Here is a 121,896-nt window from a genome sequence, read left to right on the forward strand (position 1 = left end):
TGATATATTTCCAAGGCAGGATGGTGACTCACTTTGAAAGGAACATGGAGGTGGTGGTGTTCTCTTGCATCTACTGCCCTTGTCCTTCTAGACTATAGAGTCCCTTCAGTGTGGAAGTAGGCCATTTCGTCCATTGAACCAACACAGACCCTCCAAAGAGAATCGCACCCAGACCAACCCTATCTACTCTAACCTACCCAATTAACCCTTCATTTTCCATGGCTAATCCATCTAATCTACACGACCCTCAACATTATGGGCAATTTAGCATGGCCAATCCACCTAACCCACATGTCTTTGGACTGTGGGAGGAAACTGGAGCACCTAGAGGAAACCTGTGCAGACACAGGGAGAATGTGCAAACTCCACACAGACAATAATCTGAAAGTGGAATCAAACCCAGGTCATTTGCTTTGTGAGCCACCATGCTGCTCTAGATGTTAATGTTCATGGGTTTGAAAAAGGTGCTGTTTAAGGAGCTTTGCTGAGTTTCTGCAGTGTATTTGTGGATGATACCACTGCTACAACTGAGCATCAATAGTGGTGGGAGTAAATGTTTGTGAATGTGGTGACAATCATGCAGCTGCATTGACCTGATGGTGGGAATCTTCTTAAGTGCTGTTGAAGTTTGTAGATGGTAGCAAGCTTTGGGGAATCAGGAGGTGAGCTCCTTATCATAGGATACCTTGCCTCTGACTTCCTCTTCTAACCAGATTTACATTGCTAGTCTAGTTTAGTTCTGTTTCTGGTTAATGGTTAATGTGTGAGTAAGGCCTGTAGTTAGATTTTACCTGTTTGCAATAAATAATAATTCTTGTTAAGTAGGGGAGCCTGATCAATGTTTTGCGCGTATCAAACAGGTGAATAGGGCACTGTTCACTTATTTTGATTAAATCCTTATCTTTTATGACAACCCAGGGAACACTGGGGCTTGTGAATCTGCACACTTTACCAAAAGGGTCAGGACACTATACTGCAGTGGAAAGATATCCGAGGGAACACTGGGGCTTGTGAATCTGCACACTTTACCAAAAGGGTCGGGACACTATACTGCAGTGGAAAGATATCCCAGGGTGCAGGGGAGGTGATGGCCTAGTGGCATTATCACTGGACTATTAATCCAAGAAACTCAGTCAAGTGCTAGGGATCCCGCCTGCCACAACAGAATTTAAATTCAATAAGTATCTGGAATTAACGCTCTAATGATGACAATGAAACCACTGCTGATTGTTCACTAAATCTGTCATCCTTACCTGGTCTGCCCAATGTATGACTCCAGAGCCACAGCAATGTGGTTGACTCTAAATTGCCCTCTGAAATGCAAGCCATTCCGTTGTATTAATCACTTCGAAGAAAGAAATGAAGCTGCATAAACCACCTGGTATCAAGACACTGGAATTGACAACAGCATGAACAGCCCTGTCAATCTTGCAAAATGCCCTTTACTGTCATTTGGGGGCGAGTGCCAAAATTGAGAGAGCTGTCTCAGACTAGGAAAGCAACAGCCTAACATTGCCTGACAGGACTGACTCTGTGAGTATGACTATGTCCCAGACACCACCACCACCATCCCTGGATGTGTCCTGACCTATTGGCAGGACAGACCTAGCAGAGGTGGCCACACAATGGTATACAATCAGGAGGGATTTGCCTTGTGAATCCTTGACACCACACCCAAGAAGCTTCATGATACCTGGTCAAACACGGGCAAAGAAACCTCCTGCTGATTACCATGGACTGCTTTCCCTTGACTACTGAATCAGTACTCCAACATGTTAAAAAAAACACTTAGACATTAAGGGTGGCAAGGGCACAGAATGCAGTCTGGATGGGGGTACCTTCAATGTCCACCACCATGAGTGTCTCTGCAGCAATGCTATTGATCAGACTGTTTGACTCCTAAAGACATAACTGCCTGACTTGGGTCTGTGGCAGGTGGTGAGGGAACCAACAATAAGGAGAGAGATACTTGGCCTCTTCCTCACCAATCTACCTGCTACAATGCACCTGCCCATGACAATATTGGTAAGAGTGACCATCCCACTATCTTTGTCCATCTGTTACATTGTTAATACATTATATTGTGTTGTATGACAGTATCATCATACAAAATGCTACAGCCATCCAACTGATCTAGCAACCCAAGGATGGCACCAATGAGACACTGTGGGCCATCATCAGCAGCAGAATTGTACTCCAATACAAAGTGCAACCTCATGGCCCGGCATACCCCTGGCTCAGTCATACAATCTTTACAGCACGGAACAGACCCCATCGATCCAACCAGCCCATGCTGAACATAATGCCAAACTAAACTAGTCTCACCTGCCTACTCCAGGCCTATATCCCTCCAAATCTTTCCCATTCACGTACTTATTCAAATGTCTTTTAAATGCTGTAATTGCACCTGTATCAACCACTTCCACAGGAAGCTCATTCCACACTCGAACCACCATCTGTGTAAAAAAATTGCCCTCATGTCTTTATTACATCTCTCTCCTCTCCCCTTAAAACATGTTCCTGGTCTTGAAATCCCCCACGCTAGAGGAAAAAGCAACTGCTACGAACTCTATCTATATCCCTCATTACATTATAAACATCTATAAGGTTGCCTTTCAACCTCCTAACTCCAGTGAAAAAAGCCCGAGATCATCCAGCCTTTCTTTGTACCTCAAACCTTCCTTATCCAGCAACATCCTGGTAAATCTCTTCTGAACCTTCTCAGCTTAATCATATCCTTCCTATATATAACCTCCTATAACCAGAGCCTCAAAACCCCTAGCAATCCAGTATTCCCTACTCCTGCCAATCTTGCCCTCCACAGTAACAGGAACTTGCTAGCCCTGAGCTCTTGTTATCTCACTTTTGAAAGCCTCCCACATGCCAGACAGCCTTTTACCTGCAAACAGACTTCCCACTCAACTTTTGAAAGTTCCCATCTCATACCATCAAAATTGGGCTTTCCCCAACTTAGAACTTTAACTTGAGGAACAACCCTATCCTTTTCCATACCTACTTTGAAGCAAATTGAATTATGATAAGCCACCAAGCCTGGGAATAACCTCTGGTTCAATGGAGAGTGCAGGAGGACATGCCAGGAGCAGCATTACGCATACTCAAAAATAAAGCATCAACCTGCTGAAACTACCAAACAGGACGACTTGCATGTCAAAAACCATAAGACTGAAGCGATAGACAGAGCTAAGCAATCCCACAAGTAACTGTTCAGATTTAGGCTTTGCAGCCCTGCTACACCCAGTTATGAAAGGAGGTGGACAATTAAACAATTCATTGGAAGAGGAGGCACCACAAATATCCCCATCTTCAACTATGCTAAAACCCAGCACATCAGTGCAAAGGGTAAGTGCATTTACACCAGTCAACAGCCAGAAATGTTGAATGGATGATCCATCTCGGCCTCATCCAGAAGTTTCCAGTATCACTGGTGCCAGTCTTCAACCAATTTGATTCACTCCATGTGACATCAAGAAATGGTTGGAGTCACCAGATACTACAATGGCTATGGGGTCTGACCACATTCCAGCTTTAGATCTGAAGCCTTGTGCTCCAGAGCTTGCCATGCCCTTAGCTAAGATCTTCCAGTCAGTTACAACATTGGCATCTCCTGACAATTTGGAAAATTGCCCAGGTATGAGTGCCCCATCATTCTACTCTTGATCACCAGCAAAGAGATGGAAGCTGTCATCAACAGTACCGTCAAGCAACATCTGCTCAGTAATAACCTGACGGGTTTAGCCCAGTTTCAGTTCTGCCAGGGTCACTCAGCTCCTGACTATATCACAGCCTTGGTTCAAACATGGATGAAAGACCTGAATTCCAGAGTTGAGGTCAAAGTGACAGCCCTTGATATCAAGACTGCATTCAAGCAAGCATGACATTAAGGAGCTTTAGCAAAACTGGAAACAGTGAGGGGGTGAGGTAAACTCTCCACTAGTTCAAGTCATTACTGGCACATAGGAAAATGGTTGTGGTTGTTGGAGATCAGTCACCTCGCCTACAAGACATCTCTGCAGAGTTCCTAGTGTCCTAGGCTCAAACATCTTCAGCTGTTTCATCAATAACCTTTCCCCTATCATAAGGTCACAAGTGGGGAGTTCGCTGATGATTGCACAATGTTCAGCAACATTTGCAACCCCTCATTCACTGAAACAGTCCATGTTCAAATGCAACAAGATCTGGACAATATCCAGGGTTGGGCCGAAAACTGGCATGCAACATTCATGACACACAAAGTCCAGGCAGTGGCCATCTCCAACCGAGACAATCTAACCACTGCCTCTTGACATTCAATGGTGTTGCCATCACTGAATAGCCTGCTTTCAACATCCTTGGGCTCACCACATAAATAAAATGGCGACAAAAGCAGATCAGAGGCTAAGAATATGTCGGTGCTAAGAATACTACAGTGAGTAATTCACCTCCTGACACCCCAAAGCCTGTCCACCATCAGCAAGGTGCAAGGTAGGAATGTGATGGAATATCCTCCACTTGTCTGGATGAATGCACCTCCAATATCACTAAAGAATCTTGACACCAAACAGGATATAATAGTCCAAGATAATAAAATGTGAGGCCAAGCAGCATCTCAGGAGCACAAAAGCTGCCCAGGATATAATAGTCCGCTTTATTAGCATCGTATCCATGGTCATGCACTCCACCACTGACACTCAACAGCTGCAGTGTGTACTGTCGACAAGACTCATTGCAGAAATTCATCAAAGAGCCTCAGAAAACACTTTTCAAACCCACGACCAATTCCATCTGGAAGGTCAAGGCAGCAGATACATGGGAACACAACCACTTGCGAGATCCCCTCCAATTCTTTTGCCTTCCTGACTTGGAAATATATCACTGTTCCTTCACTGTTACTAGGTCAAAACCCCAGAATTGCCTCTCTAACAGCATTGTGGGTCTACCTAAAGAACATGAATTACAGCGATTCAAGAAAACAGCTCAAACCACCACCTTCTCAAGGGTAACTAGGAATGGGCAATAAATGCTGGCCCATTCAGTGACATCAACATCCCATGAGTGAATAAAGATAACTCAATATTTTTTTTTCACATAATATTTGTACAATTTGTGACATTTAGTAACAAAGTCAAGGCAGTTTGATTATGTAACTTCTTATTTAAAGCTGGATTATCACAAATTATCTTAAATCTGACTGCCCTGAAGCTTAAAGATGACACAAATGAAAAATGGCAATAGACAGACCTAGCTTCCAAGCATCCTGCAATAGTGAATTGCTGGGTTCACCACACTCTGGGTGAAGGAGTTCCTTCTCATGTCAGTCTAAAATGGCCTATCACATCTCTTGAGACCATGACATCGTGTTCTATACTCAGTCCTCTACCTGGCCAGCAGAAACACCATCCCTGCATCCAGGCTGTACAGCTCTGTCAGAATTTTGTATGTTTTCATGAGATCTCTTACGCTTCTAAACTCCAGTGAATACTAGCCCAGTCAACCAATCTCTCGTTATAAGAGAAAGCTGCCATCCCAAGAACTCAGTCTGATTGTAGCTGAGGTTGATTATAGGTCAGTAAGTTTCAAGTTCCAAGATAACTCCAGTCTTTCCTATTTCAGCTTTATATGAGTATCGTGTCTTTGAAATGTAATATTCAGTTCATGGCTCTGGTGTGTCATGGATGTACAATAGTCACAGACCTTTGGTTCCTTGATTCACTACTGAGCCAGTTCATTGAGTTGCTTAGTTTTGATTAAAGGATGTGTAATTTATGTTTCTAATAAAAAATATAAACACATCTTTCATATCATGACAATCCAAAGAGATGATATTTACACAGAACTGCGACTCACCTCATATTTTGAAGAAAACAACAGTGCCATCTACTGGATAGTAATTATGAAAGACAAAGTGACCACTTTGAAAGAAAAGGCTGGGATGTAAACATTGATTATGCACGCCCCGGAGACTGGCACAGTGGGTCCTTTATAGGAAAAGCTATATTATCCTGCTTTGAGAAGCTCTCAAGTAGTAGTTTATAGGAAAATGGCGCAGACGCAGCATTGCTCAGGAAGGAAATTGCTGAAGGAAAAACACATGGAATCGTAGAAAAATAGGAGTAGGCCTTTCAAAACTGCTCCACCAATCATTGTGATCATGACTAATCATTCAATCCAATAGCCTATTTATGCTATTCCTTCCCTCATCATTTTCCTTCCTCACCTACCATCAGGAAAATCCTTCCTACATACATCCTGGTAGAATTTTATAGGTTTCTAAGAGATCTCCCCTTATTATTCTGAACTCTGGCAAATATGATCCTAATCGATTCAATGTCTCCTCATAGGTCAGTCCTGCCTTACCAGCAATCAGTCCGGTTATCAGTCACTGCACTCCCTCTACAGCAAGAACATCCTTCCTCAGGCAAAGAGATCAAAACTGCACACAATACTGCAGGCGCCATCTCATCATAGCCCTATGCATTTGCAGCAAGACACCTGTGCTCCTGTACTCAAATCCTCTTGCTATGAAGGCGAACATGTCATTTGCCTTCTTTACTGCCTGTTGCACCTAGTGCAGGTGCTACTTTCAGCTACTGGTGTACAAGGACACCACGGTCCCATTTGACATTCCCTTCTCCTAATTTATAGCCTTTCAGATAATAAATTGCCTTGCTGTTTTTGTTACTGAAATAATGATCTCAAATTTATCCATGGTATACTGTTTCTGCAATCATTTGCCTGCTTACTTAACTTGTCCAAATCACGATGAAGCATCTCTGCATCTTTGCTCTCCCATTCAGCTTTGGGTTATCTGCAGATTTGAAGATATTATGTTTAATTCCCTCAGCTAAAACACTAATTTATGTTAGCTTTATTGCAGAGACCATAGGTGAAGATCTTGAGTTTGTATTCTACATAAAAGGAAACTGATTCTATATGGTAGGACTTTTATTTTAACTAATTTGTACATCTAGGTGCCAAGCATGGAGGAATCCAATCTTAATATCTGAGGTGTTGCCTACAGATTCAAGGCAATTCAATCAAATATGGAACACTTAGTCATATCTGTGAATGCTGCAATGGGACCCACAATATTAGAAGCTCTGTTTGCCACGTTACAACACAGCAACATTGCAAAGCATTTAATTGGATGTTGCTATGATCAGATTCTGGCTGAGTTTTTCCAAATTATTATGGCTCCAAATGAGATCATTCCCAAAATGTCAAGCCCCTTAGTAATGAGGACTGAACAGGTGCCCCTTTGTTATTCAGCCATGCTGCAGTTGTTTACAGCAAAGTTAATTTAAAGAGGATCCCTTCTTTTGTAGATAAATTCATTTTGTCTGGGAGAAAATTATGTTTTAAAAGGAACCAATTTAACTAAGTTTTGTTGAGTTAACAAAAGCGAGAGTTTATTGTTTACTATGCAGACTAGAAATTGAAAGTAAATTCCAAAGAAGATAAACTTCATAAGAAATACAATTCAGTCTTTGGGTAGTTCATGAAGAGCGGCTGATGTAAAGTTAAAAGTTAGGCAGATTCCTGTCTTTGCAGGTTGATTGAAGTTATTTTGTCTTGTTTCTTTTTGATTGACTTTGCTACCTAGCTAGCTTCTAGCACTTGGAATAAGATAAACATTTACACACAACACTGGGTGGGTGATTAGTCAATAGTTCTTCGATTTTGACCTTAGCAACACACTCGTGCTCGAAACCAGGCTAGCACATATACATGCCTCACCTCATTAGCACACCTTGCATTACCTCACAAAGAGAATGGATGAACTGGCTTATAACCCCTATTGATGTGAATACTCCTGAAAGGAGAAGATTCAAACATGTTATTTCTTGCATCATGTTCACAATTTGAGATACATCCCAGGAGATTACAATTCATTTTGCAGTGCATTTCTCCATTTTTTTCCCTCCAGCCCTTTGAAGCCTCCTTGATATCTCATCAGGTATGACATTTCAGAGTCCCTGTCTTTCCAGACTGCAACTCAGTTTATATTTGGACTCATTTTGGTTGTATCAGTCTTTGGCTTTTTTAAAAAAAAAGTACCTTGGTGATCTAGGCTTAGGATCCATGATCATGATACTATAAAGGATTTGGGGCATTCCCCAGGCATAGAAAGTTAATATTTTTCAATAACATATCTGGCAGTTTTACTAAGAATTAAACAATGATTCCAGGACTTAACACCTCCATGGCCTTCCAATGCAAGAAAGAAAACTTGGATCTGGGGCTGGAGTACGTTTATAGAACACCCCAGAGCATCATCACACTTCCTTGTTCTTTACTCAGTTCAGGAGTGTACAGGTGCTGCTAAGGGAAAGTGCCATAGGAGAGGTATCAGCCAGCCTCTTACTTAACACTTTGATTTGTTTCTGCAAATCCTGCTGGCCCAGGCTGCCTTGGCTGACAGTAGAATACAACGTGCTGCAGCCAGTATCTCAAGGACTAGAGCTACTTGAAGTTACTCACGCCAAGTGCCCTCAGTTGATGACCGAGATTCTGCCCTGTCCCAGGTTCCAGTAGCAAGTGAACCACGCTGAAGGTTCACTAGAACAAACAAACAAACACAGTGGTCAGGCAGTAAGGGATTATCCTCTGTTGATTTCTGTACTATAGTCAAGAGACATGATGTGTCAAAGTGGCTTGAGACTTTAGCTCTCAAGAGCTCAGGATGAAGCTGGTCATCACTGACAGGCTCTAATTTAATATCTAAGGCAGATTGGTGCACTCTGAGTTATTGTTGACAATAATCCAGGCTGTCCAGAGTGCCTAATGGAGGACGAAATGCTGATCTGTCAATGGATGGAGGATAATGTAGGAAAATGTAAAACTTTTCCACTTTGGGAGAAAGAAGAAAAAAAAAATTAAATAAAGGGGAGATTGTGATCCTCTGACTTACATAGGGATTTGGGTACTCTAGTACATGAATCACATAAAGTTAGTATTCAGATACAGCAAGCAATTACAAAGGCAAATGGAATGTTGTTTATTATGAGGGGAATCAAATCTAAAGAGAGATTTGTTGGCTTCCCTTACACAGGGTGTAGGTGAGACCAAATCTGAAGCATTGTGTATGGTTTTGGTCTCCTTGTTTAAGAAAGTATACAAATGCATTAGAAACTGTTCAGCAATTGTTCACTCAACCAGTTTGTTGGATGGGGCTGTTATCTTGTGACTAAAGTTTCAACAGGCTGATCTTGCACCCAACTGAATTAAGAAGAATAGAAGTGATGCTATTGAGACATAAAGATCCTGAGGGAACTTGACAAAGTAAATGTAGAAAGGATGTGTCCCTTAGTGGGAGAGACTAGTACCAATTAAGATGAAGATCCTGTGGGAATACACATGTACTTATGGATTGTACGGAGAACTAGAAGATATCAAACTATTTTGACACTTTCTGGGTTTATTGCCCTTAATTGCTGGAAAAACCTGCCTCTATGTGAATGGTTCCCTAGCAACCCTAACTGGATTTGGTTTCTGTTTCAGACACCTGGGAAGTCAGGGAAGGAGAAGCAATAGTAAGGACCAGAAGGCTGCAGAATACCTCTCTCTCTCTCTCGCTCACGTTCTTCCTTTCTCCTGGCTGAAATTTGCGAACCCGCTGAAGTCAACATCTTGTACTTTGCAGTCATGAGAAGCTGAGCTATGACCACTTTCCAAAGCTTAACCTTCTTTCAAGCAAAATGCCCCAAACCTGAAGGAAGTCAATTTATTTTCCCTCACCAATTGTTGTAAGCTGTTGGCCTTTAACCATTACCCAAGAGACTTTGTATTAATGTACCAATCATCTGTGTCTCCTGCAAAGAAATTTAAAGAGACTGGAGAAAAGAGCTGAAAGAACAAGAAATGCTGGCAAGCAAAAGAATCATCCCAGCAAACCCTGTAGATAGGGGCCATTGAATTGCTTCACCATGTTTTATCCCTGTTTTTTGTCTGCACACGTGATGACAGGTTTTCGAAAGAGTGTTAGCATTTTAACAAGTAAAAGTATACGTTGACAATTAATTGTTATTTACCTATGTTTAGAATATATTTATTTGTAATAAATAGTTGTTCTTGTCAAGTACAGAAACCTAATCTGCATATTCAGTTGGCCTGGGTCCACCTGACAGGTAAATTTGCGAATTTTGATAGAATTTTTTACTGTTTTGATGACTCCGGAATTATTAACAGTACTTGATTTCCAATGCACTACTGCAACGAGGCATAACATCATCAAGAAGCTCAGTGGACTGCGAGTAATCAAGAATCACTGTTTTACAAACCACTGGTCAATAATGATGTTTTCCCTTTGTTTCGGCATTTAGTGCTACCCTGAAATGTGGCATAATTGCTAAGCTTGCTGAAATAGATATCCAATAGTTTAAATTTCAATTTTATTTCCTAGTTGATGGTTTGCAGTTACATGTCTACGTTCTGTGCCTGGGACACATGCTTTGCTGATTATTTCTAACAGAGTGCCCAGCTTTAAACATTCTAGAAAAGTACATTTAAAATGATTACTCAAACATGCAGTGAAATTATTTTCAGGTCAGGTGAATAAGGCTACATTGTGCTTAAACTGCCTCTTTTTACATCATTGCCCTTCAGTCTGTCACTGCAATATGTGCACTTAGTTTTTTTTCCACAGGTTGCACAGCACATTGTATGCCCTGCAGCAACTTTCCAGGACCTCAGAGAATCCCACCACCCTTTATAGCCCACAAAGTACATTTGGAACATTGTCACTGTTGGCACATACAATAAGCAGCAGTTTGTACACACACCAATGGGACCATTGTGTAGTAGTGATGCTAGTTGAAAGATAATTTTTTATACTAGATTTGAACTAAGTTCTAATCCAATGGCTATGATCACCCCCAAATAAATACATTATCCTAACAACTGGCAGAAGCATGTTGCTTTTTCAAAAATTGTCTAACAGCAGTCCACTCACTATTTTAATCTTTTCCCTGAAGCATCCGCAGCTCAAATCCAAGAGACGTCTTTCTGATATATTGTAACACATTCCGCCTTAATTATTTTCTTTTAAAAACACTTTTCCTTCCCTACATCACATTCTTGCAAAAAAGAAACTGCTGAACAATAAATGCTGAAGGTGTTGTAGCAGATTATGGATTGTTGCAATAACACCATGTTTGAGAACTAGGAATATATACGTTGTATCGTGGGACTGAAAGGGTTAACAGTTGATCAAGCATTGTAAGCATCACCCAATGTGTGATGAAGTCATGAGGACTTGGTCAGAGTAGAGAAGGACCTGATAGGAGACAGACCAGAGGCCAGTGTGATTGTGACAGTGTCTATAATAAGAGATCATATCCATGTAATTTGTAAATAGAATAACCTTTAAATTGTTTACTCAACAAAGCTTTCCCATGTTAGACTGGAAAGGTGAATGTTCTCTTCCACTTCAGGCTTGAAGGAACGCACACACATAGAACATGAATCATACCAAGTTGTTGCTATTACCCACTGTAATGTTTTTAGATCAATGGTAGTATCGTGTAAATGTGAGTGTATTAATCATCTCCTACAACAAGCGTCTGAAACCCGAGAGTTCATTAAATTCATCATGTTGTTAATAAAATTCGGCTTCCTTTGAATTTGAGATGGAAAATACCACTGCAATCATTACTTGTAAATGGGCTATAAAATAAACCCTTCAGTTAAGCATGTGGTGATTTAATGCTACAGCAGAGACAAGATGTTAGATCGGCCAATTCAGGCATGCTTGGTTACCTTGGTAACAGCAACAGAAGGAAACTACCCTAGGGAGCATTTGATCAGTTGCACCAATTCTATTGTGAGGCATTCCTCGGTACAGTTCACGTTTTACAAAAAAAACACTATTTGTACTGAATAAATGATATTATCTCCAAATCTGATTGAACCTATTGAAGCCTGATAATGGCATATTGTTCTTATTATCGTTTATACCCCTCTCCCTTAATGTCTTTTTTCATTTGTCATTAACCTTGTACCTGGGTAGAAATGTTAGTTAGTTACCTGTGATCTTAATTTCCTTTCATCTTAGAAGTCAATGGACAGTTTACAAGATCAGAGAGACTGTGTGTGTGTGTGTGTGTGTGTGTGTGTGTCTCCCCATTGATAACTTATGGTATCAAGAGAGGTGGATAAAGTGGTTAAGAGGCATATGGGCTACTTGCCTTTAGTAGTCAAGACATAGATTTTAAGATCAGGGAGGGGATGCCATAACAGTATAAAACAGTTAGGCTACAGCAAGGGTATCCTTGAATCTACATTATGTGATAGCACTGCAGAGGGTGCAAAGATGATTTTTGGGCTGGAGAGTTTTCAGCTATGTGGAGAGATTGGACAGGCTGGGATTGTTTTCCTTAGTGCAGAAGAGATTAAAATGAAATGTTAAAAATTATGAGGAGCACAGATAGTGTAGACAAGAAGAAACTTTACCCCTTGATAGGAGGATCAATAACTGGGGTCATAGATTCAAGGCAAGAGGCAGAGGGTTTAGAAGTAATGTGATGAAAAAAAAATTTTGTTGCGAATCTGGAACTCACAGCTTGTAAGGGTTGTGGAGACAGAAATTCTCATAACATTTGGGAGATATTTAGAGGTACACTTGCAATGCTGAGGCACAAAGGGCCAAATGCTGAAAAATGGAATTAGAGTAGTTAGATGGTTGCTTTCAAGCAGTGCAGACATGATGGGCTGAAGAGCTTTTTTCTGTGCTGTGTATCCCTATGACCCCATGACTGTCCATCTGTTTACAACTCAATGTCTGTGCCACTTTTCTTGGACTTTAAATGAATGAGAAGTCAATTCATTGTCAACCCAGAAACAGCTGCCATCATTTCAAAAGTACCATGTGTGCTCTTCTCAATGAAACAATAGACAATAGGTGCTGGAGTAGGCCATTCGGCCCTTCGTGCCAGCCCCACCATTCATTATGATCATGGCTGATCATCCACAATCAGTATCCTGTTCCTGCCTTATCCCCATAACCCTTGATTCCACTATTTTTAAGAGCTCTATCTATCTCTTTCTTGAAAGTATCCAAAGAGTTGGCCTCCACTGCCTTCTGGGGCAGAGCATTCCATATATCCACCACTCTCTGGGTGAAGAATCTTTTCCTCAACTCTGTTCTAAATAGCCTACCCCTTATTTTTAAACTGTGTCCTCTGGTCCTGGACTCACTCATCAGTGGAAACATGTTTCCTGCCTCCACAGTGTCCAATCCCTTAATAATCTTATACGTCTCAATCAGATCCCCTCTCATCCTTCTAAACTCAAGAGTATACAAGCCCAGTCGCTCCAATCTTTCAACATATGATAGTCCTGCCATTCCGGGAATTGACCTTGTGAACCTACGCTGCACTCCCTCAATAGCAAGAATGTCCTTCCTCAAATTGGGAGGCTAAAACTGCACACAATACTCCAGGTGCGGTCTCACCAGGGCCCTGTACAGCTGCAGAAGGACCTCTTTGCTTCTATACTCAATTCCTCTTGTGACGAAGGCCAGCATGCTATTAGCTTTCTTCACCACCTGCTGTAACTGCGTGCTTGCTTTCATTGACTGATGTACAAGAACACCTAGATCTTTGATCACTAACAATCAAACCACCCAGGCTTGCTGTATTGCTGACTGTAGAACAGGTCAATTGACTGGCATCTATTCAACCTAAATTTAAAACTACAGTACAAGGAATCTTATAAACTTCACAATTCTGTGAATTGTAGCTTTGTTGAGTTTGCGCCTCATTTGCAGGCATGGCTGGTGCTATTGCTGGAATCCTACCCTGCACTTTTCATTTAATCAGGTTTGATTGCCTGGCTTGATGGTACTGAGTGAGAGAGATGTTAAACTATGAAGTTATTAATGAAGGATGAAGACAGTTACACTACTGCTGACATGTGTTCAACTCTATTACGTAACCTGACGTGTTCAACTCCATTTTACAGACATTAGATAAAGTAACATTAGATTTAACTTCTAGATTAAATAGGTAAACTCTAAACAGTCTAAGAATAAGGTAAGCCACTCTGGAGATAAGCAAGAGTTTCTTCACAGAGTTGTGAAATGTGGAATTCTGCACTGCAGAAAGCTGTTGGGGCCAGTTCGTTACACATATTCAAGAGAGAGCTGCATGTGGCCCTTGTGGCTGAAAGGTTCAAGGGGTATAGAGAGAAAGTGGGAATGGAATACTGATATTGCTTGATCAGCCATGATTTTATTCAATGGTGGTGCAGGCTCAAAGGGCCAATTGGCCTACTTCTGTATTTATTTTCTATGTTTCTAAATTCATCTGAATTTAGTATTCATCTTGAATTTTGTATACATGCATGATTCAACTCCATCACCATTATCACAGAATCTTTGTTTGAATGCCTTATAATATTTTCTGTGAGTTGCTACATTCTTAAAAGCAGCAAGACAGTGCCACTCTCAGGAATGTCCCAGTGGTAAGTCCTGAAAGGTATTATTTTATCTAGAATTTTCAAGTAGCAAGCTTTAAATACCAGTTTCATTCATTTTAATTTTGTTTTGGTGCTGATATACTCTTTGGGTACCATATTGTTGACCACTTCCATAGGGACTCCTTTACCCAGCATCAGAATGCACCTTTACCTGCCCAATATCTACACAGTAAGAACAAGTAGTTTACCAAAGAACACTTGCATCTTGATTTCAATATCTTTTCATTTTGGAAGGTGGAAGAATATGCACAAATAAATGCAATTCAGGTTGTAAATCAAAAAGTCTTCAGCATTAGTGTACCCATTGTCAAGGTGCACCTGGTGACACAGAGGCTTGTAATATAATTTATTGTTCAGGCTCCACCCTCAGTCAGAGTCTTACTGCATAGAAACGACCTTTGATTGCACTAGTCCATGCTAACAATTTTCCCATACCAAGCTAGTCCTATTTGCCCGTGTTTGGCCCATTGTAGCTATGCTAATGATCATTCACTCAGGACTGAAATACAAAAACTTGGTTCACATTTTTACAGAAATACTAAATGGTTCACATTTAATGAAACTGCTGTTTTCCTCCATTTTTTCAAGGATGTAAGTAGCCCTCTGATGACTTGTCAAAGAGCTGTTTTTCTTGCACGAGTTTCAGATGGCAGATGTCATTCTTCTCCACATCCTGCTCTTGATGTGCTTGATGGAATTAAGTCACTAAGTCATGCAATGTGCCTCAATGACTACTGCCCAGTAGCTCTAACCTCCATAATTATGAAGTGCTACAAGAGGTTAGTCATGGGAATGGCTCACATCAACTCCAAATTGCCTAGATCCCTAGCAATTTATAGACCATGCAATAGGTTCACAGAAGATGCCATCTCCCTGGCCCCATACATATCCCTGTAACATCTGGATAACAAGGGTACCTACACCACGTTTCTAATTATTGACTACAGATCTGCCTTTGACACCATAATTCGAAACAAACTCAGCTCTAAATTCCTAGGCATAGGTCTGGGCTGCACCTCTGTAATTGGATCCTTGACTTCCTGATCCATAGACCGGAATCAATAAGAAGAGGTGACAAATCCTCCACCACCATAATCTTCAACAAAATTGGATACTCAGTCTCTACTATACTTCTTATACATTCATGACTTTGTGGCCAAATTCCATCCCAATTCCATTTACAAATTTGCTGATGATACTGCTGTTGCAGGTCAGTTCTCAAACAACGAAGAGATAGAACACAAGTAAAAATTTAAGAGCTTAGTGACATGGTGTAAAGACAACAACTTCCAATTACTTAAACTACACTAACTATGGAAATTACATCAGGCAGGCCATTTTGCAGTGCTGTCGTGACTTGAGTGGCAAGTGTGTACCAATAATCCAGCCCCACAATATCACAAGCTATCACAAATAAAACCACCAAAATGATCAGTTTGTTTGGCTGACTGCTATTCAAAAGAATAGTAATTTACCTGAGATTCCATCATTAACAGGAAATAACTATTTATCGTAAACAATTGTACCTTTAATAAATAGCAAAAAGGATGACTAACCCTACCATTGCTGTTTAAACAACAAATATACATAAGATGGACAAACTACTGCTGCTTTGACACAATTACAATGAGTAGAAAATTGTGGACAGAGAAACAAATTCTACAGTTCAAGACTCCAGACCACAAAGGTGAGTTGTATTGTTCTTGACTGGTTGTTAGTTATGCATGAACTGCAACTTATATAAATGACCGGACAAATCTACACAAATAAAGTTCTTCAACGTAGAAAAGCAGCATTATTTTCGACAGGTTATTCTGTAATAGCAATGCTGTGCAGTCAGAAGAAACTTCACCGAGTCGCAGAAGTAGAAAATGAGTTTGATGGACCGGGATTGTGTGCATCAGGTATCATTGTGGAGATTTAGCTATTTTATGGTATAAAAACGTATAATCTCTCAAAATGTTTCCTTAACCCATTTCAAGTACTGCAAGAATAACTATGGCAATCACTTCTAAAGAGATTTAAGTAATACAAAGATCACTCAAAATAGTCTGTCAGATAATTCTTTACGCGTCACAAGGAGGTAGCACTGAAATAAATAAATCATGTCACTATTTACCTGTACATTTAGCACTATGTAACTTTTTGAATCATTCTAAATTATGTACAGTGTTGTGTTTTGTCAGGAAAAGTGTTTACACAGAAGAAGAAACCAACTCTGAAATTGCAACAATAGGTCCTAACCATGTGGCTCTTTCTTTTTGATTGAAGCCACCTATGAAATAGCAAGTTTGGACATATTCAAGGCCTTGGGCTTTTAAATGATGTAGGATAGGAATAGAAGACTAAATCAAATACATAAACACGCCTTAAGTACATGCTTCCAATATTGTAATTGGGTTGAGCTGATCAGATTTTCTAAAAGCATCCTTTAAGGTAGAAAACCTGCCATACCTACCTGGTCAGGCCTAGCTATGCCTTCAGATCCACAGCAATATCATTAATTCATAACTGCCTTTTGAGCAAGCCACTTGGTTGTATCAAAGAGCTACAGAAAATTTAAGAACAAGAGCCATATAGACTACCCAGCACCACCCTAAGTACTGAAATCGATTAAGTCATGTCTTATAGTTGTCCATGCAAAGACTTCTTTACTAACTTTTGGTGATTTGTGCTAAAAGTAGAAGAGCTGTCTCAAAGACTAGCCATGCAACAGCCTATCTTGGTTATATTCATCAAATCATATTTTACAATACTTTTCATTCATTCATCACTATCACTGAGGGTGTCCTGTTTCACTAGGAGGACTTGCCATGAGAGATGGCAACTTAATAACTAAGGTTGCCTTGGGGAAGTGGGCCTGAGACTGCTCAAAATCAACTCTGGATCCAGTGGAGTCTTGTGGTAGCAGGTAGAACACAGATAAGAAAAACACTAATTACTAACCACCCAACATAATGAATTAGTACATCACATTGTTTTCTTGTTACCCATTGCTTCAATCATCAAATATAACACACATCTGCAGAACATTCTTATTTCTGCTTATACAGTCAGGATAGCTTAAATCTACCAGTTATCGTCAAGTAATAGCTGCAGCAACTGCATATTTGTTCATTCTTAGCTTCTGGATGTAGACAGTCTTTTTCAGCTTTCCCTGTTTTTTTTTTTAGGTACAGGTAGACAGATAGATTCTTGATTACCAAAGGAATGGAAGGTTATCGGGGATATGCAGGAATACAGAGTTGAGATTAAAATCAAAAGTCATGATCTTGCTGACTGGCTGAAAGAGCTCTACTTTTGTTCCATTGCCCATACCTCATATAGTGTAATTTATGAAGTTCATTTTCAACAAACATGACATGCTTGCATGCCCAATTTTATGCTCTGAACCACTGATGCTACCTCTCAAGTGTCTGCACGCTTTTGGCAATAAATTTTAAAGGACTGGGACTTCTTGAGGTTGGCAAAACTGAAATAGCTTCCAACAGCCTCCTAAACAGTATTTATATCCCAGCAATATTATCACTGAATGTACTTCATGGCATTCATGTTAATGTAGTAAAACAGGTAAATTATTTGCAATCTTGTGCCAGTATGAATTTTAAACATTTATTGTGTCAATTTGATTCCAGCGCTGAAGAAACTCATAACTGTATTTAATGTTAATGTCATAAGTTCTAAACACTTGAGATAAAAACAAACCAAGGGGTAACCCTTAAATCCTACAACTGAGCACTTCCCTTAATCAAGCATGAAAATTTCGCAATCCCAGAACTGCACTTTATGGAAATATCATAAGCAATACCACAACTCAATACATTTGCCAGCAACTGAGAGCTAACTGATTTACAACAAGATGAGGTCATTCATTTATTCATTCTTAAACTGGTTAGGCCATACAGCAGATTTATTTTCCTATAAACAAGATAAAATTCATAAAGCATGCCAAAGCTCTATTATAAATCAAATAGACTACGGGAAAATGAACAAATCACAATTTCTGAGAATAGATTACATTGTTTCTAATGATGCATACAACTGCTTTAAGGCTTTTTTTTAAACTGGCTGAAATTAAACTTTGATTGAGTTGAGAAAAATGTCCAAAAATTCTGCTATAGTACTTTCTTCAGATTTCACAATGTTGAAGACTGTTCATGCTGTTTAAAAAAAGTCCAAGTAGTTAAAGTTTATAAAAGTTATTAAATATATAGAAAAAAGCTAAATAATTCTAACAGGTTGAAGTTCCTGGAATAGAAATGTAAAGCGTGCATACCTTCCTGCAACAGATGCCAAAGATCTGAAAGCCACTTAATTCATTGAGTTTCTTTATCCCAAACTCAAAACTAAATATGAGAAGACTAAAAACAATAGCAAGTGCTATCTGTCAATCAAAAAAACATTTTTTACATTTGTTTGAGTACAGCTTACATACAGCTAATTTTAGATTTATTCCTATTCAATGCTTTTGGCAGTTAAAACACACTGATATTGTTATTTCACCTCATGACCTTGACCTGTACACAAAACCTAACATATGGCAAACAATCAATAAAATGGTTGTGGTGATGAGCCATCGAAAGTCTGCACTGGGAAAGCAATGTGCAATTTCTCACATGCTGCTATTTCAGTGGTACCCAAGTAATTTATTTGCTTAAAATCAGACTACGTGAATGGGGCAGCATTGGGCTTTCTAGAGTTCCTGGGAGTCTTGACTGACCACTGTTGCATGTGTGGCTATTTATATATCTCAATAGATCTGGTCATAAATCTATAGGCCTCCTTGATGCAGTAAGCTTTTGTGAATCATTTAAAACAAAATCAAACACACAAAGAAAACAGCTGTGAACTGTAGCTTTTCATGATAGTTAAGTCTTTCAACAGACAATATTGATTTTTAAAAAATTGGTAACTGGGCTAACAAAGCACTTCCCTCCTGAGATTTTTTGATGCCATAATTGCATCAGAAACTTACTTCAAAAATTAATAGCAGTTGAATATGCAAAGAAAAACGTACAGATGTGAGTGGAAAACAAGACTTAGAATAGCAACTAATATAGATATAGTATGTATTGTGGGAAAATAAACAAAGAGCTTCACTATAGCTGCATTTCTCTCCAGTAAAGACAAGAGGAGAGATCAGGTGGTACGTGGACAATTTAAATTGACCAATTACATTTGATAGAATAGAACTACACATTCTAGCTTACTAAGGATTCCGTATCAATGTTTATTTTGTTGCTACAGCCCGATAAAAGAGCTTGGTGCACATTTTCAGAAGATGAGACTGCTGTGGGATCTAATTCAATTTTCAGCTGAAAGCAGCCCACGCTTAATAGATTCAGGCAATAATCATAAATTCAACTATCCTTAAGAAACATGTTTTTTGGCAAAATTTTTTTTTACTCTTCCTTCTATTACTTATATGGACCCCAATAACATCAGCTGTGTCTCCAGAAGTGAAAAGAAATCAAATAGTGTTAAAAAGCTTTATAATTAGAGAAAAAAGAGGATTATTGATACAGTTTCTGGCTTTTACCTCTGTCAACTAGTTCACATATAATTGAATGAAAGTCCCGTGTGTTTGCTTTAAAGTAACTACAACGGGTTTGCGCACAATGTGCAAAACTTTGCATAATTAAGCACCAATTGGCTGTCTAGCCACAAAGGCACAACAAGGGCTTGGAAATAGAAATGAAATCACCCTGAGGCATTTTGTTTTTATTTAGTTTCAATTATCAAAAGTAGTTCAGTTTAACTTTTGATTTTGACTGGAGGGTTTGGGTTATAAGGACAGCCTTGATAGGCTGGTAGTCTTTTTTACTCCCCACTGGAGTGTAGGTGGTGAGGGGTAACCTGTAGAAAGTTTATAAAATCACAAGGGGCATAGATAAGGGGAATAGCAAAATAGTCTTTTTCCTAGGGTAGGGGGAGTTCAAAACCAGAGGGCATATTTTTAAGGTGAGATGAGAAAGACTTAAAAAGGGACTTGAGGCAACATTTTCATACAGAGGGTGGTCCGCATGTGGAATAAACTGCCTGAGGAAACAGTAGATGTAGGTGCAGTTACAACATTCAAAAGACATTTGGAAAGATACATGAAAAGGTTTATAGGGATATTGGCCAAATGCAGGCAAGTGGGGCCAGTTTAGTTTGGGAAACTGGGTTGGTTCGTATGAGTTCGACATAAGGGTCTATTTCCATGCTGTATGACCTACAACTCTATATATCTGTACATTCCCTTGTACTGTGGCAGTGTTGATCTAAGGTTGACTAATTAACATAATTATTGGTATTTACATCAACAATACTCTGTTTGGGGAAATGAGGGAGTTTCAGAGATGCCTGCTAATTTAGTTTAACTTGGTGTGACGAGGCAGGCAAGTGTCTAATATCTTGAAAGCAAAATACAAGCCTTTATTCTTTCTAAAATCTCAACGAACAGCCAATAAAACTGAGCCCTGCTGTCATTAATAAGTTGCTAAAAACATCTGAGGCAAATGTGCAAGTTACAGCTACTTCAACACATGAGCACCACAACTCTCATGTATCTTGTGCAGTGTTAGGCTAACTGCAACAATTTGGCAAATTGCTCAAAAAAGCTTCCAAATGAAACAGCAGAATGAATGTTACTGCAAACTCAGCAGATGTACAATTTTTTTAATCTATAAAGTTTGCCTTCAAGGTCATACACAAGTTCAAACCTGGTTTGAAGATCTGCTGCAAGAATTTTTTTCAATTCGAATGATTTGGAGCGGTTGATATAAAATCTGTATCTGATGAAACATCTCAATTTTCATGGATATCACCGAAAACAATACAGTTTGCTGCACACCTATTTTGGGAGCAGCTTAAGATTGCAACACTAGGAAGCAATTAAGATGACAAATCAGCATTTATTCATGTTGATATGATTAACATGGCTTATCTTTGAGAACCAATGAAGGAAGTGACTTAACATATATGGCGAAAACCCAAAACATTTAAGATTACTTGGGTGGCAAATAATATCCATACACCAGAGATACAGTGTGGAAGGGTACATATTTGAGAAATTGCTTACACTATATTTTTTGAAACTACTAAATATTTACAAAAGGCTCAAATGTAAGAACAAATTTTTTGTTTTGCAAACATGCAAATATGAGTTGCAAACATACCCATTTTCCAAACAGGACCAAGATCTGACGAGAGAAAATCATTTTTAAAAATATTAAAATTAAAATTATAGCGTGACAGCAAATAATACAGGTCTAGCTGGATGTTAAATACATACTATCCAGTGCCTGTTTAAGTTTTATTCATTCATTTTAAAGTATAAAAATAAGGGGAGCTATTTTACTCTGACGATGCATGGAACAGTAAATGGCACAAACTTATTGTCAGGTTTTAAATAGACACCAATGGCTCAGCTGACAATGTGTGACCATTAATTCCACCAAAGGTTGATCACAGACAAAAATGGCTTCAGGAACAATACTCCAATTCTATTTTTTATCCAAGACCGATTTTATCAAACATTTTATTTGTAGAACAATATCACAGCAAACCTGCTGTATCCAGTACTGAAAGATATTATTCATTTGTTTCCATTACATAAAGTAAGTAAGCAAAGATGTGCATTTTATCCTGCCGAGGTACAACTGGAAGCAGTCTTTATCACTGAATGCTCATTCTAAATCAATCTGCTTTGCCCCCTTGTTAGCACCATTACAATTGTTACTTATTACAGACAAAGACATTCAGAAACAATTTACGCCAGTTTCATTAACTACATTTTACAAGCAAACATAAGAGTTTAACACAAAAATATTCAGTCTGATAGTGTGCCAGACTTTAATGGTAGGCTCCACATAGTGGGCAAGGTCAAAGTTCACAACCGGGTTCTCACATAACAAGTATCTGCTGTCAGCAATGCAAGCATGGGGAGGCAGCTACATCCATTTTGGGAAAGCTAACCATCAATGCTTCTGAGCACATCTCTTATTCATCCAAAAAACGGTTCTTAAGTTACAGTGGTAGGCATTTGAGAGCCGGTTGGCTCTACTGGGCACAGTGCAAGGCACAAAGGCTAAAAGAACTGAACTGAAGCAGGATAAAAACAAACTACAAGTCAAATTATTACCCACCACTAACTGAAGTCTGCTTATGAAACCAGAGCCTTATCTGTGGAATTATATGCATTGTACTGTAACTCACAGAACTACTACAGTAACTTCTTTGGCCCACGTGTTACCTTTATTCAGGCAGGGTCTTCGGAATACAGGACTGTCAAAACACCTCATAAAGTTGTGCCTGTCCAGGCACTTCTAAATCTGTATCAAAAGTGCACTTTGTAATCAACTTTCCCTTTAAGGATTCTGATGTTTCACACACAGCAAATTGATGTGCTGCACAGATCACAGCTTTGACTTCAGTTCTGAAAGTCACTGCAGCACAGGGTCCTCAGAGGTTCACAAAAAAGAGCGAATGCTGTTTGTGACAGATTTCCAATCAATAGCCTATGTCTTGGAACACAGTACATCTTGTAAGTTTTCAAATCTCACACTTTTTGTTCATAAAAATATTGAACCCAATATACAAAATACATATCTTTAATGACCTGAATACCTTTCTGTTGCAGAGGTTTGAGCTCCCAGTGCTATTATTAACACTGTCTGGCCCACTGGTCACCAACGGCGTTTTCATATATCAGTGTGCGAGACAAAGGTTGAGAGATGGGTGAGAATTTAACCCAGCTGGAATCAAGGTGGAGTAAAATAAAAAGTTAAATAAATGAACACAACACCTTAAAGTTAGAAGGAACTTTCACAGATTTTAAAGCTTCCTTTAACTTTATATATTTACGCATAATGTGTGTAATTTGTGCAACAAAAAGGATTCAACAGCACCTGTTGTCAAGTATAGCCCTGATCACTGGTTCTCTACAAGCTACTTGCTGTGCTTAGCAAACATAAGAATTTCACAGTAATCATAATTTAATTCAGCCCCCATTATTTTGTTTGGGTAAAGAATAACAGAATGCCTTCTTTAGAAATAAAATTATGTCTTTAAAAAGCTGCCAGAATTAGAGACTATTTTTAAAAAAATAATCAATGTTTTGCCATATCTGAATGTTTTTAACATTAAATCATTCAACTTAATACATGTATAGTCAAATAAATTTACAGTAGTGTAAAATACAATAAAAAATTTTCTAAAAATCAAATGATAGCACTGAAAATTACAAAAAAAAAGCATTTGGACCATCTTTATGTCATTTTTTACCTTCCCCCAAATAGAGTACAATGATTTTGGAAGATAGTACATAGTAGCAGGAAGAATGTTGTGAGGAACACCAATATCTTGTGGCCTCATGCTGTCAGCATACATTCACACACCCAACCTGCATTCCGAAACAATCCTTGCAGCACATCACCTCTTCAGTGAAATCCTGTCCTGCTGCCTCTGTGGGAAATGCTGCTGAGCACCAGCTTCCTTTAAGATGACAAGTAATTCCTACTTCAAATTTCTTAGTCTCTTGATTGGTAGAAAAGAATATAACCTGATTCAGAGTTTTTGGAGATGTCTGATGTTAACCCATAGAATTCTTCAATTGCTTGAGCATCTATTTTCTGAAATTGGAAAGGAACATTTAGGCTTAACATTAAATCTTATCATAGCTTAAAATTGACATGTTTATGTTCCATTATTACAAAAATATAGAGGAAATCAAAGATATTTCAGTAGAAGAATAAAAGCAAGAGCTGGGAATGGATGTGCAGAAACAATATACACTCATAAACCATTCCGATTCAAAAGGGATAGATGATATGTCAAATCAATATAAAACACATACTAGTCTACATTGAAACAAAGTAGATATCAAAAACTGCACAAATAAAAAGCAATTTATTAATGTCTTTTTGACAGAAAATATACAGCATTTTAGCTGGCTTAGGGGACATCAGAAGTTCACCATTATGACTACATTGTAAATACAGCAAGCTGCATTTTAAAAAAATATTTTGATGTTACTAATTGTAAGATTTCTAACTTCATATATTGAAAGATGAAAGTAAAAATAGAAATGCTAGAAACACATGGTAACTATCAATGTCTGATATTTCAAATGGAGATACATAGAATTACATCTGATATTAGAGACCGCTACTCAGCAAATCTTTCTGCTGACCTTCCAGATGCAGCACTAACATCAGTACAGGAGAAACATTATTTTTCTTCTGAAGAAGGATCCTGACCCGAAATGTCAGCTTTCCTGCTCCTCTGATGCTGGCTGGCCTGTGGTATTCATCCAGCTCTACACCTTGTTATCATTTATAAATGACAATTTTGTTTTATAAAACAATGATTAATCAATGTTAAACGGATGTTAACCAGGCATGTGGTGCATTTCTTAACCAGCTCCACTTTCAAATTTCCTGAAGCTTGAGTATGGACTAAGAAAGTAAGTATTATCTCACTAACCTAAGAACAGATGAACACCTAAGAGACAATGAGAAGACAGTTACTTGATTCTCAGAATCAGAAACATCCAACATAAGAGGAGACCATTAGCCCATCCAGCCTTTGCTGGCTTCTCAAGAAATCAGTTGTGCTTAATCAGCTATTCCTGCTTCGTAACAATTACCTAGTACATTCCTCATCTTCAGTCATCTGCCTAAATCCCTTTCAAAAATACTTATGGAACCAGTTTACATCACCTTTGCAGAAAGAACATTTCAGTTCTTAACAACTCATTTTGGTGAGGTAATCTGCCAATGTTTGAATCTATGACTTCTGAATATTGACCATGATGAATGTTGTTACAACCTCTCAGTTTGAAAACCCCAATTAGATTCCCTCTTAGTTTTATATACGGGAAGACTGGCCTTACCTTATCTAACTTTCTCCGCATAACTGAAGTCTACAAAATTGGCTTTTAAATAATATTCTCAAAGTCTTAAGTGACAACACATTTCGTACAGATACAATTCTTACAAACAAATGTTTATATTTATCCCCCAGATAGGCCGTTGAACATTCGTTCTTCTTAGCAGAGCAGATAGAGTCTTTAATCGAAGGTGTACAACAGTTGCAAAATGACTAGATAGTTTTTGAAGGCAGAATATTCACTGCTCCTTTTTTGGATTTGTTCTTGCAAGATTATGATAGCAAAGAAGAATCAAATAGAACTAAAAATTGTAAACAGAGAGAATTACCTCCACAATATCGTCATCAAAGAGCAACCAGAAACCGTGGCTCTTTACAATGGTGATATAATGTCCACGATTAGGACCACTAGAAGGGAAACGAGTATATATTATTAGTAAACTTTTTTATGCCAAATCAGATTACTAGTGGTTTTAAGTTAGGAAACGTATAACATATGAAAATTATTAATAAAGTTATTGCCAGTTCATAAAAATGACAATGCAAAACCACAAACTGCTGGTGATAACTCAAGTACAGAATGGTTACAGACAGAAAGAGGCCTTTTAGCTGAAGAAGAGTCACCAGACTCAAAATGTTACCTCGACTTTCTCTCCACAGATGCTGCCGGACCTGCTCAGTTTCATCAGTAATTTGTGTTTTGGTTTCAGAACATCTGCAGTTTTATTTTTGTGGGAATCTTGGCTCTTTGCAAGAGAAACTCAGCTGGAGCCACTCTCCAGCCCCTTCCTGCAGTACTGCAAACCTTTTCTTAGAGGCGATTTCAAACTCCATTTTAAAAACAATGATTAATCAGTCTCCACCATACACTCTGTCAATGAATTCTAAACTTAACCACTTGCTGCTGAAAAAATGTTTCCCTCGTGCCATCATCTTGTTTATTGTTGTTTACTTTAAATCTGTGTCCTCTGGTTCTTCACCCTTCTATCAATGCAGTAGTTCATCTCCATCTCGACCACTCATTTCTGAATGTCTCCATTAATTTCTTCTGCTCGGAGAAGCCAGCTGCTTTATTCTATCCAAGAAATTAAATCCTTCATCCTTAGAACCACACTAGCAAATCTTTTTAGCTCTTCTTCTGAACTCTTCACACTCTTCCTAATATTCCATTTGAGGCCAAACCAGAGTTTTATTCAGGTTCATCAAAACTTTCATGCCATTCTTCTACTTGGATAGCTCAGGATTCTATTAGCCTTTTCTTAACACATCTGTCACCTACAATGATTTGCACACATGCCCCAGACACATCTCAGCTCCTGCTGCTTCTCCATTCCCTTTTGAATTTTTATATTTATACATTGTTTATTTTTGTGCTTGCTACTACACTTCTCTGCATTGAATTTCACTTTCCATGTTTTGAGGATGAAAGGTGAGCATGAAAGAGGGTGAACTTAAGAGTGCCAAAGATTTGAGTCTTTTAAAAAGAAACACACTACGGTGGAAGACAACACTGTATGGAGCTAGAGGTACACAGCAGGCCAGACAGCATCAGAGCAGCAAGAAAGTTGACATTTGGGTCGGAAGCCTTCTTTAGAGTTGGGAGAGGGGGAAGGGAGCTCAGGAATAAATGGAGGGAGAAGGGGTGGGGCTGGGGAATGGAGGTGGGATGGTGATTAGGGAGTGCAGGTAGGGAGAGGTGGGGATTGGTCAGTGGGATGGGTGGGGGCGGATAGGTAGAAGCGATGATGTATAGGTTGTGTCAGGTCAAAGAGGTGGGGATAAGACAGAGACTTGGACATGGGATGAGACTGTGGGTGGGGAGATTTTAAAACTGGTCAATTCCACGTTTAGGCCATTGGACTGTAGGCTTTCAAGGTGGAATATGAAATGTTGCTCCTCCAGTTTGCGGGTGGTGTCATTGTGACACTGGACGAGGCCCAGGATGGACATCAGCCAGGGAGTGGGAGGGGGAATTAAAATGGTTGGCAACTGGAAGATGATGTTGTTTGTCGTGTACACAGTGCAGATGCTCTACAAAATGGTTTCCCAGTCTACGATTGGTCTCACTGATATAGAGGAGGCCACATTGGGAGCAGCGGTTACAGTAGACCAAGTTGAGAGATGTGCAGGTGATCCCTACTACTGTGGAAATATTTTCTGGAAATCTTATTCATTTCCTGCTACCAAAATGTCTACTCCTAACCTAACCTGCGATCCACACCATCCACTGTCCTGTAGTAGAACCGGATCGTGATCAGGAAAAACAAACTCTGGCTGATTGTTTTTTCATCATGCTGGCCAATTATGCTCAAAAGGTGGAAATATGTAGCAAAATCAATGAGCCACCTTCTAATAAGAAATCAACTTATAGCCTCAATTCTTTAACTTCACATCCAGACTTGAAGAACGTTCACAACATTCAATTCCTGAGGATTATTTATTAAAGACCCTGCAGTGAACTTGACCCATAAAAAGAATTTTGGACAGTTTCAAAAGGGCATGGGATCAAAGCACAAATTTCCTCAAATTTAATACATGTGTACAGCATGGTTGAGGGTAAAGGTCAGGAGATTCAGAGGGGATAAGAAAAAGCATTTCCACTCAGCAGGTGGTGGAAATCTGAAGTGCACTGCCTCGGAAGGTAGTGGAGGCTGGAAACCTTAAAATCTTTAAAAAATGCAGATGAGCACTTGAAATATAAATTCAAGAATATGGAACAACTGCAGGAAACCAGGATTAGTGTGCCTTTGTGGTATTCATTGTTGGTACAGACTTGATGGTCTGAAGGGCTTTTCTGCACTGAATGACACTATTACATACAAAGGAGGTCATTGATGAAGAAGCTGGAGATGGATATTGAGAAACTCTGCAGCAAAGACTAGACGATTTGTTGCAAACAAGCATCTGGGCTAATATCCCAGATTTCCCATTTAAGGAAAATTATTACATTTTCAGAGAGTTGTAATGGACAGTGAGAAAAATTAAGCCAGACACAAAGCAGAGAGGCTCATCTCTTGCTTGCAGGCTTAATGAAGTGACCAGACATAGGAGGGTACAGGACTTGTACAATTATTAGAGTCCAAATTCCCCACTATTAGTGAGAGGTTGCTAGATTATCCACACATCGTTATTAAAGATGATAAGAAGCAGCCTTGAAATAGCACATCGTAAGTAAGCGTTGTGATACTGCTGAAATATTCAGGAGTTCAACATTGTTATTCCTGCGTAAATACTTTCATTTGTTTCCGGTTTCAGTGGGGAAAATGCCTGAAACAGCACCAGGGATACCTTTTTTAAAAGGTAACATCATCATGAAGCTATAAAACAGGAAAATTGGCATGCAAAACAACTGCAGCAGCATGCAGTAGGCACAGCTACCACTGTCATGCTCTTTTTAAAAGGAAGTACAGTCAATGTTGGAAGTTTTAACTTAAAACTGAAAAATGCTGGAGAAGTTCAGCTGGCCTGGTTCCAGTTTTGGTGAGACAAAGCGTTTACACTGAACCTGAAACGTGAACACTATTTCTCTCTCCACAAATGCTGCCTGACTTGCTGGGTTTGTCCAGCATGCTCTGTTTTTATTACCACCATGGTCCTTTTCAGATAGGTATGATTCAAACCACTAGCGGGCTCCCCCCAATTTATACTAACTTCAAGCATACCAAGGCTCCCTAACGCCATACTTAGTAAAATGCTAACTTGATTTTAAGAGTGGTCTCTGTCAAATCTGCTGCCCATATTCGGACAAAGGGTATAGAGTGACTGGGAGAAAAGTATTACTGGCAGAATCTAAACTGAGCATCAGTGACCAGGCTATTGCTGTGGAAGTGTCACTTGATAGGAGTGTCAATGCCACCTTTCATTACTTTGTAGGTGACCGACAGAAGATTGATAGGACTGTAATTGCCCAGATGATTTGTCTAGTTTTTTGTGGATAGGACGTAATTGGGAAATTTTCTACGCTGTCAGGTAGATACGGTGTACTAGAACAGCTTGGTCAGGGATGCAACTAGTTTTGGAGAACAGGTCTTCAAGTTCTACAGACTGTTAGCATCCACAGCCTTTCTTGTATTCAGTGCCCTTAAGTGCTTCTTGATTTCATGTCGATTGGATTGAACTGGCTCAAGACTAGCATCTTTGATGTTGGAAACCTCAGGAAGAAGCTGAAATAGATCCAAATGCTTCAGCCTGGTCTCTTGCTTTGATGACTGGTTTTCCCCCATCAGTAAGGATAGGAATATTTCTGCAGTTTCCTCCAGTTAGGTGCATCATTTTTAATCCCCATTTATGACAGTATGGGCCAGAACAGCAGAGTTTTGAGCTGATTTGTTGACTGTAGGATTGCATAGCTCTGCTCACTGCATGCTGCTGCAGTTATTTTGCATGCCAGTTTTCCTGCGTGGCAGCTTCACGAGCTTGATGTCTTACTTTTAGGTATCCCTGGTGCTGTTTCAAGCATTTTCCCACTTGAAGGAGAAATAAATGAAAGTACTTATGCAGGAATAATAATGTTGAACTCCTGAATATTTCAGCAGTATCACAATGCTTACTTACGACATGCTACTTATGGCTGCGTCTTATCATCTTTAATAATGATCTTGTGTAGACAATCCAGCAACCTCTCACTAATAATGAGGAAACTGGACTCTAATAATTGTGCAAGTCCTGTAACCTCCTTTGTCTGGTCACTTTGTTAAGCCTGCAAGCAAGAGATGAGCCCATCTGCTTTGTGTTTGGCTTATTTTTCTCATCGTCCATTTCTTTCCTTAAATAGGAAATCTGAATATCAGCCTAGGTGCTTGTTTGCAACCAATGATTCATGCACAACTTCTCATCTCCTTTCTTTCTGAATCAGCCAACTGAAGAAATGTATATGGTCATTGTTACTTTGAGTTTTGCTTTGTTCAATCTTTTGCACTTCAAGTATGCCAACCTGCACCTCGCGCCTCACACCTCACACCCACTATTGTGTTGTTGTCAAGACTTGTGTCCTTCTATTCATTCAAATTAATTCTCTTTTCAGTAGTTGAGAACTCTGGAAATCTTTACTTACTTCACTCTTTCCATCAAAGCTGTCCTAATTAGGGAATATCTGGTACTTTGCAATTAATCATCTCACTGCACTCTACACACTTGGGATTTTGTTGCAAGAACTCCATTCAAACAATGGAAGATTGGATCACAAAATAATCTAGCAAATACACACACTGACTAAACAATGTAAATGGAATGGTTAGAATTCACCCAGTACTTTATTTCATTTACATGCTGATGTACCTACTCGATAATGCAGGTACAGTACGTCCAAAAACAATAATTGCTGGAAAAGCTCAGCAGGTCAAACTGATTTGCAGCATCCGCAGTTCTTTCAGTTGTTATTCAGGTTAAGTATGAAATGCTTTACTACAACAAAAAGAATATTCAATTTCAAAATATAGTTTTATATAAATTCTATCATATAAATACAACAAGTCTTTTTTACAAGAGATATTGGGATAGGATCAATAAGTTAATTACCTGCCACAGTGAACAACTACAGCTACAAGATCATACATTCGGTCTGGGTTAGTGGCATCTCCTGATGTGTTAAAGAGTCTCAACTCCAGAGGAAAAACCACCCTGTAAGATAGTTTAGTGTATCTATGGAGCTGATCCATGTACTTGAATCTTTTCAAATGCAAAGCAAGAATCATTGGAAGTTTCTTCACCCGCATTCTGCAAAGTGTGGAAATAATAAAATCATGTTGTCATCTCAGTCGCACATTTTAATTTGCACCATAAGTCATTTTAAAAATTCTGCATTTGCTTTGTTAGCAATATTTTAACAAAAATCAGACATATTCAGATCTTTTACAGTGCCAATTAAGTCCCAACGTGTTCATAATCAAGTTGAAATTATTTCAGGTATCATCGACATGACACAGTAAACAGACTTTTTCAACCTTACAGGAAGTAAGTGAAGCACAGTTGGATTTATCTACAGTATGTTCAAAAAATTCATTTATCACTTTTCTAAAGATTATTTTCATCGAGTAGCTTTATCATTAGTAAATGGTTTGGTTTACATTAATACTTTACAAAATTCAACAGCTCACCTCTTCTGTGCTTCCTGCTTACTGCGACATTGCTCACAGTAGTATTTATATTCACTGCAGAGTGTCTCAGTGTTACTGAATCCTCTGTAGAATAAAAAAAGGTTACTTATTAACAGTTGCACACTTTGGGTACATCAAAAGATTTTAAAAGTTATAAAATATTCTTTTAATTAAACTAATAAGAAATACTGTTACCACTTTGAAACTGAGAGTCTGGTTGTCTGATTGGCTATTGTAATTGTTTTGCACGTATCCCATTTTGTAATATCGTTCCCCCAGAAATCTAGATGAAATACAAATTTTGTATAGCATGCCAGGCAGTGAGTGCTGACAACTTTTTTGAATTAAAAGAAATCATAGCTGAGCTCAATCCTGACCTGGGTTATCATCCATATTCATGTGCACTTCTAACCTAAATAACTTTTAAAATAAGGTTCACATCTCCAATCTATTTCTTGAAAGATTTGTTTTTGTTTTTGATAAAAAAAGTCCAAGACCCATACTACGAATCACACTCAGTTTGAAAATAATGGCAAAGATATTTCAGCAAATCAAGTTATAGAGTGTTGGTGATTCAAGCTTAGGAATTGAAAGCCCATGTAACGTTGGAGATGGAAAGAGTGAAGTAAAGAGTTCCAGAGCTCTCAACTACTGAAAAGAGAATTAATTTGAATGAATAGAATGACAAGTCTTGACAACAACACAAGAGTGGGTGCGAGGTGAGAGGTGTGAGGTGAAGGATGGCATTCTTGAAGGGCAAAAGATTAAACAAAGCAAAACTCAAAGTAACAAAGACCATATACATAAAAGGCTAAAACAGAAAGTCTCTGATTCGAGAAAAATTGCCTGTTTGAATTCACAGGGAATGCTTAAACAGCCTTCCAATATACTGCAACAGCATTTCAAATCTTGGACAGACCTGGCCTCTCCAGAGATAATGGGAACTGCAGATGCTGGAGAATTCCAAGATAATAAAATGTGAGGCTGGATGAACACAGCAGGCCAAGCAGCATCTCAGGAGCACAAAAGCTGACGTTTCGGGCCTAGACCCTTCATCAGAGAGGGGGATGGGGAGAGGGAGCTGGAATAAATAGGGAGAGAGGGGGAGGCGGACCGAAGATGGAGAGTAAAGAAGATAGGTGGAGAGAGTATAGGTGGGGAGGTAGGGAGGGGATAGGTCAGTCCAGGGAAGACGGACAGGTCAAGGAGGTGGGATGAGGTTAGTAGGTATTATCCAGGAGGAGGACTTGTGTTGGAAGCGGGTGAAGGGGTCAGTGGAAGGAGGGTTTATCCAGGAGGAGGACTTGTGTTGAAAGCGGGTGAAGGGGTCAGTGGAAGGAGGGTGACTTGTGTTGGAAGTGGGTGAAGGGGTCAGTGGAAGGAGAAATGGGTTCTAGATGAGAAAAGGAAAATCTCATGGGAAAATGTATAAATGAAAGTTTAGTAACTCCAGAGTCAATAAAAGAAGAATATGGGATAGAACCCAAAACGGTTATACTGTGACCTTGAACTGAACTAATTTATGGAAGATAGACATTGCAACACTTCAGATTTCAGGAAGGATGAGACTACTTGATTTAAGGTTTGGCTGAAGGCAGTCCTATCTTGTAAGCTGCTAATTGCAACTGTATGATGTATACATATATAATCTCCAAAGGACTAAATAAAGCAGTGTTTTCAAATGACCCTTCAAAAGGCACAGAATTTTACAACTGAACAGCAAAAGGATTAAGCAACGTGTTAATCTGAGACTTGTTGTGAAGTCATTAGCAAAAATGATTCATAGAATTGGAAAATATAGCTGGAGATGATATGATGCAAGAACGATAACGCATCTGACTATTCCTGCAACATAGGGAAAGCCTAACTGCTGGTTTTATAGCAGTGGTACAACAATTATGATTTTTTTAAAAAATGCAAACTTTACTCCATCCTTAAGTGCAAACCTGAATCAGACGTATTTGACACAGACAGTGAATATAATATGCGGTAAAGCAATTCATTACCGAGCAGTGACAGTGCTCACCTCAAATACAAAGTTCAAGTCTGCTACTCCCTGCCCCCCAAAAACTTCTGCAATTTTCATTCCCAGTTTTCTGCAGGCAACAGGAATGGTAAAGAATGAAAATATAGAAATAATCTTGAGGGCAATCTGATTTACAACAGGTCACAAATACTTTTAGACAGTTTAGAATTTTGATGAATCACGCAAAGATTACTGAAGGGATAAAAAGGCACTAGGGAATTTCAGTTTAATTGAAACTGAATTGCCATCATCTCAGTAAAAAAAGCTTACCTGATGTTGCTATCACAGGTATGCACCCAGCAGTGGAAAAACACTGAAAATGTCCTGTTCCCTAAAGTAAAATTAAATAAAGTAGCATTTACTTTGAAAAATTAAAACTCTGGAAATACTTTTGACACAATTACTTCTCCTTATAAAGAAATCGAGAAGAAATATTATGACCACATCTTCAGGAGGGTTTATTTTTCCACAAATGAGCACATACCAATAAATGCCTTCATAGGTAAGCTTCCCATGACAATAATGGCAATGTTTCAATTTCAACTGAGACTTTCCCATAGGCTCAGTAAAGATTGGCAAAATTGTGTAAATTAAAGAGATAGGGTCAATTGTACACTCTGTGGAAGACAGCTGAATGGACCACAAGATCTCACTCATTTAATATTTCCATGTTCACTTTACAGTGCCTTAAAAACGTGCACTTTAAAATTTTATATTTAGAATCCTCATCTCACAAAGTTGCTTATATTTTCTGAAGAATTTTAGCCTTTCCTTAAAGGAGCTTTGAAAATTGAAAATTTAAATTATCTTCCCTTGCCCAAAACACAATTTTTAGAACCAGCTCAATATTTTGTGCCCTGCAAACTCATGAGTGAAAAAAAACCTTATTTTAAAAGGTAACAATAAGTGGCACTAAATGTATTCAAAAAGAATAAAAATCAATGTACTTAAGCAATGCTAAGCCCTCGAAGCTGCCACTAATTAACATTTGTAAAGTAAACATTTGCTTCAGGTCCTGTGATTCTTTACATTCAATTTCATAAACTGTAACATAGTAAGAAATGTTCACAACGCAGATAAACTTCCAAACTGAAAGGACCAGCTTCGATTGTGCTTCAACTATGTTTTTACTGCTTTACAAACTACGTACATTTTTGAATTTTGAAATAATTTGCTTATTATGAGCACATTTTTGATACCAGTCAAATCAAGCAATCTGTTCAGTATACCAATATACAAAAATTAAAACCTGATAAATCAAACAGTATGAGTTACACCAAGCACAACTGGTATTGTGTTACAGTATTGGCATCTATTCATCGGCCAAACAGTCCAGCATGGTGGCTCAGTGGTTCGGACTGCCCCCTCACAGAGCCAGGGACCCGAGTTCAATTCCACCCCTGGGTAACTATCTGTGTGGAGCTTGCACGTTCTCCCCGTGTCTGTGTTGGTCTCCTCCAGTGCTCCGGTTTCCTCCCATAGTTCAAAGATGTGCAGGCTAGGTGTATTGGCCATGCTAAATTCCTTGTAGTATTAAGGGACATGTAGATTAGGTGGGTTATGGGGAATGTGTCTGGGTGGGATGCTCCAAGGGTTGGTGTGGACTTGTTGGGCCAAAGGGCCCGTTTCCACACTGTAGGGATTCTACATATTTACATATTATCCTTCACCTAAAATTTGGACAAAGCTGAGTCCTAGCTTACTTTTCAGATGTTCATATGTACGAACATTGATCACTGGATATCAACTGAGAATGGTTACTATGTTTAATCTTTCAACTGCGATCGTATATGGCCAAATGTAGCAATCACATTTCAGTGCAATCAATTCAGACCTTTTGCAAGATCCTCTGATTTTGATAATGCTGTACCACTTAAAATGTTGATTTAACCCACTAAAAGGCTGAAGTGGGCTTAGGGCCTGAATAAGATGCTGAAAATCTTCCTAAACACATTAGACTGATGGCACAAGTTTCAGAAAACCTGCCCATTGAAATAATTGCTCAGATGTCATTGCACAAAATTTATTACATATGCTTTACAAATAACAAGATCATTGTAAATACACTTTTAGCAAAACTGTCAGATCATCATACGTACGTACAAGTTTGTATTGAAGGTTGAAAGTCTCAGGACCTGGTAGCAAAAGTGTGCAGGTGGGAACTGGCACACAAATCAATTGATGAGTTGAATTCCACTGAATAACTATTACATGTGGCAGTCAAGGACTCAAGTACACTCTGGCCCCGCTGCAATTGTTGCAGTAAGATATATCTTGTTATTTAAGCAATTTTGCTCATTGCAGGGGAGAAACAGCATGCCTTCTACTTGTGTAGGAGGTAATAAAAAAAAGTGGATGATGTAGTGAGTATAGCGGGGCAACGCGAAAGGTGACAAGTTAGATACCACAATAACTTTTAGAAGAAAACTCTATTCTGAATGGAGACTGAAATCAAGGATGGTTTGGATGGGGTGAGGTGGGATGGGGAGGGAGAAAAAGAGAAGGGGAGAACAGGGGATATGGACTAGATGGAAAAGTATATCTTCAACAGAAGGATACTGCAATGTAAAGCTGACTGTGTACTGGCATCATGGGATCAGTCAACTCCACAATGTAGAAGCAGTGACAGAGACCATTTGGCTCAAACTGAATGTCAATCATTCACAAAAGGAGTAAGCATGCATTGCAAGACTGAAAGGGGAATTCAAAGACTTAGGCTTCAATCTAACCAGGCAATGAAAAATACATGTCAATGTACTTCCACTTATTGTAACCATCTATAGGAACCGTAATATATGAATGACGTAAGTTACCTTCATGTTTAACCTCTGAACTGTCCTCAGTTTTATTATGTATTCATTAGGGCAGAAAGGTTCTCAAGTTTTTATTCACACCTTTATATTAAAGTGGAAATTATCCTGTTCATTAACATTGTCCTTAATATGTAATTTTCAAATTTAAATCACCAAAAACCAATTCTTTGGATAAAAATCAGCTCAAAGCAAAGATCCCAAGATATCCCATTTTCAGTAAGAATATTTACCAATTGAAATCACTTCAATGAAGCATAACCTCAATTCTTGCTACATAGGATTTCTTGTTTAAATGAAAATAAAGCGTGTCTGGTGACACCAGATTAAATTTTAGTATCAATTGGAACCCATATCACCTTTAAGGCAGAAAAGTAAACAGTTCAGACTGATCCAGTGTATTCAGATGATGGTGAATGAACTGATTAGATGGCCAACAGAAGCAGAGGAAATGAGTTCCAACATACAATTCAAACGAATGAGACAAACTAACAAACCTGCATTTATGCAGAATTTTTCACCACCTTGATAGATCCCAAAGTACATCTCAGCCAATTCAGCACTTTTGATAATGAGCCACTTGTTATAAATGTATGCAAATACTGCAATCAATTTGGACATAAAAAGATTCCACAAACAAGAGAAATTACTACCAGGAGACAGTTTGTTTCAACTATCTCAGTTAAGGAATACGTATTGACCAGGATTCTGGAAAATGCACTGATTCTACTTTCAAAACTGCCACAGTATCTTCTGTCCTTTTCTGGGGGATTTTGGGGCCTGACTTTAATAAATAAGGACACCTCCAGTGGTTCTACAAAGATCTCCACTGTTGAATTTGGGGATTACTGGGCAGGTTTCTTACAGGAGGCCCCTGTCCAAAAATCTTGTGCAGAAGATATCTAAAGGCAAGCAGATAACTTTTAAATCTTATCAGAATCAGAAACAGGCTTTTTGAACCTGCTCAAAGTATCCAGGTCTCTATCATCTCAGATAATAGAATAAAGAATTAAGAAATGCCATTCACGAATGAGGAACTTCTACCCTTCAATGGCATGCTGAACATGGGGCTCCCAGAAAGGTAACAGTGCCCTCTCAATGTACAGTAATTTTGCAAAAGAGTTAGATGAATGCATAGTTACAAAATTTGAGGGTTACAGGGAAAGAAACAGTATTATTCAATTTGTTTTTACAATTAATGCATGAAAATCAACTTTAACTGAGGGAAAGGCAGGAAACAAACAATATCAAGAAAGTAGAGTTTGCAGCTCTAAGTTTGAAAGGCTGAATTGCCACACAGTCATACAGCACGGAATCTGACCCTTCAGTCCAACCTGTCCATGCCGAACATAATCCCTAACTAAACTAGTCACTCCTGCCTGCTCCTGGCCTATATCCCTCCAAACCTTTCCTATTTATGTACCTAACTAAATGTCATTTAAACATTGCAATTGTACCCATATCCACCGCTTCCTCAGGAACTTCATTCCACATGTTGAACCACCCCAAGTGTAAAAAAAAATTGCCCCCATGTCTTTCCTAAATTTCTCCCCTTGCACCTTAAAAATGTGCTCCCCAATCTTGAAATTCCCCATCCTAGGGAAAAGATAACTACCACTAACTCTATCCATACCTCCCGTTATTTTATAACCTATCAGGTCGCCTCTCAACATTCTGAGCTCAATTGAAAAAAGACACAGCCTATCCAGCTTTTCTTTATAACTTAAACCTGCCATCCCCAGCAACATCATTGTAAATCTCTTTTGATCCTTCTCCAGCTTGATAATATCCTTCTTATAACTGGGCAAGCAGAACTGGGCACAGGATTCAAGAAGAGGCCTCATCAACATCCTGTACAACCTCAACACGACTTCCCACCTCCTATGCTCAAAGGACTGAACAAGGCAAGCAGGCCAAACGCCTTTTTAACCACTGTCTATATGTGACGCAAACTTCAAAGAATTATGTACCTGCACTCCTAGGTCCCTCTGTTCTACAACACTATTCAAGACCCTACCATTAATTGTATAAGCCGTACCCTTATTTGTTGTTCCAAAATGAAATACCTTGCATTTATCCAGATTGAACTCCATCTGCCATTTTTCAGCCCACTGACCCATTTGATCAAAACCTCTTTGCAATCTTAGAAAACCTTCTTCACCTGTCTACTTTGCTACCAATTTTAGCATCATCTGTAAATTTACTAACCATCCCTCCTACGTTCTCATCCAAATCATTTATATAATGAAAAACAAAAGAGGGCCCAGAACTGCTCTCCGTGGCACACTACTGGTGACAGGCCTCCAGTCCAAAACGCAACCCTCCACCATTACTCTCTCTCTCTCTCCTGCTATTCAATCAATTCTGTCTTCAATTGGCAAACTCATCCTGAATACCATGTGACCTAGTTAATCTACTGTGCAGAACCTTGTCACAGGTTTTACTAAAACCCAAATGAACAACGTCTACTGCTTTGCCATCAACAAGTTTTTTGGTAACTGTCTGTAAAAACTCAATCAAATTTTTGTGACATGATTTTCCATTCATAAAACCATGCTGGCTCTCCCTAATCACTTCTTGCCTCTCCCCATGTCCATAAATCCCATCTTTTATAATCACCTCCAACAATTCACCCACAACTGACGTCAGGCCCACAGGTTGATAGTTCACTCGTTTCTCCTCACAACCTTTCTTAAATAAAAGTACAAAACTAGCCACCCTCCAGCCATCAGGCACCTCACCCACAGTTATAGACAATGCAAATTTTTCTGCAAGGGGTCTCACAATTTCCGCCTGACTTGCCACACCATTCTGGGATACATTAGACCAGGTCCCAGTGATTGATCCACCTTTATATTCTCTAAGACTTCCCAAACTTCGTCCTCTGTAATGTGAGATAACAAAGTGTGGAGCTGGATGAACACAGCAGGCCAAGCAGCATCTGTTCATCCAGCTCCACACTTTGTTAGCTTTCATGCTCCAAAGATGCTGCTTGGCCTGCTGTGTTCATTCAGCTCCACACTTTGTTATCTCAGATTCTCCAGCATCTGCAGTTACCATTATTTCTGTAATGTGAACTGTTTTTAGAACATCAAAGTATATTTCTCTCCATTCTCTAGATTCCATTACTTTCTCCAAATGAAGCAGAGAAGGCTGACTGGAAATCAACCAGAGAGTGAACGGCAGAAGTCTCTGACGACCAGCAAACAGATAAAAAGAGCCAAAATAAAAGCAACCCAACCATGCCCACGCTGAATCCAATCCACCCTGCCCCCAAAACTGGATCCCCTGCTCCTGCATCGCCACATGCTATCCAACACCCCTGAAAAGTAATCCAGCTCCGCCCCACCACTCATGACAATGCACCCTGCACTCTACACATCCTAACAAGAGGCTTACCTACCCACTCCACCTGACTCCCCAGCATCTACTCCACATCTTCGTGGAAATTTTAAAGAAATGTTTTTTGTTGCTATCACCATTTCTGTTAATGCAGGTGAAAAGCAATCACACTCTTACCACAATACTAGAATATCTCAACACACAAAAAATCTCCTGAAAATTTAATTTTTCTAATTCCTATATGCTGTGAAATGGAGGAAATGTCAGGTAACAAATTGCAGATCAGTAAGCTGCACATATATAATCTCCAATAATATTTATGTATATAAAATCCTTTACACACCAACCTACCTTAAACAATGAGTTATTGAAGTATTTTGTTCTACATCAACTGAAAGATCTAAAAAATCTTCATCTTTACTACTAACCTGTAGAGAAAGAAAACACAACATTTAACCATAAAATATTAGTTAGGATTTTTTTCATGATATTATTTTTTCTGTACTTTAACTTCTTTCGGCAATGGGAAAGCAGCTGAAGTGTAAGAAGGTGATCAGAGAAAATGCACAAGGAAAACTATGAAGGTTAAAAGGACAAAGGCAATATCTGATGTAGTGGTACATCAGGCTCTGTGCAACATCAGACATCCATCTATAATGGATTGCTCATTTCACCTATGGCTACTTTCACTGATGTGTGATTCTACAGAGCTACACAAGATTATGAAAAGATGCAATAAAATTAATAAAGTTGCAAATACCCAACTAATTAAAGCAGATTTGATAGCAAGAACAAGCAGCACAATCATGGGATTTTTTTTGTCACAAAAATGGGGAATTTAGGTTTTACTTGTCCAGCCCTGTTAGCAAATTCAGCACACACTCATTATAGATTTCAACACTTTCGTTTGAAACTCACAGTTTCGCAATTAAGACACCTTGTTTCATTTGTTAGTGTTCCTTGAAATATTTCATGCACCCAGGTTGGCTCTGTTTTATCACTTTCCTCATTTTCCACATTGCCATTTTGCAACTTGCCATTCTGCTTCTCTTGTTTCTTTTCCTCTTGTAATAGATCAGCAATTGTATTCAAAAGGTAGTTCAGGAACTCATGTGCATCTTGCTGCATATAATTATCAAATAATTCTGGAAACATCAACAAGAGGGTGTCAGTGGTTTTGATCAAGCTTGAATTATACTTTGATCAACACCTCAATTAAAACACCACTACCTTCCTTTTAATCTCAAGAAAAAAAGTGCTTCACCATCATCCCCCAACCAGCAAAAAAAGAGCCATTTAAACACATACTTTAAATCGCCAGTTTATAAGCAAATGGTGCTGCAGCACATGAACATCACATTGAAAAGAGAGAAAACAAGTAAACTAACAAAATCTGTACTTGGATTTAAACTGCAATATCACTACAACTGTTACATTCACTTTGTACGATCAGAAGCAAAATTCACAGTTCATTATAAAAATTGATCAACGCATCTACTAGAACAAGTGTTCTGATGAAAAGCTTTAACCAACTTCTGTGCAAGGAACAGAATAACTAAAATGGAAATATAACTGCATGGTTCAAAAACTATGTGGGAAAAACAATTTTGATTCATGGCACATTGGGACCAGGACTGAGGAAAGACAGCACAGTTCCATTGGGATAGTCTTCATTTGAACCATGTTTGAGCAGTGTCCTGGAAAATCGTATAAGTAGGATTTCAGAGGGGGCTTTAAATTAGCAAGGAAGATGATTTAAGTGAAGGGAAACATTAAAAAAAATCAAGAAGAAACAAAAAAGCAGAGATGCAGTGTGGTGAATAGAGGGTGAAAATATAAGCCCAAGAGTACAGCAGAAATTAGAATGTCTAAGTAATAATGGTTAAAAAGTCAAAGCTTTAGACGTTTTATCTAAATGCATGCAGCAATTGTAATAAGAGCAATGAGTTGATGGTGTAAATAGAAATAAATTGTTTTATTTTAAAGCTATTTTAGAGTCATAGTCATACGGCCTGGACTGGAATATAAATATTCAAGGGTATTCAGGCAAAAAAGAAAAGGACAAAGGCATCAGATTGGTGGTAAGTAGTGACATAGATGTAACGAACTGTGATCTGGAATCAGTTGGGTGCAAATAAGGAATAGCAAGGGGAAATGTTACTAATGCTAGTCGTCTATCGGCCCTGAAAGAATTACCTCGCTGCAGGACACAGTATAAACTCGGATATAACAGAGACAAGTCAGAAGGATAATTATCATGGGTGATTTTAATCTGCTTAGTGACTAGACAAATCAGATGGGCAAGGGTACCATGGAAGACAAACTTGTAGAGTATATCAAGGACTGTTACTTAGGGTAGTATGCTGCAGAACCTACCTGGGAACAGATTATTTTAGATCTAGTAATGTATAATGAGGTAGGCTTAATCAACTTGTTTTAAACTTGAGAGCGGTAATCACAACAGGGTAGAATCTCAAATTCCGTTTGAGGGAGAGCAACTCGGGTCTCAAACAAGTGTCCTCAACTTTAGGGCAATTCCATGGGAATGAAGAAAGAATTGTCCAAAGTGAGCTTGGAAAGTACACTAAGGAGAAAGTTACCAGATCAGTAGTGGTAGATGTTTAAGCAGATATGTCATAATGCTCAGCAAAATTTATCCCAGTCAAAAAGTACAATATCAGAAGGATGAACTATCTTAAATTACGTGACAGTCAAGACAGTATACAAAAACTAAACCATACACTTCAGTGAAAACTAGTGCTAGGCCAGAGAATAGGGATGGACAATAAATGCTGGCCAGCTAGTGATATCCATGTCTCGCAAATTAACTTAAAAACAAACCGTTGTGGGAATCTACAACGATGACCAAAAAACTAATAAAAAGAGAGATAAATGATTATGAAAGCAAGAAATACAAAAACAAACAGCAAGAGCTTCCATAGGTATACAAAAAGAAAGAGGAGCCAAAATAAATGTGGGGCTTTTTGAGGATGCAAACGGGGAATTCATATTGTGTAACATCAGGAAATGACTATTTTGCAATGGTATTCATCATGGAGGACTAAAAACATTCCAAAGATAAACAGATGAGCAGGGTGCTAATGGGAGGGAAGATCTTGTACCAGTATCCCTCACAAGGGAAAAAATATTTGACAAACAAATGGCAATGAAAGGCAGACAAGCCACCAAGACCTAATGGCCTGCATCCAAGAATTTTAAAAGAAGCAAAGCAAATAGTGCAGGCATTGGTTGAAATGTTCCAGAACTCTCAGGACTCAAAGAGGGTTCTTGCAGATTCTAAACCAGTGACATAATACACATTCAAGGAGGGAGGGAGGCAGGAAGCAAGACACTAAGTGAATTAGTCTAACGTTTATCAGTGGGCAAATAATATTAAGGAAGAGAAAGCAGACATTTATAAAACCTTAACATGATCAAATGGAGTCAATGTGATTTTATGAAAGGAAAATCACGTTTGACAAATTTGCTACAGTTCTTTGAAGATATTGCCAACAGCATTGATAAAAGGGGAACTGACAGGTGTAGTACATTTGGATTTCCAGAAGTTATTGAGAAGGTGCCATGACTGCACAAGATAGGAGCTCACAGCATTGAGGATAATGCATTATCATAGATTGAAAATTAGTTAATACACAGGATTAATGGGCCTTTTTCAAATTGGAAAGACGTAATGAGTGGAGCATCACAAAAATCAGTCTCAATTATTTACGACTGTATTTGTGACTTGGAGGAGTGGGCAGAACATAATTTTTTTGAATTTTTGGAAACAAAAATAGTTGGGAGCGCATGTTGAGATGAGGACATAGAAATCAGCAAGATATAGATGGGTTGAATGAGTTGGCAAAAAAGTTGCCAGATGAAGTTTAATGTAGTAAAACATGATGTCATGCACTTTGGTAGGAAGAATCAAAAGACAGATTATTAACATGGAGAGGGGTTCCAAAAAATTGTAACCTAAAATCTGCACCTATTTCTTACGTTCTTCAGGTCTTAAGATCAAAAACTACAGAAGCATGCATTGTTCACCACAATATTCAACTTCTGTTTTTGTTAGCCATTTCCTTTCTGTCTAACTTAACTTATAACCATTTAATTTTGGAATTAAATTCAAAAACTGCCTAAATATTCAAAGATTTAACATGTCAAAATTAAAGACGCTCAGGCAGATAGTGACAGCACAACCAATGTTAGGACAGGTTTTAAAAACCAAACAGGATTTTGACTCCTAATTACTATTCAGTTCAAATTCAACAATTTGAACAAAATATTCTTACAATTATTTCCACTGCACTTAAAATGTACTTCAATTCAACATGCTTTCAATTCTGAGCTGTAACAATGTTAACATTTAGCTTTAACACCAGCTGTGTATTGCAAAAAGTGGAAAATGTCCACGTTACCGTTTTCTTTTCTTAACCTTGAAATGAATTTCTTGGGTGGTATCACACCCACTTTCTTTTTCTGCGTTGCGATGCTATTAAAGAGGTCAGACAAACACGTGAGCAGATTTTCCTTCTTCCTGGGCTGCACCTTGTACGCCAAAACCTTCTCCCGAAATGGCCGACAGAAGTAAAGTGCTTGCAAAACTGAATTGCAATAGCATGTATTGCCAAACTAGCAAAGTTAAAAAAAACAAAAGTGCACAGTAAGGATTATGGAAATAATGTCATTCTTTCTTTCTCACTGCTCATGAGCTAATGATGCTTTTAGATTATATTAAATCAGCTGATTCATCCTACTGAATTCAAGTCAGTAGGGCCTGACAGAATTCAGCAGTGCGTGAACAAATATACATTTTTTTTTAAAATCAACAGAAACATGTTTAATTACAATTACAACATGTAAACAATGCTGGGATATTAGTTTTGCTTTTATGTTTTTAATATAAGCTATTAATAGCTTTACAAGTCTATTAAACTTAAATAATACCTATCATGGCTAAAGAATATTTCAGGTTCATATGGCTAGTTAGCAAACCTGTGCCTGTATTCAGAGTATTTGGACCTCGGATTTTATAAACTGAAACAAGATGAACAATCAACGTAACAGGCAATTATATACTAATGTTGACTGAATCTGGACAATTCCGATAGGACGTAGTTCCTGATTTCCAGAATATTGTCCAAGTAGGTTCCAGATCACTCCAATTTTTCAAAGATCTCTCAAACCGTTAGTTAATAACAACATTTCAGGTTTAGATGAATTTGCTTTTTTCTTGTTTCTGTTTTATTTTTTCCATCTCTTTGCTCTTAACTGCCAGCTACAGAAAACTGGATGTTGTAGTCACTCCTCTTCCATGTGTGTAAATAGATTAGTAGTTACTCTGTAAGAAAACTCTGACCAAGACAGATACGTAAATATATGCTCACTTGAAATTAGAATTTGTATTTTTAAAAGAAGAGGCTGAAAGATCGACAGAAACTCGATGAACAGATCATTTAGTTTCCATATTACAGCTTCTAAGTATGGATGTTATATCTTCACATGATAAAGGATGTCCAATCTTGTCACAATTATGCATTTGTATTTCCATACTTGGAATTTTTACTGTTTTACCAGTTCGCCTCCACTGTTATGAAGCCCATGTTGCCTGATCCAATGAAATTTCAACATTTTGGAAAGAAAATTCTCCTTAAAAATAGGACCGGAACTCATTTTAGAAATGGATAAAGGAAATGCTTGTCTGAAGATATTAGCAGTAACTCACATTGACCAAGCCAAAGTAATGTTCATTTACTGGAAACTGTTCCGGCCCAATCTCTTTCTCCAAAGCAGAGGCATTGGCGCCCTATAAAATAAAGAGGAGAGATGACCTAGGGTATCACCAAAGGAATTACGTTTTAGTATAATGTTTGCGCTATTTCGGAAACTAATCTGATGCTGCACATTTTTCACATTAAGAAGATTTCTATTCGCAAAGGATACAGTCATGTTCTTGCTTCCGCAAATGTAGCAGTTTTATATTGAAAATATCAAATCTAGACTAGAGTAACAGGGTAACTTCCAGGAAAAATTTTAAAGTGTTGAACTGCGAGACAAGAGAAGTTTGAAAAATGACATTACCCTTGCAATGTATGGTGGACCTACTGAGGCAGCTGTGCTGCACACAACAAATAGGTGTGGCCATTCAAGTGCATAGCAGTCATAGAAGTGTGCATGCTCATGCTATACACATGTTTGAGACAGCTTTTAAAACAAAATGGTAAGCTGCAATCAATTAATTTGAAACATTTCAAAAATGAATGTTTAATTTTTGGCTACTAGGCAGAGACAGATTTATTTTCTCTTTTGGCCTAAGTGCTTGACAACATTTTTAAATTGTACAGTTAAAGATTTCACACCTTTTAAGAACAAGTTGGTAGAAATGGAATGTGGGAAGATCAAATGAACTAACTTGCAAGCCAACTAAATTAATGATATATTTAATTTAAGTCAGTGGATTGGGGCATTGAATGAATAAATAATTTTAACACACACACTGCATTATGGGGCTACGATGAAAATTTACATTTACGTACCACCAATTTGACAGAGGAATAAATGATGCAGTTCCCAAAAGAGTCAAAGTTTGACAATTACTAAGTCTGCAACACAGCAAGGAGGAAGAGGAAGAAAGGAATCAGCTTCAGAATACAAAGAAGCAACTCCAGAATGTAAAGGGTGTATGAATGAGAGAGTGTGTGTACACACGTGGGTGCATGTGTATAGCAGCTTCTATCTAACAACTTGATTTTCAACCTCTACTTCGGTCTACAAATGGCATTGATAGGAATTGAAAGAAAACACTTCCTTTTAAAGGAGGCAAGAAAGGCCCAAGGCCTTTATTATCCTGGTTGCAGTGAAGTAGTTTTATAAAAGGTGCTTACAAAACAAAGACTAGATTACAAAGACTGAAATGGGAAGTAATAGAAAAATGGAATAAAATTTAATGCATTTTACTTCGTTATAACTCCCAAGCAAAAGCGTATAAAAAAACTACTCAACAAAAATAGCATGATATTGTAAGAACTGCCGATGCTGGAGCCAGACATAACACAGTGTGCATGGAGCTGGAGGAACACAACAGGCCAGGCAGCAGAGGAGCAGGAAAGCTGCCGGTTGGGTCGGGACCCTTCTTCAGAAACAGCATACCCGTTCTTTATGCGGTACTGCTGTTCTCAAACATTACAAATATATCAAAAAGTCTTGATTTCAACAGTTCCTAAAGCTGCTATACTTGAGCGGATTATAACACAGAGACCCCTTTGAAAAAAGAAAAGGTAACATGAGCAAAGCAGTTGCGTTTAATACCGTTAACAATTGAAGCATTTTCGGGTGGTGCTCTCTGATGTGACCAACTAGCTCGAGAGTAACAAAAAAAAGTTTTCACCTATCAGACAACCAGACATTGGGAAAATGATTTTTAAGAAAGGGTAAAGACTTTGAAATAGAACCACAAGGAATGTGTATTGATAACTGAAGGGAAATCTCAGATCCACACAATTCAGAAATGTCTCAATGCTGGAAGGATAGAACGTTCTACACTGAAGACAGAAAAAAAATACCAATTAAAAAAGGAAACCAATCTGTAAAGAAAACTAGAGGCAGAAACTCAACTTAGCAGTGGACTCCAAATGGGTAGTATTTTATTAGCTGCTGGTTATATACAGTATCAGATATTTAGTTATATTGCAGTCAAATATAAGTCAATATCAGGTCCTGTGCAAGAACAACTAATTTGATACTGCACATTTTTCACCAGTGCCTGAATCAAATTTTTAGCATCAGTAACTATTATTAAAATTTTTAAATTATTACACATTTACATTTGCTTCCCAAGTGACTTCATTGTAATATCCAGGCCTTTTTTTCACTAATAGGTTGAATACCTAAGCAAAAGTAGCTCAAAGAGTAGAACTCCTTGCAGCTCTTGGTAGTATAAAACAAATATTCACCAAGTTTTTAACCATTCCAATTTTTAAAAGCAAACAGAGTTTTAGTCCAATGCTCAATTAAAATAAACTGGTTTCATATCAGCGATTTCAACCCATATTGAAATTTCCTAACTATGAGAAATATGAATCTTAAATATTGTTGCTTTCAATAAGCTGTTAATAAGGAATGATATGATTTACAACTTTTCTAATTGATAAACCATCAAGAATTAAATTTACCACATTTCACATTTGTGATTGCTCAAGTCAAATACCACTTAATTTAGTAGAAATACAGGACTGTTCTAAGGACTTTCAAAATTACACTTAGTAGCCAGGCTCACTGGAGTACAGTGATGGAATAAATTATCGAGTTTTGAGAAGATTTGTAGCTCAGGTTGAGGTTCCGGATGTGAGTTTGCTCGCTGAGCTGGAAGGTTAGTTTTCAGACGTTTCGTCACCATTCTAGGTAACATCATCAGTGAGCCTCCGACGAAGCGCTGGTGTTATGTCCCGCTTTCTATTTATCTGGTTAGGTTTCCTTGGGTTGGTGATGTCACTTCCTGTTCTTTTTCTCAGGGGATGGTAGATTGGCTCCAAATCAATGTGTTTGTTGATGGAGTTCCGGTTGGAATGCCATGCTTCTAGGAATTCTCGTGCATGTCTCTGTTTGGCTTGTCCTAGGAAGGATGTGTTGTCTCAATCATTTGTCCAATGTAGTGACAAACTGGCAGAAAGCTAGCCACCAGGATACATGAACTTCAACTAGCCACAAAACGACATGACCCACTATCACTCATATCCTTACGTACAGAGAAGGAAGGACACCACTTTGATTGGGACAACACATCCATCCTAGGACAAGCCAAACAAAGACATGCACGAGAATTCCTACAGGCATGGCATTCCAACCGGAACTCCATCAACAAACACATTGGCTTGGAGCCAATCTACCGTCCCCTGAGAAAAAGAACAGGAAATGACATCACCAACCCAAGGAAACCTAACCAGATAAAAAGAAAGCGGGACATAACACCAGCGCTTCGTCGGAGACTCACTGATGATGTTACCTAGAATGGTGACAAAACGTCTGAAAACTAACCTTCCAGCTCAGCGAGAAAACTCACATCCGGAATAAATTATGTTCGAGAACACTCATGTTTCTCTTTAATAAATTAATATTTCAGAGATCACACTAGCACACATAGCCAACCACATAAGAAAGCTTCCGATGAGAAACTGTTTTTAAAAAATTCATTCACAGGTTGTGGATGTTGCTACTAGGTCACAATTACTGCAAATTTATAATTGTATAGAGAGCCGTTAAGAATCAACCATATTGCCGTGGGTTTGGAGTCACATGCAGGCTAAACCAATTAAATATGGCAGCTTTCTTCTCTAAAAGACATTGGTGAATCAGATGGCCATGGTGGGATTTGAACCTTGTTCCCCAGAATATTACCTGGGTCCAGCAATAAAAGCACTAACCCATCAGTCTGTGAAGTGACAGCAAATCCAAGCAGAAAGAGGAAATATTATTAACATACAGGGACGCTATGACTTGAATGTTGTATTACTCGAGATCATCGCCTACTTCATGCCACTCGGTAAATGGCTCCAATCAGCACACAAACAAGGCAGGGTGCTCACGAGAACCATCTGAGGAGACTTATGGAAGAATTGGCTCAGTCACCACGAATGAGAAGGGGATTGCAGAGGACCCACTACTCATCAGGAAGAAGAACATCCAAACAAAAGCACTGGTGAGAAGAAGTGACCAAAGAGGATTCTGGGAGAAGTTGACTCAGTCGCCTCAACTGAGAACAGGATCGCAGACATAGATTTGGCTGTTCAGCAACCAGATTGGCAGTCTGAATGAGTAGTGCCTGGAGAGAGATAAAAATACTTACTCTTTGTCTTTGAGGTCTGCTAGGAATAGAAAGTGGGACTGAGAGCCCTTAGTTTGGTGACTAGTGGATCAGGCTATGTAATCAGTTCCTGGAATGTTGTGTGTGTAGTTGAGAAGGTTCAAAACAGGAGAACTTGGCCCTGTGGAATATTCCTCCTGCAATTTGTGGGAAATCAGGGACACTCCCAGTGTCTGACTACATAGGCAGGAAGTCTCATCCCACCTCCTTGACCTGTCCGTCTTCCCTGGACCGACCTATCCCCTCCCTACCTCCCCACCTACACTCTCTCCACCTATCTTCTTTACTCTCCATCTTCGGTCCGCCTCCCCCTCTCTCCCTATTTATTCCAGTTCCCTCTCCCCATCCCCCTCTCTGATGAAGGGTCTAGGCCCGAAACGTGAGCTTTTGTGCTCCTGAGATGCTGCTTGGCCTACTGTGTTCATCCAGCCTCACATTTTATTATCTTGGAATTCTCCAGCATCTGCAGTTCCCATTATCTCTAGGCAGGAAGTATGTTCAGCTGCAGTTCCTGACTTTTGCACGGAGCGCCTGGAGTTTCAGATGGACCCACTATGGAGCATGCAAGAGGCTGACAATGTTGTCAATAGCACATTTAGTGAGCTAGTCACAACGCCAGTAAGTGCTACACAGATAGAAAAGAGTTGGGTGATCACCAGGAAGAGGAGTAAGCATGAGTTGGCAGTACAGTCATTTTCGGAGTCAACTACCTTGTCAAAAGGTATACTGTTTTGGATACTGTTGGTGGATAGCTTTTCAAGGGAAAGCAACAGCAGTCAGGTCAGTGGCACCATGACTGGCACTGTTCTACAGCAAGAAGGTGCAAAGCATAGGTGAGCAGCAGTGATCGGGGGCTTCATAGTTAGAAGCACAGATGTGTGTTTCTGTGGCTACAAGCAAGACACCAGGATAGTGTTGCCTCCCTGGTGCTAGGGTTAAGGACGTCTGAGCAGGAACAATATAGTCTGAAGCGGGTGGGTGAGCATCCAGATGTTGTGGTCAATATGATACTAATGACATTGTTAGAAAGACAGATGAGGCTCTGCAAATAGAGTTCAGAGAGTTAGGTAGGAAGTTGAAAAGCAAGACCTGTAGGGTTGTAATCTCAGGCTTACTTCTTGTGCCAAATGCCAGTGAGGTAGGAAAAGGAAGACAGTACAGTTAAATACATGGTTAAAGAGTTGGTGTATGAGGAAGAGCTTCAGGTCTGTGGATCATTGGGATATCTTCTGGGGCAGGTGAGACCTGAACAATGAAGACAGGTCACTCTGAATTGGAGCATCACCTACATCTTGGCAGGGAGCCGGGAACCAGAATATTAGGTCAGAAATTAAACTAACCAAGGGGTAAGAGACTAAGGACAGTAAGGCTCTGAGGAAGACTAGACAGGGAGAGGATACTAAACAGTGCAGGGCTTGCAGTTTGACATGTATTCATTTTAATGTGCGGAATATGATAGGTAAGGCAGATGAACTTAGAGCTTGGGTTAATACATGAAACTTTGATGTTGTTGGTACTACAGAGGCTTGGCTGAGAGGGGGACAAGACTGCCAGTGTAACACTCTGGGATTTGGGTGTTTCAGGCATGACACACGGAGATGTAAAAGAGGTGGATGAGTTGTGTTACTGGTAAGGGAGAAAATATTGCTGTATTGACAGACATCATCTTGGAGTGCTCAACCAGGGAGGTCATATGAGTAGACCTCAAGAATATGAAGGGTGCGATCACTTTCACAGGATTGTAATAGAGGTCTCCTAACAGCAAGCAAGTGACATAGGAACAGATATGTGGACAGGTTATGGAAAAATGCAAAAACAACAGGAATTGTTGTGGGTAATTTTAATTTCCCCTATCTTGAGTGGGACACACTTAATGCCAGGATCTTATATGGAGAGGGTAGTTGTTAGGTATGTCCAGGCAGTTTTTGAAATAATATGTCAATAGTCTAACTACAGAAGGGGGCATACCAGATCTGGTGTTGGGGAATGAGCCTGGCCAGGTGATTAAAATTTCAGTAGGGGAGCATTTCAGTAACAGTGACCATAATTCTGTAACTTTCAAGTGACTTATGGATAAGGACAAGGGTAGTCCTCAGGTGAAATTATTAAATTGGGGAAGGCTAACTATAACAACATTAGGCAAGAACTGAGAAATATAGACCGAAGGCAGCTGTTTGAAGGTAAAATCCACATTTTCCCATACTAGTGAAGTCAGCTTCAACCATGATCTTGGATTCATGTCACGCTACATGTAACCCTACCATACTGTTCTGTACTTGTAAAATCTTCCTTACTATCCTGTTTTGACTCCATTACCTGGATAACTTGTTACGATCTCTCTACTTTAGTTTGTACAGTTCGGGATTATTTTCTCCTTTGGTTACACCCTCAGCGTGCGACTGTTATACCTATCATGTTATCCCAGTCATTTGGTCTGTCTCCAGCACCATCTTATTTTTAATTTTTTTGTAATTATCTCTCTGCCTCAATTAATCAGATCATGTGTCAGCCCTTCACTTGCTATTCAGCTGTTGACACTTTACTTACACCATCCGACGCTTTTGATCACCTGCCAAGATTTGTTATTCAGCCTTCCAACATTCCACTCACATCGTTTGTATGATAATTTGATCTCTCTGCCCAAACATTTTGTGTCTGTGTGCTGTTCTTCACTTAATCAAGAAGCAGTACTCCGAAAGCTTGTGATTTCAAATAAACCTATTGGATTGGTATTGTGTAACTTACCCAGTCCAACACTGGCATCTCCACAATACATATATAAGGAGCAAGGGGGGAGCTAGGCAAAAGGGTAGATCAACTCAAGGACAATGGAAGGGATTTGTGCATGGAGCTGAAGGAAGTAGCTAAGGTCCCTAAGTACTTTGCATCAGCATTCAAAGGAGCAGGACTTGGCAGACGGTGAGTCTCAGGAGGGTTATGTTGATATTCTAGGGAATGTCAACATAAAAAAGGTGGTGGTGTTGAGTGTTTTGAAAAGCATTAAGGTAGACAAATCCCCAGAATGATAAGGGAGGCAGGTGAACAAATTGCTGGGATCTTGTACAAAATTTTTCTATCTTCTTCAAGCACAAGAGCTATGCCAAAGGACTGGGCAACAGCCAAAGTTGTTCCGTTGTTTAAGAGGGCAAAAGGGATAATTGGGAAATTACACCAGGGGTGATCCTTATAGTAGTGGTATAGAAATTACTGGAGAAGATTCTGAGGGATAAGATTTACTCACATTGGAAAAATATGGGCTTACTGGGATAGGCAGCATGGCCTTGTACAAGGAAGGTCACAACTCAAACTTGATTAGAGTTTTCTGATGAAGTGACAAAGATGATTAACGAGGTTAGGACGGTAGACATTGTCTGTATGGACTTTAGTAAGATCTTTGACAAGATCCCTAATGGGAGAGTGATACAAAAGGTGAAGACTCAAGGGATCCGCAGTGATCTGGTAAGATGAATACAGAGGAACTTAGTCATAGTGAAGCAGCGGAAGAGTGTTTTGCAGATCGGAGATCTGCGACCATAAGGATCAGTGCTAGGACCCCTGTTGCTTGTAATAGATATAATTGATTTGGAGGAATATGTAGGTTTCCTGATTAGTAAGTTTGGAGCCAACACAAAGATTTGGGGACCTGTGGATAGTGAGAAGGATTACCACTGGATACAGCAGGATACAGATTGGCTAGAGACTTGAACGGAGTAATGGCAGGTGGAGTTTAATCCGGACAAATGCAAGGTGATGCATTTTGAGATATCTAATGCAGGACAGAAGTACATAGTAAATGGCAGAACCCTTAACAGCATCAAAATTCAGAGGGGTCTAAGTGTACAGGTCTATGAACATGGCAACACAAGTGGATGAAGGTGGTCAAGGCAGCATATGGTGTGTCTGCCTTCATCAGTGAGGGCATAGAGTAGAGCAATTGACAAGTTATGTTGCAGTATAGAAATTTAGTTAGGCCACATTTGGAATATCGGATATAGTTCTGGTCATCACACTATCAGAGGGATTTGGAGGCTTTGGAGAGGGTAAAGAAACAGTTTCTTTAAGAAACTGTTGCCTGGTTTGAAGGTTATTAACAGTGACAACAGATTGGACAAACTTGGCTTGTGCTCACTTAAACATCAAAGGACGAGGAACAACCTGACAGAAATTTACAAAATTACGAGAAGCATAGATAGAATGGATGGTCAGACCCTTTTTCCCCCAGTGTAGAAATGTCAATTACCAGGGGACATAAATTTAAGTTATATGTGGGGTACGTTTAAAGATGATGCGAGAAGCAGGTTTTTCTTAAAAAAAAACACACTGGGTGCCAAATGCCTGGAATGCACTGCCAGAGAAAGTGTTGGTGGTAGATACACTTGCAAGAGTTTAAGAAGCATCTTGACAGATATAGGAATAGGTAGGAAGAGAGGGATATGGACAACAAGAGGCAAAAGGTATCAATTTGGAAAGACATCGTGTGTCAGTGCAGTCTTGATGGGCCAAAAGGGCTTGTTCCTGTGCTGTCATGTTATTTGTTCTGAAGACAGAGCAAAGGAGAATAACTCTGCCCAATTCCAGGTTAGAAAACTTCACAACTTCCACCTGTCTGAAGATTCACATGCTATACAGCAGTTGCATCCAGGCTGATTCACTTCATAAACCTCATTTTGGAGAATGGAATTCTCGAGGTCCAAGCTAATGAGGCAGGAATCCTTCCTGTTGTCATAAACATCACCTCAATATTATAGGATACAACACCTATTGGAGGTCTTCGTGCTGGACACAGTGCAGATCTGATGGGGTACATCAACTCCACAGCAGACTTGACCCAACTGAGTTATGATCTTGGAACAGAATTTTAACATGCTAAGCTGTGAAAAGGTCCATCAATTTCTGTTTTGGTTCCTTCCTCATTTCCAACTATAAATGAATATGATATTGCTTTCCTTCAATGGATTCCAGCATGCCGTCAGATTTTTGTACACTTCCAGCAGGCCTGAACCTAACTAGTCCAATAGAAATGCACTACCAGCAGGTCTGCAGCATCTGTGGAGAGAAATCAGAGTTGATATTTCAGGGCCAATGACCCATCTTCAGAAATTAGTATTTCCAGCAATTTCTGTTTTTGTCTCTCATTTCCAGCATCCACAGTTCATTTTTTTTCTTTTGTCTAGAAGTGCAATATGATGATAAAATAATTGAAAAAGTATCACACTAGCTGAGTGGTCCAAGATGGCAGACTCAATGACAGTCAGTCCTTGCCTTGCTGACACCTTCTGTGGATTCTTTTCTGGGGCTCCTGTGGAACAGTGGTTCCGTCCCTATCTCAGGGCCAGAAGGCCAGTGCTCAAATCCCACCTTCTGTGGTGATGTGTCGTAACATATCCAAACTAGTTGACCAAAATTAGGTGGAGAGTAAAGAGGAGTTTAAGTACCGAGTGCAGAGTTGTGCAAGTTGCCATAGCTGAAAAATTATAAAAGTGAATAAAGCCCAGGGTCCAGTATTGTATCCTTCACCATCTGGCTAATTTTTAACAGGTCTTAAAAATAGAAGATTGCAAGAATATTCTATACGATCACCATTCCTTATTTTTTAAGCAACTTGTTTGAGTACACACAGTGTCACAAAACTACTTGCTTTTTCTGATAGCAAAAATATAAAAATGGTAAACAGGAAATATTAACTGGTCTATCAAATCTAAATATACTGTCATGTTGCATTACTAATCGTGACTCCAATTACAATCTATATAATAATATTTACAAATAAAAAATTAGACCAATTCAAGGGACAAATTCTTGGATATTCAATTTTAAACCACCTCAATCCTGTGTGTCACGGAAACCTGAAAATGCCTCCAATGTCTTCCAGAGATAGTAGGAGCTGCAGATGCTGGAGAATCTGAGAACCTGCTAACCAATTCCTGACCAAGCTAACATTTCGCTCAACAATCCTACAGATCTCTATCTTATCGATGAGCCGAAAGATCTCACAGTATAACAAAGTGTGAAGCTGGATGAACGCAGCAGGCCAAGCAGCATCTCAGGAGCACAAAAGCTGACGTTTCGGGCCTAGACCCTTCATCAGAAAGGGGGATGGGGAGAGTGTTTTGGAATAAATAGGGAGAGAGGGGGAGGCGGACTGAAGATGGACAGAAAAGAAGATAGGTGGAGAGGAGAGTATAGGTGGGGAGGTAGGGAGGGGATAGGTCAGTCCAGGGAAGACGGACAGGTCAAGGAGGTGGGATGAGGTTAGTAGGTAGGACTTCACCAGCTTCAAAATCTCCCCTTCCCCCACTGCATCCCAAAACCAGCCCAGCTCATCCCCTCCCCCCACTGCATCCCAAAACCAGCCCAGCCTGTCCCCGCCTCCCCAACCTGTTCTTCCTCTCACCCATCCCTTCCTCCCACCTCAAACCACACCTCCATTTCCTACCTACTAACCTCATTTCATGTTGCACTCATCAGAACTGAAATGTGATAAAATCAACTTCTGAAAGAACGATTTATATGGCATAAGAAAGTGCTGATTCGTTGAACTATAATTGATATGGAGACCGACACAGCAACAAGGGGATATATTTCAGAGTCAGGATGATGAGCAGGGAATTTGCAGCTGGTGGCGTTCCATGTATTTGCAACCCTTGTCCTTCCAAATAGAATTGGATGTGAATTTGGAAGCTGTTGTTTAAGAATCTTTAGTGAATTCCTGCAGTATATCTTGTGGATAGCAGTGTGTACTATCAGTGGTGGAGGGCTGGATGCTTGTGGATATGTTGCCAAAGTGGCTGCTTTGTCCTGGATGGTGTCAAGTTGCTTGAGCGTTCGGAGCTATACCCATCCAGACATGTGGGGAGTATTCCATCAAACTCTGACTTGTGTGTTGTAGATAGTGGTCAGGTTCTGGAGAGAAAGATGATGACTAATATATCTAAATTTGTTTCTAGTGCAGTTGTCAATGCCGTCAGTATTATTTAGTAAATATTGTCCATTAGCTGAATCACATTTAATATTGGGTACAATGTTGAGTCTTGCAGGCTACACGGGTGGTCGAGCACAGGCAGTATGATGCTCACTCTGGAGAATTAAAGGGGCATGGTTTTTGATACAGTCCATCAGTCATTGGAACATATGGCTTACATATTCAGCATCACAACAACAATGAAACGCAAATACTCATTACTCATTTGTGTGGTAGGCAGACTTTTTTTGGCTTAAAGTTTATTAGTAGAGAATGCCACTGTGTTTACTGCTCAGTAGTGTCACAGTTAGAATTTGAGCAACAGGTGAAGCTAAAGACACTTCCAGGGTAATCGGAGGTAGAATGGAAATCTTTTAGGGCCTCAGGCTATTCTATCTGTTTGTTCTCTTGTTCAAAATTTGAGTGATGAAATTCCTCTTCAGCTGGACCTATTTTCCAAAAAAAGTCTTATTTTTGATTTAGTCCTTTATCATTTGTCTATTCCACCAAGTAGTACAGAAGAACTGGATCAGTTATCAGAACCATGCAGACCAGCATTTTAATTTGCTCTGTGTGTAAGAAGAGGAATAGCAGCCAGGTTGAAGGAAAAGCATGCTGGCAGAAAAACAAAAGCCGTGCAATGCAAACATTGCACATATCAATAGTAAGCTTATTCTGGTTTCCACATCTCAGAAATAATCCTGTAACTGGGATAGTTTTATACTTTGATAACTTGCAATGGCAGAAAATGGGTTCAGCAAAAATGTGTGACTTTTTCTTTGTGACACACTTTGTGAAGACGACAGTGTAAAGCTTCAAGAGAGCACAGAAAAGGAGGTGACTCAAAACATGTAGCAGAAGAAACTTAATGCAGAAAGATGTGCAGTGATAAAATTTCATGGGAAAAACAAATTAATAGAAAAGAAAGGATAAACTGCAGAGGGGGTACACAGAGAGAGCCAGGGATATAGGTGCACAAATCAGTGAAGGTGGAAAACCAGGTTGAAGATGCTGTAAATAAGAATGAATAATTTGGTATTGCCTCAAAGGCATTCATCAGCTGAGATAAATTTTCCACCTTCACCTGTGAAAGCAAACACCTGCATTAGCTAATTTGCTATTAAGCTTCAGAGCTCAGCTATGCCTTTACATTGAGTAGGTGCAAGACCATTTAGACTTGTCTTTAAAAAAATTCCCACATCCCAACTTTGGCTCACATTTGATGGATTATGATATATGTGTCCACAAGAAACTGGTCCAACTCCATAAAAATTGCAGGATGGTGGGCAATGAGGTTATGACATGCCTACCCCTAAAAAATGGAAATAGAGGTGTAAAGTGCAATTCTGGGCACTACACTTTAGACAGCTTAGATCTTTCATACAAGAATAAAGAGAATGATTTGCGAGCCTGAATAGATTGGCAAAACAGGGATTGTTCTCCTTAGAGAAGCAAGGTTGAGAGAAGTTTTAACTGAAGTGTTCAAAATCGAGGGAGAAATCGTTCCCACTGGCAGAAGGGTGACAACCAGATAATATGAATTTAAAATGATTGGTAAAGAAAAATGTTGCTGCTGCAGCAGCATGTGGGAGCTACTGGGTAACAATGTGATCTACGGTGAACACATCCATGATAAGTGTTTGCAGTTGAAGGCAAGTTTGAGTCAGTGTTGAGAGGCTGGAGTCCAAGTTGTTCTGTTATACTGTAAACAGGGGAACACTGCTTGGACACTTTGCTCCAGAAGGCAATCAATATCCTCAAACTTGCTCATTTAAATCCAACCTGTGACTGCAGGTAATGAGTCCCAAGTTGTAGCATTGGAAAGCAATGGTCTTGTCATGATGTCTAGAATATTAATCCAGAAACTCAGCTAATGTTCTGGGGACCCAGGGTCAAATCCCACCAAGGTTGCTATATAAATACACTAACTACAACAGCAGGTCAGAGGAGAGGAATACTGCTGCGAGTAACTCATCACCTGACTCAACAAAGCCTGTCCTTCCTCTACAAGGCACAAGGCAGGACTGTGATGGAATGTTCCCCATTTGGTTGGAAGAATACAGCTCCAACAACATACAAAATGCTTGACAACATCCAGAATAAGGCAACCCACCTGACTGGCACCGCATTCACAATCCTCCACTCTATCCACTACCATTGCTCAGTAGCTGTGGTGTATACCACCTACAAAAAACACTGCAAAAATTCATCAAAAATCCTTACACATAACCTTCCAAACTCCAAACCACTACGCTTTGGAAAGACGAGGGCCGCAGATACACGAGACACCATCACCTGCAACTTCCCCTCCCAGCCACTCACCATCCTAACTTGGAAATGTATCACCATTCCTCCACTGTCGCCATGTCAAAATCCTGGAATTCACTCCCTAAAGGCATTATGGGTCTAGCTCCAGCACATGAACCGCAGTAGTTCAAGATGGCAGCTCACACCACTTTCTCAAGGGCAGCTAGAGACAGGCAATAAATGCTAGCTAGTCAACGATACCCATGTTGCACGTGTGGACACATTTTTGAAAATTGAAGTCGACAAAGGTCTTGCACTTGTCAAACGGTTATATGGTTCATGCAGCTGCATGGGTGTGTGTGGAAAGTGCAGGGAGTATGAGCAAACTGCCCAAGGCACTGTGGTACAGGGAGCCAAATGGGAGAAGGAAATAGGAACATAATAATGGTAGGGAACTGTATAATCAGTGGAATATCTATTATTCTGAAGTCAGAAGTGTAAGCCCAAATACTGTGTTGCCTACCGGTGTTAAAAGGGCATCCCTTCAGGGTTGGAGAGGAATCTGAAGTCAGGTGAAAGGATCCACCTGCCATTGTTCAAACTGATACTAATAACTTTGGTAGGACTAGAAAGGCAGTTCTATAGAAACTCCAAGGTAATAATCTCAGGATTGCTAACTGAACTAGGGGTGAACTGATATGAGGTAAATAATATCAAGGAGTTAACAGTTCAAATATAACGGTTCAAAGACTGGCGTGGAGTGAATGGAAACCAAAAGAACTGCAGATGCTTGGGAATCAGAAACTAAAATAGAAATTGCTAGAAAAGCTCAACAGGTTTGGCAGCATCTGTGGAGAGAAAGTAGAATCTTAGGTCCAGTGACACTTCCTCTGAACAATAAGAAAATAAACATGATAGCTATCAATAGATGAAAACATACTAGTGAAACTAGTGGGACCAAATGCCATCAGGTACCTGGACCTGATGGTTGCATCCTTTGATGCTGAAGGAAGTAGATACGGAGATAGTGGATACACTGGTAGTAATCATTGAAGAGTCTGGAAAATGCTAGTGTAAACCTTATTCAACAAGGGAGGAGACAAATAAGAGGTCTACCATGCCAGTTAATTTAACATTTGTCTTTGGGAAATTGTTAACGTCTGTTATAAAGGATGTAATAGCACTGCATTTAGAAGTACACTCTATGATCACGCTGAATGAGCATGGCTTCATCAAGCAGAAATTATGCCTTACAACTTTAATAGAATTCTTTAAGGACGCAGCAAGCAGTATAGATAAAGAGGATGCAAAATATTTGAGATTTCGAAAAGGCGTTTGATAAGGTATCGTACATAAGGCTAATTAAGATAAAAGCCCATAGTTTTAGGAGTGGATGGATGAGTGGTTAACTGATACAAAAAGAGTTGGGATAGATTGAGCATTTTCACGATGGAATGAACTGGTAAAATGCCATAAGGAGCTATGATGTACAATACATATGAATCACTTGGATGTGGAAAATCGATGTACTACAGACAAGCTTGAAGATGTCACAAAATAGATGGAAAAGCAAGTGATGAGGATAACAGTCTGCATTTGACAAGTTTAGATGAGTTTGCAAAAACTTGACAGATCGAATATGTTGGGAAATGAGAGGTTATGCACTTTGGCAGGAAGAATAGAACAGGTGGACATTTGAATGGACAAATGCTGCAGAAAGCTACAGAGGGGGATCTAGGGGTCCTCGCGCATAAATTAGAAAAAGCCAACACACAAGAAGTCAGGTAAAAGTGAATGTAAGTGGAATGTTGGCCTTTATTTCAAAGGCCGTGGGATCCAAAATAGGGAGGTCTTGCTAAAAGTACATAAGGAATACAGAGTGGGAACACACCTAGAATACAGTGAACAGTTTTGGTCCCTTTATCTAAGGAAAGATATAATGGCAATGGAAACAGTCCAGAGATGGTCTACTAGATTGATATTTACTTATAAGTCCTTGAGCAGGTTGGGCCTGTGCTTATTGGAGTTTAAAAGAATAAGACACAACTCTATTGAAACAAAATAATCTTTGGAGGCTTGAAAGAGCAGATGTAGACAAGTTGCTTCCCCTTGTGGGAGAGGCTAGGAGAGCGAGAAATCTTTAATAATAATAACAATAACAACAACAATAATAATAATAATAATAATAATAATAATAATAATAAAGACAGAAAAGAAGAGGAATACCTTATCTTAGAGGTTAATGAACTTGGAATTCTTTATGTTAGAGAGTTGTAGGGACTCCATCATTAAGTATATTCAAGGATGAGATAGCCAAAAATCACACTATAATGGAATCAAGGGCTAAGGGTTTTTAGAACGGCTGCAATCTCACTGAATAGCACAGCAGACTTAATGAAATGATTGGTCATCTGTTTTTTTTTGTATGCTTTCTATTTTGTGGACATTGCTGGCTGAAAAAGAATTTATTGCACATCCCTAGTTGCCTGCAAATAGGCAGGGATACGCCGCCTTCTTGAATCACTGTTATCCATTAGTTATATGTTATTAGGGAGGTCTTCGGCGCAGTGACACTGAAGGAACAGCTGCAGAAATGTCCAGTGAATCACTGATAATACTTTACCATAATCCTGTTAGAGGAACTCGGGTATCCCCACCAGCTTTACCCCATTACCTTACACATCCTTTCAAAAAAATTGCAGGATATTTCTCACTCTACCATCACCGGCAAGTCAGGAAATAAATCCTCATTCAATAATGCTGTAAAACAGGTCAGGAATACCCAAAAATGGAGACAACGATGCGGGACTTCACACATGCTAAACAGCGGAAGCAACATGTCCTTCAGCCAAACAACTGCATGAACAAGAGATTAGAGAAAAAACTCTACAGTACTGTCGCATCTACTCAGGAATACTGATGGACAATTAAATGAATAATCAGCAGAGGCAGACCAACAGAAATCCCCATCCTCAAGGATGGGGTCATAAGCATATCAGTAGAAAACAGAAGGTCGAAGCACTTGCAGCCATCTTTAATCAGAAGTGCCGACTGGATGGTCCATCTTGGGTTCCTCCTGTGATCCTTAGCGCAGACGTAAACCTCCAATCAATTCAAATCGTATGTCACTCCACATGAAATGAAGCAGCAACTGAAGGTTCTGGATATTGCAAATCTTTAGGGACTCTGACAACACCTGGTTGTAGCACTGAAGATTTCTTCTCCAGAACCTGCATGCCTCCAGTTTAGCTTCCAGTACAACTAGAACACTGGCATCTATCTGACAATATGGAAAGTTGGCCAATTATATTACATCCATAAAGAGCAGGATATATTATCCAGACAATTTCTGTCCAGTTTACTGTCAATCTTCACTGTGATCAAAGTTACCATTGCCAGTACTATCAAGCACCACTTACGCAGCAAAAAGTTTTCACTGATACCCAGTCTGGGTTCAGCCGGGGTCACTCAGTTCTCAACTTTAATTTAACCTTGTTCGAAACATAGAGAAGACACTAGAATTCCAGAGATAAGATGAGAGGGATTGCAATGACAATATCTGACCAAGTGTGACAGGAAGGAGCCCCAGCAAAACTAAAAGCAAAGGGAATCAATGGAAATTTCTCAAGCTGGTTACAGTTATAACCAGCTAAAAAGGAAGATGGATGTGGTTTTTGAGGAAAAAAATCACCTCAGGCTTTGGACATCACTATGGAAATTCTTCAGAGTAGTATATAAGGCCCGACTGTCTTCAGCTGCTCAATGACCTTCCACCACAAAATCAGAAGTGGGTATGTTTATGTGATGATTAGACAGTATTTAGTACCACAACTCTGAAATCACTGAAGCAGTCTACACCCAAACGTGGCAATACTCGGACAATATTCAGGTTTGGGTCTGAACAGATCTAACAACTGTCCCTTGACTTTGATGGTCATTAATATGCCTGAAAGTCCACATTGTCAAGATTTTATAAATTACCAGTGACCAAAAATTTGATGTGATTGCCAAAGATACGCGACCAAAATAGCAGATCAGATACTGAGAATTCTGTGGCAAGTAACTCACCTCCCAAGATTCATAGCCTGTCCACTGGGCACAAGTCAAGAGCATGGCGGAATATGTTCCACTAGACTGGACAGGTATAGCTCCATCAATTCAGAAATGTAAGAACATTTAGGTCAAAGAAGCCTGCTTGCTCAGCACCCCATACTCCACCTTAAAATATTCAATCCCTCCACCATCAGCTGTTAGATGCACTACAACAAGTTTAAAAGCCTCCTTCAACAGCATTTTCCAAGTCTGTGCATTACACAACCTAGAAGGACCAGATAACAGACATATCGGACCGAACTCCCCGCACTGTTTCTGTGTGTGTGGGTGTGCGTGTGTGCGCGTGCTGATTCCCCTTCACCCAAGCCACTCATCATCCCTTTGCTGTCACTGGCTCAAATTCAAAAAAATTCAAATTCCCTTGCCACAACACTAAGCTTGCACTTAAAACACACGGATTGCCATTGTTCAAAAGGGCAGCTCATCACCATGTTCCTGAAAGCCATTACGATGTTCAATAAATGCTGGTGTTGCCAGCAATACTCTCTGCCTTAAAAAAGGATAAAAGAATAAAAAAACCCACACATTTTCCCCATGCAGCAGTTGCACGAGAGGGATACTAAATCCAGGAAAAACAATGTCCTGCCTTAACTAGCAAGTGACAGGTTTTCCATTAGCCACAGCAACCAAGATCATCTAACTGTGATCTAATTAATGAACAACTCCAGTAGTAAAAGACTCTAACTTAACATGAAATATCTGTCAATGAAAAATTAAGCATGTGTTCATTGTGGTTAAATCCATCTGCAATGCACGATTATTTCAATTGCAAGCATTCTTCCTGTGAAGAATTTCCTAACAGTCTTAATTTACTTTAAGAGTTTGAACCACTTTCTACTTGCTCTACTGTTTTAATTAAAAGTATCTTTTTGAATTAGAATATCAAATTTCCTTAAGTGTATTGTTCACCCTTGAGATCAATGTTCTCTTTACTAAAAACTGAAAACTAAGCATCTTCAACCATTCCTATCTCAAATCCACAACACTTGGGATCAGCTTGTGATTCTTCTTTAGATAGCCTTTAATTGCCTAAACTGAACATGCCTCTTAAGCTGTAAACTAACCATAACATTTTACAGTTTGATCTTGAGTTCCTTAGCCTTCTATTCCATTCAATCATGGAAAAAAGCAGGAAGGATCAATAGTTAGTTTCTAAACACTACGAAAAATTCAACATGAGCAATTTTTTCCACAGGTTTGCCCTGTACCTGGTTGTAAACAATTTAAGTGTGTCTCCACTTAATGTATGTGCTAGAATTTAATACAAACATAAATCTAGTACTGCAACAATTGCATTTAAATATGTAGATGGGAAGCTGTGAATGGTACGGCTGTATTGATCCAAGAAATTTTGGGCTGCCATAACATAATAAATGCAAAGTTTAGAAGGTTTACGAAGCATAATATGTATCTAAGGTTTAATAAAAGCCTAATAAGTCTTTACCATCAAAATGTTATGTGCTAAAAAAGAAGCTTGTACTAATCTGCAGATAAAACAAAAATGATACGTTGATCACTTAAATAGCAAATAATGGCTTCAAAACTCTTGGAAACCCACTCTTGAAATAATACTGCCATTGATTCACAGGAGGATATGTGAAAATTTAAAACCAGAAAATGTAGAAAGATTCAGCAGTATCTGTGGAAAAACCAGAGTTAATATTTAAGGTCAACGTCCATGCATTAAAATGGGGGAAGATAGCGGTATAATAAAATGTGAGGCTGGATGAACACAGCAGGCCAAGCAGCATCTCAGGAGCACAAAAGCTGACGTTTCGGGCCTAGACCCTTCATCAGAGAGGGGGATGGGGAGAGGGAACTGGAATAAATAGGGAGAGAGGGGGAGGCGGACCGAAGATGGAGAGAAAAGAAGATAGGTGGAGAGGAGAGTATAGGTGGGGAGGTAGGGAGGGGATAGGTCAGTCCAGGGAAGACGGACAGGTCAAGGAGGTGGGATGAGGTTAGTAGGTAGCTGGGGGTGCGGCTTGGGGTGGGAGGAAGGGATGGGTGAGAGGAAGAACCGGTTGGGAGGCAGAGACAGGTTGGACTGGTTTTGGGATGCAGTGGGTGGGGTGGAAGAGCTGGGCTGGTTGTGTGGTGCAGTGGGGGGAGGGGACGAACTAGGCTGGTTTAGGGATGCAGTAGGGGAAGGGGAGATTTTGAAACTGGTGAAGTCCACATTGATACCATATGGCTGCAGGGTTCCCAGGCGGAATATGAGTTGCTGTTCCTGCAACCTTCGGGTGGCATCATTGTGGCACTGCAGGAGGCCCATGATGGACATGTCACCTAGAGAATGGGAGGGGGAGTGGAAATGGTTTGCAACTGGGAGGTGCAGTTGTTTGTTGCGAACTGAGCGGAGGTGTTCTGCAAAGCGATCCCCAAGCCTCCGCTTGGTTTCCCCAATGTAGAGGAAGCCGCACCGGGTACAGTGGATGCAGTATACCACATCGGCAGATGTGCAGGTGAACCTCTGCTTAATGTGGAATGTCATCTTGGGGCCTGGGATAGGGGTGAGGGAGGAGGTGTGGGGACAAGTGTAGCATTTCCTGAGGTTGCAGGGGAAGGTGCCGGGTGTGGTGGGGTTGGAGGGCAGTGTGGAGCGAACAAGGGAGTCACGGAGAGAGTGGTCTCTCCGGAAAGCAGACGGGGAGGGGATGGAAAATATGTCTTGGGTGGTGGGGTCGGATTGTAAATGGCGGAAGTGTCGGAGGATGATGCGTTGTATCTGGAGGTTGGTAGGATGGTGTGTGAGGACGAGGGGGATCCTCTTAGGGCGGTTGTGGCGGGGGCGGGGTGTGAGGGATGTGTTGTGGGAAATACGGGAGATGCGGTCAAGGGCGTTCTCGATCACTGTGGGGGGAAGTTGCGGTCCTTGAAGAACTTGGACATCTGGGATGTGCGGGAGTGGAATGTCTTATCGTGGGAGCAGATGCAGTGGAGGCAGAGGAATTGGGAATAGGGGATGGAATTTTTGCAGGAGGGTGGGTGGGAGGTGGTGTATTCTAGGTAGCTTTGGGAGTCGGTGGGCTTGAAATGGACATCAGTTACAAGCTGGTTGCCTGAGATGGAGACTGAGAGGTCCAGGAAGGCGAGGGATGTGCTGGAGATGGCCCAGGTGAACTGAAGGTTGGGGTGGAAGGTGTTGGTGAAGTGGATGAACTGTTCGAGCTCCTCTGGGGAGCAAGAGGCGGCGCCGATACAGTCATCAATGTACCGGAGGAAGAGGTGGGGTTTGGGGCCTGTGTAGGTGCGGAAGAGGGACTGTTCCACGTAACCTACAAAGAGGCAGGCATAGCTGGGGCCCATGCGGGTGCCCATGGCCACCCCCTTAGTCTGTAGGAAGTGGGAGGAGTCAAAAGAGAAGTTGTTGAGTGTGAGGACGAGTTCAGCTAGGCGGATGAGAGTGTCGGTGGAGGGGGACTGGTCGGGCCTGCGGGACAGGAAGAAGCGGAGGACCTTGAGGCCATCTCCATGTGGAATGCAGGTGTACAGGGACTGGACGTCCATGGTGAACATGAGGTGTTGGGGGCCAGGGAATTGGAAGTCCTGGAGGAGGTGGAGGGCGTGGGTGGTGTCACGGACGTAGGTGGGGAGTTCCTGGACCAAAGGGGAGAAAATGGAGTCCAGATAGGTGGAGATGAGTTCGGTGGGGCAGGAGCAGGCTGAGACGATGGGTCGACCAGGGCAGGCAGGTTTGTGGATTTTGGGAAGGAGATAGAAACGGGCCGTGCGGGGTTGGGGAACAATTGGAGGAAACCAAGCGGAGGCTTGGGGACCGCTTTGCAGAACACCTCCGCTCAGTTCGCAATAAACAACTGCACCTCCCAGTCGCAAACCATTTCCACTCCCCCTCCCATTCTCTAGATAACATGTCCATCATGGGCCTCCTGCACTGCCACAATGATGCCACCCGAAGGTTGCAGGAACAGCAACTCATATTCCGCTTGGGAACCCTGCAGCCATATGGTATCAATGTGGACTTCACCAGTTTCAAAATCTCCCCTTCCCCTACTGCATCCCTAAACCAGCCTAGTTCGTCCCCTCCCCCCACTGCACCACACAACCAGCCCAGCTCTTCCACCCCACCCACTGCATCCCAAAACCAGTCCAACCTGTCTCTGCCTCCCTAACTGGTTCTTCCTCTCACCCATCCCTTCCTCCCACACCAAGCCGCACCCCCAGCTACCTACTAACCTCATCCCACCTCCTTGACCTGTCCGTCTTCCCTGGACTGACCTATCCCCTCCCTACCTCCCCACCTATACTCTCCTCTCCACCTATCTTCTTTTCTCTCCATCTTCGGTCCGCCTCCCCCTCTCTCCCTATTTATTCCAGTTCCCTCTCCCCATCCCCCTCTCTGATGAAGGGTCTAGGCCCGAAACGTCAGCTTTTGTGCTCCTGAGATGCTGCTTGGCCTGCTGTGTTCATCCAGCCTCACATTTTATTATCTTGGAATTCTCCAGCATCTGCAGTTCCCATTATCTCGAAGATAGCGGTATAGTGGGTTTCGATCTCATAACAGAAATTATAATTTCAGATTTATTCATTGAATGTAAGTCGAGAGTCAGTAATGGTCACCTTGAAATTATCAGTTATTGTAATAATACACCCTATCTGGCTCATCAATATCCTTTAGTGAAGGATTTAAGTGATTCATATTTAGTCTAGTTCATAACAATATGGCTGACCCTTGAAAGCCCTCTGAAATAGCTTAGCAAACAATTCAGTTCAAGAGCAATAAATGCTAGTCTTGCCAGCATGGCCACGCTTCATGAAATAATAAATGAAAAAACATATCCAGTGAATTATAGGCCAGTCTGCTTAACAACAGTGGTAGGAAGAATAATGGAGTCCCTAAAGAAGACAATGGAAGAACTTCAAATGAGTTTTCAACAGGAAAACTTTTCGTTAAATTTTTGAATTACCACATAATGGAAATGCAATTGATTTAGTTAAATTTTCAAAAAAGGTGTTTCATAATGTGTCCCTTAATTAACAAGGACAGACAAGGAGGTCAAGGGGCAAATGGTAGAATGGTTTACAAACTAGCTTGAGGATAGAAAGCAGAAAGTGGAAGTACAAGATGGAAGATGGGAAGTGATATTCTGCAAATAATCATTGCTTGAAAATATTGCTGTTCAGAATTTCCAGTGTTGATTTTGAGTTTTAATTTTGGATTCCAATTTTTAAAGGGGAGGATTGGGAGAAAGAAACAGGAAGAGCAGTCAGTACAGAGATGATCTGCAATGAATTACAGAAGGACCTTAATATAGTCGCCTAATGCACATCTTGTAAATAAAGCTCAGTACAGAAACAGGAGGTAAAGCCTGGGTGAGATACAGGAACATGGTGATCTCAGGCAAATACAATAATTCAAACTTGACCATAGGATAGCGATGGCATTGAAGTAATCAAGTCAAGTGCTAAGCTTTTTCTCCCCCCTCTAACAGCATTGAAAAGTAGGCAGGCTATACTAAATCTGTGTTAAATCTTGATGGCATTGCACATAATAAGCATAAGCAATGCAATTCAGTCAGCCATACTGTACAAAACATAGAGGTACTGTAGTGGAAAAGGTGCGAAGAAGATTAACACAGAGGATCAGCAATGGGTGGATATAAGTATCAGGAAAGGAATAAAAAGCTTGTCTTTCTTTTATCAAAAAAGGATAAGGGATGAACTAAAACTAGATTTGAGTGAACACACAAAATGCTGTTGTTTTAAAGAGAACAGCACAACTAGAAGCCTCATAATGACAAAGTCACCAAGAAATCCAATAGGAAATGAAGGAAAAAAGCAATATCTCAAAGAGTGGTGAGAATATGGAGCACAACTCCACAGACAATAGTTAAAGCACACATTAGCGATGCATTTAAGGGGAAGCTTGGCAAACAGTTCAAAGAGAATGGGAAAATAATGGGTTACAATAACAGATCCAGACGAACATAGAACATGACAGCACAGTACAGGCCCTTCGGCCCTCGATGTTGTGCCGACCTGTCATACCAATCTGAAGCCCACCTAACTTACACTATTCCATGTACGTCCATATGTTTGGAGAGATACTTGGAACTGCAAATGCTGGAGAATCGGAGATAACAAGGTGTACAGCTGGATGAACACAGCAGGCCAAGTAGCATCAGAGCAGGAAAGCTGACGTTTCGGGTCTAGACCCTTCTTCAGAAATGGGGGAGGAGAAGGGAATTCTGAAATAAATAGGGAGAGGGGGAGGCGGACAGAAGATGGACAGAGAAGATAGGTGGAGAGGAGACGGACGGGTCAAAGAGGCAGGGGTGGAGCCAGTAAAAGTGAGTGGAGGTGTGGAGTTAGGAGGGGATAGGTCAGTCCGGGGGGGATGGGGGCGGGATGAGGCTGGTAGGTAGGAGATGGGGGTGGAGCTTGAGGTGGGAGGAGGGAATAGGTGGGAAGGAGGATGGGTTAGGGAGGCGGGGACAAGCTGGGCTGGTTTTAGATTGTGGTTGGGGGAGGGGAGATTTTGAATCTTGTAAACTCCATATGGGAACCCTGCAGCCCAGTGGTTTCAAAGCAAAATATGAGGTGTTATTCCTGCGATCTTCAGGTGGTATCGTTGTGGCACTGCAGAAGGTCCAGGATGGGCATGTCGTCTGCGGATTGGGAGCTGAAATGGTTCGCGACTGGGAGGTGCAGTTGTTTGCTACCAATCGAGCGCAGGTGTTCCACAAAGCAGTCCCCAAGCCTCGGCTTGGTTTCCCCAATGTAGAGGAGGCCACATCGGGAACTGCGGATACAGTACAACACGTTAGCAGATGTGCAGGTGATTCCCCCGCTACAGTGGTCGAAAATCCCCTCAACCACATCTCCTGGGTTTCGCACAACTCATCCCTCACACCCCTTCCCTGCAATAACAATCAAAACAAGATTCTCCTCATCCTCAAGTACCACCCCACCAACCTCAGAATCCAACGCATCATCCTCTGGCACTTCTGCCATCTGACGCCACTGCCAAAGGCATTTTTCCCTCCCCACCCATGCCTGCCTTCCGGATGGGCCACTCTTTCCGTGACTCTGATGTCCGCTCCGCACTCCCCACCAGCCCCACTGCTCCCGGCACTTTTCCCTGCAACCGCAGGAAGTGCTACACCTGCCCCTACACCTCCTCCTTCAACCCCATCCCAGGCCCCAAGAAGACCTTCCACACAAACAGATGTTCACCTGCAGCCCAATGGGGTCACTGTGGACTTCACAGCTTCAAAATCTCCCCTCCCCTGACCATATCCCAAAACCAGCCCAGCTTGTCCCTGCCTCCCTAGTCTGTCCTTCCTCCCACGTCAAGGCCCACTCCCATCTCCTACCTACCAGCCTCATCCCACCCCTTTGACCTGTCCATCCTCCCTGAACTGACCTATCGCCCCCCCCCCCCCCCCCCCCCCCACTACCTCCACACCTACACTCACCTTTACTGGCTCCACCCCTGCCTCTTTGACCTGTCTGTCTTCTCTCCATCAATCCTCTCCTTTATCCATCTTCTATCCAGGTCCACCTTGCTCCCTATTTATTTCAGAATGCCCTTCCCATTTCCCATTTCTGAAGAAGGGTCGAGACCCAAAATGTCAGCCTCCCTGCTCCTCTGATGCTGCTTGGCCTGCTGTGTTCATCCAGCTCCACACCTGGGTTATCTCAGATGAGGAAAGATGGGAGATGGTTGCGTAGAGCATAAACACTGGCATAGATTAGTTGGACCAAATGGCCTATTTATGAACTGAATATCCTATGCAATTCATTGTGGACTGTTAACTTTGACAGTGTTTTGCTTTTTCATGAGAAAACATATTTCAAAAGCAAAATTTAAGAAAATTAAAATCAAACAAGTCTTTATTTTAGCCATCACAAAACAATCGGGACATTTTTCAGTTAATCTGAGCAACATTCAATGTATTTGACACAAACAGTCATCCACTAACCTTTTCATTCAGTACAAATGATTGCAGTTCAATATACCTTCAGTGGACAAAGTCATATACCTGTATTTCACGTAAGTTTAATACTTTTCAAACTTATCATCCCTGCCTATGGCAAAGAGTTCTGATTTTGGTTAACCAAAGTATCGACTTAAATGTTTATCCATCTTAAACCATGGCAGTGAAACTCAAGCAATTTACAGTCCCGTTCATTATGAATGCTGAAAATTTGGATTGTAGGCAGTTAAGGTACAATAGATAGGAAATCCTGTCACATAGTAGTCATCCATTGGATATTTACACAAGTGACTAGATACAATAGTAACTGTTATTCAGAATAATTTCATTTTGTAGGAGTTTTGTTTCTATTTTTGTGAAATTTACAACAATTGCAGACACTGACAGCAAGATCCTCATCTCTTTGCATCATGATCCCATTATGGTAAAATCCATGCCATCACTGTAGTTTATTAATAAATAATGTGAATTCTATCGTTAGCAGCCTTTATATGCAAAATACAAAAATAAAGAAAAAGCTATTGGCGTGTGTCAACCCTTTCATTGCTCTATTGTGTACTGAATTAACAAAAGAAATTTAAAATACAGTTGTACATTTGCAAGAAATCAGCAACATCACATACGAGTTGCATTCATGAATTTTCTATGCTAAAGACATTTTACAATGCAAGTTGTTGTCAATTGGAATTACTATTCTAAAGTTGTTTCAGTTGAAAACCCTGCAGTGGCCAAATTATCACAATTTACTTTGCTGGTTGAGTCTCAATAATTTGAATGGAAAACAGCAGAAATCTTATCCTAAAATGCAGCTAATTATACTTTGGTTTTGCTACACACACAACCCCTGGGGCTTTCAGCAAAATACAATCAGAGCTCAAAAACAACAATTTGTACACTGCCTTTAACACAATTATAAATTCCAAGATACTTCACAGGAAGAAACATCATGTAATACCAGATCACAAAGGAATACTTGGATAGATGACCAAGTTTAATCAATAAGGTAGATTTTAAGCATTGTCTTAAAAGAAGAAAGTGAAGTAAACATATTTATAGAGCAGAGATAGTAGGGGCTGCCGATGCTGGAGAATCTGAGATAACAAGGTGTAGGGCTGGATGAGCACTGCAGGCCAAGAAGCAGAGGAGCAGGAAAGCTGACGTTTCAGATCTAGACCCAAAACGTCAGCTTTCCTGCTCCTCTGACGCTGCTTGGCCTGCTGTGTTCATCCTGCTCTACACCTTGTTATCTCAGATTTATACAGCAAATGCCAGAGTTTAGAGTATTGGTAGTTTGAGCAATTAAAATTGGAGATGTCACAGTCCAGAATTATCAGAGATAGATAGCTCAGTCTTGTGGGTCTGCAAATGTTTACAGACAGAGAGTCCTTAGGATATGAAGGACTTTGAAAACAAATTCATGATAAAATCATGATGCTTAGCCAGGAGCCTATGTGGGTCAGTCAGCACAAAGACAAGTGAATGAACAAAAACAGAAGTTGCTGGAAAAGCTCAGGAGGTCTGGCACACATGCTGCCAAACCTGCTGAGCTTTTCCAGCAACCAGTTTTTGTTCCTGATTTACAGCAACCGCAGTTCTTTTGGTTTCAACAACTGAATGAAGCTTGAAGAAAGTACAAGGATCAGGTTTTTGGATTTCATCATGTTAGACAATAGACAACAGGTGCTGGAGTAGGCCATTCATTACGATCATGGCTGATCATCCACAATCAGTATCCTGTTCCTGCCATATCCCCATAACCCTTGATTCCACTATTTTTAAGAGCTCTATCTATCTCTTTCTTGAAAGTATCCAAAGAGTTGGCCTCCACTGCCTTCTGGGGCAGAGCATTCCATATATCCACCACTCTCTGGGTGAAGAAGTTTTTCCTCAACTCTGTTCTAAATGGCCTACCCCTTATTTTTAAACTGTGCCCTCTGGTTCTGGACTCACCCATCAGCGGAAACATGCTTCCTGCCTCCAGAGTGTCCATTCCCTTAATAATCTTATACGTCTCAATCTGATCCCCTCTCATCCTTCTAAACTGCCTTCTAATGTTTACAGAAGCTGAATGTGGATGGCTGACCAGTGCATGGTGGCAGGCAACAAGGACTCAAATGTGGTTTTCAAAAACAGAAGAGTCAAAACAGAGCTGAGGTTACTTAATTTTAATCTGATATAACAATACAATCATAGTCATGGAATAGAGGTGGTCTTAAGTGCAGAGGTCATACATGATGCCAATATTTTGAAGGCTGGTTTGTGCACATGGATTTAATTTGTGATTGCAGGACCGGGTCAAAATCCAGGAATTCCTTCTTAAAAGCATTGTGGGTCGACCTGCAGCGTCTATGCTGCAGCTATACCAGAAGGCAGCTCACCACCACCTTCTCACAGATAACAAGGGATGGGCAATAAATACTGCCCTCATCGCACCAATGAATTAAAAAAAGGTTTATAGTTGGGAACAAAGGCAGTGTATTGTCTTCACAATATTTAGCTGAAATAAATTTGTGCTCATCTAGTATAATTGAGTATAGTACTAAAAGGGTCAGGAAACATAATGGAGCCATTTTATTAAGCAACCAGAAAACAAAGGTACTCTGCCAACCAGCTCCCACAATAAAACACAACCCTTCAATTACAATCAACAAGACTGTGAAAAAATGTGGACTGTCTTCCATAGCTGGGGAGTCTCCTCTCAACAAAGGTAAATATCGCTGACAAAAATCATGACCTTGAATGTGTGAGCCCAGCTTTCTGCCAACTGCAGACAGTAGTACATAAAGACCGGGGTTTCAAATGTATGATTAAGGCAAAGGTTTATCAGGAAGAAGTGATTTTGTGCTTTTTTTCCCCCTTTGAAGACTCAGGCAACTTACAGAAGGCATGTTAAAGCGCAAGGGAAGTACCACAGACAGTGCCTTCACAAGATTCTCAAACTCCAATGACAAGAAAGGCTGTTCAACGTGCCTACCTTTGTCAAGCCAAATTGCACTGCATTGTAGTACAATCACTCAAAAACAGCTCTGCTGGCCAGATCTCATCCATATGATTGGAGCCAGATTTCCAAAGCAACTGTTCTCCTTGATTCACCAGGTATAACAGGTGCAATGCTTTAAGGATGACCCCATTTAAGTAAGAACTCAAATATACACAGTGACTCGGAGACTAATTTGTAAGTGACCAAAATGAGAAGGCGCATTTGTGAAGGTACTAAAAACTCTGACAGACTTATTGGGAATGTGCATCGACAAAGTAAGGCATCAGAGGGAGCACATAAGCTATTAATCCAACTCTTCAAGCACCATCTGTCCCACATTTGACAGAAGGTGCAAATCATGAATTGAACTTAGCCATTTCAGTTCCCATCAAATCAGAGCAGAATCAGTGTCATCGCCATCGCAAGAGACTGTCAAAGAAAAAAATTGACAGAGCAGTGCATTATCCAGGAACTTACGAAAACTGATGTTATATTTTAAGTAATCTTGTAGAGGGGTACAAAGTAAATAAGAGAAAGGAGAAAATCAAATAAACACCCTTGGATGCAGCAGCAGGATGCCAGAACACTAATGCCATTGAAGATGATTCTTGGTTAAAATGAAACCTGGCAAAAGCAGTCCCACCCAGCTAAACTAAAGTAGTGACACACTGGAGAAGGATAGTATCGTCAATGATGTTTAAAGCTGCAGTCAGGTTGAGAAAAGTTTTCCTTTATTACAGTCACAGTGTCGGTACTGGAGGATATAGGGACAGGCATAAATTTGAGAAACACTAATCGCTGAAATTGAGCAAAAATGTGAACTGTATGTGCTCCATACTTTTTAATTCAAATCAACCCAAGCACTAATTTGCTGCTAAAGTGAGGTCTGCAGTATGTTCCAGCATGAAACCCAAGTGCAACAAGGACGTAATTACATAAGAACATGTTCTAGCACTGGTAAGCCAATATTTCTTTTAACATCACTGAGAAATAGATGCTGCAACTAGAACATTACAATCCAGTGCTTTCAAAGAAGGCAATTAGTGAGACAAATCAATCATTCTTCGACAAAATCTAAAGCCAAAAATTACATTATTCCAAGGTATTGCGCAATTACATCGAAAAACGTATTTGTCAAGCATCTACCTTCAGTTAAAAGTTCCAGCTAATAATAAGATAAACGGATTTCACAAAAGTGCAATCAGTTGCATCGACTGCGAATGCGCATTTACTCAATTGCCTGGATAACAATACGCTGTAATAACCTGGCGCAAATATTGTTGAGCGCAGATATATTCTATGAATAGTTTGCAATGATGCATTTTGATCGGCCTTCCTTCCACGTGAACAACCAAGATGCCTCAATTTTACCAAGGGTGGGAATGAAACAGCATTATTCCCCTGCTACAAATGATCACGAAAAAGACTGGGAGATTCATCCTGCAGGACCAATTTAAATATAGAAACTCTAAATAAAAGGCATAGTCACAGCCACTTGATAAAAAAAAAATTGAAAAGGGGCTGGCATTTGAAGCTATGTTTGGAATGTGTCCCATACAAAAATTGAAAAGTTTTATGATGAGAATTGAGAAACGCTTGATTTGGGCGAGGTAATACACATTATTGCTACGGGTTGACTAAACCGTTATTTTCCTCCCAGATTGATCGCCCTGTCACAGATTTGTCCCTCTATTTACAATGTTTGAAACACTTCTCCTCCAGCGAGCCAACCCCCCGGGGTACAGGTTTTTCTGCGGCAAATAACGAGATGTCTCTGCAAAGTGCTACGCTGGAGATGCTGTTTAACTTTTATCCTCAGCCCGGAGGGCCAAGGTAAGAAAAACGGGAAAAGAAATGTGGCGACCCTCGGCACTCACCATCGTACAAATCGAGGCGATTTTTCTGACAGTCATCAGTAATTCCATCCGTCCGCCGCCATATTGCCCAAACCGTGGAGCCGGCAACCAAACCGGGGGGCGGGGGGGCACCGCAGCCGTGTCACACCCACAGCCGTCCGCTCACCTCCCTCCCTCAACCCATTGAAAAACCGGCTCCTACCCCCGCAGCCGTCCGCCGCGCAAACACCGCCGGCTGCACAAACGCACCACGTGCGCCCCGACAGTCGTTCCGCGGCACAGTCGTTCCGCGATCAGTGCCCTTCGCGCAAGGACCGAATTATCGGTCCATCGAGCGGGGCCGTAGCCCGCAGACCCTGCCAGAAAGGTACTTCAGCGGCAAGTCCACAACAGCTCTTCGGCCGATCATATACTCGCCGGTCAAAAACTACTACCTAACTATTCATAGTGGGAACTGCGGATGCTGGAGAATCTGAGACAGCAAGGTGCAGAGCTGGCTAAACACAGCAGGCCAAGCAGCATCAGAGGAGCAGGAAGACTGAAGAGTCCAGACCTGAAACATCAGCCTTCCTGCTCCTCTGATGCTGCTTGGCCTGCTGTGTTTAGCCAGCTCTGCACCTTGTTACCTAACTATTCTAATCTTATTTTCCACCAGTTACCTCCCACCCACAGCCTCCAACCTCATTGTTCCCAACCCCGCACGGCCCGTTTCTATCTCGTTCCCAAAATCCTCAAACCTGCCTGCCCTGGTCGACCCATCGTCTCAGCCTGCTCCTGCCCCACCGAACTCATCTCCACCTATCTGGACTCCATTTTCTCCCCTTTGGTCCAGGAACTCCCCACCTACGTCCGTGACACCACCCACGCCCTCCACCTCCTCCAGGACTTCCAATTCCCTGGCCCCCAACACCTCATCTTCACCATGGACGTCCAGTCCCTATACACCTGCATTCCGCATGCAGATGGCCTCAAGGCCCTCCGCTTCTTCCTGTCCCGCAGGCCCGACCAGTCCCCCTCCACCGACACCCTCATCCGCCTAGCCGAACTCGTCCTCACCCTCAACAACTTCTCTTTTGACTCCTCCCACTTCCTACAGACTAAGGGGGTGGCCATGGGCACCCGCATGGGCCCCAGCTATGCCTGCCTCTTTGTCGGTTACGTGGAACAGTCCCTCTTCCGCACCTACACAGGCCCCAAATCCCACCTCTTCCTCCGTTACATTGATGACTGTATCGGCGCCGCCTCTTGCTCCCCAGAGGCGCTCGAATGGTTCATCCACTTCAACACCTTCCACCCCAACCTTCAGTTCACCTGGGCCATCTCCAGCACATCCCTCACCTTCTTGGACCTCTCAGTCTCCATCTCAGGCAACCAGCTTGTAACTGATGTCCATTTCAAGCCCACCGACTCCCACAGCTACCTAGAATACACCTCCTCCCACCCACCCTCCTGCAAAAATTCCATCCTCTATTCCCAATTCCTCCGCCTCCGCCACATCTGCTCCCACGATAAGACATTCCACTCCCGCACATCCCAGATGTCCAAGTTCTTCAAGGACCGCAACTTTCCCCCCACAGTTATCGAGAACGCCCTTGACCGCGTCTCCCGCACTTCCCGCAACACATCCCTCACACCCCGCCCCCGCCACAACCGCCCAAAGAGGATCCCCCTCGTTCTCACACACCACCCCACCAATCTCCGGATACAACGCATCATCCTCCGACACTTCCGCCATCTACAATCCGACCCCACCACCCAAGACATTTTTCCATCCCCACCCCTGTCTGCTTTCTGGAGAGACCACTCTCTCCGTGACTCCCTTGTTCGCTCCACACTGCCCTCCAACCCCACCACACCCGGCACCTTCCCCTGCAACCTCAGGAAATGCTCCACTTGCCCCCACACCTCCTCCCTCACCCCTATCCCAGGCCCCAAGATGACATTCCACATTAAGCAGAGGTTCACCTGCACATCTGCCTATGTGGTATACTGCATCCACTGTACCCGGTGTGGCTTCCTCTACATTGGGGAAACCAAGCGGAGGCTTGGAGACTGCTTTGCAGAACACCTCTGCTCAGTTCGCAACAAACAACTGCACCTCCCAGTCGCAAACCATTTCCACTCCCCCTCCCATTCTTTAGATGACATGTCCGTCATGGGCCTCCTGCAGTGCCACAATGATGCCACCCGAAGGTTGCAGGAACTGCAACTCATATTCCGCCTGGGAACCCTGCAGCCTAATGGTATCAATGTGGACTTCGCCAGCTTCAAAATCTCCCCTTCCCCAACTGCATCCCTAAACCAGCCCAGTTCGTCCCCTCCCCCCACTGCACCACACAACCAGCCCAGCTCTTCCCCTCCACCCACTGCATCCCAAAACCAGTCCAACCTGTCTCTGCCTCCCTAACCTGTTCTTCCTCTCACCCATCCCTTCCTCCCACCCCAAGCTGCACCCCCATCTACCTACTAACCTCATCCCACCTCCTTGACCCGTCCGTCTTCCCTGGACTGACCTATCCCCTCCCTACCTCCCCACCTATACTCTCTGCACCTATCTTCTTTTCTCTCCATCTTCGGTCCGCCTCCCCCTCTCTCCCTATTTATTCCAGAACCCTCACCCCATCCCCCTCTCTGATGAAGGGTCTAGGCCCGAAACGTCAGCTTTTGTGCTCCTGAGATGCTGCTTGGCCTGCTGTGTTCATCCAGCCTCACATTTTATTATCTTGGATTCTCCAGCATCTGCAGTTCCTATTATCTCTCACCCCCTTGCATGTGTTGGCATTGCAGGTGTACATGCAAATAGTTTTTAAACATTGAGAGTGTCTGCCTCTACCACCCTTGCAGGCAGTGAGTTCCAAATTCCCACCATCCTCCTCACATCTCCTCTGAACCTTAAGCCCTTGCCATATGACCACTGGTCACCGATCCCTCCAATAAGAGGAAAACGTTTCCGCCTGTTTACCCCATCTATGCCCCCAATAATTTTATACATGTGAACCCTCCTGATCATTCCGATTGTACCTGACTAACACGGTCAGGGCCCTCTTCACATCGAGCATGTCCTTTTTATGTGCAAACAAAATCCGTCCTGGGACGTGAACATCATTGCCCATCCCAATCCCCACCGGATCAGAAACACGTCTTTTCTTCCCCTCCCTGCCTCGTTTAAATTACGAACTGATTTACCATTCATCGCAAATAAAAAGGAAACTTTATGACGATTTCATCAAAATTGATGATGTTTCAAAATAAAATTATATCAGTCCATAAACTGAGATTTGACAAGTTTGTGTGAGTCTCTCATCTAAACCACTATTAAATGCATTCATTGCGCTTTTCTTGAATTTATTTCAATAGTAATATCGTTAATAATGAGGGGAATTCTTCAGTAAGAAGGGAATCCATTTAATCGTTTTCATTAAAAGCAAAATACTGCAAACGATTGGAATCTGAAACAAAGATAGAACTCTGTCAGCATCTGCAGGCAGAGAAACGGAATCCTGACTGACTCAGTTCTGAATCATAGAACATAGAAAAGTACAGCACAGTACAGGCCCTTCAGCCCACGATGTTGTGCCGTGGAATAATCCTAATCAAAAATTAAAATAACCTAACCTACATTCCCCTCAATTCACTGCTGTCCATGTGCATGTCCAGCAGTCGCTTAAATGTCACTAATGACTCCGCTTCCACCACTACCACTGGTAAACTATTCCATGCGCTCACAATTCTCTGGGTGAAGAACCTCCCTCCGACGTCTCCTCTATACCTTCCTCCTTACACCTTAAAACTATCACCTTCCTCCTAACACCTTAAAACTATGACCCCTCGTGGCAGTCAATCCTGCCCTGGGGAAAAGTCATACCGGACTCAAAACTCTATTTCATCTCATTTTGTAAACGTAGAAATAAGTGGTTGTGTCATGAATTGCATAGAACTGCATGCGATCAATGTTCCATAATCTTCCCCTAACCACCATCAGTAAGTCTGTTTCAGTGCATCAATGCATTTACTGCAGCATCAGCATTGGCTCTTTTTCGATTGCTGAAATACTCAGCAGTTTAGGACTTTGTTTCACAAGAGGGGATTCACAGTTCCATGGCTCTTAACCCCCACCCTGCCTCCAAACATAATAAAGATAGGAACAAAAACAAAGTTGCTGGAAAAGTTCAGCAGGTCTGGTAGCATTTGTGGAGTAGAAAACAGAGTTAATGTTTCAGGTCTGGTGACCTTTCCTCAGAACATAGGGTTCCAAAAGATAAGGCCTCCCCTTGTCCTCATTTTCCAACCCGCCAGCCTCCGCATCAAACATGTCAACCTCAAACATTTCCACCAACTTAGACACCAAATTAGACCACACTACGCAGAACATCTACCACTCCCAACCCCTCTCTTCCTTTCGGAAGGATTATTCCCTTTGCCATTCTTAGTTTGTGCCACACTCTCCATCAATTACTCTAACTTACCGACTACCATCCCCTGTAATCATAAATGATGCAACACCTGCCCAAACGCCACCTCTCTGACCTCCATTCAGGGCCCTAAATAGTCCTTCCAAGAGAGACAGAGCTTCATCCACATCTCCTCCAACTTAGTTTGTTGCATCCGGTGCTCCTGATGTGGCCTTCTCTATGTCGGTGAGACCAAACATAGACTAGGTGACTGTTTCACCAAGCATCTCCCTCTGGCCTGTAACAGCCAACCCAATGGCCAGTCACCAGCCATTTCAACTCCCTGTCCCACTTCCCCTCCAACATGTTCTCCTTCTACCTCATCCAGTATTGCAGTGACTCAGAATGCAAATATGAAGAACAACACCTTATCTTCTGCCTGGGCACCCTATAGTCCAAAGGACTCAAAGTTCTCCAATTTGAAATAACCTTCCCACCCATCCCTTGCCTCCCCTTCCAGCCCCACCTCCTCCCTTCCATTCTACCTTCTGACCCTCCCTCCCAGACCCTGAGCAACCACATTCATCCCTCCCATTAACTAACCAGGTTGCACCTACCACCAGTGTCCATCTGTCACCACATTCCACCTCCACCCCTTCCTCCCCCATTTATCTGCAGCTCTCCCTACCCTCACACCAACTCCTGATGAAGGGTAATACCTGAAACATTGACTGCTCTGTTCCTTGAGATGCTGCCTGGCCTGCTGTGTTCTTCCAGCTTCCTGTTTGTCTACTATAGTTTATTGCACCAGCGTCACTTTTATCTTTCAGACTTTAAAAATCTTTTATATACATCTTATCTACTTGGAGTGTGAACATTGTATTAAAATTGCATGGGCCTGTGACATTTTACAGAAGTCACAGTCACAACTTTATTTTGGTCACAAAATAAATTACTTAATTGCTTGTTGAGGAAGCCAGCGGCAGGAAACCCACATTTTTACGGATTAGAAAACTGCAAAATGAGTGGTTGAAGTTCAGTGCCCAGAAATGGTCAGGACAGTCAGTGTCAACTAAACTGCTACAGATATTGCCAATTGGTGTGAAAAGAATCAAAAGGGCTTGAGGAAATCAGCAAATTAAAAGAAATCAACCATTCTAGAATGCAGGAACTATTGCCGTAGGTGGCTGTCTGAAGTATATTTTCCATGAACAATGGTGTTCACTTCTAAATTATAGAATTGCTTCACAGTTTGTCATCAATGCTGCAAAGAGAGGATGATGCTTTGTAAGTCTCGAGCGTTAACGTGAAAACTTTCCTTTGTTAAAAATTTTAATTCCCTACAACAAGCTTCACATAGAATGCCCCCATACCACTTTATGGTTATACAGTGTACGTTTTTGTATAAATTTTATTTCTAGCTCATTTGCAAGACCTGTCAATCACAGATGCTAAACAATGGATTGCCACATGCCATTAGTTTTCAACATCTATATGACATAAGTAGGTGGGGAGGTGATGGCCTGGTGGTATTATCACTGGACTGTTAATCCAGAGACCAAGGTTTGATTCCCACCACGGCAGATGGCGGAATTTGAATTCAATAAATATCTGGACCTGACAGTCTAATGACAACCTTGAATCCAATGTTGATTGTTGGGGAAAAACCCATCTAGTTTGTTAATGACCTTTAAGAAAGGAAACTGCCATCCTTATGTTGTCTACTCTACATGTAACTCCAGACTCACAGCAATGTGGTTGACGCTTAACTGCCCTCTGGGTTGGGCCCATGCCCTGAATGAATTTTAAAAAAAGATATTCTGCATCAAAGCACAAAATTTAGCATATGCAGATAACTTTCATACGGGAGTAGTACACTCATCCATGAATTAGACCCAGTGGAATGCTACTTCTGGACTTGGTGACTCTCTCCCAATTCAGACGATAAATCTCATTCAGAGCAACCGTGACTCCAGGAGTGAACTCATTGTTTTCTTTGGCAGAAGGTTTATTAACAGCAACAGCCTAAATAATTTTGCATCAACCCAGACAAAATTTTCACCTTATCTCATCTTATCAAGGGCAGTCAAAAAGTTAAAAAAAGTGAACTTAGTTTAAAAAATTACTAGAATGCCTTGGGGGAACACAACCAGAATCCTTTTTGTGCAACATTGGCCCCATTCTTATCAGCAGCTGGTTACAGCTGTCTCATGGCAGCTAGCATGCAAATACTATGTATGTGTACATAAATGCTTCCGTTGGGGTGCTGTCAGGAATGCCAAAAACCACACAAACTGAGTGACTCCCAATGCTGTCTAATTGCTTGTCTGCCACTCTCTAGAATGCCACACTGCACAACTTCCACTTTGCCATTCACAACAATTTGAAAAACCCACCATGAGAGTGTGTAAAATTACTTCAGTATTTCTGGGAAACAGCTAGTATTCGAGTAATTAGTATCAGTTAGTTACCCAGATGATGGAGCCTTGAAAAGCATACAGCAAAAAAGACCAGCATCCCTTCGTTTACACACAGTAAAGGCCCTGGCTTTAATCTCCATTGAAGATAGTGTATATAACTCAAATGAATCTCTATAGGGCATGGAGAATGTAACCACCTGATCCATGAGTGATAACCTGAAGTGCGAGACAGAGGTGATGTTGGGTAAATGTTGCTACTTGATTTTCTTGTTAAAAGTAACATTTACAAATGTTCTTTTAAAATAGTGGATAACCAGAACTCATTTTTCTTATAAGCTCTTTATCTGACAGAGTTACCATTATCTTGTACAACAGACTGGAATGCTGGGATTCAGCCCACACATTCAAAGGGAATTGATCAAATACTTGAATCAATAGGAAATTGGAGGACCAAAGTATGAAAAGAATTCAAAATATTTAGTTCAATTCTTGAATGACTGGAGAAATTGATGGGTAGAATGCTGTTCATTTTTGTTTTTCTGGAACGATAGAATCACACAGTACAGAAGGATGCTATTTCACCCATTGTGGATACATTGGTGCTTTGAATAGCTATCCAAATAAATCCCCTTTCTTATTCTTATCCCATGGCACAACAAAACAACTTGTCAATTCCAAGTGTAGATAAGGAACATGTAAATATATAGACAAGCTACTACTGAATCTGCTCCCACCACCCACTCAAGTAGTTTAGTTCAACTCAGCCTCCCTTTAAAAAAGATCCTTCCCATCAGCAGTAACGCTTTTCACTACTTGCTCTATCCAAACACTTTAGTCAGGATTTGTAATTGTCCACAGTTTTGAATTACCTCCTGTCAGGTAATTGAAGAAAATCTAAAAAGAATAAGATGAAAATCCGCTTTTGTAAAATATCCCCTTTATGAAAAATATCAGCTTAACTGAAAATACTGATGAATAACCAATGAACAATCCAGGCCCCTTTATTATTACTTGAGCTGCCATGATGTTTATTGATGGGTTGTGTACTGCCCTTAGGACAGGAAATTTTGGCAATTGCCCATTTGTAAGGAATGACTTCTTCCCCGAATTTTAACCTTGTTTTTTGCCTTTCCAGTTACTGGTAGACCTGCTTTGCATTTCCGGACTGAATTTTACCTCATTGACTATTGCCTACAGAGCACAATCAGTTTCACATCTCCCTCCACCCTTCACTGTAACTCCTTTCACACAGGTAAACCACAAAATGGGCACAACTTGGAATCGCATTTGTCGACTTTTCCAAAAAAAGACGCAATTTGTTGAATATCTCTGGGATCATATCGCCCACGCATGAAGCCATTTGGTTCAATGTATTTGTCAGTTATTTGAAAGGTATCCAATTATTCTCGCTCTCTTGTCTTTTTCCCAGAGCCCTGCACGCTTCCCTCGAAGCATTTGTCCAATTATATTTTCAAAGTAATTGTGCAATTTCACCGCCTCTTCGGCAGTGCATTCCAGTTTATGTCTCGAGAGGGTCCAGTTTGGGAACACGATTGGCAGCAGTTTATTTTGTTCCAAACTTCCATTGGTCGCTGCAGCCAGAATATTCATCGTAAGTTTCGGAGGGAAGGACGGTAGAAAAGTTTCTTTTTTAATTGAATTTGGTAAAGTACAGCACTACACAGCATCAGTTCGAAAGCGCCTCACAGCTCCTCAGGCGAAGCAGGAACGATCTGAGTCTGGGTACTAGCAGAGGGGTCTTCAAGAGTAAAGCAGGGGTGGTCGGGGCAGCTCGCAAAGTGTACGTTTTGCCAGATTCTATTTTCCCCTGTCTTCTTGCTCGTCTTAATGTGCAGTTTTATAAACGCATCTCCTCCAGAATACCATGTCAAACAATTCAAGTAACTTTCTACTGCTCCCCATACCGGAGGTCCCGATGCTCGACTACTTGCACAACCGAAACGTGAAGATCGTGGTCCTGGGAACAAGGAGAGTTGGCAAGACTGGTAGGAAAGGGAGGGAGCGGGGTTTGAAGGGTGGTCGCAATCGAAGAGATTGGTCTAAGGAAGTTAAGCCTCTGTCCGAAATTTCATGTCTGTACTTAGATCCGCGGTGTGTTGATAGAACAAGTTACTGATCCTGACCGAGAACACGAGCCAGCTGGCTGTAAAGCTGTTCTGCCCTGATACCACAACAGGAGCCGCTGACCACAAAGGCGAAAATCATCACCCTTCGTGAACTCACATAACCCATTAAGCTGCTATCACCTCAAACCCTCCGTCCAACTAAATTGCCAATGTCCCTGAATGGGGAGTTGAAACTCCCTAAAAACCCTTCCCAACAGTTGAAATGCTGAATTTCCAAGCCCTGAAGTAAATGGATATTACTGTTCTATGTTCTATGTTCTATAATAGTGGATGCATTAAAGTGTCTATTTCAGGTTCCTTTTAATTTTTCTTAGCCTTTGATAAATTTGTTAGTAGTGTCAGCGAAGGAGCCCCATGTTTTAACAGTTAATTTGATGGAAACATAAATTTGATGTTAAATGATGAGATTAAAGAGGAATTTACATTCCTGTTAAAAGTTATATCTTCACCAGGACAAAGAAACTGGACATTTAATTTGCTAAGGAAAGACTTTGAATTCCGAGTCAGTGGTAGATTTGTGATGTTCAGTGCTAACTGAACCCAACCATTATTGACCACCTTTTCAACTGCTGTAGCAGTTTGGGAAGTGTTGGTAAATAGAGATCTGTAAATTGGCTATATATTTCAGTTATGAAAAATTAGTAACAAAGTGAATGACAGTTTTATTTCCCTCTTTTTGAGATTGTTTTACATCTGTGGCAAATTTTGAAACCAGAAATGATGTTTGAAATGTGGCATATATTGCTAGGAGCTAGGATTATTAATCTCCTGGCAAGGTGAGTTGGAAGAGATATTATTTTAGACATTGGAGATTCTGCAAGAAGATCAATATTAGATCCATGTTCCGTTGTCCATGTTCCACATTGATAGTTCATGACTCTGTACTTACTGGAAGCTAGATATTGATCATAAAATGCCCGCATTTATACTCCCTCATCTGTATCCTGTCACCTTTATCCATTTTGTTTTCTCTGCTTTCCATTTCTGTTAAGCTGCCTACTTCTGGGATCCTTATATTCCCATGTCATCGCCAACAGACTTCTCCCCTAACAGTGTTGGGTCCTCTGTGCAGTTTCCTTTACTGATTTGTAACTTGTCACAAAAGTGAAAGCTTCTTTTTGAGCACCAATTTGGATTGTAGATATTTAGTTTCCAAAATAATTTAAAGGATTCATATTGTATTTAATTATTTACCAAACACATCTTTCAAAGCATATCATTTTTCTTTTCCTCCCCTATCATCCATGAAAGACAGATGAGTTTTTCTGATGCTTTCTTATTGTCCATGTTGAACATACATCATGTTGAACCTACATCATCTAAAATTTGCACATAGAATACAGTAAAAGTGACTCACCAGTAATGGGTTAAGATGCTTTTAGTTATTAGAGGGACTTACAGTTAGCACTGTGTAGTATATTTACTTCACATTTACAATCTTTGTTAGTTGCGATTATATTCAACTTTGTTATTCAAGGTGTAAATTTCAGGTCAAAGTTCTGGGACTGGATCCAGACAACACAATACTGAAGAGTGCAAATGGAGAGAGTAAGTGCATTGATGTGCATTAGGTAATATTGAAAGATGGTTACAACAGGATAACTAAGGGGTAACTAAATGGTAAGCTATAACTTCCAAGTAAGACATCAAATAAATGACATAGAAAATAGGAAGAGTCAAATTTTTGATACAAAGAGGTAATAAAATATTGTTAAGTACTTCACATGCTTCATTAAACAAAATACACATTACCCAGCCACATAAAATGATATTGGGCAGAGGAAATAAACTTCATCACTGGCGTAGGTGTGAAGGAGAAAAGTGGTGTGGACAGATAGAAAGGTTTGAGAGGGAATTCTAGAGCTTAGGGCTCAGTAGAGTGAATGCACAGCCATCAGTCATGCAGCAACTGAAACTCAGAAAGCTCAGCATGCCAGAACTGCAGAAATGCAGACATTTGAAGGGTAATGGGGCTGGAGTGAATTTCAGAAATAGGAAGACCTGAGGCTATGGGGGAATATATAAACAAGGTTAAAAATTATAAAATTAAGTTGTTGCTTAACCGTGATCTAGTGCATTTTAAGACATGGGTAGCAGAGCTTTGGAGAACCTCAAGATTATAGTTAAGTCTAGAGGCAACTCAGGCTTGAATGAAGATTTTTGCAGTAGATGATTTAAGGCAGGGTGGGTGGAGTTGTTAGTCTTATTGATGGCGTGGATATGTGGACCAGATAGATCTGAGATGTAACTTGTGAATATTGAGCAGGAAAACTTACTCTTTCATGGAGAATACAGAAAATGCTGGATAAACTAGGCAGGTCTGACAGTATTTGTAGAGGAAGAATTAATATTTTGAGTCCAATGTGTCTCTTGTTTGGACCATCCTTAAGAATTTTCTTTTACTTTGTCATAAACCGGATTGAAAAGTTCCATTTCACATTTCTCTAAATTTCTTGCAGCCTTGATTGTACGATTTCTCACAAAACGGTTCATTGGAGATTATGAACCAAACACAGGTATGTGCTACATTAGATATTTTTCTATTTATCAATCTATTCAGTAGATACTTCAGCCATTTTTTTTGAATTTCAGGAGCTCTATACTCCAGATCAATTAGCATTGATGGAGATCAAATTTCATTGCAAGTGCAAGACACTCCATGTGCTAATCAGGTAAAATCCATGTCCTTTTTTCTCCTTTTTTGTGAATTTTGCTCTCATTAAGGTGTGCGCTATTATTACTGTAATTGTAATACTTTCTGTTTAATTATGCATTAATAAATGCACCAAGATTAGATATAGAATATAACTCTCTCCAGTACACCCCAATTAAGCCACTCAGCAGTAATTTCACATAAGAAACCCATACAGTCAGCTGTTTATACCAGGGTATATCAATGGTCTTCATTATTGGGAATCCTATTTCCTGAAGAATTGAGATAGTTTGTTGACCCGTATCTGTTTGATTGAAATCATTTAAGATCTGTTGGTGTTGATATCCCCCGCAGCAAATGTATATTTCCATCATCCAGATTAGAATCAAGATTGAGAATACTCGTACCTGGTTTAATGTAAAAAAGACAGAAAGAATTGAGATGCATTGAAACGATGATGAAAGAAAAGTGTGCTATTTTTGTTATGAGCCTTAGCCTTTCAAACAGAAATGTAAATAATGCTCATTTAAAGATGACGTCTCACTTTAGAAATCATTAAAGAATATCAAACAAGCTCAAAGTATTATAATTCTATTAGATGCCATTTTTCCTCTACTTTTAAAGTAATATTTTGCAATTAACTTGCTAAAGGGTGTCATCATCTGGGTGAATTCCTTATTTTCACAGGATTCCTTTCTCTTGGTGAAAAGTTAAAAATGTGGCACGGCTCCCACTGTGACAGGTTGCTCTGTTCAGATGAGTGTAATTAGTTCAGGGTGAGACTGGTGCTTATTGGAGGCGCTGTCCATTCAAATGGTCATAGCAGCACCACTGGGAGTCAGATTATGGAGGTAGGGAACATCCAGTTAGGTTGGAAGAGGAAAAGCAGGAATCCTGTTTCCTTTTCCATACCTGTGGCCTGGAGTGTAGGACAAATACATTTCAAACTAGGCTTTTCGCCACAGTGGGAAAAATTGCAGAGCAGGATGGGGCCCTTAAGTGATCACTAATTGACCACAATGGCTTGAATTGGAGATGAGTGGGTGGGTCTGTAATACTAACCCTGCCCTCTGTAGAATTACAGTGAAGTCAGGGATAAATCATTGAGTGCTGGAAAGGGGTCTTGGCATCAATCCTACTTTTCTGCCGGCTGTCCACTTTACCTGTCAAACTACCCCAGGAAATGCAGCATCATATATCTGATTTGTATTATCATTTGTTATTCTTGAACTTTCCAGTGTCAGAAGTAGGAGGCCAATAAAATTCCCTTTGCCTAAGCAGGACAATGTGTTTGATTCAGTCTCCATCAGGCACCCCTTATTAGATCAGTTGTCACTGGAGAGCAGTTAGTGGAGATCTCCTGATTATCTTTTTACTATTGAAGTAAAAAACACTAATTATCAATCTGTGTGAAGAGGCTGTTGAATGCTGCAACTATCCAAGGGTGGTTTAGTAAATTGGTGAAAGTTTTAAGGATATAGCAGATTGGGTGCAAGATTCAATACATCCAGTCGTAGAGGCATACACCACTGAAACAGACACTTCAGTCCAACCAGTCCATGATGAACACTATCCCAAACTACACTAGCTCCATCTGGTCCATATGCCTCTAAATCTTTCCTATTCATGTATCTATCCAAATGCCTTTTAAACATTGTAATTGTACCCGCATCCACCACTTCCTCAGGAATTTCATCCGACACATGAACCACCTTCTGTGTGTAAAAAATTTTGCCTCTCATGTCTTGTTTTAAATCCTTCTCCTCCCACCTTAAAAATGTGCCCCCAGACATGAAATCCACCATCCTAGAGAAAAGACAACCATCATTAACTCTATCTACTCTCATTACTTTATAAACTTCCAACAGGTTGCCTCTGAACCTCCTAAGATCCAGTAAAAAAAGGTCCCTGTCTATCCAGACTGTGTTTATAACTCAAACCTTCCATAACTGGCAACATCTGGGTAGATCTCTTATGAACTCTCTCTAGCTTGATAATATCCTTCCTATAACTGGGTGACCAGAACTGGACACAGTATCCCAGAAGAGGCCTCACCAATGTCCTGTACAACATGACTTCCCAACTCCTCTACTCAAAGGATTGCGCAGTGAAATCAAGCGTGCCAAACTCCTTTTTAACCACCCTGTCTATATGTGATGCAAACTTCAAAGAATTTTATGCCTGCATCCCTAGATTCCCCTGTTCTATAACACTACCCAAGGTCCTACCATTAACTGCATAAGCCCTACCCTTGATTGTTGTACAAAACTGCAATACCTCATATTTAGAGATAATGGGAACTGCAGATGCTGGAGATTCCAAGATAATAAAATGTGAGGCTGGATGAACACAGCAGGCCAAGCAGCATCTCAGGAGCACAAAAGCTGACGTTTCGGGCCTAGACCCTTCATCAGAGAGGGGGATGGGGGGAGGGAACTGGAATAAATAGGGAGAGAGGGGGAGGCGGACCGAAGATGGAGAGTAAAGAAGATAGGTGGAGAAGGTGTGGGTGGGGAGGTAGGGAGGGGATAGGTCAGTCCAGGGAAGACGGACAGGTCAAGGAGGTGGGATGAGGTTAGTAGGTAGCTGGGGGTGCGGCTTGGGGTGGGAGGAAGGGATGGGTGAGAGGAAGAACCGGTTAGGGAGGCAGAGACAGGTTGGACTGGTTTTGGGATGCAGTGGGTGGGGGGGAAGAGCTGGGCTGGTTGTGTGGTGCAGTGGGGGGAGGGGATGAACTGGGCTGGTTTAGGGATGCAGTAGGGGAAGGGGAGATTTTGAAACTGGTGAAGTCCACATTGATACCATATGGCTGCAGGGGCCTCCTGCACTGCCACAATGATGCCACCCGAAGGTTGCAGGAACAGCAACTCATATTCCGCCTGGGAACCCTGCAGCCATATGGTATCAATGTGGACTTCACCAGTTTCAAAATCTCCCCTTCCCCCACTGCATCCCTAAACCAGCCCAGTTCATCCCCTCCCCCCACTGCACCACACAACCAGCCCAGCTCTTCCCCCCCACCCACTGCATCCCAAAACCAGTCCAACCTGTCTCTGCCTCCCTAACCGGTTCTTCCTCTCACCCATCCCTTCCTCCCACCCCAAGCCGCACCCCCAGCTACCTACTAACCTCATCCCACCTCCTTGACCTGTCCGTCTTCCCTGGACTGACCTATCCCCTCCCTACCTCCCCACCCACACCTTCTCCACCTATCTTCTTTACTCTCCATCTTCGGTCCGCCTCCCCCTCTCTCCCTATTTATTCCAGTTCCCTCCCCCCATCCCCCTCTCTGATGAAGGGTCTAGGCCCGAAACGTCAGCTTTTGTGCTCCTGAGATGCTGCTTGGCCTGCTGTGTTCATCCAGCCTCACATTTTAATACCTCATATTTATCCAGGTTGAACTCCATATGCCATTTTTCAGCCCATTGACCCATTTGATCAAAATCCCTTCTTCATTGTCTACTATGCAAATTTGGTTTGGTCCACAACTTGCTAACCATGCCTTTGTATTCTCATCCAAATCATTAAATTAACTGACAAACAAAGGAGGACCTAGAACCGATCCCTGTGGCACACTACTGATGACAGACCTCCAGTCCGAAAAACAACCCTCTACTATCACTCTCTCTCCCATGCCATTAAGCCAATTATGAATCCAATTGGCAAGCTCAAGCTGAATCCCATGTGACATAAATTTACTGATTAGTTTACCATGTGGCACCTTGTCAAAGACTTTCCCAAAATCCAAATTAACATTGTCTACTGCTCTGCCATCATCAACCTGTTTGGTAACTTCTTCAAAAAAGTCAATCAAGAGACATGATTTTCTCTGCACAAAACCAATGCTAACTATCCTTGATTAATTTCTGCCTTTCTAAATGTCCATAAATCCTATCTTTTATAATCACCTCCAACAATTTACCCACAACCATAGTGAAACTCGCAAGTCTGTAGTTCCCTGGTATCTCCTTACAATCTTCTTACTCTTTCTAACAAAGTTCCTGAAAAATATGACTAACACTTACTCTTAAGAATAAATAAATCTGAGTTCAGTTTTCACTGTCATTTGAAGCTAAAAGTTAAATTACAGCTTGTAACATCAACTATTTAGTCTTGTATGGGGCTCTTTCTATTATTAGTCAGTTTTCTGGAAGCGATGATGACATTACAGCTAAGATAACAAAGTGTGTAGCTGGATGAACACAGCAGGCCAAGTAGCATCTCAGGAGAGGTCTGATGAAGGGTCTAGGCCCAAAACATCAGCTTTTGTGCTCCTGAGATGCTGCTTGGCCTGCTGTGTTCATCCAGCTACACACTTTGTTATCTTGGATTCTCCAGCATCTGCAGTTCCCATTATCTCATGACATTACAGCTGCTGACTGTGAAAATGCACCCTATCTTTAATGTATGGTAATTGCTGCAAGTATACTGATGATTCATGATGATTTTACTGCAGCTTTTATTGAGTATGTTTACAAGAACTGCTGCATTCAGTGGTTTAAGGATTTGATAAATTGTTGAGTAATTCTAAATTGTTAACCAGAATAAGCAAAACGGAATCAAAACATGTGAGCAAAATGCTGCGATATAAACATAAATATTACGATTATTAATTGTAATGTGATGTAAATTTACAATGTGATAATAAGAGACTGGCATACCACATGGTTGATTTTATCCCATTTTCTTAATGGACACTATAGCAGGACTAAATGCCTGTACAGCTTTGCCACTGAACCTTATCTCTAATTTCTTTCAGTCTCTCAACCCTCTGAGGTATCAGTGCTTCCCGACCTCTCGCCATTCGTGCATTCCCAGTTCCAATCATTCCACCGTGATGCCTAGGCCTTAAAGTTTGCAATACATTCCTTAAAATCTTACCACCTAATTGTCCTCCTCTTGAAGTCATTTCTTGAAATCTACCTCTTTGACCAAGATTTTGGTCATCAGCCCTTGAATATCCTTATTTGGCTTGGTATCACATTTTGTTTGATTGCTTCGTATGAAGCTGTATTTACAGGCACTGTACGCATGCAAGCTGTTATATAGACACATAGAAACAAAGAAGATAGGAGTAGCAAGAGGCTTATTGTTGTATTACAGCCACCACAGTCAATGGCTTCTTTACTGCATGGCGACATTAAACACTTCTATAAAATTCTAACCTGGTTCACATTTAGCAGTTTACACTTGTCATAAAAGGAAATACAATTGTCTCAAAGTCTCCAATTAATATTAATTATTTCACACTGAATCATAGAATTGTTACAGTGTACAAGAAGGCCATTTGGCTCATTGTATCTGCACTGGCTCTCTGAGCAACTAACATAGTGCAATTCCCTTGCTTATTTCCTGTAACAATGCACATTGTTTCTAATTAAATTATCATTCAATGCCTTTTTGAATGCCTAAATTTAACCTGCCCCACCCCATTCCAGACAATACATTCCAGATCTAAAGATCTTTCTGTTAAAACTGCCCTCTGGTTCTTGCTCCTTTAATGAGTCAAACAGTTTCTCCCTACCTACTGTATCCATACTCCTCCCTACCTATTCTGTCCATACCCCTCATGATTTGGAAAATTTCAATCAAGTCTCCCTCAGCCATTTCCTCTGCAGGGCAAACAGGCCCAAGCCTCTCCAATTTATCATAAAGAGAAGTTTCTTATCCCTCTTGTAATTTTTTGCAATTGCTCCAATGCATTCATAATCCTTCCTACCCAGAACTGGACACAATCTTCTAGCTGAGGTCTAACCAGTGTCATTTATAAGTTCAGAGATAATGGGAATTGCAGATGCTGGAGAATCCAAGATAACAAAGTGTGAAGCTGGATGAACACAGCAGGCCAAGCAGCATCTCAGGAGTGCAAAAGCTGATGTTTCGGGCCTAGACCCTTCATCAGAGAGCTCTGATGAAGAGTCTAGGCCCGAAACATCAGCTTTTGCACTCCTGAGATGCTGCTTGGCCTGCTGTGTTCATCCAGCTTCACACTTTGTAATCATATATAAGTTCATCCCTGCTCATACATGCTACATCACTCGTAATGAAACTAGAGTACTGTACAGTTTATTAATGGCTCACTCGACTGATCCTGCCAACTTTAATAACTTATGCACATATGTCTCAGATTTCTCTGCTCCTGCACACCTTTAGAATACTATCATCTATTTTGTACTGTGTCTCCCTGCTCTCTACACCAAAGTGTGCCATCTCACACCCACCATCTGTCTAACCACTCAACTAACTTGACAATGTCTTTCAGAGTCAAGACTGTTCTCCTCACTACTATCACAATGTCATATTAATATAACCAGTGACAATGTGTTTCTAAGGACTTAATTAAATCACTTCTGACTTACTGATGGACTGCTTGCAAGTAAAGCCTTGAGCAATGAAATATTATTCTCAGAATTATAAAATCCCTCCAGCCCCGACAGGCAGGAATAGATTATATTGGCAGCAAGGCTTTGCATCAAAACATGGATGTGTACCATGTCCAGCAACTATGGTTTTCATTCTTAAAATCCTGGCTGATCAGTTCCAGTGAGATATTAAATACTTATATGTTAATTCTGAAATTATTTATGACTTGAATCTCAATAGGTTCTGTTTCTTCACAGCATCATTGTGGAATCACAGAATTATTTGACGTGTCATATCTGTGTCAGTTCTCTGAAAGAACAAATTCATCTAGTCCCAATCCACCATCTACTCACTATAGCTCTGCAGTATTTTTCTTTTATGATACTTATCCAATTCTCTTTTAATTGAATCTGTCTTGATTACGCTCTCAGGTAATGCATTCCAGCTCCTAACCACTCACTGCTTTAACTGCCACTATCAGGTTATTTTTCACCATAAATCAATAAGATCTGTTGCTTGAAATTTTCACTGATGGGAACAATTTCTCCCAAATTAATCTAAATGGATGCCTTGTGATTTTGAAACTTTTGCTAAATCTTTTCTTAATTTTCTTTTCTCCAATGAGAATAAGTGCAGATTCTCCAATTATCCAAGTATTGAAATTCCTCATCTCTGAGAATGACTTCTTTATTCATTCTAATTGTGGGTTCATTATAGTGACTTGTAGAGAAATTTGAAGTGAAATTTAAGGTCTTAACATGTTTCTAGAACTGTTTAAGCAATGCACCAAAAGTCATTGCCAGCCTCATCTGTTGATGCTGAAACATGATGGATGGCCAATGGAATTTGTTATCAAAACACCGCTGGCAAAGCAATAAAGTCACCATGGTCCCATTTCTCTAATGAGAGAGATAACTGGTTATGAATTTAACCTGGGGTTTAATGTGCTTCAGACAAGGCATGAGGTTGAGAAAGCAGGACCTTTGCGGTAATATCAGCCAGCACAGGAATTGAACCCACACTGTTGGTGTCCCTCTGTATTGCAAACCAGATATCCAGCCTAATGAGCAAACCTATTCTATCATTAGAAAGAGAGAAGTAGTGGTTTTAACATGAGACTCAGGTGAGGGGAGATGTTGAGATGGAGTGTCCTTTATAGTAACGTCAACTGTTGTGGGACTTGAACTCATTCTATTAGCATCACTCTTCATTACAAGCCAGCCATCCAAGTTAACCAACTCTGGCACCTATGGACCACATATTAGAAAGAGTTGGCATTTTCAAGAGGCAGGGGAAAAATGGCCAAAAGGCCACCATCACTTCTTAGTTTGCTCTAGCAATCCACATTCAATTTCATGTTGGCTTTAATTTTTAGTTATTGATTCCATTCATATTTGTACTTCTTATTCAAATTGGTATACTGTCTTATGATGGTATACTCATAGCCAGTTGTTTAAACACCAGAGTGCAAATGTACCAGCTGAGTAATCATCGTAAACCTATTGTAGTTAACTTGATTATGTAAAAATAAAATAATATTAGGTTCAATCTGAAATTAATAAATTTTCTGTGAATCCATTTTGTTTTCTCTCATCAGCTGATTGTGCTGTCAGCATTAAGGTTACTTATTGACAAGAGTTTTGGTTATATCCTTGTTGCAAACCCTTCAAAATCTATTAATTCTAGAATTCAGGAGGTAATAGATTAAAATGCCTGCAATAGCTGCCACTCTTCGTTTAGCCTCACCACTGATCATTGGACAGGCCTTAGGCACAGTATAGATTCAGGAAATTGGAGGCAGATACCACAAGGTGACAGAAGTAGCAACAAGGGCAAATCTCACAGATCACCATAGCATATGTTGACAGTCATGAAGAAGATGATCAGTTGATGCTGAAACACTGAATCTCAATGACCCCAAATATCAATCCCAAGATTTAAAAAAAGTTTAAAATCTTAACAAGCTTGAAGATCTGCAGGATAGTAGCACGTGAATTTCTCTTTGTGAATCTTGAGTGCATGGCACATTCTCCTTTTGTTTACATAGTATCTGATTTTATAACAGATGGTTGATGATGTGGTGTGTTGTGACAGCCTGCTAGTGTATAGCAACATTTAACAACATATTGTGGTAGTCCAATCAGAGCATTGGTATCAGAACCAATTTGAATCCCAATATGGTCCATTCAGCATTTGATTTTTCTAATTTGGATAAAACGAATGTAATCTTGTAGTTTGGGAGAAATGCTGAAGAGGAATGTAGAAGCAGGTACATGTTGTGTAATGAACAGCCAATACAACTGGCATTTAATAAAACTGAATTTTTGGCAAATGAAAACAACTTCTCTCAAAGACGCACTCATTTTGCTCAGTCCTCTCTGTAAGCATTCATCATCTTCATTAAAAGACCTGGAAAATCATTTGGGCTATTTTTCAGATGCTGAATGGGCACAGAAATTCTTTGAAGGTGGAAGCCAGAGGCTTATGAAAAGTACATTCACATTGCCTTATCTAAATAATTGAAGCAAGCTGCTGACAGCTGGCACAGCTTCATAGCAAGTTTACCCAGCAGAACTAGAAGATTTCAGACCCAGTACGTTGCCAACAGTGGCTCTGAAGTAAGTCCCAGAACTGAGGTCAATAATAGGACAGCAAGAAGGGAGCCAATGATGTCACCAGCATTCTAAAAGAAAAGCTTAAGCTTTTTTTAAATGGAAGTTACTTCCCAGTCTGAATTCAATTCTGAAAAAGCCAGTGCACCTCATGACAGGCACATTCAGGGAGTTCTGAAGAAGGGTCACTGGACGCAAAATGTTAACCCTGCTTTCTCTCCACAGATGCTGCCAGACTGCTGAGTTTTTCCAGCAATTTCTGTTTGTGTTCTTGATTTCCAATATCCACAGTTCTTTTAAGCACTGCCACTGAGATATATCCTAGGCCAGTTTCAGGCTGGAAGTTTGTCAGGCGTTCATGGGCTCAGAGTAATCTTACTGAAACTGAACCTTTATTGCTAACAATTTATATACATATCAGGGTCAAGTTTCTAACCCAAAAGAGTTTGCTAAAGTTTGTTTTTGCTTGGGATGTAAGAAGGCTGATACTACTTTTTTGACTGAGCGTGAATTGGATTTTGCAAGAAGTGGCAAAGAAATAACACTCACTATGGGATGGGCTTGGATGGGATGCTCCAAAGGGCGGTGTGGACTTTTTGGGCCAAAGGACCTGTTTCCACACTGTAGGGCATCTAATCTAATCTAATCTAATGGTTTTTCACCAATGTTTGAGCTGAGACTTGCTGTCATCTGGTGCAGTGATGTGGAGGTGCTGGTGTTAGACTGTGATGGATAAAGTCAAAAATCACATGACATCAGGTTGTAACCTGACAGGTTTATTTGAAATCACAAGCTTTGAAGCACAGCCCCATTGTTAGGCACAGTTAGAGGAGAACACACAGACACAGAGATTATAGGCTGAGAGAGATGAAGGGCAGAGAGATCAAAGGACCTCATAAGAGTCGGATATGATGCTTAACTCATCGATCGCCAGTTCCACAGTGAAAAACTGCAATGACCTCAGAAGACAGACACAGGATATGACTGATAGAGTACCTTTTGTCATCCAGTACTTCCCAGGAGTGGAGAACCTATGCCACGTTCTTTGCAGCTTTCAACATTCCATCAATGATGATGAGCACCTTGCCAATAACTTTGTTATGCCTACATTTCTCACCTTCAAACAACCACCAAACCTTAAACAGACCATTGTTCACAGTGAACTACCCAGCCTTCAGGACAACATCAACCACAACACCACACAGCCTTGTCATGGCAACTGCTGCAAGACATGTCAGATTATCGACATGGATACTACCGTCACCTGTGGCAACACCACCCACCACATACACAGCAATTTTGGGGTAAGTGCCCTCCAAGGCAGACTTTGAGATACACAACAATGTAGAATCTTTGAGGAGAGATTGATAGCCTAGCTTTGTACCCATGAAGATGGCCTCAACTGTGATCTTGTGTTCAAGTTGCACTGTAGGTGACCTCACCAAACTGTTCTGTATCTGTAAAAGCCTTCTTGCTGTCCTGTTTTGACAGCATCACCGAGACAGATTATGATCTCTCTACCTTAACTAGTTTGTATAGTTTTGGGTTACTTATTACGTGCAGTTTCGCATGAGCAGTTTCACGCGTGCTCTCAAGCACATGCGGTCTGATGATGTGCGCACTCACTTGCACACGCTGTCTCGATTGCACACACACACGCTCTCTCACTCATGCACATGCTCTCTCTTGCGCACATGCACGTACACCGCGCTCTCTCATGCAAATACACGCACACATGCTCTCTCACACGTGTGCGCGCGCACACACACGCAGTCTCTCTCGTGCACATGAATGCTCACACACTCTCTCTCGTGCACATGCATATGCATACACTCTCTCTTGCACACATGTACAAACATTCACAAGCTCTCTCTCACCTCTCACTCAAATGCGCACTTTCTCTATGTATGAATGATTAAAGGTTCAATAGGAGGCAGTCAGCCAGCCATTTTAGGTTTGTTCACTCCTGTCACACCAATTGTATGATCCTTTGATCTCTCTGGTCTTCGTTTCTTTGCCTATAAACTCTGTGCTTGTGTGCTGTCCTCTCACTACACCTGATGAAGGGGCTGCACTCCAAAAGCTTGTGATTTCAAATAAACCTGTTGGACTGTAATCTGGTGCCGTGTGGTCTTTAACTTTATCTGATGCAATATCCTTCACAGAGCATATGTGACATGTGTGAACAGGGCAAGAAACAGTGCAGATGTTTAATTTAACAGATTGAAAAATTCTCACTGAGCCACTAAGTCTCTAAATGTGAAAGTGTAAATTAGGAAATATAAATTAGGTTTAAACAATTGTAGGAAGAAAGAACAAACGAATATTGGATGATGAGAGTACAAGATAAGAGACAGGCAAAAAAGGCGTTTTTAAAAAAATTCCGGTGCTGATTATATTCTGAATGAATGAGAGTCCACACTTGTAAAATAAAATTCTGAGGCCCAGAGGTCATGTTTTACATCAGCTTCAACTTTTTCTTCTGTGTGTAACAGGTAAAGAGCAGCTAAGTCTTGCATCAGCATTGATTTCACATACTGAGTTTGTCAGTGAGGTACTGCTATAATGCAGTATGTGGAGGAACAAGAGAAACTCAGACCTCCAAGTTGGTGCTTCAGAAGTTGGTGGCTGATTTATTTAATAATAATGATTATCGCTGTTAATCTTGTTGTAGAAGGCAATTAACACCTGAACAGATTATCATAAAATGACCTCAACCCCTCAGGATGTATTGAACTGTTTCTGTGATGAACTGACTGGTATTCCAGTTGTTATCCCAGTGCTAAATTCCATGTTGATAACAGTATTGTGTATTTACTGTGTGTTCAGCCTGATGTCTCACAAGAGATAATAGTATAGCTCAGATATAACATAACTAACATAACTGGCTATTAAGAACCAGATAATAAAAGCATTTTGTTGACAAGATTGAAACTCCCTCCTGCTGAAGCATTTGTGGGGGCATCTTTTCCCACTTGGTATCAGAAACTTACATTAATACCAATAAGAAGAATAGTTGGCTGGGCGTCTACCCAAGGCATCATAGATGGTTCTGACGCACATGAACATAACTGATACCATGTCAATGGCAGTGTAGACTTTGTAATATAAACCAAGCCTGAATACAATGACAGACACAAAATTCAGCCCAAAATGTTTAAGCAACATCAAAATGTTTAAGCAACATCTGAAGGGAGGTGTAGTCACCATCTATGTGGGCTGAAATTTCATTGGCATGATACAGGAGAGCTGGTTTGCTTGAAAACATGTTAGGCCAGGCCGGTGTTTTCAGGAAAAGAAAGACTTGATTTTTATAAAGAAATATAAAATAACGTTACAAAGAAATGATAAGAACTCAATTTCATTATACATTGTTGTTCTAATTAACTGTTCTGTAATCAGATATAGTACAAAACTTGATAAGAGGCACAAATAAACTCAGTATCCAAAGGGTTACATTTGGATAAAACAAAACACTTTTGAAACTTTTACTGAATGCAGAAGTAAGTGAAAAGATATGTTATGCAGATTTGATTTGACATAGGAATTAAAACATGAAGTTTGTTAATCAAGAATAATAGAAGCAATGTTTAAATGTTATCTTTGTTTTCATGTAACAGGCAGATGGAGATGATTCTTGCAGTCCAGATGTTATATCCCGTTCACTTCACTGGGCAGATGGTTTTGTTTTCGTCTTTTCACTTACGGACACAGAAAGCTGGAAGGCTCTCCGTCCACTCCATCAGCAAATCAGGAAGATTTATCCCAATACCAGACTTCCATTCGTGCTAATAGGAAACAAGGCTGATTTACCACATGCACGGCAAGTGGAAACCAATGAGGGCATTCAATTGGTGAATGAAATCGGAGGGACTTATTTTGAAGTTTCTGCCAGAGAAAATTACAATGAGGTCTATGATGCTTTCCACCAAGTTTGCCAAGAAGTTTGCAAAGTGATTGGAAACAATAACGGAGAGAAGAGAAGAGGTCTGCTTTTAGGCAGGCCAAAATCACCGAATATGCAGGATCTTGGAAGACGGTTAAAACAGGCTCTTTCTTCTAAAGTGAAATCCACTGCTTCTGTATAAGACTAGTTTTGATGAGGTTCCAAGTTCTAAGATTTTTTTACCTTGCGGATAAATAAGAACAATTCAAATGACCCCAATGAGGTAAATCCTCACATTTTAAAGATTAACTCATGAACAGAAATTAGTTTGACATGTTCCATCTCTATGTCCACCTTTTTTAATTATACAATTTTACCTTTAATTGCTGTTAGGTAAATAAATTTTGCACCCAGAATAGGAGCAATATTGTTTACGTCTGTTGTGATATTTATGCTACAATTTGCACTCTATACAAACTTCTGTGTCACTAATCTACTGATTATGTGAAGTTAAGATCATTCACAGCCTGAAACAATTTAAAATTGTGCAAAATTATACATTTTCATTAAAACTATACATGGGATTGACTGAGGCAGAGGAGAGCTCCCTTGAATGCTTAGACAGAAAATACATTGCAAAATATGAACTGAACCATAAGGACTAGAAAGATGTCTTGTTCTACTCTCAAATTGCAATCAAATGTATAATGGGCTAAAGAGCCTCTCTCAGTGCTGCAAATTTCTGATTCTTTTTGTAACTGTTTAGCTGATCTCAGGTGAAGCCATGATAAGGTTTCTTCAAGTGTCCTCAGTAGCTCAGTACAAGAACAAGGAAATAACAGTGATATTCGCCACACCTGATCCTGTTTGAAATAAATGGGTGTATATCCTGGCCCTGACAGGATTGTTCTCGGTATCAGAGAAATTGCCCAAGGGAAACGGTTTATTCATGTTTCAATTGTGATCAGCTAATGTTATCAAAACAAAAACTATTTGTAAAAAATAAAGTTTAAACACTCAATGCCATGTTCTAACGATTTGTGTCAAAATGCAGAAACACAAAGGTACATTTTAAAAACAATAATTAGAGAAAAAAAGACCAAAATAACTGTGTTTTTAAATATAAATAATTGCCTTCATTTTGTATCCAGTATCAAATGTCTTCCAGAATTACAAAATCCAAAATGTTTTCTAGTTTTAACTGTTCCTCCTAGCATTGTATTCAAAGTGAAAATAATAGCTTGCCTATTATTGAACCATGAGGTTTAACTCTGCATTGTTGTTTAAAGTGCAGAAAAATATTGCTATCTCCTTCAGAAGCTTTGCTATCTTATTTGAATTAGTCCTGAGTGAAACATTTTATTTGATTTGGTAACACTCGTTTTAATATGTATGAAGCTAGGCATAATATGCATTTAGCGATTTAGTGTACATAATCAAGTGCTGGTACTTTGTAGCAGTTTTAACAGTGAAACTGTTAGTGTTTGCTGCCTTTAGTCCTCTGAACATTTTGGAGTCTACAGGTGTGCAGTTAAATGTGGAAACATCAGTAACTTTGTTTCAGCGTCAATTTGAAGTAAATCTCTCTACCAGTTCTTTGTGGTGACCTGATACACGATTTGAATAGCTACACTATTTGTTACTAATAGAGTTAACAATTTCTTTGTATCTGTTTTAGAGGTCTAATCAACCTCTATCAAATTCCCTGCAAATATTAACACAGGGCAAGCAAATTTCCAAACTAATTACTAAAATATAACATCATTTTGCCAAGAAAATTGGGGCTCTTGGCTCAGAAAGCATTTTTATTGATGTATGGCAACTGCAATAATGATCTAGTAAGTCAACAAATAGAGAAATTTGTTAACCCATAAACAGAAATTCCATGCAATACCTTCTGAGAGCCTGAGTTTGAAAACTTAGTCTGTTTAGGCTTCATAGTTGAATTTTAATTAATTTTAATTGATAAATGTTGTAGTCTTTTGAAGAATAAAATGGAATATTAAAGGAATATCTTTCTTTAGCATTATAGAAAATCCCATTGTTATCATTTCTTGTAGAGATAAATACATGAAATTTGCTCAATCTGTCACAATATATTATTAACTTAATGTTAATTGTCTGTATTTTTCTACGTTAAATGTAATACTTCTCTTTCTACTGCTCTTGATTCTCCCATCCCATTCCCTTGTCCTTTTTGGATTGAGGCTTCCAGGTGTTGTTCCAGTTTAGCTGATCCAATGCCCATTGTTTTAAAATCTTTTCCTTTCCCCAGCTTCTCTAACATGATCACCTAGCCACTCCTCTTTCCATGAGCCCACGCAGCTCTGTGGCTCTCTTGCTGTTGTACTTTCTTCTCCCCATGACAACCTTCATGCAGACTTTATTCTGCAAAGTCACTTTGTTCTCTTCCCCTTTCATATTTTTAAAACTAAGTATCTTAGAAGTAAGTGAATATGCTGTAAGCATCCAGATATTTCTGCTCAATGCTTAAGCAAATAATTCTGTGTTGTAAATAAATTCCATAATTTTCAATATTTAATTCTTATGGTAACTGCAAAATTTGCCTCTGTCAAGTTTGTGATGCACATTTATAAAACGTCTTTATGGTCTTACAATGCAACCAAGGTTATTGTCTCTGATTTTGTGTTTCTTCATAGAGTTGAAGGCTATCCAGATTGCAATTAAGTAAAATTCACTACGTAAACTCCATTCACGGTTAATCTTGGTTTAAAATCCCCTCAAAAAGTTACTATTAAATCACATGTACCTTGCTTTTTAGTGCCACATCAAGTTCATAGCTGTTGTTGAACCATCTCATTAGCCCTGAAGAACTACTGTTATATTAGATTAGATTAGATTACCTACAGTGTGGAAACAGGCCCTTCGGCCCAACAAGTCCACACCGCCCCTTGAAGCATCCCACCCAGACCCATTACCCTATAACCCACACACCCCTGAACACTACGGGCAATTTAGCATGGCCAATCCACTTAACCTGTACATCATTGGACTGTGGGAGGAAACCGGAGCACCCGGAGGAGACCCACGCAGTCACAGGGAGAATGTGCAAACTTATTGGGAGATAATCTTTCTTTGAATAAAACATTGACATCCAAAAAGACCTGGGTGTCCTTGTTTAAAAGTCACTGAAAGTTAATCTTCAGGTGCAGCAAGCAATTAGGAAGGCAAATTGTATGTTTGCTTTTAAACTTAAATTTTCTTGTAATAGGAGAAAATAAGGTTTATAGTAATTGTATGGCACATTGGCAAGCCAACAGCAAGAGTATTATGTACGGTTTTGGACTCCTTACTAAAGTATACCTGCCATAGAGGACATGCATCAAAGATTTATCAGACTGATTGCTGTAATGACAACATTACACTATGAGGAGAGAATGATGAGAATGGGCCTATAGTTTCTACAATTGAGAAGTATTAAGGTAAGCTCACCACCCCCTCCTCAAGGGCAACTAGGGATGGGCAATAAATGCTGAACCTGCCAGAACTGTCAGCAACCTGTGAGTGAATAAAAAAAACATTGAATGTTTGAATTTTCATCATTACTTGTAATGGTTATCTGTTGGATTCTTTAGTACCACGATACATATGCCCAGGTTCATATATTACAGGAGATAGCACAAGCATTGCTACATCAGGTAAATTACCTTGCTGAAGGCAAAATCATACCAAAAGGGCAATCTTAAAGAACAGAAATCATAAGAGACAGTAAGAACTGCAGATGTTGGAGTCAGTGATAACACAGGGTGGAGCTGGAGGAACACAGCAGGCCAGGCAGCATCAGAGAAGCAGGAAAATTGACATTTTGGGTCAGGACCCTTCTTCAGAAAAAAATGATAAGATCTTTTGGAACAACTTCCTTTTCATCAGCAATAAATACTGTTATTATGAAATCAGGACCTTTCACATAAACTAAACTCTTGCATTTATTTCTTTTCCTCTCTATTATTATTATTTCTTATTATTTATTAATCTTAGTTCATTACCACACTTTTTTTTCCAGTGTTACCATCATCAGTGATACATCATAGGCGCCAATAAAGGTATGTTTATTGGTTATTGTAGTGACGTGGCAGCCCAGACCCCAAAATACCATGGCAAGTCATTGGCCTTCATCAGAGAAGTTGTAGATCTTCTTCCTGAATATCTTGGTTTTCTGGTCAGCAGACCATATGGCAGTTTGGCAGCATGGCTCCTTACCTGTAATCCAACTATAACTCCGATCAATCTGTCCAAAGCGTGCTTCTGCTGCAATGAAATGAAACATGGGATGTCTTCAAGTGTTGCTCAAAATTTTCCAGTTTTGCTGCTATGTACCACTCTTAAAATTCTCAACCATTACAAAGATGGTGCTGTTGAATATCACATTGTCTGTAGGTAGAAAGAGTTTGAAAATGTGAAAAATTACATAGGAATATTACTTTGCCTTGCTATTTTGACTGAGAGTCATAGTATAGGAACTGGTTGGGCCTGCTTTTGCAAGTTGGTTTTCTGAAAGAGAAAGTTAGCTTCCTTTTTCTTCTCTCATCAAGCCTCTTTTACAGTTTAGTTTTGAAAATCCAGATTGAACCAGCCTTCTGTTTAGGCAGCCCCTTGGGAATGAGGATGATCTTCTTTCACTCCAGCCTATGATTCCTGAGGTGAGTGGATAGTCCAATACTGAATCTGAAAATCCTGACACAGGTGGTATTTTCTGAAACAGGTGGACGGGATACTCCTCCTGCTGTTTGTGATCAATCTACATCTAGGCCTGTTGCTGATGCTCAATCGTTGACACCTTCCTGGATGCTTCTCAGGTTTGGTTAATCTTGGGATAGAGACTCCAATGAGTTGCTAGGAATATTAAGTTTCTTTTCAGGATATCTTTTAGGAAACATTTCCTCAGCCCTCCTCGTAACCAGTTGCCACAATGAAGCTCAGAATAGAGAGCTTGTATTGTGTTAGTTAAGTAGCTGAGGTGGCCTGCCTAATACAACTGATTGTCCATAACCAGTACTTCGATACTAGGGAATGTAAACAGTGCCTCCACCAAACTATTAGACAGTGCATTCCAATCCACACCACTAGTTGTTTAAGAAAAATCTTCCTCATATCACTGCTGTACTAATCACCTTATAAAGGAGACCTCTGGTATTCAAATGTTCCACTAATTAGACAGTTTCTCACTTGTTACTTTGTCAATGTGCCTCATAATTTAGAACAATCTTATTAAATCTCCTTGCAATCTTTTGTAAGGAGAACAATGCCAGTTTCTCTAATCCATAATTGCAACACAAGCCTCTCATTGCTGCAACCATTTATTTAAATCTTTACTGTAGCCTTTTTATAGCCTTCACATCTGTCCAAAAGCGCAGTGCCCAGAAATGAATAAAATACTTCAGTTGAGACTAAATCAGTGTTGTATACCAGTTCTTCATTGGTCAGGACGTCATTGCCTTTGTTTTAATTTGAATTTGTGTTACAGAGGAGGAGAGGTTAAATGAAAGAAAATCGCTGATATTCACTTTATCAGTAACAAGTAACAATTTATTTAACCTTAACAGTGAACAAATTACAGGAGCGACTATAACTGAGCAGTTACCTCCAGCTCCCAACTATTCCCTAAATGAACAAAATTCTACTGGTATGCTATTCCAATAAAAACAAGTCCCACTTATATGATCCAAGTTATAAAAAAAATTAAAACTTAGTCTCTCAAAGTCTACACAGAATGTATCTTTCGGAATGCTCTGCCTTCTCCACTGTCTCTGCAGACAGAAATGCCTTTAGTCTGCTGATCCTGTAATCAGGGATGTTTTGTCATAGTTGGAAGTGCTGTGGTAGCTTTTATGGATAAGGTGGTGCTTTCTTAGAGAGCTTAGCGACTTCTTGTGAGAGCTGGATGCTTATATCTCAGACGGCTGTTCGCTCTCACACCGATTTTCAAGAACCCCCTCCTTTATATACTTTGGATGACATATCAATTTTCTTACAGTAACATTGGTCCAAAGCTGTCAAAAACATCAGATTTAAATTTGCTTGGTTTTCAAACGCAATGTGCTTGGTTTAAATTAATTGGCTGATTCCAGCTCATTGCCAAAACATCAAAACAAGCCTTAGATTTCCAATCACGTAGCCAATTGATACATATTACCATTTTAGAACTGGCTGTACATCTTCAGCTACTTGCTGACACCTTTTTTCCTGTCTAAATCTCTAAGCTTAGAAACGTCCTTTATCTCTTAAAGGAACCACACACTCTATACAACTTTGTAATGCCTCCATGGTTAAGAAAAAAATGAACATCATCTTGAAAAAAATGGCTCCGTTTTTTAAAAAAACTTAGCATCATTACTATGAGATACGTAGGTCAGCAATCAAAAGTTGCATCCTTCATACTAATTCTGTGTACATATATAAAATTGGACAGTACCTTATCAACAAATTTTCTTTAAACCTATGATAGTGCATCTGCGATAATATTTTTATGAACTGCAATATGTACAATCTGTAAATTAGAAGCTTGTAACATAAGACACCAATGCAACAGTCCTGTATTCTTGACCTTAAATCTTTCCAAAAAGGTGAGACGGTTGTAGTCAGTATACACAACCATCTCTGAAACATTGCTTGTAACACAAACATTAAAATGTTGTAAGGCCAGTACTAAACTCAATAACTCTTTTACAATGGTGGACTGTTTTCTCTGGTGAATATTGAGTTTCTTCGAAAAATAATCAAATGGCCTTTCAGTTCTGCCATGATCCTCCTGTATCAACACAGTTTTAACCCCTATGTTGCTGGTGTTGGTAGTGACTCTAAAAAGCTTCAAGAAATTTAACATGGCTGAAACCGGTATGGTGGCTAATATGGCTTTAAATTTCTCACATGCCTCCTGGCATTGTTCTGTCCAGCAAAATTTCATGTCCTTCTTTGCAAATCTGCCAACGGTGTCACCATGCTACTAAAATTTGGTACAAACTTACAGTAGAATCCACACAGTCCCAAAAATTGAAGCAGAGATAACAAAGTGTGGAGCTGGATGAACACAGCAGGCCAAGCAGCATCTTAGGAGCACAAAAGCTGACGTTTCGGGCCGAGACCCTTCATCACAAAAGGGGGATGGGGAGAAGGTTCTGAAATAAATGGGGAGAGAGGCGGAGGGGATTGAAGATGGATAGAGGAGAAGATAGGTGGAGAGGAGAGTATAGGTGGAGAGGCAGGGAGAGGATAAGTCAGTCTGGGGAGGACGGACAGGTCAAGTGAGTGGGATGACGTTAGTGGGTAGGAAATGGAGGTGCAGCTTGAATGGGAGGAGGGGATAGGTGAGAGGAAGAACAGGTTAGGGAGGCGGGGAAGAGCTGGCCTGGTTTTGGGATGCAGTGAGGGGAGGGGAGATTTTGAAGCTTGTGAAGTCCACATTGATACCATTGGGCTGCAGGGTTTCCAAACAGAATATGAGTTGCTGTTCCTGCAACCTTCGGGTGGCATCGTTGTGGCACTGCAGGAGGCCCTGGATGGACATGTCATCTGAGGAATGGGAGGGCAGTTGTTTATTGCGAACTTTGAACTACCTCTTTCTTCAAGGATGGTCTTGGAAATTCCTTGATGGTCTTCATTTCCTTGTCCCTCGGAGTCCGTAAGACCATAACCCTGTGGTCTTATGGTCTTATCATTAAATCACCTGTATAGATGGCAAAATTAGTCAATCCTGCCACAACTCTGTGCATAAGACTTTGAAATGTGGCTGGTGTGTTTTTCATTCCAAAGGGCATTACTTTAAATTAATACGGCCCATTTGGGGCACTTAATGCAAAAACGGCTTTCGCGCTCTCTGACAAATATACTTACCAGTAACCATGAAGTACATCCAACTTTGTGAAGTAAGTGGCTAGTCCACTTTTTACACACAATCCTCCAGCCTTGGATTTGGGTATGAATTGATTTAGTTATGGTGTTGACCTTCCCATAGTCCATGCATAATCATTGAGTATCATCAGGTTTGGGAATGAAAATGATCAGCAATCTTGACTTGCTTTGACTTGGCTCGATGATGTCCTCTTGGGGCATTGCTTCCACTTCTTTCTGTGCCTGTGCAGGTTTGAGAGGTTTAAGCCTGTAGACATGCTGTTTTGTCAGAACAGTATTCCCTATTTCAACCTCAGGTATCAGAATACTAGTCCTCCCCATTCTATTCCTATATATATTCTCATATTGCTGCAGCAAACGTTTCAACTCAGTTCTCTGTTCCTGAGACAGATAGCTCACTGTCCTATCCCATTCGCCAAGAGCTTCCTCATTATTTAATTTATTTTGATTCCTCACTCTGAGGGGCGGAGTTCCCTGTCCAAGTCATAGTAAGATTTCGGCACACTCATATGACATCCCTGATAAAGATCTTTTCATATCTGGCACTTATACCGGATAATTCACCTGACTCAACTTCTTTACAAACTCGATAGGGAACACTAAACCTTACTTTGAAGGGATCTCCAACCATTGGTAGCAGCACCAATACTTTATCCCCATGGGCAGATGTATGAATTTTAGATTTCTTATCTGCTTCTTGCTTCATTAGATGCTGTGCCACCTTCAGATATTGTCTAGTTAATTCACCTACTCTGTTTAATCTTTCTCTCAAATCAGATACATAATCCAACTGTGAGATCTTTGACTTTGGACCAATCAACTTTTCCTTAACTAATTTGAAAGGCCCTTTTGCTTTGTGTCCAAATATCAACTTAAATGGAGTAAACTAAGTCGGTTCATTCATTTGAGCATCTCTAATGGCAAACAATATAAATGGGATACCTTTATCCCAATCATTTAGATAATACTGGCAATAAGCCCTCAGCATGGTCTTTAAGGTCTGATGCCACCTTTCCAATGCTCCCAGGAATTCAGGATGATATGCACTTGATTTAAAGTGTTGGATGCCTAAACTATCCATGACCTTCTGAAACAGGTTGACTGTAAAATTGGACCCTTGGTCTGACTGAATCTCCCTGGGTAATCCATAATGAGTAAAGAAAGTAAGCAATTCCTCCACAACCTTTTTTGACTTGACATTCTGTAATGGAATTGTTTCTGGAAATCTGGTAGGCACCTCTATTATGATTAGCAAATACTGGTTCCCACTTTTAGTTTTAGGGAGTGGACCTAGGCAATCTAGAATAACCCATGTGAAATGTTCTTCAAATCTGGCATCAAAGGCACTAGTTTTATTACTGCCCGTGATTTTCCCACCATTTGACACATATAACAGGTATGGCAAAATTCAACCACATCCTTATGTAATCCAGGCCAATAGAAATGCTTTTGTATCTTAGCCTGAGTCTTCCTCACTCCTGAATGACCTCCAACAAGTAACTCATGTGTTACCTGCAAAATTTCCTGTCCGTATGCTACTGACAAAACAATCTGGTGACCCTCCATTCATTTTCTCATCTCTCCTCTGCACTTACCTGCTGTGGTCTTCATTTTTGCCCTAGGGTTCCATCCTTAATAACATTTGGGGTATATTCTCATCCCCTTTCCAAAAGGCTTTATGATATAAATCTTTTATTGTCTCATCTTTTTATTGTTAACTCCATTAATCTTTCAGAACTAAACACAACTGCCTGATCCTCCATCTGTTCAAGTTTTTCATTTGTCATTTTGTCAAACAGGATCTCAGCTAACTGGACCTCACATTCTTTGTCTCTCTCTTTTGTTTGTACTTATTGTTGTAACTTATGTCTGTGGGATCTTGTTACCATACAGTCCAGAAAAATTCCAAGGTATTTTTCTTTTAACTCCTTAGTTCCCGGTTTTCCTTCAGCTTTTCTACTACAGGGGGTGCCACTCCCACATTTGATCCTGCTAGGTAATTTCCAAGAACAAACTGTATTCCTAGAATAGACACTCTTTCAATCATTTCCACTGTCACTTCTCCAGTCTTAATTGGACTTTCCAACCTGATCTCACACTGGGGAATGCTAAATCTCTATCCATTTGTTCCACAGATTACCATCCTCTCGAGTAATATTTCAGAAGGAGTGCAAATACTTTCATTTCTTACCATTAGAGACTGGCTAGTTCCTGGCTAGTATCTCTCAATATGTTAATTTCTTTACCTTCCCGCCCTGTTCTTCCTGAGTATACGTTATCCACAGGGATGAGGTGCTATCTCACTATCCAGCCTGTGACTAGGCAGTGCACTCTCCTGCAGCTGTTTGACTTCTTTTGGAATTTCCTTCACTGCCTCGACTAATGCGACATTCTTTAACCTCTTTTACCATATTCCTCATTCTCAGTTCCTTTCTTAAGCCACCATCACTGTGACTTTAAGTGTCCCATTCCATTACCATGAAAACATGTGAGGCCTTTAACCTCCTTTTCACATCTTGAGTTTCTTTTTGCATTTGTGATAAATGCTCACAGTGGGATAAACTTTCTGTGTTTCATTGAAGGATTTCACTTTTTCCCAATTTCTATCCCTCCTGGAATGAAATTGCTGTTGGGAGCCAAACTTCGATTTATGCACTAATGTTTATTCATCTCTTCAGCTCTTCTCACTGTTCGAACTTTCTGTTCCTCAGCATGAGTTCTTATCATTTCTGGTAGTGTGTTTTTGCATCTCTCCAGCAGAATAATCTCTCTAAGAACCTCATGTATCTTTTCTATCTTTAATGTTCTCACCCATCTATCAAAGTTGCTGTATTTAATTGTTTCAAACTCAACATAAGTCTGACCTGATTCCATCCTTATATTTCCGAACAATTGCCTATACACCTCTGGTACCAATTTGTCCCAGATTTGCACTCAAAATAGTCTGTTTCACTCCTTCATAATCTCTCGATACCTCACCCAACAGCCCTGCAAACATATTGCTAGCCCTGCCTACCAACTTGGTGTGAATTAACTTTACTCACATAGCCTCTGGCCAGTTCATCTGCCTAGACAATTTCTTAAAGGAAAAGAAAAAGGCTTCTACAACTTTTTCGTTGAATTTTGGTATATTTGTATACATTCCTATCAGGTCTTTGGCTGCAATAGGTCTGCTCATCATCATTCTCCTCCTCACTAAACCTACCTTCTACCTTCATTTCCAAACTTTTATGTCTGCTATCCTATTTAATTTGCAACTTAGAAAGTAAAAGCTCTTTCTCTTTCTCCTTCTCGTCTCTCTGTTTCCCTTTCTTCTCTTTTGATTTTTGTTCAGCCAAAGTAAATTTTTCCTTTTCTTCTTCCTCTGCTTTTAACTGTAATTTGAACTGTTTCAGTTCCCTTTCTTCCTCTTTTGCCCCTGGCTCTTCCTTCCTTTTCTTTATCTTCTAACTCTAATTGTCTATTTTTCAATTTAAGATTTTTTTTTAACTTTACTGCGCCAGCCTGTTTCTCTAAATGCTTGATGAACCTCATTAAAATTTCAGCTTTCCTCTTATCAAGTTTTTTTTTAACTTTACTGCGCCAGCCTGTTTCTCTAAATGCTTGATGAACCTCATTAAAATTTCAGCTTTCCTCTTATCCTTAGTTAAACCCAATTCTAACCTGTTTGCTAAGTCTAAAAGTGTATCCTTCCTCTGTTTTTCTAAACTTCCTTGGAAAATTTGGGAAGCATCTTCAAACCTGAGAACCTCTTTAGCAATGTTACGAGCCATTTCCCTCATTTTTGATTTAACCAACCACAAGTAACCAAAATAAACAAATTTTTCTCACCTGAATTTTATTTAAAGATCTAGGGCACTAATCCCCAAGTCTGCTTAAATCTGTCCAAATCTGTTCAGATCCATTAGGATCCCACAAAAGCCAGCCAGATTCTAGACTTGAGCCCCCAAACTGTTACAGAGGAGGGAAGGTTAAATGAAAGAAAATTTTTGATATTCACTTTATAAGTAATAAGTAACAATTTATTTATTTAACCCTAACAGTGAACAAATTTTCAGAACGACTAACAAACTGAACAATCCCCCCGTCCTGCCCCCGATTCCTAGCTATTCCCTAGCTGAACAAAATTCCAATAAACACAATTCCAACTTATATAACCGAAATAGTATGAAAAAAATTAAAACTTAGTCTCTCAAAATCCACACAGAATGTGTCTTCCAGAATGTTCTGCCTTCTCTATTGTTTCTCCAGTTATAAATGTTTTTCTTCTGCTGTTCTCAAGTCATAAACACCTTTCTTCCACTGACCATGCTTTCAGGGATGTTTTCTCTGTAAATACTCTTTTCTGAAAGTGCCATGGTACCTTTTATGTTAAGATGGTGCTTTCTTAGAGAGCTTAGCAACTTCTTGTGAGAGCTGGATGATTATTTCTCAAATGGCCTTTTGCTCTCACACCGATTTTCAAAAACCCCCTCCTTTTATATACTTTGGATGACATATCAATTTTCTTACAATAACATTGGTCCACATCTGTCAAAAACATCAGATTTAAATTCACTTGGTTTCAAATGCGATGTGCTTGGTTTAAATTGATTGTTTGATTCCAGCTTATTGTGAAAACTTCAAAACTAGCCTAAGGTTTCCAATTACATAGCCCAATTGATACATGTTTCCATTTTCGAACTGGCTGTATATCTTCAGCTCCATGCAGGCACCTTTATTTCTGTATAAACCTCTAAGCTTTGAAAAGCACTTTATCTCTTAAAGGAACCATACACTCTACACAACTTTGTAACACTTGCATTTTCTGAGCAGTGAAGTGACTTTACCAAACTAGTCGAAATTATCGGAACTTTTGCAAAGACATTTTCCTTTGAGAATTTCATTGTTCTGGTGCTTTAAGAAAAAAGACAATGAGAATGAGGAAGAAAGGATTTGAGTTAAGAAAATGGAGTAGCATGTGGGCAAATACCCTTGCCACAAGTTCTATAGTTCAGTTGATCTACCTGGAAGGGCAGTACCGGGGATGGGTGCTTAAGTGTGGCTCTTGAGGACATTGATCACATCTTCCAAAATGTGATTTCCAATTTTGAGTTAAATCATATAAAACATGCTAATAAAATTTTGACATTTGGCAGAGCAACTTGTAGCAAAGTATTTTGGAGCTACAAATCTCAAGTAAAATTCCTGGAACTGTTCAGCTATCTAGCATCCTATGTAGTGAAAGTAAACAGTTAATGTTTTAGCTTGAAGCCTTTATATGAGAATTGATCTGATGGAAGATCATTGCTTTGAAAGTCAACTTTATTTCTCTCTCCACAAATGCAGCCTGACCCGCTGAATATTGACCGACCATACCGCGATTCAGTTGTGCGATAAGCAACCGCTTTCTATCATTGGATTAAAGAGCACTTCTAGGTACCAACATACAGCCTAGTTGTAGACTATTGCCCTTGTTCACCTGAATAACTTTTCAGGAGGAAGGGGGCCCAGGGAAAGAAATTTGCAAGCAGTCTTATGCAAGGGTTTAATTGTTACTCTAAAATCTATCCTGCCAATGCAAACGTAATGTTTTGTGATTGTGTACATATGGGGGTCTTTATTTCTGCACTGCAAATATCACAACCAATCTCATCCAATGTTTCACAGATTCTGGGGACAAAAACAACTTGGTAAGCTTAGATATTACCTTTCAAAGAATTTGAGTTAGATTTTCAATCGGTTCCACAATTGACTAACAAAAACAGAAATTGATGGAGAAACTCAGCAGGTCTCGCAGCATCTGTAGAGAGAAAGGTAAGTTATTATTTCTGGTCCAGTGACCTTTGTCAGAACTGATGGTAACTAGGAAATGATGGTAAACTACTGAAGGTGGGTGCGATAGGGACACAGCAGGAATATGTGATAGCTGGTCAAGAGGCCAGAGATAAAGATACTGCGAAGCCTCTTCCAGGGATGCCTAACCTGAAGAAGTTACCCTCCTTCCTCCAGACCAACCTCAGGGAATCTCTCTCCCACTGCAACTCTCTTGTTCCTCTCCATCTATCTTCTTTTCTCTCCATCTTCGGTCCGCCTCCCCCTCTCTCCCTATTTATTTCAGAACCCTCTCTCCATCCCCCTCTCTGATGAAGGGTTTAAGCCCGAAACGTCAGCTTTTGTGCTCCTGAGATGCTACTTGGCCTGCTGTGTTCATCCAACTTCACACTTTGTTATCTTATATTCAATCTTCACATGTGTTTTCCAGTGGAATTCAGTATTAATTTTGAAAACCCGGGGAACCCTTCCTCTCCTTAATGACAAAAGACTAATTGAAGGATGGCAGTTCCTCCGTGCCTGATGTGAGCTGACTCAGCACATACTAGGTATCCAATTTGTACCACTCAATACTTCATGCTGCTGTATATATCCTATTTCTAAATAAATCATGGGCAGGAAAGATTTGAAAAGGTAAATTGATCCTAGTCGGTACTGATCTTTAAAATTAATCAACGTCTATGAGCCTTGCAGTAACATGTTCTTTTACAGTATTCACAATATCACCTGTAATGTGAATTCAGCTCCAATCACATCCCTTCAATGGTCATCTCCTAAATTACTCCACTGACAGTCCTTATTACCTGCTGCATAAGGACATGAGGTCAATGTGGATTTGGTCATTGCCTCTGCATGGTAAAGAATGATCATATGGTATACTTATGTAGTATATATTATTGTCACTTTCATACATTGTATGATTCATGGTACAAGCTGAACTCTGAGTGAAGCAAAAAATTCCTTAATGTGCGAAGTGACTCTGAGATCACCGAAGGGGAGAAAGATAGAGAGAATGCCTTGCTGTTGAAGGAAAAGTGATTAATGAGGCAAGTTTTGGGGATGTTGATGTGTAAGTCAGTGCCTCTAATGACATCTGTTCCCTGTGGGAGTTAGTAATGAAATCTGTTCATTCTCTGGCCCACAATATCTTAAGCAATGCACCAGCATCTCCTCTAAATTATCCTTCCTAAAAGAGGCAAAGGAATTATGAAGTGACTCTGAAACTAATTGCCTTCAAATACTCTGGATGGCAAAGCTGTGAAGAATAAGCTGCAGGAAATGGGAGAATTAAGAGGAAAATACTCAAAACAGTCACTGGGCTGCCAGTTGAGGCTCCAGGGATTTAATGGACATTTTTTTTGGCCTCATAGGTTGAAAGTCATATACAGAATATAAGTTATGGCATACCATTATTGGCCATAGGTCATGGCATACCATTACTTTTCAGTTCTAGTGACTGTAGCACATAAAAAAAACAAATTGGTCATCATTATTAGATGTAAGAATTTAGTGGCGAGAACAAATTTTCAAAGGCTTTGATGCAAATAGCGCAGCATTGCAGTTGTGGAAGCAAAATAGGGTGCAAGGCAACTTATCATACTCTCATTCTACTATACCCTACAACTGTTTGATATTAGCAAAAATGCTTGCTGTAAATACCTCATCAATATGGTGCAACAATTTCAAGCTGAATAAAACTACCAAACTAAACGCACATAATATCCAAGGTATAAACAACAGTAGGATTGTTTCTTCAGGCAGTAATTTATGCTATGCTTTAGCTGAAAGTTCCAACCTCTTCACCATGCTCTCTTGCTATCTACAATTGTTTGGGAATTTTCTTGGGAATTCATTGGCAATGCCCCATTGAACTGTCTGGCAGCTTTCCCAGTTTCCATAGAGAATGGATTCAGACATGATTGAAACTCCCATTTATTGTGGGTGTATGCATCTGGGAAAAATCTCATTGCAGATTTTCTATTCTCCTGTGTAAATCTTGCCAAAAATAAAATATTCCATCGCAAATCCCATACCTAAACTGGATTTGAATACGGGTTTTCAAAGTTTTGTAGGGAAAGTTTAAACCAACTTCAATTGAAAGACCAGGATAGCCATCAAAGCTAAATAATGTGAAAAAAATGCAAAGGCTAGGAATCTTACAAAAAAACAAAAGATTGAAATTAACTGGAAGAAGGTCAGTAACTGTAAAGCACTAGCTGAGTTAATTTTCGATGAGAACTTAATTGTAATCACATACTTAACATAAAGTTACACTGCCAATTCTTGCATGAATGTGAAATAATTTTAAATGGATATTAGTTCCAACATGTAATATAACTCAAAAACTCGTTCCAAATTTGACTTAAGCATACCTAAATTGGGGTGTAATGTCACCTTCAGAGAGCATTATCTAGACCATTAGCTTGCCTCAGATGGAATGTAATATTTGACTAGTCCAGGCTTTTCTAACATAATTAAGATTGCTTCAATGCTGGAGCCATATATCAAGGGGACAGAGGAGAGACAGGAACTTAAATCAATTACAATCACTAAGAAACAATATTAAGGAAACTAATGGAACTAGAACCTGAGAAGATCCTTTATGTTCCCTATGAATTTATAACTTTTGACACTGACCTTCCCATATGGTGAGGCATCTAAAGAAGTAAAGCTGGAAATCACTTCATTGAAGGTTACATGTCATGAATTCTAAGATCATGTTATTATGAACATTGATTAGAAGTGTATTTCAGCATAAGTCAGCATTTTGTAGGTACATACAAGTACTTGAGGGAGAAATTACTATAAACTGGAAAAGACATTGTGAATAACATTGGCATTAGTGCCATTATTTCAAAGCAAACTTACATTGGAATCCTATGCAATAGCAATCCAACACAATGTTAAGTCAAACTGTTCTTAAACTCCAAGTGTAGCTCCAGTACTCCAGTTTTTAAGTATCAGCTTGACTTCCTTAGAAACGCCCTCACTACGGAATAAATGAATGATAACGGTGAAAAATACAGTCAAATACAGTAAAAAGCTTTCATGCCATCATGATCCAGCACCATTATGAATTGTTTAAAAATAACATAAGATGAAAGCTTAAAGAGAATCCATAATCTTTCTGCCATGGCATTGCCATCACCAACTTTGGATCATAGCAACATTGAAGTCACTGCTACTCAGGCATCGTCTTTTGTTTCTGGGCCTATCTCACCTATGTTGCCTCTGCCAATGTCGCAGCCAATGCTGGGTCCCGTGCTCAGCCCTCAACCACCTGCCTCCTCAATACTGCTGCCAGAGTCTACTCCAGACACACAGCCCTCTGCCAGGATCCTAATCTGGGCTCACCAGCCACCACTACCTCTCCAGACCCCAATGGAGATGCCTGCCTCGTCAATGCCATTGCTGCCAATGCTGCTATGACTGAGTTCTCCCCAAAAGGTAAGTAGAAGCATGGTGTCACCAATATACTATGCCTCAGGGCATCCTTGCTTGCAGCAAATGAGATAGGCAACACTAGCCGAGTCACATGAGTATCTGCCATGTATGTGGTGGGTGGTGTTCCCACATCTGACAGTAGTGTCCATGTTGATGATCTGACATGTCTTGCAGAGGTTGTTGTGGCGGGGTTGTGCGGTGTTGTGGCCTATATTGTCTGAAGGCTGGGTAGTTTGATTCGAACAATGGTCTGTTTAAGGTATGGCGGTTGTTTAAAGATGAGAATTGGTGGCACAGGGATGATCTTGGTGAGATGTTTGTCGTCATCAATGACATGGCATGTATTTGTAAATTCTTCCTTACTGTCCTGTTTTGACACTATCACCTTGATAAATTTTTATGATCTCTTTACTGTAATTACTTTGCACGGTTTTGGATTACTTGTTACTTTGGTTAGATCCTGAGCATGCGGTTCTTATACCAATCATATTATTCCAGTCATTTGGCTTGTCTCCAGCACCACATCATTTTAAATTTTTTGTAATTATCTCTGAGTATCAATTAATCAGATTATGGGGCATCATTTCACTTGTTATTCAGTTGTTGGCACTTTACTCACACCGTCTGGTTCTTTCGATGACGTGTAGAGACCCATTATTCAGCCTATCAATACTCCATCCATATCATTTGTATGATATTTTGATCTCTCTACCTATAGATTCTGTGTTCTGTGTGCTTTTGTTCACTTCACCTGATGAAGGGGCAGTTCCCTGTAAACTTGTGATTTCAAATAAATCTGTTAGACTATAAACTGGTGTCATGCGACTTCTGACCTTGTCCACCCCAGTCCAACACCAGCACCTCCACATCTGAGGAATTAATATTGGAAAATAAGGAGAGGCAGATGAATTTATCCGGGATTTTGCATCTGTCTTCACTATGGAGGAGAAAAGGGGAGGGAATGGTCTAGGTGTATTACTCCTAGGCTATTAATCCAGAGACCCAGATAATGTTCTGGGGAGATAGTAGGAACTGCAGATGCTGGAGAATCTGAGATAACAAGGTGTAGAGCTGGATGAACACAGCAGGCCAAGCAGCATCAGAGGAGCAGGAAGGCTGACGTTTCTGGCCTAGACCCTTTTCTGATGAAGGGTCTAGGCCTGAAACACCAGCCTTCCTGCTCCTTTGATGCTGCTTGGCCTGCTGTGTTCATCCAGCTCTCCAACAATTAGGTTAGATAGCTAAACATCTGTCATTGGGAAGATGTTGAAAGCCATTGTTGAAGATTTGGTAGCAAGGCATTTACAGAAGTTCAAGGTGATTCAGCAGAGTCAACATGGGAAGTGATGTTTAACCAACTTATTCAAAGTAGTACCATGCAGTAGAGAAGGGGGTCTAATATTTTACTTTACCTAAATTTCCAGAAGGCATTTGATATGATGCAGCTTAGAAAATAAGAAATAATGAAACAGCTCAGAGAAGATTTAGCCAATTCATAGCTGGAATATTATGTCCTATGAAAAGTGGTTGGACAAGTTGGATTTGTATCTTTTGGAGCATAGAACTGTAAGAAGCAACTTGATTGGAAAGTATAAGATCCTGAGTGTTCCTGACAAGGTGATTTGGAAATGTTGGTTCAACTTGTGAGAAATTCTAAAATTAGGGGTCACTGGCAATAATAAGCCATGCCTAAGAGAGATGGGCAAAATGATAGGATAATAAGTCTTTGGAAAATTTTTCTTGGAAGGTTGTAGGAGCAGTGTCTTTGAATATTTTTAAGGTAGACAGACTCTTGACAAGCAAGGGGGTGAAAGGTTTCAAGTAGGTAGACATGATTGTGGCGTAATCAACAGACACGATTTTATTGACTGGTGGAGCAGGCTCACACTGCTGACTGGCCTACACCTGTACCTTATCTGCATTTATCACGTTCCACTACTAGGACAGATCAGGGGAAGGCCTTCAGTGCTTGTCAATGTGAGCCTCCTAATTCATGGTTTTTTTTAATGTTCTTGCAAGTTTGGCAATTGTGCTGATTCAGCTTTTTCATCAACGCTTCAAGGCACACATAAAGAAGAGATAAAGAATTAAGGAAAAAGGTAAGAGGGCTGTGAGGCATCATCATCCTATGTGGGCTACATGTGAACATCTTATTAGATTTGATTTCCCTGAAATTTCCTTGAAACGTCACTATTGATCTACATAACCATTGGTCTTGTTACAATGGTAATCCAAACATAAAAGTAAGATATGGGGTCCATTTTAGGTGATTTCTGGCCTCATGACATGAGTTCAAACATACCAAGGACGTTCCCATCCCTACAATCCAGATAGAATGTAAAGGTAACCTTCAGTTGAGATGTTTAAAATTTCTTACGCTGCAGCAGAGTTAGTGGAAGAACAGTTACTGTTACATTGGATCAGAATGATGTTGGATCTGTTGTTGGAAGAAATGTTTCTGAGCCCCTGTCAAAAAAAGCTCTCAGGCAAATTCCTCAAATAAAAGACATCACAAAAGAACTATTGTATGAAACTAAAAGACTTCAATCACAAACACTCAACTGACTGATGTTCACTGGGCCTTGAGGGTTTGACCTGTGACTGAGAGAATAGCAAGACACTGATGGGATGGAGGGGAAAGGGAGTAGAGACAGCTGCTTTGTGTGCCACAGAGTGCATCGAAATCCATTGCTTTTGTATCTAGTAGTAGTGTGTAAACCATAAATCTGTGAGAATTATGGCATTGAAGGAACAAGAGGTTGCTAGATTTGACTGTTCCAAACTATTAGTTACATTCAATATTGATAGGGTATGAGGGCAGGGCACATTCCAAGGTCACTCAGGTCTGTTCAAGAGTTATTAAATAATTTTCTTTAGTCAGTTGAATGGAGGCAGTCAGAGGGGAAGGCTGCTAATTTTGGGATTCTCGTCAATCAGGTATTTAGGAACCAGGAGAAGCGGCTTCATTCCAAAAGGACCCTGAGCAGTTAGGACTCAGGAGAAGTCCCAAGCATTAGTAAATGGAGCTAGTTTTGGAGTTAGAACTTAGAAAAGTTTTGGAAATTGCGAGAGACTAAGAAGAAGCTTACTGAGCCATTAACACTGTGCGTGGTGGTCGAAAAGCTTGAAAATAAGGATTTGCTTGGTACGGCAGCTTATGTTTAGAGCTCAGAGAAATAAACAAAAGTACTAGCTTTTTGAAGCTAGCTGTCCATGAAAAATTGGAGTTGTGCCTGTGAGTAAATTCTGGATTCCATTTTCTAGAATCCAGGAGCAAGTTTTGTGCCATTTGGTCCCTGACTTTCCAACAAGGGGAAACAACTTTTCTGCATCTACCCTGTCAAGTCCCCCAAAAATCTTGCACGTTTCAATAAGGTCACCCCTCATTCTTCTAAATTCCAATGAGTACACGCCAATCTCCTCAACCTCTCCTCATAAGATACTCTATCGATACCTGGATCAACCTAAGGAACCTTCTCTGAACTGCGTCCATTGCCAGTATATCATTCTTTAGATAAAGTGCCCAAAACCGTTCGCAATAGTTCAGCTGTAGTCAGACTACTGCCTTGTAGTTTAAGCAAAACTTCCCTAATTTTACACTCTCTTGAAATTCGCTTTGAAATAAAGGCCACATTCCATTTGCCTGCCCTATTACTCACTGAACTTGAATGTTAGCTTTTGTGATTCATGCACGAAACTCCCAAATCCTTTCGTTCTATAGCTTTCTGTAATCTTTTTGCATTTAAGTAATGTTCAGTTCTGCTTCCTGCCAAAATGCATAACCTCACATTTTCTCACCTTATATTCCATCTTCCAAGATTAATGCCCACTCACTTAACCTGTCTACATTCTTCTGTTATAACAAGGTGTAGAGCTGGATGAACACAGCAGGCCAAGCAGCATCAGAGGAGCAGGAAAGCTGATGTTTCGGGGCTAGACCCCACATTCCTCTGCAGACTGTTTGTGCCATGCTACTCTTTCCTACCTATTTTTGTGTAATCTGAAAATTTGATTATAGATTATGAATTATATTGATTATCTAAGGCATTAAGGACATTCACTGCCCTATGGTTACCTGCTTTTTTATCCTTCCCTTGTTGAATATTGGTGTTAAATTGGCAGATTTCCAGTTCTCTGGAACTTTTCCAGAATCTAAGAATTCTTGAAAGATGCATCCATTATCTCTGCAGCCAGTTCCTCTAATATTGTTGGATGCTTCCCATATGGGCTAGAAGATTTATTGGTTTTTGTGCCATCCTACGCCTTCCTATTTACTTTTGTGTCATCTGAAAACTTGGTTATAGTACATTTACTTTCCTCATCCAGATCATTAATATATATTGTTATTAATGGCCTTAATTGTGCATGTTCCCATGGATCTCCACTGGTTAAAAGTTACCACTCTGAAAATGCCTCCATTGTTGCAACTCTAAGTCTTCTATTAATTAGTAAATCCTCTATCCATGCTACAATATTACTCTATCCATGCTAATATAATATCTCCAATACCACGGGATATTATTTTATTAGGTAGTCAAATGCTTGGTAACTTATCAATTGACTTCTGAAAATCCAATTATATTACATCCACTTCTCATGCCCCACACTCCCCGCCACTCCGTCTTTATCTATCCTGCCTGTTACTTCTTCAAACAATTCTAGTCAATTTGCCAGGCATATTTCCCCTTCATGAAGTCTTG

The 121,896-nt window shown here is 40.3% G+C and overlaps 2 protein-coding genes across 3 annotated transcripts; one reads left to right on the forward strand and one right to left on the reverse strand.

Moving 5' to 3' along the window:
• Window positions 1-21,209: 21,209 nt before the first annotated feature.
• Window positions 21,210-75,818, reverse strand: LOC125458917 (ubiquitin carboxyl-terminal hydrolase 12-B). The gene is made up of 9 exons (XM_048544754.2): window positions 75,619-75,818; window positions 45,346-45,426; window positions 44,039-44,252; window positions 40,536-40,762; window positions 39,969-40,045; window positions 31,440-31,523; window positions 30,862-31,059; window positions 25,674-25,752; window positions 21,210-24,086 (listed from the first exon to the last, which is right to left on the reverse strand). The coding sequence occupies exons 1-9, from the start codon at window positions 75,664-75,666 to the stop codon at window positions 23,985-23,987; spliced, it is 1,110 nt and encodes a 369-aa protein (XP_048400711.1). The 5' UTR covers window positions 75,667-75,818; the 3' UTR covers window positions 21,210-23,984.
• Window positions 75,433-101,090, forward strand: rasl11a (RAS-like, family 11, member A). Of its 2 annotated transcripts, none has more exons than XM_048544755.2 (5): window positions 75,433-75,574; window positions 86,033-86,103; window positions 87,015-87,071; window positions 87,148-87,227; window positions 99,804-101,090. In XM_048544755.2, exons 1-5 carry the CDS (start codon window positions 75,510-75,512, stop codon window positions 100,269-100,271), a joined length of 741 nt encoding a protein of 246 aa, XP_048400712.1. In that variant the 5' UTR covers window positions 75,433-75,509; the 3' UTR covers window positions 100,272-101,090. The 2 variants fall into 2 exon arrangements, with proteins under 2 accessions (XP_048400712.1, XP_048400713.1); XM_048544756.1 differs by lacking the exons at window positions 75,433-75,574; window positions 86,033-86,103 and adding exons at window positions 83,938-84,020; window positions 84,288-84,414.
• Window positions 101,091-121,896: the final 20,806 nt, after the last annotated feature.

This window comes from Stegostoma tigrinum, chromosome 15 (genome assembly GCF_030684315.1).
Source record: "Stegostoma tigrinum isolate sSteTig4 chromosome 15, sSteTig4.hap1, whole genome shotgun sequence".
NCBI lineage: Eukaryota > Metazoa > Chordata > Chondrichthyes > Orectolobiformes > Stegostomatidae > Stegostoma > Stegostoma tigrinum.

What these genes read in the sequence shown, in the direction of transcription:
- rasl11a (XM_048544755.2), top strand. Translation starts at nt 75,510, where the DNA reads ATGTCTCTGCAAAGTGCTACGCTGGAGATGCTGTTTAACTTTTATCCT. An exon ending in GAAGAGTGCAAATGGAGAGA is followed by an intron (nt 86,104 to 87,014) that starts GTAAGTGCATTG and finishes AATTTCTTGCAG; the next exon opens with CCTTGATTGTACGATTTCTC. An exon ending in ACACTCCATGTGCTAATCAG is followed by an intron (nt 87,228 to 99,803) that starts GTAAAATCCATG and finishes TTCATGTAACAG; the next exon opens with GCAGATGGAGATGATTCTTG.
- LOC125458917 (XM_048544754.2), bottom strand. Translation starts at nt 75,666, where the DNA reads ATGGAATTACTGATGACTGTCAGAAAAATCGCCTCGATTTGTACGATG. An exon ending in TCAATAACTCATTGTTTAAG is followed by an intron (nt 31,524 to 39,968) that starts GTAGGTTGGTGT and finishes TTTATTCTACAG; the next exon opens with AGGATTCAGTAACACTGAGA. An exon ending in TTGATGACGATATTGTGGAG is followed by an intron (nt 24,087 to 25,673) that starts GTAATTCTCTCT and finishes TTCCAATTTCAG; the next exon opens with AAAATAGATGCTCAAGCAAT.